Here is a 141,566-nt window from a genome sequence, read left to right on the forward strand (position 1 = left end):
GGCTCTACGTCGGGACGCGCGTTGGGCTCTACGTCTGTAGTTAGCTAACTTTCAGCTCTACGTCGGGACACGCGTTGGGCTCTTCGTCTGTAGTTAGCTAACTTTCAGCTCTACGTCGGGACGCGCGTTGGGCTCTTCGTCTGTAGTTAGCTAACTTTCAGCTCTACGTCGGGACGTGCGTTGGGCTCTACGTCGGGACGTGCGTTGGGCTCTAGGTCGGGACGTGCGTTGGGCTCTAGGTCGGGATTTAGCTTACCTTCAGGTCTACGTCGGGACGTGCGTTGGGCTCTAGGTCGGGACGTGCGTTGGGCTCTACGTCGGGACGTGCGTTGGGCTCTACGTCTGTAGTTAGCTAAGTTTCAGCTCTATGTCGGGACGTGCGTTGGGCTCTACGTCTGTAGTTAGCTAACTTTCAGCTCTACGTCGGGACGTGCGTTGGGCTCTACGTCGGGACGTGCGTTGGGCTCTACGTCGGGATTTAGCTAACTTTCAGCTCTACGTCGGGACGTGTGTTGGCCTCTACATCTGTAGTTAGCTAACTTTCAGCTCTACGTCAAGACGTGCGTTGGGAGCTACGTCGGAACGTGCGTTGGGCTCTACGTCGGGACGTGCGTTCAGCTCTACGTCGGGACGTGCGTTGGGCTCTACGTCGGGATTTAGCTTACTTTCAGCTCTACGTCGGGACGTGCGTTGTGCTCTACGTCGGGACGTGCGTTGGCCTCTACGTCGGGATTTAGCTTACTTTCAGCTCTACGTCGGGACGTGCGTTGGGCGCTACGTCGGGACGTGCGTTGGGCGCTACGTCGGGACGTGCGTTGGGCGCTACTTCGGGACATGTGTTGGGCGCTATGTCGGGATTTAGCTTACTTTCAGCTCTACCTCGGGACGTGCGTTGGGCTCTATGTCGGGATGTGCGTTGGGCTCTACGTCAGGACGTGCGTTGGGCTCTACGTCGGGACGTGCGTTGGGCTCTACGTCGGGATTTAGCTTACTTTCAGATCTACGTCGGGACGTGCGTTGGCCTCTACGTCGGGACGTGCGTTGGCCTCTACGTCGGGATTTAGCTTACTTTCAGCTCTACATCGGGACGTGCGTTGGCCTCTACGTCGGGACGTGCGTTGGCCTCTACGTCGGGATTTAGCTTACTTTCAGCTCTACGTCGGGACGTCCGTTGGGCTCTACGTCGGGATTTAGCTTACTTTCAGCTCTACGTCGGGACGTGCGTTGGGCTCTAAGTCGGGACGTGCGTTGGGCTCTACGTCGGGATTTAGCTTACTTGAAGCTCTACGTCGGGACGTGCGTTGGGCTCTACGTCGGGACGTGCGTTGGGGTCTACGTCGGGACGTGCGTTGGGCTCTACGTCGGGATTTAGCTTACTTTCAGGTCTACGTCGGGACGTGCGTTGGGCTCTACGTCGGGACGTGCGTTGGGCTCTACGTCGGGACGTGCGTTGGGCTCTACGTCGGGATTTAGCTTACTTTTCAGCTCTACGTCGGGACGTGCATGGCCTCTACGTCGGGACGTGCGTTGGCCTCTACGTCAGGACGTGCGTTGGCCTCTACGTCGGGATTTAGCTTACTTTCAGCTCTACGTCGGGACGTGCGTTGGATGCTACGTCGGGACGTGCATTGGGCGCTATGTCGGGACGTGCGTTGGGCGCTACTTCGGGACGTGCGTTGGGCGCTACGTTGGAATTTAGCTTACTTTCAGCTCTACGTCGGGATGTGCGTTGGGCTCTACGTCGGGACGTGCGTTGGGCTCTACGTCGGGACGTGCGTTGGGCTCTACGTCGGGATTTAGCTTACTTTGAGCTCTACGTCGGGACGTGCGTTGGGCTCTACGTCGGGACGTGCGTTGGGCTCTACGTCGGGATTTAGCTTACTTTCAGCTCTACGTCGGGACGTGCGTTGGCCTCTACGTCGGCATTTAGCTTACTTTCAGCTCTACGTCGGTACGTGCGTTGGGCTCTACGTCGGGACGTGCGTTGGGCTCTACGTCGGGACGTGCGTTGGGCTCTACGTCGGGATTTAGCTTACTTTAAGCTCTACGTCGGGACGTGCGTTGGGCTCTACGTCGGGACGTGCGTTGGGCTCTACGTCGGGATTTAGCTTACTTTCAGCTCTACGTCGGGACGTGCGTTGGGCTCTACGTCGGGACGTGCGTTGGGCTCTACGTCGGGACGTGCGTTGGGCTCTAAGTCGGGATTTAGCTTACTTTTCAGGTCTACGTCGGGACGTGCGTTGGGCTCTACGTCGGGACGTGCGTTGGGCTCTACGTCTGTAGTTAGCTAACTTTCAGCTCTACGTCGGGACGTGCGTTGGGCTCTACGTCGGGACGTGCAGTGGGCTCTACGTCGGGACGTGCGTTGGGCTCTACGTCTGTAGTCAGCTAATTTTCAGCTCTACGTCGGGACGTGCGTTGGGCTCTACGTCGGGACGTGCGTTGGGCTCTACGTCGGGATTTAGCTTACTTTCAGCTCTACGTCGGGACGTGCGTTGGGCTCTACGTCTGGAGGTGCGTTGGGCTCTACGTCGGGAGGTGCGTTGGGCTCTACGTCGGGACTTGTGTTGGGTTCTACGTCGGGACCTGCGTTGGGCTCTACGTCTGTAGTTAGCTAAATTTCTGCTCTACGTCGGGACGTGCGTTGGGCTCTACGGCTGTAGTTAGCTAACTTTCAGCTCTACGTCGGGACGTGCGTTGGGCTGTACGTCGGGACGTGCGTTGGGCTCTACGTTGGGACGTGCGTTGGGCTCTACGTCGGGATTTAGCTTACTTTCAGCTCTACGTCGGGACGTGCGTTGGCCTCTACGTCGGGACGTGCGTTGGGCGCTACGTCAGGACGTGCGTTGGCCTCTACGTCGGGACGTGCGTTGGCCTCTACGTCGGGATTTAGCTTACTTTCAGCTCTACGTCGGGACGTGCGTTGGCCTCTACGTCGGGACGTGCGTTGGGCTCTACGTCGGGACACGCGTTGGGCTCTACGTCGGGACGCGCGTTGGGCTCTACGTCTGTAGTTAGCTAACTTTCAGCTCTACGTCGGGACGCGCGTTGGGCTCTTCGTCTGTAGTTAGCTAACTTTCAGCTCTACGTCGGGACGTGCGTTGGGCTCTACGTCGGGACGTGCGTTGGGCTCTACGTCGGGACGTGCGTTGGGCTCTACGTCGGGACGTGCGTTGGGCTCTACGTCGGGATTTAGCTTACTTTCAGGTCTACGTCGGGACGTGCGTTGGGCTCTACGTCGGGACGTGCGTTGGGCTCTACGTCGGGACGTGCTTTGGGCTCTACGTCGGGATTTAGCTTACTTTCAGCTCTACGTCGGGACGTGCGTTGGGCTCTACTTCCGGACGTGCGTTGGGCACTACGTCGGGACGTGCGTTGGCCTCTACGTCGGGATTTAGCTTTTTTTCAGGTCTACGTCGGGACGTGCGTTGGGCTCTACTTCGGGACATGCGTTGGGCTCTACGTCGGGACGTGCGTTGGGCTCTACGTTGGGATTTAGCTTACTTTCAGCTCTACGTCGGGACGTGCGTTGGGCTCTACGTCGGGACGTGCGTTGGGCTCTACGTCGGGATTTAGCTTACTTTCAGCTCTACGTCGGGACGTGCGTTGGCCTCTACGTCGGGACGTGCGTTGGGCGCTACGTCGGGACGTGCGTTGGCCTCTACGTCGGGACGTGCGTTGGCCTCTACGTCGGGATTTAGCTTACTTTCAGCTCTACGTCGGGACACGCGTTGGGCTCTACGTCGGGACGTGCGTTGGGCTCTACGTCGGGACACGCGTTGGGCTCTACGTCGGGACGCGCGTTGGGCTCTACGTCTGTAGTTAGCTAACTTTCAGCTCTACGTCGGGACGCGCGTTGGGCTCTTCGTCTGTAGTTAGCTAAGTTTCAGCTCTACGTCGGGACGTGCGTTGGGCTCTACGTCGGGATTTAGCTTACTTTCAGCTCTACGTCGGGACGTGCGTTGGCCTCTACGTCGGGACGTGCGTTGGCCTCTACGTCGGGATTTAGCTTACTTTCAGCTCTACGTCGGGACGTGCGTTGGGCGCTACCTCGGGACGTGCGTTGGGCGCTACTTCGGGACATGTGTTGGGCGCTATGTCGGGATTTAGCTTACTTTCAGCTCTACGTCGGGACGTGCGTTGGGCTCTATGTCGGGATGTGCGTTGGGCTCTACGTCGGGACGTGCGTTGGGCTCTACGTCGGGACGTGCGTTGGGCTCTACGTCGGGACGTGCGTTGGGCTCTACGTCGGGATTTAGCTTACTTTCAGCTCTACGTCGGGACGTGCGTTGGCCTCTACGTCGGGACGTGCGTTGGCCTCTACGTCGGGATTTAGCTTACTTTCAGCTCTACATCGGGACGTGCGTTGGGCTCTACGTCGGGACGTGCGTTGGGCTCTACGTCGGGATTTAGCTTACTTTCAGCTCTACGTCGGGACGTGCGTTGGACTCTACGTCGGGACGTGCGTTGGGCTCTACGTCGGGACGTGCGTTGGGTTCTACGTCGGGACGTGCGTTGGGCTCTACGTCTGTAGTTTGCTAACTTTCAGCTCTACGTCGGGACGTGCGTTGGGCTCTACGTCGGGAAGTGCGTTGGGCTCTACGTCTGTAGTTTGCTAACTTTCAGCTCTACGTCGGGACGTGCGTTGGCCTCTACGTCGGGACGTGCATTGGGCTCTACGTCGGGACGTGCGTTGGGCTCTACGTCGGGATTTAGCTTACTTTAAGCTCTACGTCGGGACGTGCGTTGGGCTCTACGTCGGGACGTGCGTTGGGGTCTACGTCCGGACGTGCGTTGGGCTCTACGTCGGGATTTAGCTTACTTTCAGCTCTACGTCGGGACGTGCGTTGGGCTCTACTTCGGGACGTGCGTTGGGCACTACGTCGGGACGTGCGTTGGCCTCTACGTCGGGATTTAGCTTTTTTTCAGGTCTACGTCGGGACGTGCGTTGGGCTCTACTTCGGGACGTGCGTTGGGCTCTACGTCGGGACGTGCGTTGGGCTCTACGTTGGGATTTAGCTTACTTTCAGCTCTACGTCGGGACGTGCGTTGGGCTCTACGTCGGGACGTGCGTTGGGCTCTACGTCGGGATTTAGCTTACTTTCAGCTCTACGTCGGGACGTGCGTTGGCCTCTACGTCGGGACGTGCGTTGGGCGCTACGTCGGGACGTGCGTTGGCCTCTACGTCGGGACGTGCGTTGGCCTCTACGTCGGGATTTAGCTTACTTTCAGCTCTACGTCGGGACACGCGTTGGGCTCTACGTCGGGACGTGCGTTGGGCTCTACGTCGGGACACGCGTTGGGCTCTACGTCGGGACGCGCGTTGGGCTCTACGTCTGTAGTTAGCTAACTTTCAGCTCTACGTCGGGACGCGCGTTGGGCTCTTCGTCTGTAGTTAGCTAAGTTTCAGCTCTACGTCGGGACGTGCGTTGGGCTCTACGTCGGGATTTAGCTTACTTTCAGCTCTACGTCGGGACGTGCGTTGGCCTCTACGTCGGGACGTGCGTTGGCCTCTACGTCGGGATTTAGCTTACTTTCAGCTCTACGTCGGGACGTGCGTTGGGCGCTACGTCGGGACGTGCGTTGGGCGCTACTTCGGGACATGTGTTGGGCGCTATGTCGGGATTTAGCTTACTTTCAGCTCTACGTCGGGACGTGCGTTGGGCTCTATGTCGGGATGTGCGTTGGGCTCTACGTCGGGACGTGCGTTGGGCTCTACGTCGGGACGTGCGTTGGGCTCTACGTCGGGACGTGCGTTGGGCTCTACGTCGGGATTTAGCTTACTTTCAGCTCTACGTCGGGACGTGCGTTGGCCTCTACGTCGGGACGTGCGTTGGCCTCTACGTCGGGATTTAGCTTACTTTCAGCTCTACATCGGGACGTGCGTTGGGCTCTACGTCGGGACGTGCGTTGGGCTCTACGTCGGGATTTAACTTACTTTCAGCTCTACGTCGGGACGTGCGTTGGACTCTACGTCGGGACGTGCGTTGGGCTCTACGTCGGGACGTGCGTTGGGTTCTACGTCGGGACGTGCGTTGGGCTCTACGTCTGTAGTTTGCTAACTTTCAGCTCTACGTCGGGACGTGCGTTGGGCTCTACGTCGGGAAGTGCGTTGGGCTCTACGTCTGTAGTTTGCTAACTTTCAGCTCTACGTCGGGACGTGCGTTGGCCTCTACGTCGGGACGTGCATTGGGCTCTACGTCGGGACGTGCGTTGGGCTCTACGTCGGGATTTAGCTTACTTTAAGCTCTACGTCGGGACGTGCGTTGGGCTCTACGTCGGGACGTGCGTTGGGGTCTACGTCCGGACGTGCGTTGGGCTCTACGTCGGGATTTAGCTTACTTTCAGGTCTACGTCGGGACGTGCGTTGGGCTCTACGTCGGGACGTGCGTTGGCCTCTAAGTCGGGACGTGCGTTGGCCTCTACGTCGGGACGTGCGTTGGCCTCTACGTCGGGATTTAGCTTACTTTCAGCTCTACGTCGGGACGTGCGTTGGGCGCTACGTCGGGACGTGCGTTGGGCGCTAGGTCGGGACGTGCGTTGGGCGTTGCTTCGGGACGTGCGTTGGGCGCTACGTCGGGATTTAGCTTACTTTCAGCTCTACGTCGGGACGTGCGTTGGGCTCTACGTTGGGACGTGCGGTGGGCTCTACGTCGGGACGTGCGTTGGGCTCTACGTCGGGATTTAGCTTACTTTAAGCTCTACGTCGGGACGTGCGTTGGACGCTACGTCGGGACGTGCGTTGGGCGCTACGTCGGGACGTGCGTTGGGCGCTACGTCGGGACGTGCGTTGGGCGCTACTTCGGGACATGTGTTGGGCGCTATGTCGGGATTTAGCTTACTTTCAGCTCTACCTCGGGACGTGCGTTGGGCTCTATGTCGGGATGTGCGTTGGGCTCTACGTCAGGACGTGCGTTGGGCTCTACGTCGGGACGTGCGTTGGGCTCTACGTCGGGATTTAGCTTACTTTCAGATCTACGTCGGGACGTGCGTTGGCCTCTACGTCGGGACGTGCGTTGGCCTCTACGTCGGGATTTAACTTACTTTCAGCTCTACATCGGGACGTGCGTTGGCCTCTACGTCGGGACGTGCGTTGGCCTCTACGTCGGGATTTAGCTTACTTTCAGCTCTACGTCGGGACGTCCGTTGGGCTCTACGTCGGGATTTAGCTTACTTTCAGCTCTACGTCGGGACGTGCGTTGGGCTCTAAGTCGGGACGTGCGTTGGGCTCTACGTCGGGATTTAGCTTACTTTCAGCTCTACGTCGGGACGTGCGTTGGGCTCTACGTCGGGACGTGCGTTGGGCTCTACGTCGGGACGTGCGTTGGGCTCTACGTCGGGACGTGTGTTGGGCTCTACGTCGGGATTTAGTTTACTTTCAGCTCTACGTCGGGACGTGCGTTGGCCTCTACGTCGGGACGTGCGTTGGCCTCTACGTCGGGACGTGCGTTGGGCTCTACGTCGGGACGTGCGTTGGCCTCTACGTCGGGACGTGCGTTGGCTTCTACGTCGGGATTTAGCTTACCTTCAGCTCTACGTCGCGACGTGCGTTGGGCTCTACGTCGGGACGCGCGTTGGGCTCTACGTCGGGACGCGCGTTGGGCTCTACGTCGGGACGCGCGTTGGGCTCTACGTCGGGACGCGCGTTGGGCTCTACGTCTGTAGTTAGCTAACTTTCAGCTCTACGTCGGGACACGCGTTGGGCTCTTCGTCTGTAGTTAGCTAACTTTCAGCTCTACGTCGGGACGCGCGTTGGGCTCTTCGTCTGTAGTTAGCTAACTTTCAGCTCTACGTCGGGACGTGCGTTGGGCTCTACGTCGGGACGTGCGTTGGGCTCTAGGTCGGGACGTGCGTTGGGCTCTAGGTCGGGATTTAGCTTACCTTCAGGTCTACGTCGGGACGTGCGTTGGGCTCTAGGTCGGGACGTGCGTTGGGCTCTACGTCGGGACGTGCGTTGGGCTCTACGTCTGTAGTTAGCTAAGTTTCAGCTCTATGTCGGGACGTGCGTTGGGCTCTACGTCTGTAGTTAGCTAACTTTCAGCTCTACGTCGGGACGTGCGTTGGGCTCTACGTCGGGACGTGCGTTGGGCTCTACGTCGGGATTTAGCTAACTTTCAGCTCTACGTCGGGACGTGTGTTGGCCTCTACATCTGTAGTTAGCTAACTTTCAGCTCTACGTCAAGACGTGCGTTGGGAGCTACGTCGGAACGTGCGTTGGGCTCTACGTCGGGACGTGCGTTCAGCTCTACGTCGGGACGTGCGTTGGGCTCTACGTCGGGATTTAGCTTACTTTCAGCTCTACGTCGGGACGTGCGTTGTGCTCTACGTCGGGACGTGCGTTGGCCTCTACGTCGGGATTTAGCTTACTTTCAGCTCTACGTCGGGACGTGCGTTGGCCTCTACGTCGGGACGTGCATTGGGCTCTACGTCGGGACGTGCGTTGGGCTCTACGTCGGGATTTAGCTTACTTTAAGCTCTACGTCGGGACGTGCGTTGGGCTCTACGTCGGGACGTGCGTTGGGGTCTACGTCCGGACGTGCATTGGGCTCTACGTCGGGATTTAGCTTACTTTCAGGTCTACGTCGGGACGTGCGTTGGGCTCTACGTCGGGACGTGCGTTGGCCTCTAAGTCGGGACGTGCGTTGGCCTCTAAGTCGGGACGTGCGTTGGCCTCTACGTCGGGACGTGCGTTGGCCTCTACGTCGGGATTTAGCTTACTTTCAGCTCTACGTCGGGACGTGCGTTGGGCGCTACGTCGGGACGTGCGTTGGGCGCTAGGTCGGGACATGCGTTGGGCGTTGCTTCGGGACGTGCGTTGGGCGCTACGTCGGGATTTAGCTTACTTTCAGCTCTACGTCGGGACGTGCGTTGGGCTCTACGTTGGGACGTGCGGTGGGCTCTACGTCGGGACGTGCGTTGTGCTCTACGTCGGGATTTAGCTTACTTTAAGCTCTACGTCGGGACGTGCGTTGGACGCTACGTCGGGACGTGCGTTGGGCGCTACGTCGGGACGTGCGTTGGGCGCTACGTCGGGACGTGCGTTGGGCGCTACTTCGGGACATGTGTTGGGCGCTATGTCGGGATTTAGCTTACTTTCAGCTCTACCTCGGGACGTGCGTTGGGCTCTATGTCGGGATGTGCGTTGGGCTCTACGTCAGGACGTGCGTTGGGCTCTACGTCGGGACGTGCGTTGGGCTCTACGTCGGGATTTAGCTTACTTTCAGATCTACGTCGGGACGTGCGTTGGCCTCTACGTCGGGACGTGCGTTGGCCTCTACGTCGGGATTTAACTTACTTTCAGCTCTACATCGGGACGTGCGTTGGCCTCTACGTCGGGACGTGCGTTGGCCTCTACGTCGGGATTTAGCTTACTTTCAGCTCTACGTCGGGACGTCCGTTGGGCTCTACGTCGGGATTTAGCTTACTTTCAGCTCTACGTCGGGACGTGCGTTGGGCTCTAAGTCGGGACGTGCGTTGGGCTCTACGTCGGGATTTAGCTTACTTTCAGCTCTACGTCGGGACGTGCGTTGGGCTCTACGTCGGGACGTGCGTTGGGCTCTACGTCGGGACGTGCGTTGGGCTCTACGTCGGGACGTGTGTTGGGCTCTACGTCGGGATTTATTTTACTTTCAGCTCTACGTCGGGACGTGCGTTGGCCTCTACGTCGGGACGTGCGTTGGGCTCTACGTCGGGACGTGCGTTGGCCTCTACGTCGGGACGTGCGTTGGCTTCTACGTCGGGATTTAGCTTACCTTCAGCTCTACGTCGCGACGTGCGTTGGGCTCTACGTCGGGACGCGCGTTGGGCTCTACGTCGGGACGCGCGTTGGGCTCTACGTCGGGACGCGCGTTGGGCTCTACGTCGGGACGCGCGTTGGGCTCTACGTCTGTAGTTAGCTAACTTTCAGCTCTACGTCGGGACACGCGTTGGGCTCTTCGTCTGTAGTTAGCTAACTTTCAGCTCTACGTCGGGACGCGCGTTGGGCTCTTCGTCTGTAGTTAGCTAACTTTCAGCTCTACGTCGGGACGTGCGTTGGGCTCTACGTCGGGACGTGCGTTGGGCTCTAGGTCGGGACGTGCGTTGGGCTCTAGGTCGGGATTTAGCTTACCTTCAGGTCTACGTCGGGACGTGCGTTGGGCTCTAGGTCGGGACGTGCGTTGGGCTCTACGTCGGGACGTGCGTTGGGCTCTACGTCTGTAGTTAGCTAAGTTTCAGCTCTATGTCGGGACGTGCGTTGGGCTCTACGTCTGTAGTTAGCTAACTTTCAGCTCTACGTCGGGACGTGCGTTGGGCTCTACGTCGGGACGTGCGTTGGGCTCTACGTCGGGATTTAGCTAACTTTCAGCTCTACGTCGGGACGTGTGTTGGCCTCTACATCTGTAGTTAGCTAACTTTCAGCTCTACGTCAAGACGTGCGTTGGGAGCTACGTCGGAACGTGCGTTGGGCTCTACGTCGGGACGTGCGTTCAGCTCTACGTCGGGACGTGCGTTGGGCTCTACGTCGGGATTTAGCTTACTTTCAGCTCTACGTCGGGACGTGCGTTGTGCTCTACGTCGGGACGTGCGTTGGCCTCTACGTCGGGATTTAGCTTACTTTCAGCTCTACGTCGGGACGTGCGTTGGACGCTACGTCGGGACGTGCGTTGGGCGCTACGTCGGGACGTGCGTTGGGCGCTACTTCGGGACATGTGTTGGGCGCTATGTCGGGATATAGCTTACTTTCAGCTCTACCTCGGGACGTGCGTTGGGCTCTATGTCGGGATGTGCGTTGGGCTCTACGTCAGGACGTGCGTTGGGCTCTACGTCGGGACGTGCGTTGGGCTCTACGTCGGGATTTAGCTTACTTTCAGATCTACGTCGGGACGTGCGTTGGCCTCTACGTCGGGACGTGCGTTGGCCTCTACGTCGGGATTTAGCTTACTTTCAGCTCTACATCGGGACGTGCGTTGGCCTCTACGTCGGGACGTGCGTTGGCCTCTACGTCGGGATTTAGCTTACTTTCAGCTCTACGTCGGGACGTCCGTTGGGCTCTACGTCGGGATTTAGCTTACTTTCAGCTCTACGTCGGGACGTGCGTTGGGCTCTAAGTCGGGACGTGCGTTGGGCTCTACGTCGGGATTTAGCTTACTTGAAGCTCTACGTCGGGACGTGCGTTGGGCTCTACGTCGGGACGTGCGTTGGGGTCTACGTCGGGACGTGCGTTGGGCTCTACGTCGGGATTTAGCTTACTTTCAGGTCTACGTCGGGACGTGCGTTGGGCTCTACGTCGGGACGTGCGTTGGGCTCTACGTCGGGACGTGCGTTGGGCTCTACGTCGGGATTTAGCTTACTTTCAGCTCTACGTCGGGACGTGCATGGCCTCTACGTCGGGACGTGCGTTGGCCTCTACGTCAGGACGTGCGTTGGCCTCTACGTCGGGATTTAGCTTACTTTCAGCTCTACGTCGGGACGTGCGTTGGATGCTACGTCGGGACGTGCATTGGGCGCTATGTCGGGACGTGCGTTGGGCGCTACTTCGGGACGTGCGTTGGGCGCTACGTTGGAATTTAGCTTACTTTCAGCTCTACGTCGGGATGTGCGTTGGGCTCTACGTCGGGACGTGCGTTGGGCTCTACGTCGGGACGTGCGTTGGGCTCTACGTCGGGATTTAGCTTACTTTGAGCTCTACGTCGGGACGTGCGTTGGGCTCTACGTCGGGACGTGCGTTGGGCTCTACGTCGGGATTTAGCTTACTTTCAGCTCTACGTCGGGACGTGCGTTGGCCTCTACGTCGGCATTTAGCTTACTTTCAGCTCTACGTCGGTACGTGCGTTGGGCTCTACGTCGGGACGTGCGTTGGGCTCTACGTCGGGACGTGCGTTGGGCTCTACGTCGGGATTTAGCTTACTTTAAGCTCTACGTCGGGACGTGCGTTGGGCTCTACGTCGGGACGTGCGTTGGGCTCTACGTCGGGATTTAGCTTACTTTCAGCTCTACGTCGGGACGTGCGTTGGGCTCTACGTCGGGACGTGCGTTGGGCTCTACGTCGGGACGTGCGTTGGGCTCTACGTCGGGATTTAGCTTACTTTTCAGGTCTACGTCGGGACGTGCGTTGGGCTCTACGTCGGGACGTGCGTTGGGCTCTACGTCTGTAGTTAGCTAACTTTCAGCTCTACGTCGGGACGTGCGTTGGGCTCTACGTCGGGACGTGCAGTGGGCTCTACGTCGGGACGTGCGTTGGGCTCTACGTCTGTAGTCAGCTAATTTTCAGCTCTACGTCGGGACGTGCGTTGGGCTCTACGTCGGGACGTGCGTTGGGCTCTACGTCGGGATTTAGCTTACTTTCAGCTCTACGTCGGGACGTGCGTTGGGCTCTACGTCTGGAGGTGCGTTGGGCTCTACGTCGGGAGGTGCGTTGGGCTCTACGTCGGGACTTGTGTTGGGTTCTACGTCGGGACCTGCGTTGGGCTCTACGTCTGTAGTTAGCTAACTTTCTGCTCTACGTCGGGACGTGCGTTGGGCTCTACGGCTGTAGTTAGCTAACTTTCAGCTCTACGTCGGGACGTGCGTTGGGCTGTACGTCGGGACGTGCGTTGGGCTCTACGTTGGGACGTGCGTTGGGCTCTACGTCGGGATTTAGCTTACTTTCAGCTCTACGTCGGGACGTGCGTTGGCCTCTACGTCGGGACGTGCGTTGGGCGCTACGTCAGGACGTGCGTTGGCCTCTACGTCGGGACGTGCGTTGGCCTCTACGTCGGGATTTAGCTTACTTTCAGCTCTACGTCGGGACGTGCGTTGGCCTCTACGTCGGGACGTGCGTTGGGCTCTACGTCGGGACACGCGTTGGGCTCTACGTCGGGACGCGCGTTGGGCTCTACGTCTGTAGTTAGCTAACTTTCAGCTCTACGTCGGGACGCGCGTTGGGCTCTTCGTCTGTAGTTAGCTAACTTTCAGCTCTACGTCGGGACGTGCGTTGGGCTCTACGTCGGGACGTGCGTTGGGCTCTACGTCGGGACGTGCGTTGGGCTCTACGTCGGGACGTGCTTTGGGCTCTACGTCGGGATTTAGCTTACTTTCAGCTCTACGTCGGGACGTGCGTTGGGCTCTACTTCGGGACGTGCGTTGGGCACTACGTCGGGACGTGCGTTGGCCTCTACGTCGGGATTTAGCTTTTTTTCAGGTCTACGTCGGGACGTGCGTTGGGCTCTACTTCGGGACGTGCGTTGGGCTCTACGTCGGGACGTGCGTTGGGCTCTACGTTGGGATTTAGCTTACTTTCAGCTCTACGTCGGGACGTGCGTTGGGCTCTACGTCGGGACGTGCGTTGGGCTCTACGTCGGGATTTAGCTTACTTTCAGCTCTACGTCGGGACGTGCGTTGGCCTCTACGTCGGGACGTGCGTTGGGCGCTACGTCGGGACGTGCGTTGGCCTCTACGTCGGGACGTGCGTTGGCCTCTACGTCGGGATTTAGCTTACTTTCAGCTCTACGTCGGGACACGCGTTGGGCTCTACGTCGGGACGTGCGTTGGGCTCTACGTCGGGACACGCGTTGGGCTCTACGTCGGGACGCGCGTTGGGCTCTACGTCTGTAGTTAGCTAACTTTCAGCTCTACGTCGGGACGCGCGTTGGGCTCTTCGTCTGTAGTTAGCTAAGTTTCAGCTCTACGTCGGGACGTGCGTTGGGCTCTACGTCGGGATTTAGCTTACTTTCAGCTCTACGTCTAGACGTGCGTTGGCCTCTACGTCGGGACGTGCGTTGGCCTCTACGTCGGGATTTAGCTTACTTTCAGCTCTACGTCGGGACGTGCGTTGGGCGCTACCTCGGGACGTGCGTTGGGCGCTACTTCGGGACATGTGTTGGGCGCTATGTCGGGATTTAGCTTACTTTCAGCTCTACGTCGGGACGTGCGTTGGGCTCTATGTCGGGATGTGCGTTGGGCTCTACGTCGGGACGTGCGTTGGGCTCTACGTCGGGACGTGCGTTGGGCTCTACGTCGGGACGTGCGTTGGGCTCTACGTCGGGATTTAGCTTACTTTCAGCTCTACGTCGGGACGTGCGTTGGCCTCTACGTCGGGACGTGCGTTGGCCTCTACGTCGGGATTTAGCTTACTTTCAGCTCTACATCGGGACGTGCGTTGGGCTCTACGTCGGGACGTGCGTTGGGCTCTACGTCGGGATTTAGCTTACTTTCAGCTCTACGTCGGGACGTGCGTTGGACTCTACGTCGGGACGTGCGTTGGGCTCTACGTCGGGACGTGCGTTGGGTTCTACGTCGGGACGTGCGTTGGGCTCTACGTCTGTAGTTTGCTAACTTTCAGCTCTACGTCGGGACGTGCGTTGGGCTCTACGTCGGGAAGTGCGTTGGGCTCTACGTCTGTAGTTTGCTAACTTTCAGCTCTACGTCGGGACGTGCGTTGGCCTCTACGTCGGGACGTGCATTGGGCTCTACGTCGGGACGTGCGTTGGGCTCTACGTCGGGATTTAGCTTACTTTAAGCTCTACGTCGGGACGTGCGTTGGGCTCTACGTCGGGACGTGCGTTGGGGTCTACGTCCGGACGTGCGTTGGGCTCTACGTCGGGATTTAGCTTACTTTCAGCTCTACGTCGGGACGTGCGTTGGGCTCTACTTCGGGACGTGCGTTGGGCACTACGTCGGGACGTGCGTTGGCCTCTACGTCGGGATTTAGCTTTTTTTCAGGTCTACGTCGGGACGTGCGTTGGCCTCTACGTCGGGATTTAGCTTACTTTCAGCTCTACGTCGGGACGTGCGTTGGCCTCTACGTCGGGACGTGCATTGGGCTCTACGTCGGGACGTGCGTTCAGCTCTACGTCGGGACGTGCGTTGGGCTCTACGTCGGGATTTAGCTTACTTTCAGCTCTACGTCGGGACGTGCGTTGTGCTCTACGTCGGGACGTGCGTTGGCCTCTACGTCGGGATTTAGCTTACTTTCAGCTCTACGTCGGGACGTGCGTTGGCCTCTACGTCGGGACGTGCATTGGGCTCTACGTCGGGACGTGCGTTGGGCTCTACGTCGGGATTTAGCTTACTTTAAGCTCTACGTCGGGACGTGCGTTGGGCTCTACGTCGGGACGTGCGTTGGGGTCTACGTCCGGACGTGCGTTGGGCTCTACGTCGGGATTTAGCTTACTTTCAGGTCTACGTCGGGACGTGCGTTGGGCTCTACGTCGGGACGTGCGTTGGCCTCTAAGTCGGGACGTGCGTTGGCCTCTAAGTCGGGACGTGCGTTGGCCTCTACGTCGGGACGTGCGTTGGCCTCTACGTCGGGATTTAGCTTACTTTCAGCTCTACGTCGGGACGTGCGTTGGGCGCTACGTCGGGACGTGCGTTGGGCGCTAGGTCGGGACGTGCGTTGGGCGTTGCTTCGGGACGTGCGTTGGGCGCTACGTCGGGATTTAGCTTACTTTCAGCTCTACGTCGGGACGTGCGTTGGGCTCTACGTTGGGACGTGCGGTGGGCTCTACGTCGGGACGTGCGTTGGGCTCTACGTCGGGATTTAGCTTACTTTAAGCTCTACGTCGGGACGTGCGTTGGACGCTACGTCGGGACGTGCGTTGGGCGCTACGTCGGGACGTGCGTTGGGCGCTACGTCGGGACGTGCGTTGGGCGCTACTTCGGGACATGTGTTGGGCGCTATGTCGGGATTTAGCTTACTTTCAGCTCTACCTCGGGACGTGCGTTGGGCTCTATGTCGGGATGTGCGTTGGGCTCTACGTCAGGACGTGCGTTGGGCTCTACGTCGGGACGTGCGTTGGGCTCTACGTCGGGATTTAGCTTACTTTCAGATCTACGTCGGGACGTGCGTTGGCCTCTACGTCGGGACGTGCGTTGGCCTCTACGTCGGGATTTAACTTACTTTCAGCTCTACATCGGGACGTGCGTTGGCCTCTACGTCGGGACGTGCGTTGGCCTCTACGTCGGGATTTAGCTTACTTTCAGCTCTACGTCGGGACGTCCGTTGGGCTCTACGTCGGGATTTAGCTTACTTTCAGCTCTACGTCGGGACGTGCGTTGGGCTCTAAGTCGGGACGTGCGTTGGGCTCTACGTCGGGATTTAGCTTACTTTCAGCTCTACGTCGGGACGTGCGTTGGGCTCTACGTCGGGACGTGCGTTGGCCTCTACGTCGGGACGTGCGTTGGCTTCTACGTCGGGATTTAGCTTACCTTCAGCTCTACGTCGCGACGTGCGTTGGGCTCTACGTCGGGACGCGCGTTGGGCTCTACGTCGGGACGCGCGTTGGGCTCTACGTCGGGACGCGCGTTGGGCTCTACGTCGGGACGCGCGTTGGGCTCTACGTCTGTAGTTAGCTAACTTTCAGCTCTACGTCGGGACACGCGTTGGGCTCTTCGTCTGTAGTTAGCTAACTTTCAGCTCTACGTCGGGACGCGCGTTGGGCTCTTCGTCTGTAGTTAGCTAACTTTCAGCTCTACGTCGGGACGTGCGTTGGGCTCTACGTCGGGACGTGCGTTGGGCTCTAGGTCGGGACGTGCGTTGGGCTCTAGGTCGGGATTTAGCTTACCTTCAGGTCTACGTCGGGACGTGCGTTGGGCTCTAGGTCGGGACGTGCGTTGGGCTCTACGTCGGGACGTGCGTTGGGCTCTACGTCTGTAGTTAGCTAAGTTTCAGCTCTATGTCGGGACGTGCGTTGGGCTCTACGTCTGTAGTTAGCTAACTTTCAGCTCTACGTCGGGACGTGCGTTGGGCTCTACGTCGGGACGTGCGTTGGGCTCTACGTCGGGATTTAGCTAACTTTCAGCTCTACGTCGGGACGTGTGTTGGCCTCTACATCTGTAGTTAGCTAACTTTCAGCTCTACGTCAAGACGTGCGTTGGGAGCTACGTCGGAACGTGCGTTGGGCTCTACGTCGGGACGTGCGTTCAGCTCTACGTCGGGACGTGCGTTGGGCTCTACGTCGGGATTTAGCTTACTTTCAGCTCTACGTCGGGACGTGCGTTGTGCTCTACGTCGGGACGTGCGTTGGCCTCTACGTCGGGATTTAGCTTACTTTCAGCTCTACGTCGGGACGTGCGTTGGACGCTACGTCGGGACGTGCGTTGGGCGCTACGTCGGGACGTGCGTTGGGCACTACTTCGGGACATGTGTTGGGCGCTATGTCGGGATATAGCTTACTTTCAGCTCTACCTCGGGACGTGCGTTGGGCTCTATGTCGGGATGTGCGTTGGGCTCTACGTCAGGACGTGCGTTGGGCTCTACGTCGGGACGTGCGTTGGGCTCTACGTCGGGATTTAGCTTACTTTCAGATCTACGTCGGGACGTGCGTTGGCCTCTACGTCGGGACGTGCGTTGGCCTCTACGTCGGGATTTAGCTTACTTTCAGCTCTACATCGGGACGTGCGTTGGCCTCTACGTCGGGACGTGCGTTGGCCTCTACGTCGGGATTTAGCTTACTTTCAGCTCTACGTCGGGACGTCCGTTGGGCTCTACGTCGGGATTTAGCTTACTTTCAGCTCTACGTCGGGACGTGCGTTGGGCTCTAAGTCGGGACGTGCGTTGGGCTCTACGTCGGGATTTAGCTTACTTGAAGCTCTACGTCGGGACGTGCGTTGGGCTCTACGTCGGGACGTGCGTTGGGGTCTACGTCGGGACGTGCGTTGGGCTCTACGTCGGGATTTAGCTTACTTTCAGGTCTACGTCGGGACGTGCGTTGGGCTCTACGTCGGGACGTGCGTTGGGCTCTAGGTCGGGACGTGCGTTGGGCTCTAGGTCGGGATTTAGCTTACCTTCAGGTCTACGTCGGGACGTGCGTTGGGCTCTAGGTCGGGACGTGCGTTGGGCTCTACGTCGGGACGTGCGTTGGGCTCTACGTCTGTAGTTAGCTAAGTTTCAGCTCTATGTCGGGACGTGCGTTGGGCTCTACGTCTGTAGTTAGCTAACTTTCAGCTCTACGTCGGGACGTGCGTTGGGCTCTACGTCGGGACGTGCGTTGGGCTCTACGTCGGGATTTAGCTAACTTTCAGCTCTACGTCGGGACGTGTGTTGGCCTCTACATCTGTAGTTAGCTAACTTTCAGCTCTACGTCAAGACGTGCGTTGGGAGCTACGTCGGAACGTGCGTTGGGCTCTACGTCGGGACGTGCGTTCAGCTCTACGTCGGGACGTGCGTTGGGCTCTACGTCGGGATTTAGCTTACTTTCAGCTCTACGTCGGGACGTGCGTTGTGCTCTACGTCGGGACGTGCGTTGGCCTCTACGTCGGGATTTAGCTTACTTTCAGCTCTACGTCGGGACGTGCGTTGGACGCTACGTCGGGACGTGCGTTGGGCGCTACGTCGGGACGTGCGTTGGGCACTACTTCGGGACATGTGTTGGGCGCTATGTCGGGATATAGCTTACTTTCAGCTCTACCTCGGGACGTGCGTTGGGCTCTATGTCGGGATGTGCGTTGGGCTCTACGTCAGGACGTGCGTTGGGCTCTACGTCGGGACGTGCGTTGGGCTCTACGTCGGGATTTAGCTTACTTTCAGATCTACGTCGGGACGTGCGTTGGCCTCTACGTCGGGACGTGCGTTGGCCTCTACGTCGGGATTTAGCTTACTTTCAGCTCTACATCGGGACGTGCGTTGGCCTCTACGTCGGGACGTGCGTTGGCCTCTACGTCGGGATTTAGCTTACTTTCAGCTCTACGTCGGGACGTCCGTTGGGCTCTACGTCGGGATTTAGCTTACTTTCAGCTCTACGTCGGGACGTGCGTTGGGCTCTAAGTCGGGACGTGCGTTGGGCTCTACGTCGGGATTTAGCTTACTTGAAGCTCTACGTCGGGACGTGCGTTGGGCTCTACGTCGGGACGTGCGTTGGGGTCTACGTCGGGACGTGCGTTGGGCTCTACGTCGGGATTTAGCTTACTTTCAGGTCTACGTCGGGACGTGCGTTGGGCTCTACGTCGGGACGTGCGTTGGGCTCTACGTCGGGACGTGCGTTGGGCTCTACGTCGGGATTTAGCTTACTTTTCAGCTCTACGTCGGGACGTGCATGGCCTCTACGTCGGGACGTGCGTTGGCCTCTACGTCAGGACGTGCGTTGGCCTCTACGTCGGGATTTAGCTTACTTTCAGCTCTACGTCGGGACGTGCGTTGGATGCTACGTCGGGACGTGCATTGGGCGCTATGTCGGGACGTGCGTTGGGCGCTACTTCGGGACGTGCGTTGGGCGCTACGTTGGAATTTAGCTTACTTTCAGCTCTACGTCGGGATGTGCGTTGGGCTCTACGTCGGGACGTGCGTTGGGCTCTACGTCGGGACGTGCGTTGGGCTCTACGTCGGGATTTAGCTTACTTTGAGCTCTACGTCGGGACGTGCGTTGGGCTCTACGTCGGGACGTGCGTTGGGCTCTACGTCGGGATTTAGCTTACTTTCAGCTCTACGTCGGGACGTGCGTTGGCCTCTACGTCGGCATTTAGCTTACTTTCAGCTCTACGTCGGTACGTGCGTTGGGCTCTACGTCGGGACGTGCGTTGGGCTCTACGTCGGGACGTGCGTTGGGCTCTACGTCGGGATTTAGCTTACTTTAAGCTCTACGTCGGGACGTGCGTTGGGCTCTACGTCGGGACGTGCGTTGGGCTCTACGTCGGGATTTAGCTTACTTTCAGCTCTACGTCGGGACGTGCGTTGGGCTCTACGTCGGGACGTGCGTTGGGCTCTACGTCGGGACGTGCGTTGGGCTCTACGTCGGGATTTAGCTTACTTTTCAGGTCTACGTCGGGACGTGCGTTGGGCTCTACGTCGGGACGTGCGTTGGGCTCTACGTCTGTAGTTAGCTAACTTTCAGCTCTACGTCGGGACGTGCGTTGGGCTCTACGTCGGGACGTGCAGTGGGCTCTACGTCGGGACGTGCGTTGGGCTCTACGTCTGTAGTCAGCTAATTTTCAGCTCTACGTCGGGACGTGCGTTGGGCTCTACGTCGGGACGTGCGTTGGGCTCTACGTCGGGATTTAGCTTACTTTCAGCTCTACGTCGGGACGTGCGTTGGGCTCTACGTCTGGAGGTGCGTTGGGCTCTACGTCGGGAGGTGCGTTGGGCTCTACGTCGGGACTTGTGTTGGGTTCTACGTCGGGACCTGCGTTGGGCTCTACGTCTGTAGTTAGCTAACTTTCTGCTCTACGTCGGGACGTGCGTTGGGCTCTACGGCTGTAGTTAGCTAACTTTCAGCTCTACGTCGGGACGTGCGTTGGGCTGTACGTCGGGACGTGCGTTGGGCTCTACGTTGGGACGTGCGTTGGGCTCTACGTCGGGATTTAGCTTACTTTCAGCTCTACGTCGGGACGTGTGTTGGCCTCTACGTCGGGACGTGCGTTGGGCGCTACGTCAGGACGTGCGTTGGCCTCTACGTCGGGACGTGCGTTGGCCTCTACGTCGGGATTTAGCTTACTTTCAGCTCTACGTCGGGACGTGCGTTGGCCTCTACGTCGGGACGTGCGTTGGGCTCTACGTCGGGACACGCGTTGGGCTCTACGTCGGGACGCGCGTTGGGCTCTACGTCTGTAGTTAGCTAACTTTCAGCTCTACGTCGGGACGCGCGTTGGGCTCTTCGTCTGTAGTTAGCTAACTTTCAGCTCTACGTCGGGACGTGCGTTGGGCTCTACGTCGGGACGTGCGTTGGGCTCTACGTCGGGACGTGCGTTGGGCTCTACGTCGGGACGTGCTTTGGGCTCTACGTCGGGATTTAGCTTACTTTCAGCTCTACGTCGGGACGTGCGTTGGGCTCTACTTCGGGACGTGCGTTGGGCACTACGTCGGGACGTGCGTTGGCCTCTACGTCGGGATTTAGCTTTTTTTCAGGTCTACGTCGGGACGTGCGTTGGGCTCTACTTCGGGACGTGCGTTGGGCTCTACGTCGGGACGTGCGTTGGGCTCTACGTTGGGATTTAGCTTACTTTCAGCTCTACGTCGGGACGTGCGTTGGGCTCTACGTCGGGACGTGCGTTGGGCTCTACGTCGGGATTTAGCTTACTTTCAGCTCTACGTCGGGACGTGCGTTGGCCTCTACGTCGGGACGTGCGTTGGGCGCTACGTCGGGACGTGCGTTGGCCTCTACGTCGGGACGTGCGTTGGCCTCTACGTCGGGATTTAGCTTACTTTCAGCTCTACGTCGGGACACGCGTTGGGCTCTACGTCGGGACGTGCGTTGGGCTCTACGTCGGGACACGCGTTGGGCTCTACGTCGGGACGCGCGTTGGGCTCTACGTCTGTAGTTAGCTAACTTTCAGCTCTACGTCGGGACGCGCGTTGGGCTCTTCGTCTGTAGTTAGCTAAGTATCAGCTCTACGTCGGGACGTGCGTTGGGCTCTACGTCGGGATTTAGCTTACTTTCAGCTCTACGTCTAGACGTGCGTTGGCCTCTACGTCGGGACGTGCGTTGGCCTCTACGTCGGGATTTAGCTTACTTTCAGCTCTACGTCGGGACGTGCGTTGGGCGCTACCTCGGGACGTGCGTTGGGCGCTACTTCGGGACATGTGTTGGGCGCTATGTCGGGATTTAGCTTACTTTCAGCTCTACGTCGGGACGTGCGTTGGGCTCTATGTCGGGATGTGCGTTGGGCTCTACGTCGGGACGTGCGTTGGGCTCTACGTCGGGACGTGCGTTGGGCTCTACGTCGGGACGTGCGTTGGGCTCTACGTCGGGATTTAGCTTACTTTCAGCTCTACGTCGGGACGTGCGTTGGCCTCTACGTCGGGACGTGCGTTGGCCTCTACGTCGGGATTTAGCTTACTTTCAGCTCTACATCGGGACGTGCGTTGGGCTCTACGTCGGGACGTGCGTTGGGCTCTACGTCGGGATTTAGCTTACTTTCAGCTCTACGTCGGGACGTGCGTTGGACTCTACGTCGGGACGTGCGTTGGGCTCTACGTCGGGACGTGCGTTGGGTTCTACGTCGGGACGTGCGTTGGGCTCTACGTCTGTAGTTTGCTAACTTTCAGCTCTACGTCGGGACGTGCGTTGGGCTCTACGTCGGGAAGTGCGTTGGGCTCTACGTCTGTAGTTTGCTAACTTTCAGCTCTACGTCGGGACGTGCGTTGGCCTCTACGTCGGGACGTGCATTGGGCTCTACGTCGGGACGTGCGTTGGGCTCTACGTCGGGATTTAGCTTACTTTAAGCTCTACGTCGGGACGTGCGTTGGGCTCTACGTCGGGACGTGCGTTGGGGTCTACGTCCGGACGTGCGTTGGGCTCTACGTCGGGATTTAGCTTACTTTCAGCTCTACGTCGGGACGTGCGTTGGGCTCTACTTCGGGACGTGCGTTGGGCACTACGTCGGGACGTGCGTTGGCCTCTACGTCGGGATTTAGCTTTTTTTCAGGTCTACGTCGGGACGTGCGTTGGGCTCTACTTCGGGACGTGCGTTGGGCTCTACGTCGGGACGTGCGTTGGGCTCTACGTTGGGATTTAGCTTACTTTCAGCTCTACGTCGGGACGTGCGTTGGGCTCTACGTCGGGACGTGCGTTGGGCTCTACGTCGGGATTTAGCTTACTTTCAGCTCTACGTCGGGACGTGCGTTGGCCTCTACGTCGGGACGTGCGTTGGGCGCTACGTCGGGACGTGCGTTGGCCTCTACGTCGGGACGTGCGTTGGCTTCTACGTCGGGATTTAGCTTACTTTCAGCTCTACGTCGGGACACGCGTTGGGCTCTACGTCGGGACGTGCGTTGGGCTCTACGTCGGGACACGCGTTGGGCTCTACGTCGGGACGCGCGTTGGGCTCTACGACTGTAGTTAGCTAACTTTCAGCTCTACGTCGGGACGCGCGTTGGGCTCTTCGTCTGTAGTTAGCTAAGTTTCAGCTCTACGTCGGGACGTGCGTTGGGCTCTACGTCGGGATTTAGCTTACTTTCAGCTCTACGTCGGGACGTGCGTTGGCCTCTACGTCGGGACGTGCGTTGGCCTCTACGTCGGGATTTAGCTTACTTTCAGCTCTACGTCGGGACGTGCGTTGGGCGCTACGTCGGGACGTGCGTTGGGCGCTACTTCGGGACATGTGTTGGGCGCTATGTCGGGATTTAGCTTACTTTCAGCTCTGCGTCGGGACGTGCGTTGGGCTCTATGTCGGGATGTGCGTTGGGCTCTACGTCGGGACGTGCGTTGGGCTCTACGTCGGGACGTGCGTTGGGCTCTACGTCGGGACGTGCGTTGGGCTCTACGTCGGGATTTAGCTTACTTTCAGCTCTACGTCGGGACGTGCGTTGGCCTCTACGTCGGGACGTGCGTTGGCCTCTACGTCGGGATTTAGCTTACTTTCAGCTCTACATCGGGACGTGCGTTGGGCTCTACGTCGGGACGTGCGTTGGGCTCTACGTCGGGATTTAGCTTACTTTCAGCTCTACGTCGGGACGTGCGTTGGACTCTACGTCGGGACGTGCGTTGGGCTCTACGTCGGGACGTGCGTTGGGCTCTACGTCGGGACGTGCGTTGGGCTCTACGTCGGGATTTAGCTTACTTTCAGCTCTACGTCGGGACGTGCGTTGGACTCTACGTCGGGACGTGCGTTGGGCTCTACGTCGGGACGTGCGTTGGGCTCTACGTCGGGAAGTGCGTTGGGCTCTACGTCTGTAGTTTGCTAACTTTCAGCTCTACGTCGGGACGTGCGTTGGCCTCTACGTCGGGACGTGCATTGGGCTCTACGTCGGGACGTGCGTTGGGCTCTACGTCGGGATTTAGCTTACTTTAAGCTCTACGTCGGGACGTGCGTTGGGCTCTACGTCGGGACGTGCGTTGGGGTCTACGTCCGGACGTGCGTTGGGCTCTACGTCGGGATTTAGCTTACTTTCAGGTCTACGTCGGGACGTGCGTTGGGCTCTACGTCGGGACGTGCGTTGGCCTCTAAGTCGGGACGTGCGTTGGCCTCTACGTCGGGACGTGCGTTGGCCTCTACGTCGGGATTTAGCTTACTTTCAGCTCTACGTCGGGACGTGCGTTGGGCGCTACGTCGGGACGTGCGTTGGGCGCTAGGTCGGGACGTGCGTTGGGCGTTGCTTCGGGACGTGCGTTGGGCGCTACGTCGGGATTTAGCTTACTTTCAGCTCTACGTCGGGACGTGCGTTGGGCTCTACGTTGGGACGTGCGGTGGGCTCTACGTCGGGACGTGCGTTGGGCTCTACGTCGGGATTTAGCTTACTTTCAGCTCTACGTCGGGACGTGTGTTGGGCTCTACGTCGGGATTTAGCTTACTTTCAGCTCTACGTCGGGACGTGCGTTGGGCTCTACGTCGGGACGTGCGTTGGGCTCTACGTCGGGATTTAGTTTACTTTCAGCTCTACGTCGGGACGTGCGTTGGCCTCTACGTCGGGACGTGCGTTGGGCTCTACGTCGGGACGTGCGTTGGCCTCTACGTCTGGACGTGCGTTGGCTTCTACGTCGGGATTTAGCTTACCTTCAGCTCTACGTCGCGACGTGCGTTGGGCTCTACGTCGGGACGTGCGTTGGGCTCTACGTCGGGACGTGCGTTGGCCTCTACGTCGGGACGTGCGTTGGGCTCTACGTCGGGACGTGCGTTGGCCTCTACGTCTGGACGTGCGTTGGCTTCTACGTCGGGATTTAGCTTACCTTCAGCTCTACGTCGCGACGTGCGTTGGGCTCTACGTCGGGACGTGCGTTGGGCTCTACGTCGGGACACGCGTTGGGCTCTACGTCGGGACGCGCGTTGGGCTCTACGTCTGTAGTTAGCTAACTTTCAGCTCTACGTCGGGACGCGCGTTGGGCTCTTCGTCTGTAGTTAGCTAACTTTCAGCTCTACGTCGGGACGCGCGTTGGGCTCTTCGTCTGTAGTTAGCTAACTTTCAGCTCTACGTCGGGACGTGCGTTGGGCTCTACGTCGGGACGTGCGTTGGGCTCTACGTCGGGACGTGCGTTGGGCTCTAGGTCGGGATTTAGCTTACCTTCAGGTCTACGTCGGGACGTGCATTGGGCTCTATGTCGGGACGTGCGTTGGGCTCTACGTCGGGACGTGCGTTGGGCTCTACGTCTGTAGTTAGCTTACTTTCAGCTCTATGTCGGGACGTGCGTTGGGCTCTACGTCTGTAGTTAGCTAACTTTCAGCTCTACGTCGGGACGTGCGTTGGGCTCTACATCTGTAGTTAGCTAACATTCAGCTCTACGTCAAGACGTGCGTTGGGCGCTACGTCGTAACGTGCGTTGGGCTCTACGTCGGGATTTAGCTTACTTTAAGCTCTACGTCGGGACGTCCGTTGGGCTCTACGTCGGGATTTAGCTTACTTTCAGCTCTACGTCGGGACGTGCGTTGGGCTCTAAGTCGGGACGTGCGTTGGGCTCTACGTCGGGATTTAGCTTACTTTAAGCTCTACGTCGGGACGTGCGTTGGGCTCTACGTCGGGACGTGCGTTGGGGTCTACGTCGGGACGTGCGTTGGGCTCTACGTCGGGATTTAGCTTACTTTCAGCTCTACGTCGGGACGTGCGTTGGGCTCTACGTCGGGACGTGCGTTGGGCTCTACGTCGGGATTTAGCTTACTTTCAGCTCTACGTCGGGACGTGCGTTGGCCTCTACGTGGGCATTTAGCTTACTTTCAGCTCTACGTCGGGACGTGCGTTGGGCTCTACGTCGGGACGTGCGTTGGGCTCTACGTCGGGACGTGCGTTGGGCTCTACGTCGGGATTTAGCTTACTTTAAGCTCTACGTCGGGACGTGCGTTGGGCTCTACGTCGGGACGTGCGTTGGGCTCTACGTCGGGACGTGCGTTGGGCTCTACGTTGGGATTTAGCTTACTTTTCAGGTCTACGTCGGGACGTGCGTTGGGCTCTACGTCGGGACGTGCGTTGGGCTCTACGTCGGGACGTGCGTTGGGCTCTACGTCTGTAGTTAGCTAACTTTCAGCTCTACGTCGGGACGTGCGTTGGGCTCTACGTCGGGACGTGCGTTGGGCTCTACGTCTGTAGTCAGCTAATTTTCAGCTCTACGTCGGGACGTGCGTTGGGCTCTACGTCGGGACGTGCGTTGGGCACTACGTCGGGACGTGCGTTGGGCTCTACTTCGGGATTTAGCTTACTTTCAGGTCTACGTCGGGACGTGCGTTGGGCTCTACTTCGGGACGTGCGTTGGGCTCTACGTCGGGACGTGCGTTGGGCTCTACGTTGGGATTTAGCTTACTTTCAGCTCTACGTCGGGACGTGCGTTGGGCTCTACGTCGGGACGTGCGTTGGGCTCTACGTCGGGATTTAGTTTGCTTTCAGCTCTACGTCGGGACGTGCGTTGGCCTCTACGTCGGGACGTGCGTTGGGCTCTACGTCGGGACGTGCGTTGGGCTCTACGTCGGGATTTAGCTTACTTTCAGGTCTACGTCGGGAGGTGCGTTGGGCTCTACGTCGGGACGTGCGTTGGGCTCTATGTCGGGATTTAGCTTATCTTCAGCTCTACGTCGGGACGTGCGTTGGCCTCTACGTCGGGACGTGCGTTGGCCTCTACGTCGGGATTTAGCTTACTTTCAGCTCTACGTCGGGACGTGCGTTGGCCTCTACGTCGGGACGTGCGTTGGGCGCTACGTCGGGACGTGCGTTGGGCTCTACGTCGGGATTTAGCTTACTTTCAGGTCTACGTCGGGACGTGCGTTGGGCTCTACGTCGGGACGTGCGTTGGGCTCTACGTCGGGATTTAGCTTACTTTCAGCTCTACGTCGGGACGTGCGTTGGGCTCTACGTCGGGACGTGCTTTGGGCACTACGTCGGGACGTGCGTTGGGCTCTACTTCGGGATTTAGCTTACTTTCAGGTCTACGTCGGGACGTGCGTTTGGCTCTACTTCGGGACGTGCGTTGGGCTCTACGTCTGGACGTGCGTTGGGCGCTACGTTGGGATTTAGCTTACTTTCAGCTCTACGTCGGGACGTGCGTTGGGCTCTACGTCGGGACGTGCGTTGGGCTCTACGTCACGATTTAGCTTACTTTCAGCTCTACGTCGGGACGTGCGTTGGCCTCTACGTCGGGACATGCGTTGGGCGCTACGTCGGGACGTGCGTTGGCCTCTACGTCGCGACGTGCGTTGGCCTCTACGTCGGGATTTAGCTTACTTTCAGCTCTACGTCGGGACGTGTGTTGGGCTCTACGTCGGGATTTAGCTTACTTTCAGCTCTACGTCGGGACGTGCGTTGGGCTCTACGTCGGGACGTGCGTTGGGCTCTACGTCTGTAGTTAGCTAACTTTCAGCTCTACGTCGGGACGTGCGTTGGGCTCTATGTCGGGACGTGTGTTGGGCTCTACGTCGGGACGTGCGTTGGGCTCTACGTCGGGATTTAGCTTACTTTCAGCTCTACGTCGGGACGTGCGTTGGGCTCCACGTCGGGACGTGCGTTGGGCTCTACGTCGGGACGTGCGTTGGGCTCTACGTTTGTAGTTAGCTAACTTTCAGCTCTACGTCGGGACGTGCGTTGGGCTCTACGTCGGGACGTGCGTTGGGCTCTACGTCGGGACGTGCGTTGGCCTCTACGTCGGGATTTAGCTTACTTTCAGCTCTACGTCGGGACGTGCGTTGGCCTCTACGTCGGGACGTGCGTTGGGCTCTACGTCGGGACACGCGTTGGGCTCTACGTCGGGACGCGCGTTGGGCTCTACGTCTGTAGTTAGCTAACTTTCAGCTCTACGTCGGGACGCGCGTTGGGCTCTTCGTCTGTAGTTAGCTAACTTTCAGCTCTACGTCGGGACGTGCGTTGGGCTCTACGTCGGGACGTGCGTTGGGCTCTACGTCGGGACGTGCGTTGGGCTCTACGTCGGGACGTGCTTTGGGCTCTACGTCGGGATTTAGCTTACTTTCAGCTCTACGTCGGGACGTGCGTTGGGCTCTACTTCGGGACGTGCGTTGGGCACTACGTCGGGACGTGCGTTGGCCTCTACGTCGGGATTTAGCTTTTTTTCAGGTCTACGTCGGGACGTGCGTTGGGCTCTACTTCGGGACGTGCGTTGGGCTCTACGTCGGGACGTGCGTTGGGCTCTACGTTGGGATTTAGCTTACTTTCAGCTCTACGTCGGGACGTGCGTTGGGCTCTACGTCGGGACGTGCGTTGGGCTCTACGTCGGGATTTAGCTTACTTTCAGCTCTACGTCGGGACGTGCGTTGGCCTCTACGTCGGGACGTGCGTTGGGCGCTACGTCGGGACGTGCGTTGGCCTCTACGTCGGGACGTGCGTTGGCCTCTACGTCGGGATTTAGCTTACTTTCAGCTCTACGTCGGGACACGCGTTGGGCTCTACGTCGGGACGTGCGTTGGGCTCTACGTCGGGACACGCGTTGGGCTCTACGTCGGGACGCGCGTTGGGCTCTACGTCTGTAGTTAGCTAACTTTCAGCTCTACGTCGGGACGCGCGTTGGGCTCTTCGTCTGTAGTTAGCTAAGTTTCAGCTCTACGTCGGGACGTGCGTTGGGCTCTACGTCGGGATTTAGCTTACTTTCAGCTCTACGTCTAGACGTGCGTTGGCCTCTACGTCGGGACGTGCGTTGGCCTCTACGTCGGGATTTAGCTTACTTTCAGCTCTACGTCGGGACGTGCGTTGGGCGCTACCTCGGGACGTGCGTTGGGCGCTACTTCGGGACATGTGTTGGGCGCTATGTCGGGATTTAGCTTACTTTCAGCTCTACGTCGGGACGTGCGTTGGGCTCTATGTCGGGATGTGCGTTGGGCTCTACGTCGGGACGTGCGTTGGGCTCTACGTCGGGACGTGCGTTGGGCTCTACGTCGGGACGTGCGTTGGGCTCTACGTCGGGATTTAGCTTACTTTCAGCTCTACGTCGGGACGTGCGTTGGCCTCTACGTCGGGACGTGCGTTGGCCTCTACGTCGGGATTTAGCTTACTTTCAGCTCTACATCGGGACGTGCGTTGGGCTCTACGTCGGGACGTGCGTTGGGCTCTACGTCGGGATTTAGCTTACTTTCAGCTCTACGTCGGGACGTGCGTTGGACTCTACGTCGGGACGTGCGTTGGGCTCTACGTCGGGACGTGCGTTGGGTTCTACGTCGGGACGTGCGTTGGGCTCTACGTCTGTAGTTTGCTAACTTTCAGCTCTACGTCGGGACGTGCGTTGGGCTCTACGTCGGGAAGTGCGTTGGGCTCTACGTCTGTAGTTTGCTAACTTTCAGCTCTACGTCGGGACGTGCGTTGGCCTCTACGTCGGGACGTGCATTGGGCTCTACGTCGGGACGTGCGTTGGGCTCTACGTCGGGATTTAGCTTACTTTAAGCTCTACGTCGGGACGTGCGTTGGGCTCTACGTCGGGACGTGCGTTGGGGTCTACGTCCGGACGTGCGTTGGGCTCTACGTCGGGATTTAGCTTACTTTCAGCTCTACGTCGGGACGTGCGTTGGGCTCTACTTCGGGACGTGCGTTGGGCACTACGTCGGGACGTGCGTTGGCCTCTACGTCGGGATTTAGCTTTTTTTCAGGTCTACGTCGGGACGTGCGTTGGGCTCTACTTCGGGACATGCGTTGGGCTCTACGTCGGGACGTGCGTTGGGCTCTACGTTGGGATTTAGCTTACTTTCAGCTCTACGTCGGGACGTGCGTTGGGCTCTACGTCGGGACGTGCGTTGGGCTCTACGTCGGGATTTAGCTTACTTTCAGCTCTACGTCGGGACGTGCGTTGGCCTCTACGTCGGGACGTGCGTTGGGCGCTACGTCGGGACGTGCGTTGGCCTCTACTTCGGGACTTGCGTTGGCCTCTACGTCGGGATTTAGCTTACTTTCAGCTCTACGTCGGGACACGCGTTGGGCTCTACGTCGGGACGTGCGTTGGGCTCTACGTCGGGACACGCGTTGGGCTCTACGTCGGGACGCGCGTTGGGCTCTACGTCTGTAGTTAGCTAACTTTCAGCTCTACGTCGGGACGCGCGTTGGGCTCTTCGTCTGTAGTTAGCTAAGTTTCAGCTCTACGTCGGGACGTGCGTTGGGCTCTACGTCGGGATTTAGCTTACTTTCAGCTCTACGTCGGGACGTGCGTTGGCCTCTACGTCGGGACGTGCGTTGGCCTCTACGTCGGGATTTAGCTTACTTTCAGCTCTACGTCGGGACGTGCGTTGGGCGCTACGTCGGGACGTGCGTTGGGCGCTACTTCGGGACATGTGTTGGGCGCTATGTCGGGATTTAGCTTACTTTCAGCTCTGCGTCGGGACGTGCGTTGGGCTCTATGTCGGGATGTGCGTTGGGCTCTACGTCGGGACGTGCGTTGGGCTCTACGTCGGGACGTGCGTTGGGCTCTACGTCGGGACGTGCGTTGGGCTCTACGTCGGGATTTAGCTTACTTTCAGCTCTACGTCGGGACGTGCGTTGGCCTCTACGTCGGGACGTGCGTTGGCCTCTACGTCGGGATTTAGCTTACTTTCAGCTCTACATCGGGACGTGCGTTGGGCTCTACGTCGGGACGTGCGTTGGGCTCTACGTCGGGATTTAGCTTACTTTCAGCTCTACGTCGGGACGTGCGTTGGACTCTACGTCGGGACGTGCGTTGGGCTCTACGTCGGGACGTGCGTTGGGCTCTACGTCGGGATTTAGCTTACTTTCAGCTCTACGTCGGGACGTGCGTTGGACTCTACGTCGGGACGTGCGTTGGGCTCTACGTCGGGACGTGCGTTGGGCTCTACGTCGGGAAGTGCGTTGGGCTCTACGTCTGTAGTTTGCTAACTTTCAGCTCTACGTCGGGACGTGCGTTGGCCTCTACGTCGGGACGTGCATTGGGCTCTACGTCGGGACGTGCGTTGGGCTCTACGTCGGGATTTAGCTTACTTTAAGCTCTACGTCGGGACGTGCGTTGGGCTCTACGTCGGGACGTGCGTTGGGGTCTACGTCCGGACGTGCGTTGGGCTCTACGTCGGGATTTAGCTTACTTTCAGGTCTACGTCGGGACGTGCGTTGGGCTCTACGTCGGGACGTGCGTTGGCCTCTAAGTCGGGACGTGCGTTGGCCTCTACGTCGGGACGTGCGTTGGCCTCTACGTCGGGATTTAGCTTACTTTCAGCTCTACGTCGGGACGTGCGTTGGGCGCTACGTCGGGACGTGCGTTGGGCGCTAGGTCGGGACGTGCGTTGGGCGTTGCTTCGGGACGTGCGTTGGGCGCTACGTCGGGATTTAGCTTACTTTCAGCTCTACGTCGGGACGTGCGTTGGGCTCTACGTTGGGACGTGCGGTGGGCTCTACGTCGGGACGTGCGTTGGGCTCTACGTCGGGATTTAGCTTACTTTCAGCTCTACGTCGGGACGTGTGTTGGGCTCTACGTCGGGATTTAGCTTACTTTCAGCTCTACGTCGGGACGTGCGTTGGGCTCTACGTCGGGACGTGCGTTGGGCTCTACGTCGGGACGTGCGTTGGGCTCTACGTCGGGATTTAGTTTACTTTCAGCTCTACGTCGGGACGTGCGTTGGCCTCTACGTCGGGACGTGCGTTGGGCTCTACGTCGGGACGTGCGTTGGCCTCTACGTCTGGACGTGCGTTGGCTTCTACGTCGGGATTTAGCTTACCTTCAGCTCTACGTCGCGACGTGCGTTGGGCTCTACGTCGGGACGTGCGTTGGGCTCTACGTCGGGACGTGCGTTGGCCTCTACGTCGGGACGTGCGTTGGGCTCTACGTCGGGACGTGCGTTGGCCTCTACGTCTGGACGTGCGTTGGCTTCTACGTCGGGATTTAGCTTACCTTCAGCTCTACGTCGCGACGTGCGTTGGGCTCTACGTCGGGACGTGCGTTGGGCTCTACGTCGGGACACGCGTTGGGCTCTACGTCGGGACGCGCGTTGGGCTCTACGTCTGTAGTTAGCTAACTTTCAGCTCTACGTCGGGACGCGCGTTGGGCTCTTCGTCTGTAGTTAGCTAACTTTCAGCTCTACGTCGGGACGCGCGTTGGGCTCTTCGTCTGTAGTTAGCTAACTTTCAGCTCTACGTCGGGACGTGCGTTGGGCTCTACGTCGGGACGTGCGTTGGGCTCTACGTCGGGACGTGCGTTGGGCTCTAGGTCGGGATTTAGCTTACCTTCAGGTCTACGTCGGGACGTGCATTGGGCTCTATGTCGGGACGTGCGTTGGGCTCTACGTCGGGACGTGCGTTGGGCTCTACGTCTGTAGTTAGCTTACTTTCAGCTCTATGTCGGGACGTGCGTTGGGCTCTACGTCTGTAGTTAGCTAACTTTCAGCTCTACGTCGGGACGTGCGTTGGGCTCTACATCTGTAGTTAGCTAACATTCAGCTCTACGTCAAGACGTGCGTTGGGCGCTACGTCGTAACGTGCGTTGGGCTCTACGTCGGGATTTAGCTTACTTTAAGCTCTACGTCGGGACGTCCGTTGGGCTCTACGTCGGGATTTAGCTTACTTTCAGCTCTACGTCGGGACGTGCGTTGGGCTCTAAGTCGGGACGTGCGTTGGGCTCTACGTCGGGATTTAGCTTACTTTAAGCTCTACGTCGGGACGTGCGTTGGGCTCTACGTCGGGACGTGCGTTGGGGTCTACGTCGGGACGTGCGTTGGGCTCTACGTCGGGATTTAGCTTACTTTCAGCTCTACGTCGGGACGTGCGTTGGGCTCTACGTCGGGACGTGCGTTGGGCTCTACGTCGGGATTTAGCTTACTTTCAGCTCTACGTCGGGACGTGCGTTGGCCTCTACGTGGGCATTTAGCTTACTTTCAGCTCTACGTCGGGACGTGCGTTGGGCTCTACGTCGGGACGTGCGTTGGGCTCTACGTCGGGACGTGCGTTGGGCTCTACGTCGGGATTTAGCTTACTTTAAGCTCTACGTCGGGACGTGCGTTGGGCTCTACGTCGGGACGTGCGTTGGGCTCTACGTCGGGACGTGCGTTGGGCTCTACGTTGGGATTTAGCTTACTTTTCAGGTCTACGTCGGGACGTGCGTTGGGCTCTACGTCGGGACGTGCGTTGGGCTCTACGTCGGGACGTGCGTTGGGCTCTACGTCTGTAGTTAGCTAACTTTCAGCTCTACGTCGGGAAGTGCGTTGGGCTCTACGTCGGGACGTGCGTTGGGCTCTACGTCTGTAGTCAGCTAATTTTCAGCTCTACGTCGGGACGTGCGTTGGGCTCTACGTCGGGACGTGCGTTGGGCACTACGTCGGGACGTGCGTTGGGCTCTACTTCGGGATTTAGCTTACTTTCAGGTCTACGTCGGGACGTGCGTTGGGCTCTACTTCGGGACGTGCGTTGGGCTCTACGTCGGGACGTGCGTTGGGCTCTACGTTGGGATTTAGCTTACTTTCAGCTCTACGTCGGGACGTGCGTTGGGCTCTACGTCGGGACGTGCGTTGGGCTCTACGTCGGGATTTAGTTTGCTTTCAGCTCTACGTCGGGACGTGCGTTGGCCTCTACGTCGGGACGTGCGTTGGGCTCTACGTCGGGACGTGCGTTGGGCTCTACGTCGGGATTTAGCTTACTTTCAGGTCTACGTCGGGAGGTGCGTTGGGCTCTACGTCGGGACGTGCGTTGGGCTCTATGTCGGGATTTAGCTTATCTTCAGCTCTACGTCGGGACGTGCGTTGGCCTCTACGTCGGGACGTGCGTTGGCCTCTACGTCGGGATTTAGCTTACTTTCAGCTCTACGTCGGGACGTGCGTTGGCCTCTACGTCGGGACGTGCGTTGGGCGCTACGTCGGGACGTGCGTTGGGCTCTACGTCGGGATTTAGCTTACTTTCAGGTCTACGTCGGGACGTGCGTTGGGCTCTACGTCGGGACGTGCGTTGGGCTCTACGTCGGGATTTAGCTTACTTTCAGCTCTACGTCGGGACGTGCGTTGGGCTCTACGTCGGGACGTGCTTTGGGCACTACGTCGGGACGTGCGTTGGGCTCTACTTCGGGATTTAGCTTACTTTCAGGTCTACGTCGGGACGTGCGTTTGGCTCTACTTCGGGACGTGCGTTGGGCTCTACGTCTGGACGTGCGTTGGGCGCTACGTTGGGATTTAGCTTACTTTCAGCTCTACGTCGGGACGTGCGTTGGGCTCTACGTCGGGACGTGCGTTGGGCTCTACGTCAGGATTTAGCTTACTTTCAGCTCTACGTCGGGACGTGCGTTGGCCTCTACGTCGGGACATGCGTTGGGCGCTACGTCGGGACGTGCGTTGGCCTCTACGTCGCGACGTGCGTTGGCCTCTACGTCGGGATTTAGCTTACTTTCAGCTCTACGTCGGGACGTGTGTTGGGCTCTACGTCGGGATTTAGCTTACTTTCAGCTCTACGTCGGGACGTGCGTTGGGCTCTACGTCGGGACGTGCGTTGGGCTCTACGTCTGTAGTTAGCTAACTTTCAGCTCTACGTCGGGACGTGCGTTGGGCTCTATGTCGGGACGTGTGTTGGGCTCTACGTCGGGACGTGCGTTGGGCTCTACGTCGGGATTTAGCTTACTTTCAGCTCTACGTCGGGACGTGCGTTGGGCTCCACGTCGGGACGTGCGTTGGGCTCTACGTCGGGACGTGCGTTGGGCTCTACGTTTGTAGTTAGCTAACTTTCAGCTCTACGTCGGGACGTGCGTTGGGCTCTACGTCGGGACGTGCGTTGGGCTCTACGTCGGGAAGTGCGTTGGGCTCTACGTCGGGATTTAGTTTACTTTCAGCTCTACGTCGGGACGTGCGTTGGCCTCTACGTCGGGACGTGCGTTGGGCTCTACGTCGGGACGTGCGTTGGCCTCTACGTCTGGACGTGCGTTGGCTTCTACGTCGGGATTTAGCTTACCTTCAGCTCTACGTCGCGACGTGCGTTGGGCTCTACGTCGGGACGTGCGTTGGGCTCTACGTCGGGACACGCGTTGGGCTCTACGTCGGGACGCGCGTTGGGCTCTACGTCTGTAGTTAGCTAACTTTCAGCTCTACGTCGGGACGCGCGTTGGGCTCTTCGTCTGTAGTTAGCTAACTTTCAGCTCTACGTCGGGACGCGCGTTGGGCTCTTCGTCTGTAGTTAGCTAACTTTCAGCTCTACGTCGGGACGTGCGTTGGGATCTACGTCGGGACGTGCGTTGGGCTCTACGTCGGGACGTGCGTTGGGCTCTAGGTCGGGATTTAGCTTACCTTCAGGTCTACGTCGGGACGTGCGTTGGGCTCTATGTCGGGACGTGCGTTGGGCTCTACGTCGGGACGTGCGTTGGGCTCTACGTCTGTAGTTAGCTTACTTTCAGCTCTATGTCGGGACGTGCGTTGGGCTCTACGTCTGTAGTTAGCTAACTTTCAACTCTACGTCGGGACGTGCGTTGGGCTCTACATCTGTAGTTAGATAACATTCAGCTCTACGTCAAGACGTGCGTTGGGCGCTACGTCGGAACGTGCGTTGGGCTCTACGTCGGGATTTAGCTTACTTTAAGCTCTACGTCGGGACGTCCGTTGGGCTCTACGTCGGGATTTAGCTTACTTTCAGCTCTACGTCGGGACGTGCGTTGGGCTCTAAGTCGGGACGTGCGTTGGGCTCTACGTCGGGATTTAGCTTACTTTAAGCTCTACGTCGGGACGTGCGTTGGGCTCTACGTCGGGACGTGCGTTGGGGTCTACGTCGGGACGTGCGTTGGGCTCTACGTCGGGATTTAGCTTACTTTCAGGTCTACGTCGGGACGTGCGTTGGGCTCTACGTCGGGACGTGCGTTGGGCTCTACGTCGGGACACGCGTTGGGCTCTACGTCGGGATTTAGCTTACTTTTCAGCTCTACGTCGGGACGTGCGTTGGCCTCTACGTCGGGACGTGCGTTGGCCTCTACGTCAGGACGTGCGTTGGCCTCTACGTCGGGATTTAGCTTACTTTCAGCTCTACGTCGGGACGTGCGTTGGATGCTACGTCGGGACGTGCATTGGGCGCTACGTCGGGACGTGCGTTGGGCGCTACTTCGGGACGTGTGTTGGGCGCTACGTTGGAATTTAGCTTACTTTCAGCTCTACGTCGGGATGTGCGTTGGGCTCTATGTCGGGATGTGCGTTGGGCTCTACGTCGGGACGTGTGTTGGGCTCTACGTCGGGACGTGCGTTGGGCTCTACGTCGGGATTTAGCTTACTTTCAGCTCTACGTCGGGACGTGCGTTGGGCTCTACGTCGGGACGTGCGTTGGGCTCTACGTCGGGATTTAGCTTACTTTCAGCTCTACGTCGGGACGTGCGTTGGCCTCTACGTCGGCATTTAGCTTACTTTCAGCTCTACGTCGGGACGTGCGTTGGGCTCTACGTCGGGACGTGCGTTGGGCTCTACGTCGGGACGTGCGTTGGGTTCTACGTCGGGACGTGCGTTGGGCTCTACGTCTGTAGTTAGCTAACTTTCTGCTCTACGTCGGGACGTGCGTTGGGCTCTACGTCGGGACGTGCGTTGGGCTCTACGTCGGGACGTGCGTTGGGCTCTACGTCGGGATTTAGCTTACTTTAAGCTCTACGTCGGGACGTGCGTTGGGCTCTACGTCGGGATTTAGCTTACTTTTCAGGTCTACGTCGGGACGTGCGTTGGGCTCTACGTCGGGACGTGCGTTGGGCTCTACGTCGGGACGTGCGTTGGGTTCTACGTCGGGACCTGCGTTGGGCTCTACGTCTGTAGTTAGCTAACTTTCTGCTCTACGTCGGGACGTGCGTTGGGCTCTACGTCTGTAGTTAGCTAACTTTCAGCTCTACGTCGGGACGTGCGTTGGGCTCTACGTTGGGACGTGCGTTGGGCTCTACGTCGGGATTTAGCTTACTTTCAGCTCTAAATCGGGACGTGCGTTGGCCTCTACGTCGGGACGTGCGTTGGGCGCTACGTCGGGACGTGCGTTGGCCTCTACGTCGGGACGTGCGTTGGCCTCTACGTCGGGATTTAGCTTACTTTCAGCTCTACGTCGGGACGTGCGTTGGCCTCTACGTCGGGACGTGCGTTGGGCTCTACGTCGGGACGTGCGTTGGGCTCTACGTCGGGACGCGCGTTGGGCTCTACGTCTGTAGTTAGCTAACTTTCAGCTCTACGTCGGAACGCGCGTTGGGCTCTTCGTCTGTAGTTAGCTAACTTTCAGCTCTACGTCGGGACGTGCGTTGGGCTCTACGTCGGGACGTGCGTTGGGCTCTACGTCGGGATTTAGCTTACTTTCAGGTCTACGTCGGGACGTGCCTTGGCCTCTACGTCGGGACGTGCGTTGGCCTCTACGTCGGGACGTGCTTTGGGCTCTACGTCGCCACGTGCGTTGGCCTCTACGTCGGGACGTGCGTTGGCGTCTACGTCGGGATTTAGCTTACTTTCAGCTCTACGTCGGGACGTGCGTTGGCCTCTACGTCGGGACGTGCGTTGGGCGCTACGTCGGGACGTGAGTTGGGCTCTACGTCGGGATTTAGCTTACTTTCAGGTCTACGTCGGGACGTGCGTTGGGCTCTACGTCGGGACGTGCGTTGGGCTCTACGTCGGGACGTGCGTTGGGCTCTACGTCGGGATTTAGCTTACTTTCAGCTCTACGTCGGGACGTGCGTTGGGCTCTACGTCGGGACGTGCGTTGGGCACTACGTCGGGACGTGCGTTGGGCTCTACGTCGGGACGTGCGTTGGGCTCTACGTCGGGACGTGCGTTGGGCTCTACGTCGGGATTTAGCTTACTTTCAGCTCTACGTCGGGACGTGCGTTGGGCTCTACGTCGGGACGTGCGTTGGGCACTACGTCGGGACGTGCGTTGGGCTCTACTTCGGGATTTAGCTTACTTTCAGGTCTACGTCGGGACGTGCGTTGGGCTCTACTTCGGGACATGCGTTGGGCTCTACGTCGGGACGTGCGTTTTCCTCTACGTCGGGATTTAGCTTACTTTCAGCTCTACGTCGGGACGTGCGTTGGCCTCTACGTCGGGACGTGCGTTGGGCGCTACGTCGGGACGTGCGTTGGGCTCTACGTCGGGATTTAGCTTACTTTCAGGTCTACGTCGGTTCGTGCGTTGGGCTCTACGTCGGGACGTGCGTTGGGCTCTACGTCGGGACGTGCGTTGGGCTCTACGTCGGGATTTAGCTTACTTTCAGCTCTACGTCGGGACGTGCGTTGGGCTCTACGTCGGGACGTGCGTTGGGCACTACGTCGGGACGTGCGTTGGGCTCTACTTCGGGATTTAGCTAACTTTCAGCTCTACGTCGGGACGTGCGTTGGGCTCTACGTTGGGACGTGCGTTGGGCTCTACGTCGGGATTTAGCTTACTTTCAGCTCTAAATCGGGACGTGCGTTGGCCTCTACGTCGGGACGTGCGTTGGGCGCTACGTCGGGACGTGCGTTGGCCTCTACGTCGGGACGTGCGTTGGCCTCTACGTCGGGATTTAGCTTACTTTCAGCTCTACGTCGGGACGTGCGTTGGCCTCTACGTCGGGACGTGCGTTGGGCTCTACGTCGGGACGTGCGTTGGGCTCTACGTCGGGACGCGCGTTGGGCTCTACGTCTGTAGTTAGCTAACTTTCAGCTCTACGTCGGAACGCGCGTTGGGCTCTTCGTCTGTAGTTAGCTAACTTTCAGCTCTACGTCGGGACGTGCGTTGGGCTCTACGTCGGGACGTGCGTTGGGCTCTACGTCGGGATTTAGCTTACTTTCAGGTCTACGTCGGGACGTGCCTTGGCCTCTACGTCGGGACGTGCGTTGGCCTCTACGTCGGGACGTGCTTTGGGCTCTACGTCGCCACGTGCGTTGGCCTCTACGTCGGGACGTGCGTTGGCGTCTACGTCGGGATTTAGCTTACTTTCAGCTCTACGTCGGGACGTGCGTTGGCCTCTACGTCGGGACGTGCGTTGGGCGCTACGTCGGGACGTGAGTTGGGCTCTACGTCGGGATTTAGCTTACTTTCAGCTCTACGTCGGGACGTGCGTTGGGCTCTACGTCGGGACGTGCGTTGGGCTCTACGTCGGGACGTGCGTTGGGCTCTACGTCGGGATTTAGCTTACTTTCAGCTCTACGTCGGGACGTGCGTTGGGCTCTACGTCGGGACGTGCGTTGGGCACTACGTCGGGACGTGCGTTGGGCTCTACGTCGGGACGTGCGTTGGGCTCTACGTCGGGACGTGCGTTGGGCTCTACGTCGGGATTTAGCTTACTTTCAGCTCTACGTCGGGACGTGCGTTGGGCTCTACGTCGGGACGTGCGTTGGGCACTACGTCGGGACGTGCGTTGGGCTCTACTTCGGGATTTAGCTTACTTTCAGGTCTACGTCGGGACGTGCGTTGGGCTCTACTTCGGGACATGCGTTGGGCTCTACGTCGGGACGTGCGTTGGCCTCTACGTCGGGATTTAGCTTACTTTCAGCTCTACGTCGGGACGTGCGTTGGCCTCTACGTCGGGACGTGCGTTGGGCGCTACGTCGGGACGTGCGTTGGGCTCTACGTCGGGATTTAGCTTACTTTCAGGTCTACGTCGGGACGTGCGTTGGGCTCTACGTCGGGACGTGCGTTGGGCTCTACGTCGGGACGTGCGTTGGGCTCTACGTCGGGATTTAGCTTACTTTCAGCTCTACGTCGGGACGTGCGTTGGGCTCTACGTCGGGACGTGCGTTGGGCACTACGTCGGGACGTGCGTTGGGCTCTTCTTCGGGATTTAGCTGACTTTCAGGTCTACGTCGGGACGTGCGTTGGGCTCTACTTCGGGACGTGCGTTGGGCTCTACGTCGGGACGTGCGTTGGGCTCTACGTTGGGATTTAGCTTACTTTCAGCTCTACGTCGGGACGTGCGTTGGGCTCTACGTCGGGACGTGCGTTGGGTTCTACGTCAGGATTTAGCTTACTTTCAGCTCTACGTCGGGACGTGCGTTGGCCTCTACGTCGGGACATGCGTTGGGCGCTACGTCGGGACGTGCGTTGGCCTCTACGTCGGGACGTGCGTTGGCCTCTACGTCGGGATTTAGCTTACTTTCAGCTCTACGTCGGGACGTGCGTTGGCCTCTACGTCGGGACGTGCGTTGGGCTCTACGTCGGGACGTGCGTTGGTTTCTACGTCGGGACGCGCGTTGGGCTCTACGTTGGGATTTAGCTTACTTTCAGCTCTACGTCGGGACGTGCGTTGGGCTCTACGTCGGGACGTGCGTTGGGCTCTACGTCGGGATTTAGCTTACTTTCAGCTCTACGTCGGGACGTGCGTTGGGCTCTAAGTCGGGACGTGCGTTGGTTTCTACGTCGGGACGCGCGTTGGGCTCTTCGTCTGTAGTTAGCTAACTTTCAGCTCTACGTCGGGACGCGCGTTGGGCTCTTCGTCTGTAGTTAGCTAAGTTTCAGCTCTACGTCGGGACGTGCGTTGGGCTCTACGTCGGGACGTGCGTTGGGCTCTACTTCGGGACGTGCGTTGGGCTCTACGTCGGGACGTGCGTTGGGCTCTACGTTGGGATTTAGCTTACTTTCAGCTCTACGTCGGGACGTGCGTTGGGCTCTACGTCGGGACGTGCGTTGGGTTCTACGTCAGGATTTAGCTTACTTTCAGCTCTACGTCGGGACGTGCGTTGGCCTCTACGTCGGGACATGCGTTGGGCGCTACGTCGGGACGTGCGTTGGCCTCTACGTCGGGACGTGCGTTGGCCTCTACGTCGGGATTTAGCTTACTTTCAGCTCTACGTCGGGACGTGCGTTGGCCTCTACGTCGGGACGTGCGTTGGGCTCTACGTCGGGACGTGCGTTGGTTTCTACGTCGGGACGCGCGTTGGGCTCTACGTTGGGATTTAGCTTACTTTCAGCTCTACGTCGGGACGTGCGTTGGGCTCTACGTCGGGACGTGCGTTGGGCTCTACGTCGGGATTTAGCTTACTTTCAGCTCTACGTCGGGACGTGCGTTGGGCTCTAAGTCGGGACGTGCGTTGGTTTCTACGTCGGGACGCGCGTTGGGCTCTTCGTCTGTAGTTAGCTAACTTTCAGCTCTACGTCGGGACGCGCGTTGGGCTCTTCGTCTGTAGTTAGCTAAGTTTCAGCTCTACGTCGGGACGTGCGTTGGGCTCTACGTCGGGACGTGCGTTGGGCTCTACTTCGGGACGTGCGTTGGGCTCTACGTCGGGATTTAGCTTACTTTCAGCTCTACGTCGGGACGTGCGTTGGGCTCTACGTCGGGACGTGCGTTGGGCACTACGTCGGGACGTGCGTTGGGCTCTACGTCGGGACGTGCGTTGGGCTCTACGTCGGGACGTGCGTTGGGCTCTACGTCGGGATTTAGCTTACTTTCAGCTCTACGTCGGGACGTGCGTTGGGCTCTACGTCGGGACGTGCGTTGGGCACTACGTCGGGACGTGCGTTGGGCTCTACTTCGGGATTTAGCTTACTTTCAGGTCTATGTCGGGACGTGCGTTGGCCTCTACGTCGGGACGTGCGTTGGCCTCTACGTCGGGATTTAGCTTACTTTCAGCTCTACGTCGGGACGTGCGTTGGGCGCTACGTCGGGACGTGCGTTGGGCGCTAGGTCGGGACGTGCGTTGGGCGTTGCTTCAGGACGTGCGTTGGGCGCTACGTCGGGATTTAGCTTACTTTCAGCTCTACGTCGGGACGTGCGTTGGCCTCTACATCGGGACGTGCGTTGGCCTCTACTTTGGGATTTAGCTTACTTTCAGCTCTACGTCGGGACGTGCGTTGGGCTCTACGTCGGGACTTGCGTTGGGCTCTACGTCGGGATTTAGCTTACTTTCAGCTCTACGTCGGGACGTGCGTTGGGCTCCACGTCGGGACGTGCGTTGCGCTCTACGTCGGGACGTGCGTTGGGCTCTACGTTTGTAGTTAGCTAACTTTCAGCTCTACGTCGGGACGTGCGTTGGGCTCTACGTCGGGACGTGCGTTGGGCTGTACGTCGGGACGTGCGTTGGGCTCTACGTCGGGATTTAGCTTACTTTCAGCTCTACGTCGGGACGTGCGTTGGCCTCTACGTCGGGACGTGCGTTGGGCGCTACGTCGGGACGTGCGTTGGGCTCTACGTCGGGATTTAGCTTACTTTCAGGTCTACGTCGGTTCGTGCGTTGGGCTCTACGTCGGGACGTGCGTTGGGCTCTACGTCGGGACGTGCGTTGGGCTCTACGTCGGGATTTAGCTTACTTTCAGCTCTACGTCGGGACGTGCGTTGGGCTCTACGTCGGGACGTGCGTTGGGCACTACGTCGGGACGTGCGTTGGGCTCTACTTCGGGATTTAGCTGACTTTCAGGTCTACGTCGGGACGTGCGTTGGGCTCTACTTCGGGACGTGCGTTGGGCTCTACGTCGGGACGTGCGTTGGGCTCTACGTTGGGATTTAGCTTACTTTCAGCTCTACGTCGGGACGTGCGTTGGGCTCTACGTCGGGACGTGCGTTGGGCTCTACGTCAGGATTTAGCTTACTTTCAGCTCTACGTCGGGACGTGCGTTGGCCTCTACGTCGGGACATGCGTTGGGCGCTACGTCGGGACGTGCGTTGGCCTCTACGTCGGGACGTGCGTTGGCCTCTACGTCGGGATTTAGCTTACTTTCAGCTCTACGTCGGGACATGCGTTGGCCTCTACGTCGGGACGTGCGTTGGGCTCTACGTCGGGACGTGCGTTGGTTTCTACGTCGGGACGCGCGTTGGGCTCTATGTTGGGATTTAGCTTACTTTCAGCTCTACGTCGGGACGTGCGTTGGGCTCTACGTCGGTACGTGCGTTGGGCTCTACGTCGGGATTTAGCTTACTTTCAGCTCTACGTCGGGACGTGCGTTGGGCTCTACGTCGGGACGTGCGTTGGTTTCTACGTCGGGACGCGCGTTGGGCTCTTCGTCTGTAGTTAGCTAACTTTCAGCTCTACGTCGGGACGCGCGTTGGGCTCTTCGTCTGTAGTTAGCTAAGTTTCAGCTCTACGTCGGGACGTGCGTTGGGCTCTACGTCGGGACGTGCGTTGGGCTCTACGTCGGGATTTAGCTTACTTTCAGCTCTACGTCGGGACGTGCGTTGGGCTCTACGTCGGGACGTGCGTTGGGCACTACGTCGGGACGTGCGTTGGGCTCTACGTCGGGACGTGCGTTGGGCTCTACGTCGGGACGTGCGTTGGGCTCTACGTCGGGATTTAGCTTACTTTAAGCTCTACGTCGGGACGTGCGTTGGGCTCTACGTCGGGACGTGCGTTGGGCACTACGTCGGGACGTGCGTTGGGCTCTACTTCGGGATTTAGCTTACTTTCAGGTCTATGTCGGGACGTGCGTTGGCCTCTACGTCGGGACGTGCGTTGGCCTCTACGTCGGGATTTAGCTTACTTTCAGCTCTACGTCGGGACGTGCGTTGGGCGCTACGTCGGGACGTGCGTTGGGCGCTAGGTCGGGACGTGCGTTGGGCGTTGCTTCGGGACGTGCGTTGGGCGCTACGTCGGGATTTAGCTTACTTTCAGCTCTACGTCGGGACGTGCGTTGGCCTCTACGTCGGGACGTGCGTTGGCCTCTACTTCGGGATTTAGCTTACTTTCAGCTCTACGTCGGGACGTGCGTTGGGCTCTACGTCGGGACGTGCGTTGGGCTCTACGTCGGGACTTGCGTTGGGCTCTACGTCGGGATTTAGCTTACTTTCAGCTCTACGTCGGGACGTGCGTTGGGCTCCACGTCGGGACGTGCGTTGGGCTCTACGTCGGGACGTGCGTTGGGCTCTACGTTTGTAGTTAGCTAACTTTCAGCTCTACGTCGGGACGTGCGTTGGGCTCTACGTCGGGACGTGCGTTGGGCTCTACGTCGGGATTTAGCTTACTTTCAGCTCTACGTCGGGACGTGCGTTGGGCTCTACGTCGGGACGTGCGTTGGGCACTACGTCGGGACGTGCGTTGGGCTCTACTTCGGGATTTAGCTTACTTTCAGGTCTACGTCGGGACGTGCGTTGGCCTCTACGTCGGGACGTGCGTTGGCCTCTACGTCGGGATTTAGCTTACTTTCAGCTCTACGTCGGGACGTGCGTTGGGCGCTACGTCGGGACGTGCGTTGGGCGCTAGGTCGGGACGTGCGTTGGGCGTTGCTTCGGGACGTGCGTTGGGCGCTACGTCGGGATTTAGCTTACTTTCAGCTCTACGTCGGGACGTGCGTTGGCCTCTACGTCGGGACGTGCGTTGGCCTCTACTTCGGGATTTAGCTTACTTTCAGCTCTACGTCGGGACGTGCGTTGGGCTCTACGTCGGGACTTGCGTTGGGCTCTACGTCGGGATTTAGCTTACTTTCAGCTCTACGTCGGGACGTGCGTTGGGCTCCACGTCGGGACGTGCGTTGGGCTCTACGTCGGGACGTGCGTTGGGCTCTACGTTTGTAGTTAGCTAACTTTCAGCTCTACGTCGGGACGTGCGTTGGGCTGTACGTCGGGACGTGCGTTGGGCTCTACGTCGGGACGTGCGCTGGGCTCTACGTCGGGATTTAGTTTACTTTCAGCTCTACGTCGGGACGTGCGTTGGCCTCTACGTCGGGACGTGCGTTGGGCTCTACGTCGGGACGTGCGTTGGCCTCTACGTCGGGACGTGCGTTGGCTTCTACGTCGGGATTTAGCTTACCTTCAGCTCTACGTCGCGACGTGCGTTGGGCTCTACGTCGGGACGTGCGTTGGGCTCTACGTCGGGACACGCGTTGGGCTCTACGTCGGGACGCGCGTTGGGCTCTACGTCTGTAGTTAGCTAACTTTCAGCTCTACGTCGGGACGCGCGTTGGGCTCTTCGTCTGTAGTTAGCTAACTTTCAGCTCTACGTCGGGACGCGCGTTGGGCTCTTCGTCTGTAGTTAGCTAACTTTCAGCTCTACGTCGGGACGTGCGTTGGGCTCTACGTCGGGACGTGCGTTGGGCTCTACGTCGGGACGTGCGTTGGGCTCTAGGTCGGGATTTAGCTTACTTTAAGCTCTACGTCGGGACGTGCATTGGGCGCTACGTCGGGACGTGCGTTGGGCTCTACGTCGGGACGTGCGTTGGGTTCTACGTCGGGACGTGCGTTGGGCTCTACGTCGGGACGTGCGTTGGGCTCTACATCAGGATTTAGCTTACTTTCAGCTCTACGTCGGGACGTGCGTTGGGCTCTACGTCGGGACGTGCGTTGGGCTCTACGTCGGGACGTGCGTTGGGCTCTACGTCTGTAGTTAGCTAACTTTCTGCTCTACGTCGGGACGTGCGTTGGGCGCTATGTCGGGACGTGCGTTGGGCTCTACGTCGGGACGTGCGTTGGGCTCTACATCAGGATTTAGCTTACTTTCAGCTCTACGTCGGGACGTGCGTTTGGCTCTACGTCGGGACGTGCGTTGGGCTCTACGTCGGGACGTGCGTTGGGCTCTACGTCTGTAGTTAGCTAACTTTCTGCTCTACGTCGGGACGTGCGTTGGGCTCTACGTCTGTAGTTAGGTAACTTTCAGCTCTACGTCGGGACGTGCGTTGGGCGCTACGTCGGGACGTGCGTTGGGCTCTACGTCGGGACGTGCGTTGGGCTCTAAGTCGGGACGTGCGTTGGGCTCTACCTCGGGATTTAGCTTAATTTCATCTCTACGTCGAGACGTGCGTTGGCCTCTACGTCGGGACGTGCGTTGGCCTCTACATCGGGACGTGCGTTGGACTCTACGTCGGGACGTGCGTTGGGCTCTACGTCGGGATTTAGCTTACTTTCAGCTCTACGTCGGGACGTGCGTTGGGCTCTACGTCGGGACGTGCGTTGGGCTCTACGTCGGGACGTGCGTTGGGCTCTACGTCGGGACGCGCGTTGGGCTCTACGTCGGGACGCGCGTTGGGCTCTACGTCTGTAGTTAGCTAACTTTCAGCTCTACGTCGGGACGCGCGTTGGGCTCTTCGTCTGTAGTTAGCTAACTTTCAGCTCTACGTCGGGACGTGCGTTGGGCTCTACGTTGGGACGTGCGTTGGGCTCTACGTCGGGATGTGCGTTGGGTTCTACGTCGGGACGTGCGTTGAGCTCTACGTCGGGATTTAGCTTACTTTCAGCTCTACGTCGGGACGTGCGTTAGGCTCTACGTCGGGACGTGCGTTGGGCTCTACGTCGGGACGTGCGTTGGGCTCTACGTCGGGATTTAGCTTACTTTCAGGTCTACGTCGGGACGTGCGTTGGCCTCTACGTCGGGACGTGCGTTGGCCTCTACGTCTGTAGTTAGCTAACTTTCAGTTCTACGTCGGGACGTGCGTTGGGCTCTACATCTGTAGTTAGCTAACTTTCAGCTCTACGTCGGGACGTGCGTTGGGCGCTACGTCGGAACTTGCGTTGGGCTCTACGTCGGGACGTGCGTTGGGCTCTACGTCGGGACGTGCGTTGGGCTCTACGTCGGGACGTGCGTTGGGCTCTACGTCGGGACGTGCGTTGGGCTCTACGTCGGGATTTAGCTTACTTTCAGGTCTACGTCGGGACGTGCGTTGGGCTCTACGTCGGGACGTGCGTTGGGCACTACGTCGGGACGTGCGTTGGGCTCTACTTCGGGATTTAGCTTACTTTCAGGTCTACGTCGGGACGTGCGTTGGGCTCTACTTCGGGACGTGCGTTGGGCTCTACGTCGGGACGTGCGTTGGGCTCTACGTTGGGATTTAGCTTACTTTCAGCTCTACGTCGGGACGTGCGTTGGGCTCTACGTCGGGACGTGCGTTGGGCTCTACGTCGGGATTTAGCTTGCTTTCAGCTCTACGTCGGGACGTGCGTTGGGCTCTACGTCGGGATTTAGCTTACTTTCAGCTCTACGTCGGGACGTGCGTTGGGCTCTACGTCGGGACGTGCGTTGGGCTCTACGTCGGGATTTAGCTTACTTTCAGCTCTACGTCGGGACGTGCGTTGGGCTCTACTTCGGGACGTGCGTTGGGCTCTACGTCGGGACGTGCGTTGGGCTCTATGTCGGGATTTAGCTTATCTTCAGCTCTACGTCGGGACGTGCGTTGGCCTCTACGTCGGGACGTGCGTTGGCCTCTACGTCGGGATTTAGCTTACTTTCAGCTCTACGTCGGGACGTGCGTTGGCCTCTACGTCGGGACGTGCGTTGGGCGCTACGTCGGGACGTGCGTTGGGCTCTACGTCGGGATTTAGCTTACTTTCAGGTCTACGTCGGGACGTGCGTTGGGCTCTACGTCGGGACGTGCGTTGGGCTCTACGTCGGGACGTGCGTTGGGCTCTACGTCGGGATTTAGCTTACTTTCAGCTCTACGTCGGGACGTGCGTTGGGCTCTACGTCGGGACGTGCGTTGGGCACTACGTCGGGACGTGCGTTGGGCTCTACTTCGGGATTTAGCTTACTTTCAGGTCTACGTCGGGACGTGCGTTGGGCTCTACTTCGGGACGTGCGTTGGGCTCTACGTCGGGACGTGCGTTGGGCTCTACGTTGGGATTTAGCTTACTTTCAGCTCTACGTCGGGACGTGCGTTGGGCTCTACGTCGGGACGTGCGTTGGGCTCTACGTCAGGATTTAGCTTACTTTCAGCTCTACGTCGGGACGTGCGTTGGCCTCTACGTCGGGACATGCGTTGGGCGCTACGTCGGGACGTGCGTTGGCCTCTACGTCGGGACGTGCGTTGGCCTCTACGTCGGGATTTAGCTTACTTTCAGCTCTACGTCGGGACATGCGTTGGCCTCTACGTCGGGACGTGCGTTGGGCTCTACGTCGGGACGTGCGTTGGTTTCTACGTCGGGACGCGCGTTGGGCTCTTCGTCTGTAGTTAGCTAACTTTCAGCTCTACGTCGGGACGCGCGTTGGGCTCTTCGTCTGTAGTTAGCTAAGTTTCAGCTCTACGTCGGGACGTGCGTTGGGCTCTACGTCGGGACGTGCGTTGGGCTCTACGTCGGGACGTGCGTTGGGCTCTACGTCGGGATTTAGCTTACTTTCAGCTCTACGTTGGGACGTGCGTTGGGCTCTACGTCGGGACGTGCGTTGGGCACTACGTCGGGACGTGCGTTGGGCTCTACGTCGGGACGTGCGTTGGGCTCTACGTCGGGACGTGCGTTGGGCTCTACGTCGGGATTTAGCTTACTTTCAGGTCTACGTCGGGACGTGCGTTGGGCTCTACGTCGGGACGTGCGTTGGGCTCTACGTCGGGACGTGCGTTGGGCTCTACGTCGGGATTTAGCTTACTTTTCAGCTCTACGTCGGGACGTGCGTTGGCCTCTACGTCGGGACGTGCGTTGGCCTCTACGTCAGGACGTGCGTTGGCCTCTACGTCGGGATTTAGCTTACTTTCAGCTCTACGTCGGGACGTGCGTTGGATGCTACGTCGGGACGTGCATTGGGCGCTACGTCGGGACGTGCGTTGGGCGCTACTTCGGGACGTGCGTTGGGCGCTACGTTGGAATTTAGCTTACTTTCAGCTCTACGTCGGGATGTGCGTTGGGCTCTATGTCGGGATGTGCGTTGGGCTCTACGTCGGGACGTGTGTTGGGCTCTACGTCGGGACGTGCGTTGGGCTCTACGTCGGGATTTAGCTTACTTTCAGCTCTACGTCAGGACGTGCGTTGGGCTCTACGTCGGGACGTGCGTTGGGCTCTACGTCGGGATTTAGCTTACTTTCAGCTCTACGTCGGGACGTGCGTTGGCCTCTACGTCGGCATTTAGCTTACTTTCAGCTCTACGTCGGGACGTGCGTTGGGCTCTACGTCGGGACGTGCGTTGGGCTCTACGTCGGGACGTGCGTTGGGCTCTACGTCGGGACGTGCGTTGGGTTCTACGTCGGGACGTGCGTTGGGCTCTACGTCTGTAGTTAGCTAACTTTCTGCTCTACGTCGGGACGTGCGTTGGGCTCTACGTCGGGACGTGCGTTGGGCTCTACGTCGGGACGTGCGTTGGGCTCTACGTCGGGATTTAGCTTACTTTAAGCTCTACGTCGGGACGTGCGTTGGGCTCTACGTCGGGACGTGCGTTGGGCTCTACGTCGGGACGTGCGTTGGGCTCTACGTCGGGATTTAGCTTACTTTTCAGGTCTACGTCGGGACGTGCGTTGGGCTCTACGTCGGGACGTGCGTTGGGCTCTACGTCGGGACGTGCGTTGGGCTCTACGTCTGTAGTTAGCTAACTTTCAGCTCTACGTCGGGACGTGCGTTGGGCTCTACGTCGGGACGGGCGTTGGGCTCTACGTCGGGACGTGCGTTGGGCTCTACGTCGGGATTTAGCTTACTTTCAGCTCTACGTCGGGACGTGCGTTGGGCTCTACGTCGGGACGTGCGTTGGGCTCTACGTCGGGATTTAGCTTACTTTCAGCTCTACGTCGGGACGTGCATTGGCCTCTACGTCGGCATTTAGATAACTTTCAGCTCTACGTCGGGACGTGCGTTGGGCTCTACGTCGGGAGGTGCGTTGGGCTCTACGTCGGGAGGTGCGTTGGGCTCTACGTCGGGACGTGCGTTGGGTTCTACGTCGGGACCTGCGTTGGGCTCTACGTCTGTAGTTAGCTAACTTTCTGCTCTACGTCGGGACGTGCGTTGGGCTCTACGTCTGTAGTTAGCTAACTTTCAGCTCTACGTCGGGACGTGCGTTGGGCTCTACGTTGGGACGTGCGTTGGGCTCTACGTCGGGATTTAGCTTACTTTCAGCTCTAAATCGGGACGTGCGTTGGCCTCTACGTCGGGACGTGCGTTGGGCGCTACGTCGGGACGTGCGTTGGCCTCTACGTCGGGACGTGCGTTGGCCTCTACGTCGGGATTTAGCTTACTTTCAGCTCTACGTCGGGACGTGCGTTGGCCTCTACGTCGGGACGTGCGTTGGGCTCTACGTCGGGACGTGCGTTGGGCTCTACGTCGGGACGCGCGTTGGGCTCTACGTCTGTAGTTAGCTAACTTTCAGCTCTACGTCGGAACGCGCGTTGGGCTCTTCGTCTGTAGTTAGCTAACTTTCAGCTCTACGTCGGGACGTGCGTTGGGCTCTACGTCGGGACGTGCGTTGGGCTCTACGTCGGGATTTAGCTTACTTTCAGGTCTACGTCGGGACGTGCGTTGGGCTCTACGTCGGGACGTGCGTTGGGCTCTACGTCGGGATTTAGCTTACTTTCAGCTCTACGTCGGGACGTGCGTTGGGCTCTACTTCGGGACGTGCGTTGGGCTCTACGTCGGGACGTGCGTTGGGCTCTATGTCGGGATTTAGCTTATCTTCAGCTCTACGTCGGGACGTGCGTTGGCCTCTACGTCGGGACGTGCGTTGGCCTCTACGTCGGGATTTAGCTTACTTTCAGCTCTACGTCGGGACGTGCGTTGGCCTCTACGTCGGGACGTGCGTTGGGCGCTACGTCGGGACGTGAGTTGGGCTCTACGTCGGGATTTAGCTTACTTTCAGGTCTACGTCGGGACGTGCGTTGGGCTCTACGTCGGGACGTGCGTTGGGCTCTACGTCGGGACGTGCGTTGGGCTCTACGTCGGGATTTAGCTTACTTTCAGCTCTACGTCGGGACGTGCGTTGGGCTCTACGTCGGGACGTGCGTTGGGCACTACGTCGGGACGTGCGTTGGGCTCTACGTCGGGACGTGCGTTGGGCTCTACGTCGGGACGTGCGTTGGGCTCTACGTCGGGATTTAGCTTACTTTCATCTCTACGTCGGGACGTGCGTTGGGCTCTACGTCGGGCCGTGCGTTGGGCACTACGTCGGGACGTGCGTTGGGCTCTACTTCGGGATTTAGCTTACTTTCAGGTCTACGTCGGGACGTGCGTTGGGCTCTACTTCGGGACATGCGTTGGGCTCTACGTCGGGAAGTGCGTTGGCCTCTACGTCGGGATTTAGCTTACTTTCAGCTCTACGTCGGGACGTGCGTTGGCCTCTACGTCGGGACGTGCGTTGGGCGCTACGTCGGGACGTGCGTTGGGCTCTACGTCGGGATTTAGCTTACTTTCAGCTCTACGTCGGGACGTGCGTTGGGCTCTACGTCGGGACGTGCGTTGGGCTCTACGTCGGGACGTGCATTGGGCTCTACGTCGGGATTTAGCTTACTTTCAGCTCTACGTCGGGACGTGCGTTGGGCTCTACGTCGGGACGTGCGTTGGGCACTACGTCGGGACGTGCGTTGGGCTCTACTTCGCGATTTAGCTTACTTTCAGGTCTACGTCGGGACGTGCGTTGGACTCTACTTCGGGACGTGCGTTGGGCTCTACGTCGGGACGTGCGTTGGGCTCTACGTTGGGATTTAGCTTACTTTCAGCTCTACGTCGGGACGTGCGTTGGGCTCTACGTCGGGACGTGCGTTGGCCTCTACGTCGGGATTTAGCTTACTTTCAGCTCTACGTCGGGACATGCGTTGGCCTCTACGTCGGGACGTGCGTTGGGCTCTACGTCGGGACGTGCGTTGGTTTCTACGTCGGGACGCGCGTTGGGCTCTTCGTCTGTAGTTAGCTAACTTTCAGCTCTACGTCGGGACGCGCGTTGGGCTCTTCGTCTGTAGTTAGCTAAGTTTCAGCTCTACATCGGGACGTGCGTTGAGCTCTACGTCGGGACGTGCGTTGGGCTCTACGTCGGGACGTGCGTTGGGCTCTACGTCGGGATTTAGCTTACTTTCAGCTCTACGTCGGGACGTGCGTTGGGCTCTACGTCGGGACGTGCGTTGGGCACTACGTCGGGACGTGCGTTGGGCTCTACGTCGGGACGTGCGTTGGGCTCTACGTCGGGACGTGCGTTGGGCTCTACGTCGGGATTTAGCTTACTTTCAGCTCTACGTCGGGACGTGCGTTGGGCTCTACGTCGGGACGTGCGTTGGGCACTACGTCGGGACGTGCTTTGGGCTCTACTTCGGGATTTAGCTTAATTTCAGGTCTACGTCGGGACGTGCGTTGGCCTCTACGTCGGGACGTGCATTGGCCTCTACGTCGGGATTTAGCTTACTTTCAGCTCTAAGTCGGGACGTGCGTTGGGCGCTACGTCGGGACGTGCGTTGGGCGCTAGGTCGGGACGTGCGTTGGGCGTTGCTTCGGGACGTGCGTTGGGCGCTACGTCGGGATTTAGCTTACTTTCAGCTCTACGTCGGGACGTGCGTTGGCCTCTACGTCGGGACGTGCGTTGGCCTCTACTTCGGGATTTAGCTTACTTTCAGCTCTACGTCGGGACGTGCGTTGGGCTCTACGTCGGGACTTGCGTTGGGCTCTACGTCGGGATTTAGCTTACTTTCAGCTCTACGTCGGGACGTGCGTTGGGCTCTACGTCGGGACGTGCGTTGGGCTCTACGTCGGGACGTGCGTTGGGCTCTACGTTTGTAGTTAGCTAACTTTCAGCTCTACGTCGGGACGTGCGTTGGGCTCTACGTCGGGACGTGCGTTGGGCTCTACGTCGGGACGTGCGTTGGGCACTACGTCGGGACGTGCGTTGGGATCTACTTCGGGATTTAGCTTACTTTCAGGTCTACGTCGGGACGTGCGTTGGCCTCTACGTCGGGACGTGCGTTGGCCTCTACGTCGGGATTTAGCTTACTTTCAGCTCTACGTCGGGACGTGCGTTGGGCGCTACGTCGGGACGTGCGTTGGGCGCTAGGTCGGGACGTGCGTTGGGCGTTGCTTCGGGACGTGCGTTGGGCGCTACGTCGGGATTTAGCTTACTTTCAGCTCTACGTCGGGACGTGCGTTGGCCTCTACGTCGGGACGTGCGTTGGCCTCTACTTCGGGATTTAGCTTACTTTCACCTCTACGTCGGGACGTGCGTTGGGCTCTACGTCGGGACTTGCGTTGGGCTCTACGTCGGGATTTAGCTTACTTTCAGCTCTACGTCGGGACGTGCGTTGGGCTCCACATCGGGACGTGCGTTGGGCTCTACGTCGGGACGTGCGTTGGGCTCTACGTTTGTAGTTAGCTAACTTTCAGCTCTACGTCGGGACGTGCGTTGGGCTCTACGTCGGGACGTGCGTTGGGTTCTACGTCGGGACGTGCGTTGGGCTCTACGTCGGGATTTAGTTTACTTTCAGCTCTACGTCGGGACGTGCGTTGGCCTCTACGTCGGGACGTGCGTTGGGCTCTACGTCGGGACGTGCGTTGGCCTCTACGTCGGGACGTGCGTTGGCTTCTACGTCGGGATTTAGCTTACCTTCAGCTCTACGTCGCGACGTGCGTTGGGCTCTACGACGGGACGTGCGTTGGGCTCTACGTCGGGACACGCGTTGGGCTCTACGTCGGGACGCGCGTTGGGCTCTACGTCTGTAGTTAGCTAACTTTCAGCTCTACGTCGGGACGCGCGTTGGGCTCTTCGTCTGTAGTTAGCTAACTTTCAGCTCTACGTCGGGACGCGCGTTGGGCTCTTCGTCTGTAGTTAGCTAACTTTCAGCTCTACGTCGGGACGCGCGTTGGGCTCTTCGTCTGTAGTTAGCTAACTTTCAGCTCTACGTCGGGACGTGCGTTGGGCTCTACGTTGGGACGTGCGTTGGGCTCTACGTCGGGATGTGCGTTGGGTTCTACGTCGGGACGTGCGTTGAGCTCTACGTCGGGATTTAGCTTACTTTCAGCTCTACGTCGGGACGTGCGTTGGGCTCTACGTCGGGACGTGCGTTGGGCTCTACGTCGGGACGTGCGTTGGGCTCTACGTCGGGATTTAGCTTACTTTCAGCTCTACGTCGGGACGTGCGTTGGGCTCTACGTCGGGACGTGCGTTGGGCTCTACGTCGGGACACGCGTTGGGCTCTACGTCGGGACGCGCGTTGGGCTCTACGTCTGTAGTTAGCTAACTTTCAGCTCTACGTCGGGACGCGCGTTGGGCTCTTCGTCTGTAGTTAGCTAACTTTCAGCTCTACGTCGGGACGTGCGTTGGGCTCTACGTTGGGACGTGCGTTGGGCTCTACGTCGGGATGTGCGTTGGGTTCTACGTCGGGACGTGCGTTGAGCTCTACGTCGGGATTTAGCTTACTTTCAGCTCTACGTCGGGACGTGCGTTAGGCTCTACGTCGGGACGTGCGTTGGGCTCTACGTCGGGATTTAGCTTACTTTCAGGTCTACGTCGGGACGTGCGTTGGGCTCTACGTCGGGACGTGCGTTGGGCTCTACGTCTGTAGTTAGCTAACTTTCAGTTCTACGTCGGGACGTGCGTTGGGCTCTACATCTGTAGTTAGCTAACTTTCAGCTCTACGTCGGGACGTGCGTTGGGCGCTACGTCGGAACTTGCGTTGGGCTCTACGTCGGGACGTGCGTTGGGCTCTACGTCGGGACGTGCGTTGGGCTCTACGTCGGGACGTGCGTTGGGCTCTACGTCGGGATTTAGCTTACTTTCAGGTCTACGTCGGGACGTGCGTTGGGCTCTACGTCGGGACGTGCATTGGGCACTACGTCGGGACGTGCGTTGGGCTCTACTTCGGGATTTAGCTTACTTTCAGGTCTACGTCGGGACGTGCGTTGGGCTCTACTTCGGGACGTGCGTTGGGCTCTACGTCGGGACGTGCGTTGGGCTCTACGTTGGGATTTAGCTTACTTTCAGCTCTACGTCGGGACGTGCGTTGGGCTCTACGTCGGGACGTGCGTTGGGCTCTACGTCGGGATTTAGCTTGCTTTCAGCTCTACGTCGGGACGTGCGTTGGCCTCTACGTCGGGACGTGCGTTGGGCTCTACGTCGGGACGTGCGTTGGGCTCTACGTCGGGATTTAGCTTACTTTCAGCTCTACGTCGGGACGTGCGTTGGGCTCTACTTCGGGACGTGCGTTGGGCTCTACGTCGGGACGTGCGTTGGGCTCTATGTCGGGATTTAGCTTATCTTCAGCTCTACGTCGGGACGTGCGTTGGCCTCTACGTCGGGACGTGCGTTGGCCTCTACGTCGGGATTTAGCTTACTTTCAGCTCTACGTCGGGACGTGCGTTGGCCTCTACGTCGGGACGTGCGTTGGGCGCTACGTCGGGACGTGCGTTGGGCTCTACGTCGGGATTTAGCTTACTTTCAGGTCTACGTCGGGACGTGCGTTGGGCTCTACGTCGGGACGTGCGTTGGGCTCTACGTCGGGACGTGCGTTGGGCTCTACGTCGGGATTTAGCTTACTTTCAGCTCTACGTCGGGACGTGCGTTGGGCTCTACGTCGGGACGTGCGTTGGGCACTACGTCGGGACGTGCGTTGGGCTCTACTTCGGGATTTAGCTTACTTTCAGGTCTACGTCGGGACGTGCGTTGGGCTCTACTTCGGGACGTGCGTTGGGCTCTACGTCGGGACGTGCGTTGGGCTCTACGTTGGGATTTAGCTTACTTTCAGCTCTACGTCGGGACGTGCGTTGGGCTCTACGTCGGGACGTGCGTTGGGCTCTACGTCAGGATTTAGCTTACTTTCAGCTCTACGTCGGGACATGCGTTGGCCTCTACGTCGGGACATGCGTTGGGCGCTACGTCGGGACGTGCGTTGGCCTCTACGTCGGGACGTGCGTTGGCCTCTACGTCGGGATTTAGCTTACTTTCAGCTCTACGTCGGGACATGCGTTGGCCTCTACGTCGGGACGTGCGTTGGGCTCTACGTCGGGACGTGCGTTGGTTTCTACGTCGGGACGCGCGTTGGGCTCTTCGTCTGTAGTTAGCTAACTTTCAGCTCTACGTCGGGACGCGCGTTGGGCTCTTCGTCTGTAGTTAGCTAAGTTTCAGCTCTACGTCGGGACGTGCGTTGGGCTCTACGTCGGGACGTGCGTTGGGCTCTACGTCGGGACGTGCGTTGGGCTCTACGTCGGGATTTAGCTTACTTTCAGCTCTACGTCGGGACGTGCGTTGGGCTCTACGTCGGGACGTGCGTTGGGCACTACGTCGGGACGTGCGTTGGGCTCTACGTCGGGACGTGCGTTGGGCTCTACGTCGGGACGTGCGTTGGGCTCTACGTCGGGATTTAGCTTACTTTCAGCTCTACGTCGGGACGTGCGTTGGGCTCTACGTCGGGACGTGCGTTGGGCACTACGTCGGGACGTGCGTTGGGGTCTACTTCGGGATTTAGCTTACTTTCAGGTCTACGTCGGGACGTGCGTTGGCCTCTACGTCGGGACGTGCGTTGGCCTCTACGTCGGGATTTAGCTTACTTTCAGCTCTACGTCGGGACGTGCGTTGGGCGCGACGTCGGGACGTGCGTTGGGCGCTAGGTCGGGACGTGCGTTGGGCGTTGCTTCGGGACGTGCGTTGGGCGCTACGTCGGGATTTAGCTTACTTTCAGCTCTACGTCGGGACGTGCGTTGGCCTCTACGTCGGGACGTGCGTTGGCCTCTACGTCGGGATTTAGCTTACTTTCTGCTCTACGTCGGGACGTGCGTTGGGCTCTACGTCGGGACTTGCGTTGGGCTCTACGTCGGGATTTAGCTTACTTTCAGCTCTACGTCGGGACGTGCGTTGGGCTCCACGTCGGGACGTGCGTTGGGCTCTACGTCGGGACGTGCGTTGGGCTCTACGTCGGGATTTAGCTTACTTTCAGCTCTACGTCGGGACGTGCGTTGGGCTCTACGTCGGGACGTGCGTTGGGCACTACGTCGGGACGTGCGTTGGGCTCTACTTCGGGATTTAGCTTACTTTCTGCTCTACGTCGGGACGTGCGTTGGGCTCTACGTCGGGACTTGCGTTGGGCTCTACGTCGGGATTTAGCTTACTTTCAGCTCTACATCGGGACGTGCGTTGGGCTCTACGTCGGGATTTAGTTTACTTTCAGCTCTACGTCGGGACGTGCGTTGGCCTCTACGTCGGGACGTGCGTTGGGCTCTACGTCGGGACGTGCGTTGGCCTCTACGTCGGGACGTGCGTTGGCTTCTACGTCGGGATTTAGCTTACCTTCAGCTCTACGTCGCGACGTGCGTTGGGCTCTACGTCGGGACGTGCGTTGGGCTCTACGTCGGGACACGCGTTGGGCTCTACGTCGGGACGCGCGTTGGGCTCTACGTCTGTAGTTAGCTAACTTTCAGCTCTACGTCGGGACGCGCGTTGGGCTCTTCGTCTGTAGTTAGCTAACTTTCAGCTCTACGTCGGGACGCGCGTTGGGCTCTTCGTCTGTAGTTAGCTAACTTTCAGCTCTACGTCGGGACGTGCGTTGGGCTCTACGTCGGGACGTGCGTTGGGCTCTACGTCGGGACGTGCGTTGGGCTCTAGGTCGGGATTTAGCTTACTTTCAGCTCTACGTCGGGACGTGCATTGGGCGCTACGTCGGGACGTGCGTTGGGCTCTACGTCGGGACGTGCGTTGGGTTCTACGTCGGGACGTGCGTTGGGCTCTACGTCGGGACGTGCGTTGGGCTCTACATCAGGATTTAGCTTACTTTCAGCTCTACGTCGGGACGTGCGTTGGGCTCTACGTCGGGACGTGCGTTGGGCTCTACGTCGGGACGTGCGTTGGGCTCTACATCTGTAGTTAGCTAACTTTCTGCTCTACGTCGGGACGTGCGTTGGGCGCTATGTCGGGACGTGCGTTGGGCTCTACGTCGGGACGTGCGTTGGGCTCTACGTCGGGATTTAGCTTACTTTCAGCTCTACGTCGGGACGTGCGTTGGGCTCTACGTCGGGACGTGCGTTGGGCTCTACGTCGGGACGTGCGTTGGGCTCTACGTCTGTAGTTAGCTAACTTTCTGCTCTACGTCGGGACGTGCGTTGGGCTCTACGTCTCTAGTTAGGTAACTTTCAGCTCTACGTCGGGACGTGCGTTGGGCTCTACGTCTGTAGTTAGGTAACTTTCAGCTCTACGTCGGGACGTGCGTTGGGCGCTACGTCGGGACGTGCGTTGGGCTCTACGTCGGGACGTGCGTTGGGCTCTAAGTCGGGACGTGCGTTGGGCTCTACCTCGGGATTTAGCTTAATTTCATCTCTACGTCGAGACGTGCGTTGGCCTCTACGTCGGGACGTGCGTTGGCCTCTACATCGGGACGTGCGTTGGGCTCTACGTCGGGACGTGCGTTGGGCTCTACGTCGGGATTTAGCTTACTTTCAGCTCTACGTCGGGACGTGCGTTGGGCTCTACGTCGGGACGTGCGTTGGGCTCTACGTCGGGACACGCGTTGGGCTCTACGTCGGGACGCGCGTTGGGCTCTACGTCTGTAGTTAGCTAACTTTCAGCTCTACGTCGGGACGCGCGTTGGGCTCTTCGTCTGTAGTTAGCTAACTTTCAGCTCTACGTCGGGACGTGCGTTGGGCTCTACGTTGGGACGTGCGTTGGGCTCTACGTCGGGATGTGCGTTGGGTTCTACGTCGGGACGTGCGTTGAGCTCTACGTCGGGATTTAGCTTACTTTCAGCTCTACGTCGGGACGTGCGTTAGGCTCTACGTCGGGACGTGCGTTGGGCTCTACGTCGGGACGTGCGTTGGGCTCTACGTCGGGATTTAGCTTACTTTCAGCTCTACGTCGGGACGTGCGTTGGGCTCTATGTCGGGACGTGCGTTGGGCTCTACGTCTGTAGTTAGCTAACTTTCAGTTCTACGTCGGGACGTGCGTTGGGCTCTACATCTGTAGTTAGCTAACTTTCAGCTCTACGTCGGGACGTGCGTTGGGCGCTACGTCGGGACGTGCGTTGGGCTCTACGTCGGGACGTGCGTTGGGCTCTACGTCGGGATTTAGCTTACTTTCAGCTCTACGTCGGGACGTGCGTTGGGCTCTACGTCGGAACGTGCGTTGGGCTCCACGTCGGGACGTGCGTTGGGCTCTACGTCTGTAGTTAGCTAACTTTCTGCTCTACGTCGGGACGTGCGTTGGGCTCTACGTCTGTAGTTAGCTAACTTTCAGCTCTACGTCGGGACGTGCGTTGGGCGCTACGTCGGGACGTGCTTTGGGCTCTACGTCGGGACGTCCGTTGGGCTCTACGTCGGGACGTGCGTTGTGCTCTACGTCGGGATTTAGCTTACTTTCAGCTCTACGTCGAGACGTGCGTTGGCCTCTACGTCGGGACGTGCGTTGGCCTCTATATCGGGACGTGCGTTGGTCTCTACGTCGGGACGTGCGTTGTCCTCTACGTCGGGATTTAGCTTACTTTCAGCTCTACGTCGGGACGTGCGTTGGGCTCTACGTCTGTAGTTAGGTAACTTTCAGCTCTACGTCGGGACGTGCGTTGGGCTCTACGTCTGTAGTTAGGTAACTTTCAGCTCTACGTCGGGACGTGCGTTGGGCGCTACGTCGGGACGTGCGTTGGGCTCTACGTCGGGACGTGCGTTGGGCTCTAAGTCGGGACGTGCGTTGGGCTCTACCTCGGGATTTAGCTTAATTTCATCTCTACGTCGAGACGTGCGTTGGCCTCTACGTCGGGACGTGCGTTGGCCTCTACATCGGGACGTGCGTTGGGCTCTACGTCGGGACGTGCGTTGGGCTCTACGTCGGAATTTAGCTTACTTTCAGCTCTACGTCTGGACGTGCGTTGGGCTCTACGTCGGGACACGCGTTGGGCTCTACGTCGGGACACGCGTTGGGCTCTACGTCGGGACGCGCGTTGGGCTCTACGTCTGTAGTTAGCTAACTTTCAGCTCTACGTCGGGACGCGCGTTGGGCTCTTCGTCTGTAGTTAGCTAACTTTCAGCTCTACGTCGGGACGTGCGTTGGGCTCTACGTTGGGACGTGCGTTGGGCTCTACGTCGGGATGTGCGTTGGGTTCTACGTCGGGACGTGCGTTGAGCTCTACGTCGGGATTTAGCTTACTTTCAGCTCTACGTCGGGACGTGCGTTAGGCTCTACGTCGGGACGTGCGTTAGGCTCTACGTCGGGACGTGCGTTGGGCTCTACGTCGGGATTTAGCTTACTTTCAGCTCTACGTCGGGACGTGCGTTGGGCTCTACGTCGGGACGTGCGTTGGGATCTACGTCTGTAGTTAGCTAACTTTCAGTTCTACGTCGGGACGTGCGTTGGGCTCTACATCTGTAGTTAGCTAACTTTCAGCTCTACGTCGGGACGTGCGTTGGGCGCTACGTCGGGACGTGCGTTGGGCTCTACGTCGGGACGTGCGTTGGGCTCTACGTCGGGATTTAGCTTACTTTCAGCTCTACGTCGGGACGTGCGTTGGGCTCTACGTCGGAACGTGCGTTGGGCTCCACGTCGGGACGTGCGTTGGGCTCTACGTCTGTAGTTAGCTAACTTTCTGCTCTACGTCGGGACGTGCGTTGGGCTCTACGTCTGTAGTTAGCTAACTTTCAGCTCTACGTCGGGACGTGCGTTGGGCGCTACGTCGGGATGTGCGTTGGGCTCTACGTCGGGACGTCCGTTGGGCTCTACGTCGGGACGTGCGTTGGGCTCTACGTCGGGATTTAGCTTACTTTCAGCTCTACGTCGAGACTTGCGTTGGCCTCTACGTCGGGACGTGCGTTGGCCTCTATATCGGGACGTGCGTTGGTCTCTACGTCGGGACGTGCGTTGTCCTCTACGTCGGGATTTAGCTTACTTTCAGCTCTACGTCGGGACGTGCGTTGGGCTCTACGTCAGGACGTGCGTTGGGCTCTACGTCTGTAGTTAGCTAACTTTCAGCTCTACATCGGGACGTGCGTTGGGCTCTACGTCTGTAGTTAGCTAACTTTCAGCTCTACGTCGGGACGTGCGTTGGGCGCTACGTCGGGACGTGCGTTGGGCTCTACGTCGGGACATGCGTTGGGCTCTACGTCGGGATTTAGCTTACTTTCAGCTCTACGTCGGGACGTGCGTTGGCCTCTACGTCGGGACGTGCGTTGGCCTCTACGTCGGGACGTGCGTTGGCCTCTACGTCGGGATTTAGCTTACTTTCAGCTCTACGTCGGGACGTGCATTGGGCGCTACGTCGGGACGTGCGTTGGGCGCTACGTCGGGACGTGCATTGGGCGGTACTTCGGGAAATGCGTTGGGCGCTACGTCGGGATTTAGCTTACTTTCAGCTCTACGTCGGGACGTGCGTTGGGCTCTACGTCGGGACGTGCGTTGGGCTCTACGTCGGGATTTACCTTACTTTCAGCTCTACGTCGGGACGTGTGTTGGCCTGTACATTGGGACGTGCGTTGGCCTCTACGTCGGGATTTAGCTTACTTTCAGCTCTACGTCGGGACGTGCGTTGGCCTCTACGTCGGGACGTGCGTTGGCCTCTACGTCGGGATTTAGCTTACTTTCAGCTCTACGTCGGGACGCGCGTTGGGCTCTACGTCGGGATTTAGCTTACTTTCAGCTCTACGTCGGGACGTGCGCTGGGCTCTACGTCGGGACGTGCGTTGGGCTCTACGTCGGGACGTGCGTTGGGGTCTACGTCTGTAGTTAGCTAACTTTCAGCTCTACGTCCGGACGTGCGTTGGGCTCTACGTCGGGACGTGCGTTGGGCTCTACGTCGGGATTTAGCTTACTTTCAGCTCTACGTCGGGACGTGCGTTGGGCTCTACGTCGGGACGTGAGTTGGGCTCTACGTCGGGACGTGCGTTGGGCTCTACGTCGGGATTTAGCTTACTTTCAGCTCTACGTCGGGACGTGCGTTGGCCTCTAAGTCGGCATTTAGCTTACTTTCAGCTCTACGTCGGGACGTGCGTTGGGCTCTACGTCGGGACGTGCGTTGGGCTCTACGTCGGGACGTGCGTTGGGTTCTACGTCGGGACGTGCGTTGGGCTCTACGTCTGTAGTTAGCTAACTTTCTGCTCTACGTCGGGACGTGCGTTGGGCTCTACGTCTGTAGTTAGCTAACTTTCAGCTCTACGTCGGGACGTGCGTTGGGCGCTACATCGGGACGTACGTTGGGCTCTACGTCGGGACGTGCGTTGGGCTCTACGTCGGGATTTAGGTTACTTTCAGCTCTACGTCAGGACGTGCGTTGGCCTCTACGCCGGGACGTGCGTTGGGCGCTACGTCGGGACGTGCGTTGGCCTCTACGTCGCGACGTGCGTTGGCCTCTAGGTCGGGATTTAGCTTACTTTCAGCTCTACGTCGGGACGTGCGTTGGCCTCTACGTCGGGACGTGCGTTGGGCTCTACGTCGGGACACGCGTTGGGCTCTGCGTCGGGACGTGCGTTGGGCTCTACTTCTGTAGTTAGCTAACTTTCAGCTCTACGTCGGGACGTGAATTGTGCTCTACGTCTGTAGTTAGCTAACTTTCAGCTCTACGTCGGCACGTGCGTTGGGCTCTACGTCGGTACGTGCGTTGGGCTCTACGTCGGGATTTAGCTTACTTTCAGCTCTTCGTCGGGACGTGCGTTGGGCTCTACGTCGGGACGTGCGTTGGGCTCTACGTCGGGACGTGCGTTATGCTCTACGTCAGCACGTGCGTTGGGCTCTACGTCGGGATTTAGGTTACTTTCAGCTCTACGTCGGGACGCGCGTTGGGCTCTTCGTCTGTAGTTACCTATCTTTCAGCTCTACGTCGGGACGTGCGTTGGGCTCTACGTCGGGACGTGCGTTGGGCTCTACGTCAGGATTTAGCTTACTTTCAGCTCTACGTCGGGACGTGCATTGGGCGCTACGTCGGGACGTACGTTGGGCTCTACGTCGGGACGTGCGTTGGGTTCTACGTCGGGACGTGCGTTGGGCTCTACGTCTGTAGTTAGCTAACTTTCAGCTCTACGTCGGGACGTGCGTTGGGCGCTATGTCGGGACGTGCGTTGGGCTCTACGTCGGGACGTGCGTTGGGCTCTACATCAGGATTTAGCTTACTTTCAGCTCTACGTCGGGACGTGCGTTGGGCTCTACGTCGGGACGTGCGTTGGGCTCTACGTCGGGACGTGCGTTGGGCTCTACGTCTGTAGTTAGCTAACTTTCTGCTCTACGTCGAGACGTGCGTTGGGCTCTACGTCTGTAGTTAGGTAACTTTCAGCTCTACGTCGGGACGTGCGTTGGGCGCTACGTCGGGACGTGCGTTGGGCTCTACGTCGGGACGTGCGTTGGGCTCTAAGTCGGGACGTGCGTTGGGTTCTACCTCGGGATTTAGCTTAATTTCAGCTCTACGTCGAGACGTGCGTTGGCCTCTACGTCGGGACGTGCGTTGGCCTCTACATCGGGACGTGCGTTGGGCTCTACGTCGGGACGTGCGTTGGGCTCTACGTCGGGATTTAGCTTACTTTCAGCTCTACGTCGGGACGTGCGTTGGGCTCTACGTCGGGACGTGCGTTGGGCTCTACGTCGGGACACGCGTTGGGCTCTACGTCGGGACGCGCGTTGGGCTCTACGTCTGTAGTTAGCTAACTTTCAGCTCTACGTCGGGACGCGCGTTGGGCTCTTCGTCTGTAGTTAGCTAACTTTCAGCTCTACGTCGGGACGTGCGTTGGGCTCTACGTTGGGACGTGCGTTGGGCTCTACGTCGGGATGTGCGTTGGGTTCTACGTCGGGACGTGCGTTGAGCTCTACGTCGGGATTTAGCTTACTTTCAGCTCTACGTCGGGACGTGCGTTAGGCTCTACGTCGGGACGTGCGTTGGGCTCTACGTCGGGACGTGCGTTGGGCTCTACGTCGGGATTTAGCTGACTTTCAGGTCTACGTCGGGACGTGCGTTGGGCTCTATGTCGGGACGTGCGTTGGGCTCTACGTCTGTAGTTAGCTAACTTTCAACTCTACGTTGGGACGTGCGTTGGGCTCTACGTCTGTAGTTAGCTAACTTTCAGTTCTACGTCGGGACGTGCGTTGGGCTCTACATCTGTAGTTAGCTAACTTTCAGCTCTACGTCGGGACGTGCGTTGGGCGCTACGTCGGAACGTGCGTTGGGCTCTACGTCGGGACGTGCGTTGGGCTCTACGTCGGGACGTGCGTTGGGCTCTACGTCGGGATTTAGCTTACTTTCAGCTCTACGTCGGGACGTGCGTTGGCCTCTACGTCGGGACGTGCGTTGGCCTCTACGTCGGGACGTGCGTTGGCCTCTACGTCGGGATTTAGCTTACTTTCAGCTCTACGTCGGGACGTGCGTTGGGCTCTACGTCGGAACGTGCGTTGGGCTCCACGTCGGGACGTGCGTTGGGCTCTACGTCTGTAGTTAGCTAACTTTCTGCTCTACGTCGGGACGTGCGTTGGGCTCTACGTCTGTAGTTAGCTAACTTTCAGCTCTACGTCGGGACGTGCGTTGGGCACTACGTCGGGACGTGCGTTGGGCTCTACGTCGGGACGTCCGTTGGGCTCTACGTCGGGACGTGCGTTGGGCTCTACGTCGGGATTTAGCTTACTTTCAGCTCTACGTCGAGACGTGCGTTGGCCTCTACGTCGGGACGTGCGTTGGCCTCTACATCGGGACGTGCGTTGGCCTCTACGTCGGGACGTGCGTTGGCCTCTACGTCGGGATTTAGCTTACTTTCAGCTCTACGTCGGGACGTGCGTTGGGCTCTACGTCGGGACGTGCGTTGGGCTCTACGTCTGTAGTTAGCTAACTTTCAGCTCTACATCGGGACGTGCGTTGGGCTCTACGTCTGTAGTTAGCTAACTTTCAGCTCTACGTCGGGACGTGCGTTGGGCGCTACGTCGGGACATGCGTTGGGCACTACGTCGGGACATGCGTTGGGCTCTACGTCGGGATTTAGCTTACTTTCAGCTCTACGTCGGGACGTGCGTTGGCCTCTACGTCGGGATGTGCGTTGGCCTCTACGTCGGGATTTAGCTTACTTTTCAGGTCTACGTCGGGACGTGCATTGGGCGCTACGTCGGGACGTGCGTTGGGCGCTACGTCGGGACGTGCGTTGGGCGGTACTTCGGGAAATGCGTTGGGCGCTACGTCGGGATTTAGCTTACTTTCAGCTCTACGTCGGGACGTGCGTTGGGCTCTATGTCGGGACGTGCGTTGGGCTCTACGTCGGGACGTGCGTTGGGCTCTACGTCGGGATTTAGCTTACTTTCAGCTCTACGTCGGGACGTGCGTTGGCCTCTACATTGGGACGTGCGTTGGGCTCTACGTCGGGATTTAGCTTACTTTCAGCTCTACGTCGGGACGTGCGTTGGCCTCTACGTCGGGACGTGCGTTGGCCTCTACGTCGGGATTTAGCTTACTTTCAGCTCTACGTCGGGACGCGCGTTGGGCTCTACGTCGGGATTTAGCTTACTTTCAGCTCTACGTCTGGACGTGCGTTGGGCTCTACGTCGGGACGTGCGTTGGGCTCTACGTCGGGACTTGCGTTGGGCTCTACGTCTGTAGTTAGCTAACTTTCAGCTCTACGTCGGGTCGTGCGTTGGGCTCTACGTCGGGACGTGCGTTGGGCTCTACGTCGGGATTTAGCTTACTTTCAGCTCTACGTCGGGACGTGCGTTGGGCTCTACGTCGGGACGTGAGTTGGGCTCTACGTCGGGACTTGCGTTGGGCTCTACGTCGGGATTTAGCTTACTTTCAGCTCTACGTCGGGACGTGCGTTGGCCTCTAAGTCGGCATTTAGGTTACTTTCAGCTCTACGTCGGGACGTGCGTTGGGCTCTACGACGGGACGTGCGTTGGGCTCTACGTCGGGACGTGCGTTGGGTTCTACGTCGGGACGTGCGTTGGGTTCTACGTCGGGACGTGCGTTGGGCTCTACATCTGTAGTTAGCTAACTTTCAGCTCTACGTCGGGACGTGCGTTGGGCGCTACGTCGGGACGTGCGTTGGGCTCTATGTCGGGACGTGCGTTGGGCTCTACGTCGGGATTTAGGTTACTTTCAGCTCTACGTCGGGACGTGCGTTGGGCGCTACGTCGGGACGTGCGTTGGGCGCTACGTCGGGACGTGCGTTGGCCTCTACGTCGCGACGTGCGTTGGCCTCTACGTCGGGATTTAGCTTACTTTCAGCTCTACGTCGGGACGTGCGTTGGCCTCTACGTCGGGATGTGCGTTGGGCTCTACGTCGGGACACGCGTTGGGCTCTACGTCGGGACGTGCGTTGGGCTCTACGTCTGTAGTTAGCTAACTTTCAGCTCTACGTCGGGACGTGAATTGTGCTCTACGTCTGTAGTTAGCTAACTTTCAGCTCTACGTCGGCACGTGCGTTGGGCTCTACGTCGGGACGTGCGTTGGGCTCTACGTCGGGATTTAACTTAATTTTAGCTCTACGTCGGGACGTGCGTTGGGCTCTACGTCTGTAGTTAGCTAACTTGCAGCTCTACGTCGGGACGTGCGTTGGGCTCTATGTCGGGACGTGCGTTGGGCGCTACGTCGGGACGTGCGTTGGGCGCTACGTCGGGACGTGCGTTGGGCTCTACGTCGGGACGTGCGTTGGGCTCTACGTCGGGATTTAGCTTAATTTTAGCTCTACGTCGGGACGTGCGTTGGTCTCTACGTCTGTAGTTAGCTAACTTTCACCTCTACGTCGGGACGTGCGTTGGGCTCTATGTCGGGACGTGCGTTGGGCGCTACGTCGGGACGTGCGTTGGGCTCTACGTCGGGACGTGCGTTGGGCTCTACGTCGGGATTTAGCTTACTTTCAGCTCTACGTCGGGACGTGCGTTGGGCTCTACGTCGGGACGTGCGTTGGGCTCTATGTCGGGACGTGCGTTGGGTTCTACGTCGGGACGTGCGTTGGGCTCCACGTCTGTAGTTAGCTAACTTTCAGCTCTACGTCGGGACGCGCGTTGGGCTCTTCGTCTGTAGTTAGCTAACTTTCAGCTCTACGTCGGGACGTGCGTTGGCCTCTACGTCGGGACGTGCGTTGGGCGCTACGTCGGGACGTGCGTTGGCCTCTACGTCGGGACGTGCGTTGGCCTCTACGTCGGGACGTGCGTTGGGCTCTACGTCGGGATTTAGCTTACTTTCAGCTCTGCGTCGGGACCTGCGTTGGGCTCTACGTCAGGACGTGCGTTGGGCTCTACGTCGGGACACGCGTTGGGATCTACGTCGGGATTTAGGTTACTTTCAGCTCTACGTCGGGACGTGCGTTAGGCTCTATGTCGGGACGTGCGTTGGGCTCTACGTCGGGACGTGCGTTGGGCTCTACGTCGGGACGTGCGTTGGGCTCTACGTCGGGATTTAGCTTACTTTCAGCTCTACGTCGGGACGTGTGTTGGGCTCTACGTTGGGACGTGCGTTGGGCTCTACGTCTGTAGTTAGCTAACTTTCTGCTCTACGTCGGGACGTGCGTTGGGCTCTACGTCGGGACGTGCGTTGGGCTCTACGTCGGGACGTGCTTTGGGCTCTACGTCGGGATTTAGCTTACTTTCAGCTCTACGTCGGGACGTGCGTTGGCCTCTACGTCGGCATTTAGCTTTCAGCTCTTCGTCGGGACGTGCGTTGGGCTCTACGTCGGGACGTGCGTTGGGCTCTACGTCGGGATTTAGCTTACTTTCAGCTCTACGTCGGGACGTGCGTTGGCCTCTACGTCGGGACGTGCGTTGGCCTCTACGTCGGGACGTGCGTTGGCCTCTACGTCGGGACGTGCGTTGGGCTCTACGTCGGGATTTAGCTTACTTTCAGCTCTACGTCGGGACGTGCGTTGGGCTCTACGTCGGGACGTGCGTTGGGCTCTACGTCGGGACGCGCGTTGGGCTCTACGTCTGTAGTTAGCTAACTTTCAGCTCTACGTCGGGACGCGCGTTGGGCTCTTCGTCTGTAGTTAGCTAACTTTCAGCTCTACGTCGGGACGTGCGTTGGGCTCTACGTTGGGACGTGCGTTGGGCTCTACGTCGGGATGTGCGTTGGGTTCTACGTCGGGACGTGCGTTGAGCTCTACGTCGGGATTTAGCTTACTTTCAGCTCTACGTCGGGACGTGCGTTGGGCTCTACGTCGGGACGTGCGTTGGGCTCTACGTCGGGACACGCGTTGGGCTCTACGTCGGGACGCGCGTTGGGCTCTACGTCTGTAGTTAGCTAACTTTCAGCTCTACGTCGGGACGCGCGTTGGGCTCTTCGTCTGTAGTTAGCTAACTTTCAGCTCTACGTCGGGACGTGCGTTGGGCTCTACGTTGGGACGTGCGTTGGGCTCTACGTCGGGATGTGCGTTGGGTTCTACGTCGGGACGTGCGTTGAGCTCTACGTCGGGATTTAGCTTACTTTCAGCTCTACGTCGGGACGTGCGTTGGGCGCTACGTCGGGACGTGCGTTGGGCTCTACGTCGGGACGTGCGTTGGGCTCTACGTCGGGATTTAGGTTACTTTCAGCTCTACGTCAGGACGTGCGTTGGCCTCTACGTCGGGACGTGCGTTGGCCTCTACGTCGGGATTTAGCTTACTTTCAGCTCTACGTCGGTACGTGCGTTGGCCTCTACGTCGGGACGTGCGTTGGGCTCTACGTCGGGACACGCGTTGGGCTCTACGTCGGGACGCGCGTTGGGCTCTACGTCTGTAGTTAGCTAACTTTCAGCTCTACGTCGGGACGCGCGTTGGGCTCTACGTCGGTACGTGCGTTTGGCTCTACGTCGGGATTTAGCTTACTTTCAGCTCTACGTCGGGACGTGCGTTGGGCTCTAGATCAGGATTTATTTTACTTTCAGCTCTACGAGGGGACGTGTGTTGGGCTCGACATCAGGATTTAGCGTACTTTCAGCTCTACGTCGGGACGTGTGTTGGGCTCTACGTCGGGACGTGTGTTGGGCTCCACGTCGGGACGCGTGTTGGGCTGCATGTCGGGACGTGTGTTGGGCTCTACGTCGGGATTTAGTTACTTTCAGCTCTACGTCGGGACGTGTGTTGGCCTCTACGTCGCGACGTGTGTTGGACTCTACGTCGCGACGTGTGTTGGGCTGTACGTCGCGACGTGTGTTGGGCTCTGCGTCGCGACGTGTGTTGGGCTCTGCGTCGGGACGTGTGTTGGGCTCTACGTCGGGACGTGTGTTGGGCTCTACGTCGGGACGTGTTTTGGGCACTAGATCAGGATTTATCTTACTTTCAGCTCTACGAGGGGACGTGTCTTGGGCTCGACATCAGGATTTAGCGTACTTTCAGCTCTACGTGGGGACCTGTGTTGGGCTCTACGTCGGGACGTGTGTTGGGCTCCACGTCGGGACGCGTGTTGGGCTGCATGTCGGGACGTATGTTGGGCTCTACGTCGGGACGTGTGTTGGGCTCCACGTCGGGACACGTGTTGGGCTGCATGTCGGGACGTGTGTTGGGCTCTGCGTCGGGACGTGTGTTGGGCTCTACGTCGGGATTTAGTTACTTTCAGCTCTACGTCGGGACGTGTGTTGGGCTCTACGTCGGGACTTGTGTTGGGCTCTACGTCACGACGTGTGTTGGACTCTGCGTCGGGACGTGTGTTGGGCACTGCGTCGGGACGTGTGTTGGGCTCTACGTCGGGACGTGCGTTGGGCTCTACGTCGGGACGTGCGTTGGGCTCTACTTCGGGATTTAGCTTACTTTCAGCTCTACGTCGGGACGTGCGTTGGGCTCTACGTCAGGATTTAGCTTACTTTCAGCTCTACGTCGGGACGTGCGTTGGGCTCTACGTCGGGACGTGCGTTGGGCTCTACGTCGGGACGTGTGTTGGGCTCTACGTCGGGACGTGCGTTAGGCTCTACATCTGTAGTTAGCTAACTTTCAGCTCTACGTCGGGACGTGCGTTGGGCTCTACGTCGGGACGTGCGTTGGGCTCTACGTCGGGACGTGTTTTGGGCTCTACGTCGGGACGTGTGTTGGGCTCTACGTCAGGATTTAGGATAATTTCAGCTCTACGTCGGGTCGTGCGTTGGGCACTACGTCGGGACGTGCGTTGGGCTCTACGTCGGGACGTGCGTTGGGCTCTACGTCGGGACGTGCGTTGGCTCTACGTCGGGACGTGTGTTGGGATCTACATCATGATTTAGGTTAATTTCAGCTCTACGTGGGGTCGTGTGTTGGGCACTACGTCGGGACGTGTGTTGGGCTCTACATCAGGATTTAGATTACTTTCAGCTCTACGTCGGGACGTGTGTTGGGCTCTACGTCGGGAAGTGTGTTGGGCTCTACATCAGGATTTGATTACTTTCAGCTCTTCGTCGGGACGTGTGTTGGGCTCTACGTTGGGACATGTGTTGGGCTGTACATCAGGATTTAGCTTACTTTTAGCTCTACGTGGGGACGTGTGTTGCACTCGACATCAGGATTTAGCTTACTTTTAGCTCTACGTCGGGAGATGTGTTGGGCTCTACGTCGGGACGTGTGTTGGGCTCTACATCAGGATTTAGATTACTTTCAGCTCTACGTCGGGACGTGTGTTGGGCTCTACGTCGGGACGTGTGTTGGGCTCTACGTCGGGACGTGTGTTGGGCTCTACATCCGGGTTTACCTTACTTTCAGCTCTACGTCGGGACGTGTGCTGGGCTCTACGTCGGGACGTGTGCTGGGCTCTACGTCGGGACGTGTGCTGGGCTCTACGTCGCGACGTGTGTTGGAGTCTGCCTCGGGACGTGTGTTGGGCTCTACGTCGGGACGTGGGTTGGACTCTACATCAGGATTTAGCTTACTTTCAGCTCTACGTCGGGACGTGTGTTGGGCTCTACATCAGGATTTAGCTTACTTTCAGCTCTACGTCGGGACGTGTGTTGGGCTCTACATCAGGATTTAGCTTGTTTTCAGCTCTACCTCGGGACGTGCGCTGGGCTCTACGTCGGGACGTGCGCTGGGCTCTACGTCGGGACGTGCGTTGGGCTCTACGTCGGGACTTGCGTTGGGCTCTACGTCGGGACGTGCGTTGTGCTCTACATCAGGGTTTAGCTTACTTTCACCTCTACGTCGGGACGTGTGTTGGGCTCTACATCGGGACGTGTGTTGCGCTCTACGTCGGGACGTGTGTTGGGCTCTACGTTGGGACGTGTGTTGGGCTGTACGTCGGGACGAGTGTTGGGCTCTACTTCGGGACGTGTGTTAGTCTCTACATAAGGATTTAGCTTACTTTCAGCTCTACGTCGGGACGTGTGTTGGGCTCTACGTCGGGACGTGCGTTGGGCTCTACGTCGGGACGTGCGTTGGGCTCTACGTCGGGACGTGCGTTGGGCTCTACGTCGGGACGTGTGTTGGGATCTACATCAGGATTTTGGTTAATTTCAGCACTACGTCGGGTCGTGTGTAGGGCACTACGTCGGGACGTGTGTTGGGCTCTACATCAGGTTTTAGCTTACTTTCAGCTCTACGTCGGGACGTGTGTTGGGCTCTACGTCGGGACGTGTGTTGGGCTCTACATCAGGATTTGGATTACTTTCAGCTCTTCGTCGGGACGTGTGTTGGGCTCTACGTCGGGACATGTGTTGGGCTGTACATCAGGATTTAGCTTACTTTTAGCTCTACGTGGGGACGTGTGTTGGGCTCGACATCAGGTTTTAGCTTACTTTTAGCTCTACGTCGGGACATGTGTTCGGCTCTACGTCGGGACGTGTGTAGGGCTGTACATCAGGATTTAGATTACTTTCAGCTCTACGTCGGGATATGTGTTGGGCTCTACGTCGGGACGTGTGTTGGGCTCTACATCAGGGTTTACCTTACTTTCAGCTCTACATCGGGACGTGTGCTGGGCTCTACATCGAGACGTATGTTGGGCTCTACATCAGGGTTTACCTTACTTTCAGCTCTACGTCGGGACGTGCGTTGGGCTCTACGTCAGGATTTAGCTTACTTTCAGCTCTACGTCGGGACGTGTGCTGGGCTCTACCGCGGGACGTTTGCTGGGCTCTACATCGCGACGTGTGTTGGAGTCTTCCTCGGGACGTGTGTTGGGCTCTACGTCGGGACGGGTGTTGGGATCTACATCAGGATTTAGCCTGTTTTCAGCTCTACGTCGGGACGTGTGTTGGGCTCTACGTCGGGACGTGTGTTGGGCTCTACGTCGGGACGTGTGTTGGGCTCTAGATCAGGATTCATTTTACTTTCAGCTCTACGAGGGGACGTGTGTTGGGCTCGACATCAGGATTTAGCGTACTTTCAGCTCTACGTGGGGACGTGTGTTGGGCTCTACGTCGGGACGTGTGTTGGGCTCCACGTCGGGACGCGTGTTGGGCTGCATGTCGGGACGTGTGTTGGGCTCTACGTCGGGATTTAGTTACTTTCAGCTCTACGTCGGGACGTGTGTTGGGCTCTACGTCGCGACGTGTGTTGGACTCTACGTCGCGACGTGTGTTGGGCTCTACGTCGCGACGTGTGTTGGGCTCTGCGTCGCGACGTGTTTTGGGCACTAGATCAGGATTTATCTTACTTTCAGCTCTACGAGGGGACGTGTCTTGGGCTCGACATCAGGATTTAGCGTACTTTCAGCTCTACGTGGGGACCTGTGTTGGGCTCTACGTCGGGACGTATGTTGGGCTCCACGTCGGGACGCGTGTTGGGCTGCATGTCGGGACGTGTGTTGGGCTCTACGTCGGGACCTGTGTTGCGCTCCACGTCGGGACGCGTGTTGGGCTGCATGTCGGGACGTGTGTTGGGCTCTGCGTCGAGACGTGTGTTGGGCTCTATGTCGGGATTTAGTTACTTTCAGCTCTACGTCGGGACGTGTGTTGGGCTCTACGTCGGGATTTGTGTTGGGCTCTACGTCGCGACGTGTGTTGGACTCTGCGTCGGGACGTGTGTTGGGCTCTGCGTCGGGACGTGTGTTGGGCTCTACGTCGGGACGTGTGTTGGGCTCTACATCAGGATTTAGCTTACTTTCAGCTCTACGTCGGGACGTGTGTTGTGCTCTACATCGGGATGTTTGTTGGGCTCTACATCAGGATTTAGCTTACTTTCAGCTCTACGTCGGGACGTGTGTTGGGCTCTACGTCGGGACGTGTGTTGGGCTCTACGTCGGGACGTGTGTTGGGCTCTACATCAGGATTTAGCTTACATTCATCTCTACGTCGGGACGTGTGTTGGGCTCTACGTCGGGACGTGTGTTGGGCTCCACGTCGGGACGTGCGTTGGGCTCTATGTCGGGACGTGCGTTGGGCTCTATGTCGGGACGTGCGTTGGGCTCTACGTCTGTAGTTAGCTAACTTTCAGCTCTACGTCGGGACGTGCGTTGGGCTCTACGTCGGGACGTGCATTGGGCTCTACGTCGGGACGTGCGTTGGGCTCTACGTCGGGACGTGAGTGGGCTCTACGTCAGGATTTAGCTTACTTTCAGCTCCACGTCGGGACGTGCGTTGGGCTCTACGTCAGGACGTGCGTTGGGCTCTACGTCGGGACGTGCGTTGGGCTCTACGTCAGGATTTAGCTTACTTTCAGCTCTACGTCGGGACGTGCGTTGGGCTCTACGTCAGGATTTAGCTTACTTTCAGCTCTACGTAGGGACGTGCGTTGGGCTCTACGTCGGGACGTGTGTTGGGCTCTACGTCGGGACGTGCGTTAGGCTCTACGTCTGTAGTTAGCTAACTTTCAGCTCTACGTCGGGACGTGCGTTGGGCTCTACGTCGGGACGTGCGTTGGGCTGTACATCGGGACGTGCGTTGGGCCCTACGTCGGGACGTGTGTTGGGCTCTTCGTCGGGACGTCTGTTCGGCTCTACGTCGGGATGTAGCTTACTTTCAGCTCTATGTCGGGACGTGTGTTGGGCTCTATGTCGGGACGTGTGTTGGGCTCTACGTCGCGATGTGTGTTGGGCTCTACGTCAAGACGTATGTTGGGCTCTACATCAGGGTTTACCTTAGTTTCAGCTCTACGTCGGGACGTGAGTTTGTGTCTACATCGGGACGTGTGCTGGTCTATACGTCGGGACGTGTGCTGGGCTCTACGTCGGGACGTGTGTTGGGCTCTACGTCGCGACTTGTGTTGGAGTCTGGCCCGGGACGTGTGTTGGGCTCTACGTCGGGACGTGTGTTGGGCTCTACGTCGGGACGTCGGTTGGCTCTACGTCGGGACGTGGGTTGGGCTCTACGTCGGGACGTGGGTTGGGCTCTACGTCGGGACGTGGGTTGGGCTCTACGTCGGGACGTCTGTCAGGCCCTACGTCGGGACGTGGGTTGGGCTCTACGTCGGGACGTCTGTCGGGCTCTACGTCGGGACATCTGTTGGGCTCTACGTCGTGACATCTGTTGGTCTCTGCGTCGGGACGTGTGTTGGTCTCTACGTCAGGATTTAGCTTACTTTCAGCTCTATGTCGGGACGTGTGTTGGGCTCTTCATCGGGACGTGTGTTGGGCTCTACGTCGGGACGTGTGTTGGGCTCTACATCAGGATTTAGCTTACTTTTAGCTCTACGTCGGGACTTGTGTTGGGCTCTACGTCGGGACATGCGTTGGGCTCTACGTCGGGACGTGTGTTGGGCTCTACGTCGGGACGTGTGTTGGGCTCTACGTCGGGACGTGTGTTGGGCTCTACATCAGGACTTAGCTTACTTTCGGCTCTACGTCGGGACGTGCGTTGGGCTCTACGTCGGGACGTGCGTTGGGCTCTACGTCGGGACGTGCGTTGGGCTCTACGTCGGGACGTGTGTTGGGTTCTACGTCTGTAATTAGCTAACGTTCAGCTCTACATCGAGACGTGTGTTGGGCTCTACGTCTGTAGTTAGCTGACTTTCAGCTGTACGTCGGGACGTGTGTTGGGCTCTACATCAGGATTTAGCTTACTTTCAGCTCTACGTCGGGACGTGCGTTGGGCTCTACGTCGGGACGTGCGTTGGGCCCTTCGTCGGGACGTGTGTTGGGTTCTACGTCTGTAGTTAGCTAACGTTCAGCTCTACATCGAGACGTGTGTTGGGCTCTACGTCTGTAGTTAGCTGACTTTCAGCTGTACGTCGGGACGTGTGTTGGGCTCTACATCAGGATTTAGCTTACTTTCAGCTCTACGTCGGGAAGTGTGTTGGGCTCGACATCAGGATTTAGCTTGTTTTCAGCTCTACGTCGGGACGTGTGTTGGGCTCTTCGTCGGGACGTGTGTTGGGCTCTACGTCGGGACGTGTGTTGGGCTCTACGTCGGGACGTGTGTTGGGCTCTACATCAGGTTTAGCTATTATTGAGCTCTACGTCGGGACGTGTGTTGGGCTCTACGTCGGGACGTGTGTTGGGCTCTACATCAGTGTTTAGCTTACTTTCACCTCTACGTCGGGACATGTGTTGGGCTCTACGTCGGGACGTGTGTTGGGCTCTACGTCCGGACGTGTGTTGGGCTCTACGTCGGGACGTGTGTTGGGCTCTACGTCGGGACGTGTGTTGGGCTCTACATCCGGATTTAGCTTACTTTCAGCTTAACGTCGGGACGTGTGTTGGGCTCTACGTCGGGACGTGTGCTGGGCTCTACGGCGGGACGTGTGCTGGGCTCTACATCGCGACGTGTGTTGGAGTCTGCCTCGGGACGTGTGTTGGGCTCTACGTCGGGACGTGTGTTGGGATCTACATCAGGATTTAGCTTGTTTTCAGCTCTACGTCGGGACGTGTGTTGGGCTCTACGTCGGGACGTGTGTTGGGCTCTACGTCGGGACGTGTGTTGGGCTCTAGATCAGGATTTATTTTACTTTCAGCTCTACGAGGGGACGTGTGTTGGGCTCGACATCAGGATTTAGTGTACTTTCAGCTCTACGTGGGGACGTGTGTTGGGCTCTACGTCGGGACGTGTGTTGGGCTCCACGTCGGGACGCGTGTTGGGCTGCATGTCGGGACGTGTGTTGGGCTCTACGTCGGGATTTAGTTACTTTCAGCTCTACATCGCGACGTGTGTTGGGCTCTACGTCGCGACATTTGTTGGGCTCTGCGTCGCGACGTGTGTTGGGCTCTGCGTCGGGACGTGTGTTGGGCTCTACGTCGGGACGTGTGTTGGGCTGTACGTCGGGACGTGTTTTGGGCACTAGATCAGGATTTATCTTACTTTCAGCTCTACGAGGGGACGTGTGTTGGGCTCGACATCAGGATTTAGCGTACTTTCAGCTCTACGTGGGGACCTGTGTTGGGCTCTACGTCGGGACGTGTGTTTGGCTCTACGTCGGGACGTGTGTTGGGCTCCACGTCGGGATGTGTGTTGGGCTCTACATCAGGTTTAGCTTATATTCAGCTCTACGTCGGGACGTCTGTCGGGCTCTACGTCGGGACATCTGTTGGGCTCTACGTCGTGACATGTGTTGGGCTCTGCGTCGGGACGTGTGTTGGTCTCTACGTCAGGATTTAGCTTACTTTCAGCTCTATGTCGGGACGTGTGTTGGGCTCTTCATCGGGACGTGTGTTGGGCTCTACGTCGGGACGTGTGTTGGGCTCTACATCAGGATTTAGCTTACTTTTAGCTCTACGTCGGGACTTGTGTTGGGCTCTACGTCGGGACATGCGTTGGGCTCTACGTCGGGACGTGTGTTGGGCTCTACGTCGGGACGTGTGTTGGGCTCTACGTCGGGACGTGTGTTGGGCTCTACATCAGGACTTAGCTTACTTTCGGCTCTACGTCGGGACGTGCGTTGGGCTCTACGTCGGGACGTGCGTTGGGCTCTACGTCGGGACGTGCGTTGGGCTCTACGTCGGGACGTGTGTTGGGTTCTACGTCTGTAATTAGCTAACGTTCAGCTCTACATCGAGACGTGCGTTGGGCTCTACGTCGGGACGTGTGTTGGGCTCTACGTCGGGACGTGCGTTAGGCTCTACGTCTGTAGTTAGCTAACTTTCAGCTCTACGTCGGGACGTGCGTTGGGCTCTACGTCGGGACGTGCGTTGGGCTGTACATCGGGACGTGCGTTGGGCCCTACGTCGGGACGTGTGTTGGGCTCTTCGTCGGGACGTCTGTTCGGCTCTACGTCGGGATGTAGCTTACTTTCAGCTCTATGTCGGGACGTGTGTTGGGCTCTATGTCGGGACGTGTGTTGGGCTCTACGTCGCGATGTGTGTTGGGCTCTACGTCAAGACGTATGTTGGGCTCTACATCAGGGTTTACCTTAGTTTCAGCTCTACGTCGGGACGTGAGTTTGTGTCTACATCGGGACGTGTGCTGGTCTATACGTCGGGACGTGTGCTGGGCTCTACGTCGGGACGTGTGTTGGGCTCTACGTCGCGACTTGTGTTGGAGTCTGGCCCGGGACGTGTGTTGGGCTCTACGTCGGGACGTGTGTTGGGCTCTACGTCGGGACGTCGGTTGGCTCTACGTCGGGACGTGGGTTGGGCTCTACGTCGGGACGTGGGTTGGGCTCTACGTCGGGACGTGGGTTGGGCTCTACGTCGGGACGTCTGTCAGGCCCTACGTCGGGACGTGGGTTGGGCTCTACGTCGGGACGTCTGTCGGGCTCTACGTCGGGACATCTGTTGGGCTCTACGTCGTGACATCTGTTGGTCTCTGCGTCGGGACGTGTGTTGGTCTCTACGTCAGGATTTAGCTTACTTTCAGCTCTATGTCGGGACGTGTGTTGGGCTCTTCATCGGGACGTGTGTTGGGCTCTACGTCGGGACGTGTGTTGGGCTCTACATCAGGATTTAGCTTACTTTTAGCTCTACGTCGGGACTTGTGTTGGGCTCTACGTCGGGACATGCGTTGGGCTCTACGTCGGGACGTGTGTTGGGCTCTACGTCGGGACGTGTGTTGGGCTCTACGTCGGGACGTGTGTTGGGCTCTACATCAGGACTTAGCTTACTTTCGGCTCTACGTCGGGACGTGCGTTGGGCTCTACGTCGGGACGTGCGTTGGGCTCTACGTCGGGACGTGCGTTGGGCTCTACGTCGGGACGTGTGTTGGGTTCTACGTCTGTAATTAGCTAACGTTCAGCTCTACATCGAGACGTGTGTTGGGCTCTACGTCTGTAGTTAGCTGACTTTCAGCTGTACGTCGGGACGTGTGTTGGGCTCTACATCAGGATTTAGCTTACTTTCAGCTCTACGTCGGGACGTGCGTTGGGCTCTACGTCGGGACGTGCGTTGGGCCCTTCGTCGGGACGTGTGTTGGGTTCTACGTCTGTAGTTAGCTAACGTTCAGCTCTACATCGAGACGTGTGTTGGGCTCTACGTCTGTAGTTAGCTGACTTTCAGCTGTACGTCGGGACGTGTGTTGGGCTCTACATCAGGATTTAGCTTACTTTCAGCTCTACGTCGGGAAGTGTGTTGGGCTCGACATCAGGATTTAGCTTGTTTTCAGCTCTACGTCGGGACGTGTGTTGGGCTCTTCGTCGGGACGTGTGTTGGGCTCTACGTCGGGACGTGTGTTGGGCTCTACGTCGGGACGTGTGTTGGGCTCTACATCAGGTTTAGCTATTATTGAGCTCTACGTCGGGACGTGTGTTGGGCTCTACGTCGGGACGTGTGTTGGGCTCTACATCAGTGTTTAGCTTACTTTCACCTCTACGTCGGGACATGTGTTGGGCTCTACGTCGGGACGTGTGTTGGGCTCTACGTCCGGACGTGTGTTGGGCTCTACGTCGGGACGTGTGTTGGGCTCTACGTCGGGACGTGTGTTGGGCTCTACATCCGGATTTAGCTTACTTTCAGCTTAACGTCGGGACGTGTGTTGGGCTCTACGTCGGGACGTGTGCTGGGCTCTACGGCGGGACGTGTGCTGGGCTCTACATCGCGACGTGTGTTGGAGTCTGCCTCGGGACGTGTGTTGGGCTCTACGTCGGGACGTGTGTTGGGATCTACATCAGGATTTAGCTTGTTTTCAGCTCTACGTCGGGACGTGTGTTGGGCTCTACGTCGGGACGTGTGTTGGGCTCTACGTCGGGACGTGTGTTGGGCTCTAGATCAGGATTTATTTTACTTTCAGCTCTACGAGGGGACGTGTGTTGGGCTCGACATCAGGATTTAGTGTACTTTCAGCTCTACGTGGGGACGTGTGTTGGGCTCTACGTCGGGACGTGTGTTGGGCTCCACGTCGGGACGCGTGTTGGGCTGCATGTCGGGACGTGTGTTGGGCTCTACGTCGGGATTTAGTTACTTTCAGCTCTACATCGCGACGTGTGTTGGGCTCTACGTCGCGACATTTGTTGGGCTCTGCGTCGCGACGTGTGTTGGGCTCTGCGTCGGGACGTGTGTTGGGCTCTACGTCGGGACGTGTGTTGGGCTGTACGTCGGGACGTGTTTTGGGCACTAGATCAGGATTTATCTTACTTTCAGCTCTACGAGGGGACGTGTGTTGGGCTCGACATCAGGATTTAGCGTACTTTCAGCTCTACGTGGGGACCTGTGTTGGGCTCTACGTCGGGACGTGTGTTTGGCTCTACGTCGGGACGTGTGTTGGGCTCCACGTCGGGATGTGTGTTGGGCTCTACATCAGGTTTAGCTTATATTCAGCTCTACGTCGGGACGTCTGTCGGGCTCTACGTCGGGACATCTGTTGGGCTCTACGTCGTGACATGTGTTGGGCTCTGCGTCGGGACGTGTGTTGGTCTCTACGTCAGGATTTAGCTTACTTTCAGCTCTATGTCGGGACGTGTGTTGGGCTCTTCATCGGGACGTGTGTTGGGCTCTACGTCGGGACGTGTGTTGGGCTCTACATCAGGATTTAGCTTACTTTTAGCTCTACGTCGGGACTTGTGTTGGGCTCTACGTCGGGACATGCGTTGGGCTCTACGTCGGGACGTGTGTTGGGCTCTACGTCGGGACGTGTGTTGGGCTCTACGTCGGGACGTGTGTTGGGCTCTACATCAGGACTTAGCTTACTTTCGGCTCTACGTCGGGACGTGCGTTGGGCTCTACGTCGGGACGTGCGTTGGGCTCTACGTCGGGACGTGCGTTGGGCTCTACGTCGGGACGTGTGTTGGGTTCTACGTCTGTAATTAGCTAACGTTCAGCTCTACATCGAGACGTGTGTTGGGCTCTACGTCTGTAGTTAGCTGACTTTCAGCTGTACGTCGGGACGTGTGTTGGGCTCTACATCAGGATTTAGCTTACTTTCAGCTCTACGTCGGGACGTGCGTTGGGCTCTACGTCGGGACGTGCGTTGGGCCCTTCGTCGGGACGTGTGTTGGGTTCTACGTCTGTAGTTAGCTAACGTTCAGCTCTACATCGAGACGTGTGTTGGGCTCTACGTCTGTAGTTAGCTGACTTTCAGCTGTACGTCGGGACGTGTGTTGGGCTCTACATCAGGATTTAGCTTACTTTCAGCTCTACGTCGGGAAGTGTGTTGGGCTCGACATCAGGATTTAGCTTGTTTTCAGCTCTACGTCGGGACGTGTGTTGGGCTCTTCGTCGGGACGTGTGTTGGGCTCTACGTCGGGACGTGTGTTGGGCTCTACGTCGGGACGTGTGTTGGGCTCTACATCAGGTTTAGCTATTATTGAGCTCTACGTCGGGACGTGTGTTGGGCTCTACGTCGGGACGTGTGTTGGGCTCTACATCAGTGTTTAGCTTACTTTCACCTCTACGTCGGGACATGTGTTGGGCTCTACGTCGGGACGTGTGTTGGGCTCTACGTCCGGACGTGTGTTGGGCTCTACGTCGGGACGTGTGTTGGGCTCTACGTCGGGACGTGTGTTGGGCTCTACATCCGGATTTAGCTTACTTTCAGCTTAACGTCGGGACGTGTGTTGGGCTCTACGTCGGGACGTGTGCTGGGCTCTACGGCGGGACGTGTGCTGGGCTCTACATCGCGACGTGTGTTGGAGTCTGCCTCGGGACGTGTGTTGGGCTCTACGTCGGGACGTGTGTTGGGATCTACATCAGGATTTAGCTTGCTTTCAGCTCTACGTCGGGACGTGTGTTGGGCTCTACGTCGGGACGTGTGTTGGGCTCTACGTCGGGACGTGTGTTGGGCTCTAGATCAGGATTTATTTTACTTTCAGCTCTACGAGGGGACGTGTGTTGGGCTCGACATCAGGATTTAGTGTACTTTCAGCTCTACGTGGGGACGTGTGTTGGGCTCTACGTCGGGACGTGTGTTGGGCTCCACGTCGGGACGCGTGTTGGGCTGCATGTCGGGACGTGTGTTGGGCTCTACGTCGGGATTTAGTTACTTTCAGCTCTACATCGCGACGTGTGTTGGGCTCTACGTCGCGACATTTGTTGGGCTCTGCGTCGCGACGTGTGTTGGGCTCTGCGTCGGGACGTGTGTTGGGCTCTACGTCGGGACGTGTGTTGGGCTGTACGTCGGGACGTGTTTTGGGCACTAGATCAGGATTTATCTTACTTTCAGCTCTACGAGGGGACGTGTGTTGGGCTCGACATCAGGATTTAGCGTACTTTCAGCTCTACGTGGGGACCTGTGTTGGGCTCTACGTCGGGACGTGTGTTTGGCTCTACGTCGGGACGTGTGTTGGGCTCCACGTCGGGATGTGTGTTGGGCTCTACATCAGGTTTAGCTTATATTCAGCTCTACGTCGGGACGTCTGTCGGGCTCTACGTCGGGACATCTGTTGGGCTCTACGTCGTGACATGTGTTGGGCTCTGCGTCGGGACGTGTGTTGGTCTCTACGTCAGGATTTAGCTTACTTTCAGCTCTATGTCGGGACGTGTGTTGGGCTCTTCATCGGGACGTGTGTTGGGCTCTACGTCGGGACGTGTGTTGCGCTCTACATCAGGATTTAGCTTACTTTTAGCTCTACGTCGGGACGTGTGTTGGGCTCTACGTCGGGACATGCATTGGGCTCTACGTCGGGACGTGTGTTGGGCTCTACGTCGGGACGTGTGTTGGGCTCTACGTCGGGACGTGTGTTGGGCTCTACATCAGGACTTAGCTTACTTTCGGCTCTACGTCGGGACGTGCGTTGGGCTCTACGTCGGGACGTGCGTTGGGCTCTACGTCGGGACGTGTGTTGGGCTCTACGTCGGGACGTGCGTTGGGCCCTACGTCGGGACGTGTGTTGGGCTCTTCGTCGGGACGTCTGTTCGGCTCTACGTCGGGATGTAGCTTACTTTCAGCTCTATGTCGGGACGTGTGTTGGGCTCTATGTCGGGACGTGTGTTGGGCTCTACGTCGCGATGTGTGTTGGGCTCTACGTCAAGACGTATGTTGGGCTCTACATCAGGGTTTACCTTACTTTCAGCTCTACGTCGGGACGTGAGTTTGTGTCTACGTCGGGACGTGTGCTGGTCTATACGTCGGGACGTGTGCTGGGCTCTACGTCGGGACGTGTGTTGGGCTCTACGTCGCGACTTGTGTTGGAGTCTGGCCCGGGACGTGTGTTGGGCTCTACGTCGGGACGTGTGTTGGGCTCTACGTCGGGACGTCGGTTGGCTCTACGTCGGGACGTGGGTTGGGCTCTACGTCGGGACGTGGGTTGGGCTCTACGTCGGGACGTGGGTTGGGCTCTACGTCGGGACGTCTGTCGGGCCCTACGTCGGGACGTGGGTTGGGCTCTATGTCGGGACGTCTGTCGGGCTCTACGTCGGGACATCTGTTGGGCTCTACGTCGTGACATCTGTTGGTCTCTGCGTCGGGACGTGTGTTGGTCTCTACGTCAGGATTTAGCTTACTTTCAGCTCTATGTCGGGACGTGTGTTGGGCTCTTCATCGGGACGTGTGTTGGGCTCTACGTCGGGACGTGTGTTGGGCTCTACATCAGGATTTAGCTTACTTTTAGCTCTACGTCGGGACGTGTGTTGGGCTCTACGTCGGGACATGCGTTGGGCTCTACGTCGGGACGTGTGTTGGGCTCTACGTCGGGACGTGTGTTGGGCTCTACGTCGGGACGTGTGTTGGGCTCTACATCAGGACTTAGCTTACTTTCGGCTCTACGTCGGGACGTGCGTTGGGCTCTACGTCGGGACGTGCGTTGGGCTCTACGTCGGGACGTGTGTTGGGTTCTACGTCTGTAATTAGCTAACGTTCAGCTCTACATCGAGACGTGTGTTGGGCTCTACGTCTGTAGTTAGCTGACTTTCAGCTGTACGTCGGGACGTGTGTTGGGCTCTACATCAGGATTTAGCTTACTTTCAGCTCTACGTCGGGACGTGCGTTGGGCTCTACGTCGGGACGTGCGTTGGGCCCTTCGTCGGGACGTGTGTTGGGTTCTACGTCTGTAGTTAGCTAACGTTCAGCTCTACATCGAGACGTGTGTTGGGCTCTACGTCTGTAGTTAGCTGACTTTCAGCTGTACGTCGGGACGTGTGTTGGGCTCTACATCAGGATTTAGCTTACTTTCAGCTTAACGTCGGGAAGTGTGTTGGGCTCGACATCAGGATTTAGCTTGTTTTCAGCTCTACGTCGGGACGTGTGTTGGGCTCTTCGTCGGGACGTGTGTTGGGCTCTACGTCGGGACGTGTGTTGGGCTCTACGTCGGGACGTGTGTTGGGCTCTACATCAGGTTTAGCTTTTATTGAGCTCTACGTCGGGACGTGTGTTGGGCTCTACGTCGGGACGTGTGTTGGGCTCTACATCAGTGTTTAGCTTACTTTCACCTCTACGTCGGGACATGTGTTGGGCTCTACGTCGGGACGTGTGTTGGGCTCTACGTCCGGACGTGTGTTGGGCTCTACGTCGGGACGTGTGTTGGGCTCTACGTCGGGACGTGTGTTGGGCTCGACATCAGGATTTAGCTTACTTTCAGCTCTACTTCGGGAAGTGTGTTGGGCTCTACGTCGGGACGTGTGTTGGGCTCTTCGTCGGGACATCTGTTCGGCTCTACGTCGGGATGTAGCTTACTTTCAGCTCTATGTCGGGACGTGTGTTGGGCTCTATGTCGGGACGTGTGTTGGGCTCTATGTCCGGACGTGTGTTGGGCTCTACGTCGCGACGTGTGTTGGGCTCTACGTCGAGACGTATGTTGGGCTCTACATCAGGGTTTATCTTACTTTCAGCTCTACGTCGGGACGTGAGTTTGTGTCTACGTCGGGACGTGTGTTGGGCTCTACGTCGGGACGTGTGTTGGGCTCTACGTCGGGACGTCGGTTGGCTCTACATCGGGACGTGTGATGGGCTCTACGTCGGGACGTGGGTTGGGCTCTACGTCGGGACGTGGGTTGGGCTCTACGTCGGGACGTCTGTCGGCCCCTACGTCGGGACGTGGGTTGGGCTCTACGTCGGGACGTCTGTCGGGCTCTACGTCGGGACATCTGTTGGGCTCTACTTCGTGACATGTGTTGGGCTCTGCGTCGGGACGTGTGTTGGTCTCTACGTCAGGATTTAGCTTACTTTCAGCTCTATGTCGGGACGTGTGTTGGGCTCTTCATCGGGACGTGTGTTGGGCTCTACGTCGGGACGTGTGTTGGGCTCTACATCAGGATTTAGCTTACTTTTAGCTCTACGTCGGGACGTGTGTTGGGCTCTACGTCGGGACATGCGTTGGGCTCTACGTCGGGACGTGTGTTGGGCTCTACGTCGGGACGTGTGTTGGGCTCTACGTCGGGACGTGTGTTGGGCTCTACATCAGGACTTAGCTTACTTTCGGCTCTACGTCGGGACGTGCGTTGGGCTCTACGTCGGGACGTGCGTTGGGCTCTACGTCGGGACGTGTGTTGGGTTCTACGTCTGTAGTTAGCTAACGTTCAGCTCTACATCGAGACGTGTGTTGGGCTCTCGGTCTGTAGTTAGCTGACTTTCAGCTGTACGTCGGGACGTGTGTTGGGCTCTACATCAGGATTTAGCTTACTTTCAGCTCTACGTCGGGACGTGCGTTGGGCTCTACGTCGGGACGTGCGTTGGGCCCTACGTCGGGACGTGTGTTGGGTTCTACGTCTGTAGTTAGCTAACGTTCAGCTCTACATCGAGACGTGTGTTGGGCTCTACGTCTGTAGTTAGCTGACTTTCAGCTGTACGTCGGGACGTGTGTTGGGCTCTACATCAGGATTTAGCTTACTTTCAGCTCTACGTCGGGAAGTGTGTTGGGCTCGACATCAGGATTTAGCTTGTTTTCAGCTCTACGTCGGGACGTGTGTTGGGCTCTACGTCGGGACGTGTGTTGGGCTCTACGTCGGGACGTGTGTTGGGCTCTACATCAGGTTTAGCTTATATTGAGCTCTACGTCGGGACGTGTGTTGGGCTCTACGTCGGGACGTGTGTTGGGCTCTACATCAGTGTTTAGCTTACTTTCACCTCTACGTCGGGACATGTGTTGGGCTCTACGTCGGGACGTGTGTTGGGCTCTACGTCCGGACGTGTGTTGGGCTCTACGTCGGGACGTGTGTTGGGCTCTACGTCGGGACGTGTGTTGGGCTCTACGTCGGGACGTGTGTTGTGCTCGACATCAGGATTTAGCTTACTTTCAGCTCTACTTCAGGACGTGTGTTGGGCTCTATGTCGGGACGTGTGTTGGGCTCTATGTCGGGACGTGTGTTGGGCTCTACGTCGCGACGTGTGTTGGGCTCTACGTCGCGACGTGTGTTGGGCTCTACAACGAGACGTATGTTGGGCTCTACATCAGGGTTTACCTTACTTTCAGCTCTACGTCGGGACGTGAGTTTGTGTCTACGTCGGGACGTGTGCTGGGCTCTACGTCGGGACGTGTGCTGGGCTCTACGTCGGGACGTGTTTTGGGCTCTACGTCGCGACTTGTGTTGGAGTCTGGCCCGGGACGTGTGTTGGGCTCTACGTCGGGACGTGTGTTGGGCTCTACGTCGGGACGTCGGTTGGCTCTACGTCGGGACGTGTGATGGGCTCTACGTCGGGACGTGGGTTGGGCTCTACGTCGGGACGTGGGTTGGGCTCTACGTCGGGACGTCTGTCGGGCCCTACGTCGGGACGTGGGTTGGGCTCTACGTCGGGACGTCTGTCGGGCTCTACGTCGGGACATCTGTTGGGCTCTACGTCGTGACATGTGTTGGGCTCTGCGTCGGGACGTGTGTTGGTCTCTACGTCAGGATTTAGCTTACTTTCAGCTCTATGTCGGGACGTGTGTTGGGCTCTTCATCGGGACGTGTGTTGGGCTCTACGTCGGGACGTGTGTTGGGCTCTACATCAGGATTTAACTTACTTTTAGCTCTACGTCGGGACGTGTGTTGGGCTCTACGTCGGGACATGCATTGGGCTCTACGTCGGGACGTGTGTTGGGCTCTACGTCGGGACGTGTGTTGGGCTCTACGTCGGGACGTGTGTTGGGCTCTACATCAGGACTTAGCTTACTTTCGGCTCTACGTCGGGTCGTGCGTTGGGCTCTACGTCGGGACGTGCGTTGGGCTCTACGTCGGGACGTGCGTTGGGCTCTACGTCGGGACGTGCGTTGGGCCCTACGTCGGGACGTGTGTTGGGTTCTACGTCTGTAGTTAGCTAACGTTCAGCTCTACATCGAGACGTGTGTTGGGCTCTACGTCTGTAGTTAGCTGACTTTCAGCTGTACGTCGGGACGTGTGTTGGGCTCTACATCAGGATTTAGCTTACTTTCAGCTCTACGTCGGGAAGTGTGTTGGGCTCGACATCAGGATTTAGCTTGTTTTCAGCTCTACGTCGGGACGTGTGTTGGGCTCTACGTCGGGACGTGTGTTGGGCTCTACGTCGGGACGTGTGTTGGGCTCTACATCAGTGTTTAGCTTACTTTCACCTCTACGTCGGGACATGTGTTGGGCTCTCCGTCGGGACGTGTGTTGGGCTCTCCGTCGGGACGTGTGTTGGGCTCTACGTGGGGATTTAGCTTACTTCCAGCTCTACGTCGGGACGTGTGTTGGACTCTACGTCGGGACGTGTGTTGGGCTCTACATCGGAACGTGTGTTGGGCTCTACGTCGGGACGTGGGTTGGGCTCTACGTCGGGACGTGTGTTGGGCTCTACGTCGGGACGTCTGTCGGGCCCTACGTCGGGACGTGGGTTGGGCTCTACGTCGGGACGTCTGTCGGGCTCTACGTCGGGACATCTGTTGGGCTCTACGTCGTGACATGTGTTGGGCTCTGCGTCGGGACGTGTGTTGGTCTCTACGTCAGGATTTAGCTTACTTTCAGCTCTATGTCGGGACGTGTGTTGGGCTCTTCATCGGGACGTGTGTTGGGCTCTACGTCGGGACGTGTGTTGGGCTCTACGTCGGGACGTGTGTTGGGCTCTACGTTGGGACGTGTGTTGGGCTCTGCGTCGCGACGAGTGTTGGACTCTGCGTCGGGACGTGTGTTGGGCTCTACGTCAGGACGTGTGTTGGTCTCTACGTCGGGACGTGTGTTGGGCTCTACGTCAGGACTTGTGTTGGTCTCTACGTCGGGACGTGTGTTGTGCTCTACGTCGGGACTTGTGTTGGGCTCTACGTCAGGACGTGTGTTGGGCTCTACGTCGGGACGTGTGTTGGGCTCTACATCAGGATTTAGCTTTTTTTCAGCTCTACGTGGGGACGTGTGTTGGGCTCGACATCAGGGTTTACCTTACTTTCACCTCTACGTCGGGACGTGTGTTGGGTTCTACGTCGGGACGTATGTGGGGCTCTACGTCGGGACGTGTGTTGGGCTCTACATCAGGATTTAGCTTACTTTCAGCTCTACGTCGGGACGTGTGTTGGGCTCTACATCAGGATTTAAATTACTTTCAGCTCTACGTCGGGACGTGTGTTGGGCTCTACATCAGGATTTAGATTACTTTCAGCTCTAAGTCGGAACGTGTGTTGGGCTCTACGTCGGGACGTGTGTTGGGCTCTACATCAGGATTTAGCGTACTTACAGCTCTACGTCGGGACGTGCGTTGGGCTCTACGTCGGGACGTGCGTTGGGCTCTACGTCGGGACGTGTATTGGGCTCTACATCTGGATTTAGCTTATTTTCAGCTCTACGTCGGGACGTGTGTTGGGCTCTACGTCGCGACGTGTGTTGGTCTCTGCTTCGGGACGTGCGTTGGGCTCTACGTCGGGACGTGCGTTGGGCTCTAAGTCGGGACGTGCGTTGGGCTCTACGTCGGGACGTGTGTTGGGCTCTACGTCGGGACGTGTGTTGGGCTCTACGTCGGGACGTGTGTTCGGCTCTACATCAGGATTTAGCTTACTTTCAGCTCTACGTCGGGACGTGTGTTGGGCTCTACGTCGGGACGTGTGTTGGGCTCTACATCAGGATTTAGCTTACTTTCAGCTCTACGTCGCGACATGTGTTGGGCTCTACGTCGGGACGTGTGTTGGGCTCTACATCAGGGTTTAGCTTACTTTCAGCTCTACGTCGGGACGTGTGTTGCCCTTGACATCAGGATTTAGCTTACTTTCAGCTCTACGTCGGGACGTGTGTTGGGCTCTACGTCGGGACGTGTGTTGGGCTCTAGGTCGGGACCTGTGTTGGGCTCTACGTCGGGACATGTGTTGGAGTCTGCCTCGGGACGTGTGTTGGGCTCTACGTCGGGACGTGTGTTGGGCTCTACATCAGGACGTCTGTTGGGCTCTACATCAGAATTTAGCGTACTTTCAGCTCTACTTCGGGACGTGTGTTGGGCTCTACGTCGGGATGTGTGTTGGGCTCTACATCAGGATTTAGCTTACTTTCAGCTCTACGTGGGGACGTGTGTTTGGCTCGACATCAGGACTTAGCTTACTTTCAGCTCTACTTCGGGACGTGTCTTGGGCTCTACGTCGAGACGTCTGCTGGGCTCTACGTCGGGACATGTGTTGGGCTCTCCATCAGGATTTAGCGTACTGTCAGCTCTACGTCGGGACGTGTGTTGGGCTCTACGTCGGGACGTGTGTTAGGCTCTACGTCGGGACGTGTGTTGGGCTCTACATCAGGATTTAGCTTACTTTCAGCTCTACGTTGGGACGTGTGTTGGGCTCTACATCGGGACGTGTGTTGGGCTCTACCTCAGGATTTAGCGTACTTTCAGCTCTGCGTCGGGACGAGTGTTGGGCTCTACATCTGTAGTTAGATAACTTTCAGATCTACGTCGGGACATGTGTTGGGCTCTACATCGGGACGTGTGTTGGGCTCTACGTCGGGATGTGTGTTGGGCTCTACGTCGGGACGTGTGTTGGGCTCTACGTCGGGACGTGTGTTGGGCTCTACATTGTAGATAGCTAACTTTCAGCTCTACGTCGGCACGTGCGTTGGGCTCTACGTCGGCACGTGCGTTGGGCTCTACGTCGGCACGTGCGTTGGGCTCTACGTCGGGACGTGCGTTGGGCTCTACGTCGGGACGTGCGTTGGGCTCTACGTCGGGACGTGTGTTGGGCTCTACATCAGGATTTAGCTTAATTTCAGCTCTACGTCGGGACGTGTGTTGGGCTCTACGTCGGGACGTGTGTTGGGCTCTACGTCGGGACGTGTGTTGGGCTCCATGTCGGGACTTGTGTTGGGCTCTACGGCTGTTGTTAGCTAACTTTCAGCTCTACGTTGGGACGTATGTTGGGCCCTACGTCGGGACGTGTGTTGGGCCCTAAGTCGGTACGTGTGTTGGGCCCTACGTCGGTACGTGAGTTGGGCCCTACGTCGGGACATGTGTTGGGTTCTACGTCTGTAGTTAGCTAACGTTCAGCTTTACGTCGAGACGTGTGTTGGGCTCTACGTCTGTAGTTAGCTGACTTTCAGCTGTACGTCGGGTCGTGTGTTGGGCTCTACATCAGGTTTAGCTTATATTGAGCTCTACGTCGGGACGTGTGTTGGGCTCTACGTCGGGACGTGTGTTGGGCTCTACGTCGGGACGTGTGTTGGGCTCTACATCAGGGTTTACCTTACTTTCAGCTCTACGTCGGGACGTGAGTTTGTGTCTACGTCGGGACGTGTGCTGGGCTCTACGTCGGGACGTCGGTTGGCTCTACGTCGGGACGTGTGATGGGCTCTACGTCGGGACGTGGGTTGGGCTCTACGTCGGGACGTGGGTTGGGCTCTACGTCGGGACGTCTGTCGGGCCCTACGTCGGGACGTGGGTTGGGCTCTACGTCGGGACGTCTGTCGGGCTCTACGTCGGGACATCTGTTGGGCTCTACGTCGTGACATGTGTTGGGCTCTGCGTCGGGACGTGTGTTGGTCTCTACGTCAGGATTTAGCTTACTTTCAGCTCTATGTCGGGACGTGTGTTGGGCTCTTCATCGGGACGTGTGTTGGGCTCTACGTCGGGACGTGTGTTGGGCTCTACATCAGGATTTAACTTACTTTTAGCTCTACGTCGGGACGTGTGTTGGGCTCTACGTCGGGACATGCATTGGGCTCTACGTCGGGACGTGTGTTGGGCTCTACGTCGGGACGTGTGTTGGGCTCTACGTCGGGACGTGTGTTGGGCTCTACATCAGGACTTAGCTTACTTTCGGCTCTACGTCGGGTCGTGCGTTGGGCTCTACGTCGGGACGTGCGTTGGGCTCTACGTCGGGACGTGCGTTGGGCTCTACGTCGGGACGTGCGTTGGGCCCTACGTCGGGACGTGTGTTGGGTTCTACGTCTGTAGTTAGCTAACGTTCAGCTCTACATCGAGACGTGTGTTGGGCTCTACGTCTGTAGTTAGCTGACTTTCAGCTGTACGTCGGGACGTGTGTTGGGCTCTACATCAGGATTTAGCTTACTTTCAGCTCTACGTCGGGAAGTGTGTTGGGCTCGACATCAGGATTTAGCTTGTTTTCAGCTCTACGTCGGGACGTGTGTTGGGCTCTACGTCGGGACGTGTGTTGGGCTCTACGTCGGGACGTGTGTTGGGCTCTACATCAGTGTTTAGCTTACTTTCACCTCTACGTCGGGACATGTGTTGGGCTCTCCGTCGGGACGTGTGTTGGGCTCTCCGTCGGGACGTGTGTTGGGCTCTACGTGGGGATTTAGCTTACTTCCAGCTCTACGTCGGGACGTGTGTTGGACTCTACGTCGGGACGTGTGTTGGGCTCTACATCGGAACGTGTGTTGGGCTCTACGTCGGGACGTGGGTTGGGCTCTACGTCGGGACGTGTGTTGGGCTCTACGTCGGGACGTCTGTCGGGCCCTACGTCGGGACGTGGGTTGGGCTCTACGTCGGGACGTCTGTCGGGCTCTACGTCGGGACATCTGTTGGGCTCTACGTCGTGACATGTGTTGGGCTCTGCGTCGGGACGTGTGTTGGTCTCTACGTCAGGATTTAGCTTACTTTCAGCTCTATGTCGGGACGTGTGTTGGGCTCTTCATCGGGACGTGTGTTGGGCTCTACGTCGGGACGTGTGTTGGGCTCTACGTCGGGACGTGTGTTGGGCTCTACGTTGGGACGTGTGTTGGGCTCTGCGTCGCGACGAGTGTTGGACTCTGCGTCGGGACGTGTGTTGGGCTCTACGTCAGGACGTGTGTTGGTCTCTACGTCGGGACGTGTGTTGGGCTCTACGTCAGGACTTGTGTTGGTCTCTACGTCGGGACGTGTGTTGTGCTCTACGTCGGGACTTGTGTTGGGCTCTACGTCAGGACGTGTGTTGGGCTCTACGTCGGGACGTGTGTTGGGCTCTACATCAGGATTTAGCTTTTTTTCAGCTCTACGTGGGGACGTGTGTTGGGCTCGACATCAGGGTTTACCTTTCTTTCACCTCTACGTCGGGACGTGTGTTGGGTTCTACGTCGGGACGTATGTGGGGCTCTACGTCGGGACGTGTGTTGGGCTCTACATCAGGATTTAGCTTACTTTCAGCTCTACGTCGGTACGTGTGTTGGGCTCTACATCAGGATTTAAATTACTTTCAGCTCTACGTCGGGACGTGTGTTGGGCTCTACATCAGGATTTAGATTACTTTCAGCTCTAAGTCGGAACGTGTGTTGGGCTCTACGTCGGGACGTGTGTTGGGCTCTACATCAGGATTTAGCGTACTTACAGCTCTACGTCGGGACGTGCGTTGGGCTCTACGTCGGGACGTGCGTTGGGCTCTACGTCGGGACGTGTATTGGGCTCTACATCTGGATTTAGCTTATTTTCAGCTCTACGTCGGGACGTGTGTTGGGCTCTACGTCGCGACGTGTGTTGGTCTCTGCTTCGGGACGTGCGTTGGGCTCTACGTCGGGACGTGCGTTGGGCTCTAAGTCGGGACGTGCGTTGGGCTCTACGTCGGGACGTGTGTTGGGCTCTACGTCGGGACGTGTGTTGGGCTCTACGTCGGGACGTGTGTTCGGCTCTACATCAGGATTTAGCTTACTTTCAGCTCTACGTCGGGACGTGTGTTGGGCTCTACGTCGGGACGTGTGTTGGGCTCTACATCAGGATTTAGCTTACTTTCAGCTCTACGTCGCGACATGTGTTGGGCTCTACGTCGGGACGTGTGTTGGGCTCTACATCAGGGTTTAGCTTACTTTCAGCTCTACGTCGGGACGTGTGTTGCCCTTGACATCAGGATTTAGCTTACTTTCAGCTCTACGTCGGGACGTGTGTTGGGCTCTACGTCGGGACGTGTGTTGGGCTCTAGGTCGGGACCTGTGTTGGGCTCTACGTCGGGACATGTGTTGGAGTCTGCCTCGGGACGTGTGTTGGGCTCTACGTCGGGACGTGTGTTGGGCTCTACATCAGGACGTCTGTTGGGCTCTACATCAGAATTTAGCGTACTTTCAGCTCTACTTCGGGACGTGTGTTGGGCTCTACGTCGGGATGTGTGTTGGGCTCTACATCAGGATTTAGCTTACTTTCAGCTCTACGTGGGGACGTGTGTTTGGCTCGACATCAGGACTTAGCTTACTTTCAGCTCTACTTCGGGACGTGTCTTGGGCTCTACGTCGAGACGTCTGCTGGGCTCTACGTCGGGACATGTGTTGGGCTCTCCATCAGGATTTAGCGTACTGTCAGCTCTACGTCGGGACGTGTGTTGGGCTCTACGTCGGGACGTGTGTTAGGCTCTACGTCGGGACGTGTGTTGGGCTCTACATCAGGATTTAGCTTACTTTCAGCTCTACGTTGGGACGTGTGTTGGGCTCTACATCGGGACGTGTGTTGGGCTCTACCTCAGGATTTAGCGTACTTTCAGCTCTGCGTCGGGACGAGTGTTGGGCTCTACATCTGTAGTTAGATAACTTTCAGATCTACGTCGGGACATGTGTTGGGCTCTACATCGGGACGTGTGTTGGGCTCTACGTCGGGATGTGTGTTGGGCTCTACGTCGGGACGTGTGTTGGGCTCTACGTCGGGACGTGTGTTGGGCTCTACATTGTAGATAGCTAACTTTCAGCTCTACGTCGGCACGTGCGTTGGGCTCTACGTCGGCACGTGCGTTGGGCTCTACGTCGGCACGTGCGTTGGGCTCTACGTCGGGACGTGCGTTGGGCTCTACGTCGGGACGTGCGTTGGGCTCTACGTCGGGACGTGTGTTGGGCTCTACATCAGGATTTAGCTTAATTTCAGCTCTACGTCGGGACGTGTGTTGGGCTCTACGTCGGGACGTGTGTTGGGCTCTACGTCGGGACGTGTGTTGGGCTCCATGTCGGGACTTGTGTTGGGCTCTACGGCTGTTGTTAGCTAACTTTCAGCTCTACGTTGGGACGTATGTTGGGCCCTACGTCGGGACGTGTGTTGGGCCCTAAGTCGGTACGTGTGTTGGGCCCTACGTCGGTACGTGAGTTGGGCCCTACGTCGGGACATGTGTTGGGTTCTACGTCTGTAGTTAGCTAACGTTCAGCTTTACGTCGAGACGTGTGTTGGGCTCTACGTCTGTAGTTAGCTGACTTTCAGCTGTACGTCGGGTCGTGTGTTGGGCTCTACATCAGGTTTAGCTTATATTGAGCTCTACGTCGGGACGTGTGTTGGGCTCTACGTCGGGACGTGTGTTGGGCTCTACATCAGGATTTAGCTTAATTTCAGCTCTACGTCGGGACGTGTGTTGGGCTCTACGTCGGGACGTGTGTTGGGCTCTACGTCGGGACTTGTGTTGGGCTCTACGGCTGTTGTTAGCTAACTTTCAGCTCTACGTTGGGACGTATGTTGGGCCCTACGTCGGGACGTGTGTTGGGCCCTACGTCGGTACGTGTGTTGGGCCCTACGTCGGTACGTGAGTTGGGCCCTACGTCGGGACGTGTGTTGGGTTCTACGTCTGTAGTTAGCTAACGTTCAGCTTTACGTCGAGACGTGTGTTGGGCTCTACGTCTGTAGTTAGCTGACTTTCAGCTGTACGTCGGGTCGTGTGTTGGGCTCTACATCAGGTTTAGCTTATATTGAGCTCTACGTCGGGACGTGTGTTGGGCTCTACGTCGGGACGTGTGTTGGGCTCTACATCAGTGTTTAGCTTACTTTCACCTCTACGTCGGGACATGTGTTTGGCTCTACGTCGGGACGTGTGTTGGGCTCTACGTCCGGACGTGTGTTGGGCTCTACGTCGGGACGTGTGTTGGGCTCTACGTCGGGACGTGTGTTGTGCTCTACGTCGGGACGTGTGTTTGGCTCTACATCGGGACATGTGTTGGGCTCTACGTCGGGATGTGTGTTGGGCTCTACATCAGTATTTAGCTTACTTTGAGCTCTTCGTTGGGACGTGTGTTAGGCTCGGCATCAGGATTTAGCTTACTTTCAGGTCTACGTCGAGACGTGTGTTGGGCTCTACGTCTGTAGTTAGCTGACTTTCAGCTGTACGTCGGGTCGTGTGTTGGGCTCTACGTCGGGACGTGGGTTGGGCTCTACGTCGGGACGTGGGTTGGGCTCTACGTCGGGACGTGGGTTGGGCTCTACATCAGGATTTAGCGTACTTTTAGCTCTACTTCGGGACGTGTGTTGGGCTCTACGTCGGGACGTGGGTTGGGCTCTACGTCGGGACGTGGGTTGGGCTCTACGTCGGGATGTGGGTTGGGCTCTACGTCGGGACGTGTGCTGGGCTCTACGTCGAGACGTGGGTTGGGCTCTACATCAGGATGTAGCGTACTTTTACCTCTACTTCGGGACGTGTGTTGGGCTCTACGTCGGGACGTGTGCTGGGCTCTACGTCGGGACATGTGCTGGGCTCTACGTCAGGACGTGTGTTGGGCTCTACATCAGGATTTAGCGTACTTTTAGCTCTGCTTCGGGACGTGTGTTGGGCTCTACGTCGGGACGTGTGTTGGGCTCTACATCAGGATTTAGCTTACTTTCAGCTCGACGTCGGAACGTGTGTTGGGCTCTACGTCGGGACGTGTGTTGGGCTCTACGTCAGGATTTAGCTTACTTTCAGCTGTACGTCGGGACGTGTGTTGGGCTCTACGTCGGGACGTGTGTTGGGCTCTACGTCGGGAAGTGTGTTGGGCTCTACATCAGGATCTTGCATACTTTCAGTTCTACGTCGGGACACGTGTTATGCTCTAAGTCGGGACGTGTGTTGGGCTCTACATCAGATTTAGCTTACTTTCAGCTCTACGTCGGGACGTGTGTTGGGCTCTACGTCGGGACGTGTGTTGGGCTCTACATCAGGATTTAGCGTACTTTCAGCTCAACTTAGGGACGTGTGTTGGGCTCTATGTCGGGACGTGTGTTGGGCTCTATGTCGGGACGTGTGTTGGGCTCTACGTCGGGATTTAGCTTACTTTCAGCTCTACGTCGGGACGTGTGTTGGGCTCTATGTCGGGAAGTGTGTTGGGCTCTACGTCGCGACGTGTGTTGGGCTCTACGTCGAGACGTATGTTGGGCTCTACATCAGGGTTCAGCTTACTTTCAGCTCTACGTCGGGACGTGAGTTCGGGTCTACGTCGGGTCGTGTGCTGGGCTCTACGTCGGGACGTGTGTTGGGCTCTACGTTGCGACGTGTTTTGGCCTCTACGTCGGGAGGTGTGTTGGGCTCTACATCAGGATTTAGCGTACTTTCATCTCTACTTCGGGACGTGTGTTGGGCTCTACGTTGGGACGTGTGTTGGGCTCTACATCAGGATTTAGCTTACTTTCAGCTCTACGTCGGACATGTGTTGGGCTCTACGTTGGGACGTGTGTTGGGCTCTACATCAGGATTTAGCTTACTTTCAGCTCTACGTCTGGGCGAGTGTTAGGCTCTAAGTCGGGACGTGTGTTGGGCTCTACATCAGGATTTAGCGTACTTTTAGCTCTACTTCGGGACGTGTGTTGGGCTCTACGTCGGGACGTGTGTTGGGCTCTACATCAGGATTTAGCTTACTTTCAGCTCTACTTCGGGACATGTGTTGGGCTCTACGTTGGGACTTGTGTTGGGCTCTACATCAGGATTTAGCTTACTTTCATCTCTACGTCTGGGCGAGTGTTGGGCTCTAAGTCGGGACGTGTGTTGGGCTCTACATCAGGATTTAGCTTACTTTCAGCTCTACGTGGGGACGTGTGTTTGGCTCTACGTCGGGACGTGTGTTGGGCTCTATATCGGGACATGTGTTGGGCTCTACGTTGGGACGTCTGTTGGGATCTACGTCGGGACGTGTGTTGGGGTCTACGTCGGGACGTTTGTTGGGCTCTACGTCGGGACGTGGGTTGGGCTCTACGTCGGGATGTGTGTTGGGCTCTACGTCGGGACGTGGGTTGGGCTCTACGTCGTGACGTGGGTTGGGCTCTTCGTCGGGACGTCTGTTGGGCTCTACGTCGGGATTTAGCTTACTTTCAGCTCTACGTCGGGACGTGTGCTGGGCTCTACGTCGCGACGTGTGTTGGGCTCTACGTCGGGATGTGCGTTGGGCTCTACGTCGGGACGTGCGTTGGGCTCTACGTCGGGATGTGTGTTGGGCTCTACATCAGGATTTAGCTTACTTTCAGCTCTACGTGGGGACGTGTGTTTGGCTCGATATCAGGATTTAGCGTACTTTCAGCTCTACGTCGGGACGTGTGTTGGGCTCTACGTCGGGATGTGTGTTGGGCTCTACATCAGGATTTAGCTTAATTTCAGCTCTACGTGGGGACGTGCGTTTGGCTCGACATTAGGACTTAGCTTACTTTCAGCTCTACTTCGGGACGTGTCTTGGGCTCTACGTCGGGACCTGTGCTGTGCCTTACGTGGGGACGTGTGCTGGGCTCTACGTCGGGACGTGTGCTGGGCTCTACGTCGGGACATGTGTTGGGCTCTTCGTCGGGACGTCTGTTGGGCTCTACGTCGGGTTTTAGCTTCCTTTCAGCTCTACGTCGGGACGTGTGTTGGGCTCTATATCAGGATTTAGCTTACTTTCAGCTCTACGTCGGGACGTGTGTTGGGCTCTACATCAGGATTTAGCTTGTTTTCAGCTCTACGTAGGGAGGTGTGTTGGGCTCTACGTCGGGACGTGTGTTGGGCTCTACCTCGGGACGTGTGTTGGGCTCTACGTCGGGACGTGTGTTGGGCTCTAGATCAGGATTTAGCTTACTTTCAGCTCTACGAGGGGATGTGTGTTGGGCTCGACATTAGGATTTAGCTTATTATCAGCTGTACGTTGGGACGCGTGTTGGGCTCTACATCGGGAAGTGTGTTGGGCTCTAGATCAGGATTTAGCTTACTTTCAGCTCTACGAGGGGACGTGTGTTGGGCTCGACATCAGGATTTAGCTTACTTTCAGCTCTACGTCGGGACATATGTTGGGCTCTACATCGGGACGTATGTTGCGCTCTACGTCGGGACGTGTGTTGGGCTCTACGTCTGGACCAGTGTTGGGCTCTACGTCGGGACGAGTGTTGGGCCCTACGTCGGGACGAGTGTTGGGCTCTACGTCGGGACGAGTGTTGGGCTCTACGTCGGGACGAGTGTTGGGCTCTACATAACCATTTAGCTTACTTTCAGCTGTACGTCGGGATGTGTGTTGGGCTCTACGTCGGAATGTGTGTTGGGCTCGACATCAGGATTTAGCTTACTTTCAGCTCTACGTCGGGACGTGTGTTGGGCTCTACGTCGGGACGTGTGTTGGGCTCTACATCAGGATTTAGCGTACTTTCAGCTCTACTTCGGGACGTGTGTTGGGCTCTACGTCGGGACGTGTGTTGGGCTCTATGTTGGGACGTGTGTTGGGCTCTACGTCGGGATTTAGCTTACTTTCAGCTCTACGTCGGGACGTGTGTTGGGCTCTATGTCGGGACGTGTGTTGGGCTCTACGTCGCGACGTGTGTTGGGCTCTACGTCGAGACGTATGTTGGGCTCTACATCAGGGTTCAGCTTACTTTCAGGTCTACGTCGGGACGTGAGTTCGGGTCTACGTCGGGACGTGTGCTGGGCTCCACGTCGGGACTTCTGTTGGGTTCTACGTTGCACTGTGTGTTGGGCTCTACGTCGAGACGTATGTTGGGCTCTACATCAGGATTTAGCGTACTTTCAGCTCTACTTCTGGACGTGTGTTGGGCTCTACGTTGGGACGTGTGTTGGGCTCTACATCAGGATTTAGCTTACTTTCAGCTCTACGTCGGGACATGTGTTGGGCTCTACGTTGGGACGTGTGTTGGGCTCTACATCAGGATTTAGCTTACTTTCAGCTCTATGTCTGGGCGAGTGTTGGGCTCTAAGTCAGGACGTGTGTTGGGCTCTACATCAGGATTTAGCTTACTTTCAGCTCTACGTGGGGACGTGTGTGTGGCTCTACGTCGGGACGTCTGTTGGGCTCTACGTTGGGACGTGTGTTGGGCTCTACGTCGGGACGTTTGTTGGGCTCTACGTCGGGACGTGTGTTGGCCTCTACGTCGGGACGTGTGTTGGGCTCTACGTCAGGACGTGTGTTGGGCTCTACGTCGGGACGTGGGTTGGGCTCTACGTCGGGACGTGGGTTGGGCTCTACGTCGGGACGTGGGTTGGGTTCTACGTCGGGACGTGGGTTGGGCTCTACGTCGGGACGTGGGTTGGGGTCTAGATCAGGAATTAGCTTACTTTCAGCTCTACGAGGGGACGTGTGTTGGTCTCGACATCAGGATTTAGCTTACTTTCAGCTCTACGTCGGGACATGTGTTGGGCTCTACGTCGGGACGTGTGTTGCGCTCTACGTCGGGACGTGTGTTGGGCTCTACGTCGGGACGCGTGTTGGGCTGCATGTCGGGACGTGTGTTGAGCTCTACGTCGGGACATGTTTTGGGTTCTGCGTCGGGACGTGTGTTGGGCTTTACGTCGCGACGTGTGTTGGGCTCTACGTCGCGACGTGTGTTGGACTCTGCGTCGGGATGTGTGTTCGGTTCTGCGTCGGGACGTGTGTTGGGCTCTACGTCGGGACGTGTGTTGGGCTCTACGTCGGGACGTGTGTTGGGCTCTACATCAGGATTTAGCTTACTTTCATCTCTACGTCGGGACGTGTGTTGGGCTCTACGTCGGGATGTGTGTTCGGCTCTACTTCGGGATGTGTGTTGGGCTCTACATAAGGATTTAGCTTACTTTCAGCTCTACGTGGGGACGTGTGTTTGGCTCGACATCAGGACTTAGCTTACTTTCAGCTCTACTTCGGGATGTGTGCTGGGCTCTGTGTCGGGACGTGTGCTGGGCTCTACGTCGGGACGTGTGTTGGGCTCTTCGTCGGGACGTCTGTTGGGCTCTATGTCAGGATTTAGCTTGTTTTCAGCTCTACATCGGGACGTGTGTTTGGCTCTACGTCGGGACGTGTGTTGGGCTCTACGTCGGGACGTGTGTTGGGCTCTAGATCAGGATTTAGCTTACTTTCAGCTCTACGAGGGGACGTGTGTTGGGCTCGACATCAGGATTTAGCTTACTTTCAGCTCTACGTCGGGACGTGTGTTGGGCTCTACGTCGGGACGTGTGTTGGGCTGTACGTCGCGACGTGTGTTGGGGTGCATGTCGGGACGTGTGTTGAGCTCTACGTCGGGACGTGTTTTGGGCTCTACGTCGGGACGTGTGTTGGGCTCTACGTCGGGATTTAGTTACTTTCAGCTCTACGTCGGGATGTGTGTTGGGCTCTACGTCGGGACGTGTGTTGGGCTCTACGTCGGGACGAGTGTTGGGCTCTACGTCGGGACGAGTGTTGGGCTCTACATAAGGATTTATCTTACTTTCAGCTCTACGTCGGGACGTGTGTTGGACTCTATGTCGGGACGTGTGTTGGGCTCCATGTCGGGACGTGTGTTGGGCTCCATGTCGGGACGTGTGTTCGGATCTACATCAGGATTTAGCTTAATTTCAGCTCTACGTCGGGACGTGTTTTGGGCACTACGTTGGGACGTGTGCTGGGCTCTATGTCGGGACATGTGTTGGGCTCTACATCAGAATTTAGCTTACTTTCAGCTCTACGTGGGGACGTGTGTTGGGCTTGACATCAGGATTTAGCTTACTCTCAGCTCTACGTCGGGACGTGTGTTGGGCTCTACGTCGGGACGTGTGTTAGGCTCTACGTCGGGACGTGTTTTGGGCTCTACGTCGGGAAGTGTGTTGGGCTCTACATCAGGATTTAGCGTACTTTCAGCTCTACGTCGGGACGTGCGTTGGGCTCTACGTCGGGACGTGTGTTGGGCTCTACGTCGGGACGTGTGTTGGGCTCTACGTCGGGACGTCTGTTGGGTTCTACGTCGCGATGTGTGTTGGGCTCTACGTCGAGACGTATGTTCGGCTCTACATCAGGTTTTAGCTTACTTTCAGCTCTACGTCGGGACGTGTGTTGGGCTCTACGTCGGGACGTGTGTTGGGCTCTACGTCGGGACGTGTGTTGGGCTCTATATCAGGATTTAGCTTACTTTCAGCTCTACGTCGGGACATGTGTTGGGCTCTACGTCGGGACGTGTGCTGGGCTCTACGTCGGGACGTGTGCTGGGCTCTACGTCAGGACGTGTGTTGGGCTCTACATCAGGATTTAGCGTACTTTTAGCTCTGCTTCGGGACGTGTGTTGGGCTCTACGTCGGGACGTGTGCTGGGCTCTACGTCAGGACGTGTGTTGGGCTCCACATCAGGATTTAGCTTACTTTCAGCTCTACGTCGGGACGTGTGTTGGGCTCTACGTCGGGACGTGTATTGGGCTCTACATCAGGATTTAGCTTACTTTCAGCTCTACGTCGGGACGTGTGTTGGGCTCTACGTCGGGACGTGTGTTGTTGGGCTCTACGTCGTGACGTGTTTTGGGCTCTACGTCGGGACGTCTGTTGGGTTCTACATCAGGGTTTAGCTTACTTTCACCTCTACGTCGGGACATGTGTTGGGCTCTACGTCGGGACGTGTGTTGGGCTCTACGTCGGGACGTGTGTTGGGCTCTACATCAGGATTTAGCGTACTTTCAGCTCTACGTCGGGACGTGTGTTGGGCTCTACGTCGGGACGTGTGTTGGGCTCTACGTCGGCACGTGTGTTGGGCTCTACATCAGGATTTAGCTTACTTTCAGCTCTACGTCGGGAAATGTGTTATGCTCTTTGTCGGGACGTGTGTTGGGCTCTACATCAGATTTAGCTTTCTTTCAGCTCTACGTCGGGACTTGTGTTGGGCTCTACATCAGGATTTAGCTTGTTTTCAGCTCTACTTCGGGACGTGTGTTGGGCTCTACATCGGGACGTGTGTTGGGCTCTACATCAGGATTTAGCTTACTTACAGCTCTACGTCGGGACATGTGTTGGGCTCTACGTTGGGACGTGTGTTGGGCTCTACATCAGGACTTAGCTTACTTTCAGCTCTACGTCGGGACGTGTGTTGGGCTCTACGTTGGGATGTGTGTTGGGCTCTACATCAGGATTTAGCTTACTTTCAGCTCAACGTCGGGATGTGTGTTGGGCTATACGTCGGGATGTCTGTTGGTCTCTACGTCGGGACGTGTGTTGGGTTCTACATCAGGATTTAGCTTACTTTCACCTCTATGTCGGGACGTGTGTTGGGCTCTACGTCGGGACGTGTGTTGGGCTCCATGTCGGGACGTGTGTTGCGCTCTACGTCGGGACGTGTGTTGGGCTCTACGTCGGGACGTGTGTTGGGCTCCATGTCGGGACGTGTGTTGGGTTCTACGTCGGGACGTATGTGGTGGGCTCTACGTCGGGACGTGTGGTGGGCTCTACGGCGGGACGTGTGTTGGGCTCTACATCAGGATTTAGCTTACTTTCAGCTGTACGTCGGGACGTGTGTTGGGCTCTACGTTGGGACGTGTGTTGGGCTCTACGTCGGGACGTGTGTTGGGCTTTACGTCGGGACGTGTGTTGGGCTCTACGGCGGGATGTGTGTTGGGCTCTACGTCGGGACGTGTGTTGGGCTCTATATCAGGATTTAGCTTACTTTCAGCTGTACGTCGGGACGTGTGTTGGGCTCTATATCAGGATTTAGCTTACTTTCAGCTGTACGTCGGGACGTGTGTTGGGCTCTACGTCGAGACATGTGTTGGGCTCTACATCAGGATTTAGCTTACTTTCAGCTCTACGAGGGGACGTGTGTTGGGCTCGACATCATTTTTTAGCTTACTTTCAGCTCTACGTCGGGACGTGCGTTTGGCTCTACGTCGGGACGTGCGTTGGGCTCTACGTCAGGACGTGCGTTGGGCTCTACGTCGGGACGTGTGTTGGGCTCTACATCAGGATTTAGCGTACTTTCAGCTCTACGTCGGGACGTGTGTTGGGCTCTACGTCGGGACGTGTGTTGGGTTCTACGTCGCGACGTGTGTTGGGCTCTACGTCGAGACGTATGTTGGGCTCTACGTCGGGGTTTAGCTTACATTCAGCTCTACGTCGGGACGTGTGTTGGGTTCTACGTCGCGACGTGTGTTGGGCTCTACGTCGAGACGTATGTTGGGCTCTACATCAGGATTTAGCTTACTTTCAGCTCTACGTCGGGACGTGTGTTGGGTTCTACGTCGCGACGTGTGTTGGGCTCTACGTCGGGACGTGTGCTGGGCTCTACGTCGGGGTTTAGCTTACATTCAGCTCTACGTCGGGACGTGTGTTGGGCTCTGCGTTGGGACGTGTGTTGAGCTCTACGTTGGGACGTCTGTTGGGCTCTACGTCGGGACGTTTGTTGGGCTCTATGTGGGGGTTTAGCATACATTCAGCTCTACGTCGGGACGTGTGTTGGGCTCCACGTCGGGACGTGTGTTGGGCTCCATGTCGGGACGTGTGTTGGGCTCTACGTCGGAACGTGTGTTGGGCTCTATGTCTGTAGTTAGCTAACTTTCATCTCTACGTCGGGACGTGTGTTGGGCTCTACGTCGGGACGTGTGTTGGGCTCTACGTCGGGACGTTTGTTGGGCTCTACGTGGGGGTTTAGCATACATTCAGCTCTACGTCGGGACGTGTGTTGGGCTCCACGTCGGGACGTGTGTTGGGCTCCACGTCGGGACGTGTGTTGGGCTCCATGTCGGGACGTGTGTTGGGCTCTATGTCTGTAGTTAGCTAACTTTCATCTCTACGTCGGGACTTGTGTTGGGCTCTACGTCGGGACGTGTGTTGGGCTCTACGTCGGGACCTGTGTGGGGCTCTACGTCGGGACGTGTGTTGGGCTCTACGTCGGGACGTGTGTTGGGCTCTACATCAGGATTTAGCTTACTTTCAGCTCTACGTCGGGACGTGTGTTTGGCTCTACGTCGCGACGTGTGTTGGGCTCTACATCAGGATTTAGCTTCCTTTCAGCTCTACGTCGGGACGTGTGTTGGGCTCTACGTCGGGACGTGTGTTGGGCTCCACGTCGGGACGTGCGTTGGGCTCTACCTCGGGACGTGTGTTGGGCTCTACGTCGGGACGTGTGTTGGGCTCTACGTCGGGACGTGTATCGGGCTCTGCGTCTGTAGTTAGCTAAATTTGAACTCTACGTCGGGACGTGCGTTGGGCTCTACGTCGGGACGTGCGTTGGTCTCTACGTCGGGACGTGCGTTGGGCTCTCCGTCGGGACGTGTGTTGGGCTCTATATCAGGATTTAGCTTACTTTCGGCTCTACGTCGGGACGTGTGTTGGGCTCTACGTCGGGAAGTGTGTTGGGCTCTACGTCGGGAAGTGTGTTGGGCTCTACATCGGGAAGTGTGTTGGGCTCTAAGTCGGGACGTGTGTTGGGCTCTACGTCGGGAAGTGTGTTGGGCTCTACATCAAGATTTAGCTTCTATTCAGCTCTACGTCGGGACGTGTGTTGGGCTCTACGTCGGGACGTGTGTTGGGCTCTACGTCGGGACATGTGTTGGGCTCCACATCAGGATTTAGCTTACTTTCAGCTCTACGTCGGGACGTGTGTTGGGCTCTACGTCGGGACGTGTGTTGGGCTCTACGTCGGGAAGTGTGTTGGGCTCTACGTCGGGACGTGTGTTGGGCTCCACGTCGGGACGTGCGTTGGGCTCTACCTCGGGACGTGTGTTGGGCTCCACGTCGAGACGTGTGTTGGGCTCTACGTCGGGACGTGTGTTGGGCTCTACGTCGGGACGTGTGTTGGGCTCTACATCAGGATTTAGCTTACTTTCAGCTCTACGTCGGGACGTGTGTTGGGCTCTACGTCGGGACATGTGTTGGGCTCTACGTCGGGACGTGTGTTGGGCTATACGTCGGGACATGTGTTGGGCTCTACATCAGGATTTAGCATACTTTCAGCTCTACGTCGGGACGTGTGCTGGGCTCTACGTCGGGACGTGTGCTGGGCTCTACGTCGGGACGTGTGCTGGGGTCTACGTCGGGGTTTAGCTTACATTCAGCTCTACGTCGGGACGTGTGTTGGGCTCTGCGTCGGGACGTGTGTTGAGCTCTACGTTGGGACGTCTGTCGGGCTCTACGTCGTGACGTTTGTTGGGCTCTACGTGGTGGTTTAGCATACATTCAGCTCTACGTCGGGACGTGTGTTGGGCTCCATGTCGGGACGTGTGTTGGGCTCTACGTCGGAACGTGTGTTGGGCTCTATGTCTGTAGTTAGCTAACTTTCATCTCTACGTCGGGACGTGTGTTGGGCTCTACTTCGGGACGTGTGTTGGGCTCTACGTCGGGACATGTGTTGGGCTATACGTCGGGACGTGTGTGGGGCTCTACATCACGATTTAGCTTACTTTCTGCTCTACGTCGGGACGTGGGTTCGGTTCCACGTAGGGACGTGTGTTGGGCTCTACGTCGGGACGTGTGTTGGGCTCTACTTCGGGACTTGTGTTGGGCTCTACATCAGGATTTAGCTTCCTTTCAGCTCTACGTCGGGACGTGTGTTGGGCTCTACTTCGGGACTTGTGTTGGGCTCTACATCACGATTTAGCTTACTTTCTACTCTACGTCGGGACGTGGGTTCGGTTCCACGTAGGGACGTGTGTTGGGCTCTACGTCGGGACGTGTGTTGGGCTCTACTTCGGGACTTGTGTTGGGCTCTACATCAGGATTTATCTTACTTTCTGCTCTACGTTGGGACGTGGGTTGGGTTCTACGTAGGGACGTGTGTTGGGCTCTACGTCGGGACGTGTGTTGGGCTCTACGTCGGGAAGTGTGTTGGGCTCTACGTCGGGAAGTGTGTTGGGCTCTACATCAAGATTTAGCTTCCTTTCAGCTCTACGTCGGGACGTGTGTTGGGCTCCACGTCGGGACGTGTGTTGGGCTCTACGTTGGGACGTGTGTTGGGCTCTACGTCTAGACGTGTGTTGGGCTCTACATCAGGATTTAGCTTACTTTGAGCTCTATGTCGGGACGTGTGTTGGGCTCTACGTCGGGACGTGCGTTGGGCTCTACGTCGGGACGTGCGTTGGGCTCTACGTCGGGATTTAGCTTACTTTCAGCTCTACGTCAGGACGTGCGTTGGGCTCTACGTCGGGACGTGCGTTGGGCTCTACGTCGGGACGTGCGTTGGGCTCTACGTCTGTAGTTAGCTAACTTTCGGCTCTACGTCGGGACGTGCGTTGGGCTCTACGTCGGGACATGTGTTTCTAAGCAGAGAATAGAAACGCTTCCGCAAGTCTATTAAGATTCCTGATAAGATGGTAAAAGGAAAAGCAAAGAAAGAAGTCTGTCTTATTTGATGGGGACAGGAAATAACACCGTATTACATAACCCATTAAATGTTCCAAGCTTTACTTCACACTAAAGCTCAATGCCAATGGTTTTATATATGTGTGTGTGTGTTTTTGTAAAAACCTGTGTAGCTGTTCTGGCAGATCTGCACTGATCCATTGCCATAATTTTTTTTTCCCAGTGGTTCAAATCTCTGACACCAACCCAGTGCTCTAGTACAAAAATACTAGAGTACAATAGTTCAATTTCTAGTGCTAAGGTCTAAATTGTTTTCCCTGTGGTTTGAGAGTGAAAATTTGGCACATCAAACAGGCCACAAGATCATCCAAATTAAACTTCATCCAAACAATTGAACCCACTCCTGTAAACACAGTAAGCAAATTTATATCCAAGCATTTGGCTTTACATTGTTTCGAATTATTTGCTAGCATATATGGAACGTGATAAAACAGGTGATTACTCAATCACTGGCATAAAATGCACCAAAAATAAATATAAGCTAATATTAGTTGGCAAGTTCTGAATGATCCAGAGGTTCCCTTTAACATGCGCATTTGAGCTTCAGATTTGGGAAAGAAAAAGTTTTCTTTTAGTCTTGAGTGTTCACGGATTACGTCCACTGCATAGTAAACTGCTTTTCATGGTATTTTAATAGCACTGTGGTGTTAAAAATACGCGCGTAACTATAGTATCATTTTGCCAGAATGCATTTAAAGAGTATGCTGAAAGATATATTTCAATGGCAAATGGTGACAGAACAAGAATATATTGGGGGTGCTTTCTTTGGAGATTTAATGGGTCACTTCTTAAATATACATGAAGTGGTAAAGCCGCAAAGGACCGGCTACATTGAATGAGGGTCTCACTCCAAAATCACTGAGGGAATTTTTTAACACTTTGGATCTGATCTAAATGTTCACTTGGTGTAAACATCTGGAAGATGTTTACTTTCTACAGTTACAGCCCAGGCCAACCGAGGAGAGAGGAGTGATGGCCTGTAGTGAGTTATGTGCTCAGCATTGTTGCCCAAAGGCCAGTGTAGTTGAAGGGACACCGGCCTAACTGCATCTGTGCTGAGGAGTAGCCAGAGAAGGCGTGCCGTTTAAGTAGGTCTTTAATTTGAAGGAGCCCAACTGAAAGGCATCCTGTCTCTGGATGCAGCCATTGACTGTTCCCTGCTGCAAGGCATTGGCATACACATGCATGGCCCTGTTACACAGTCTGACGCATGGCTTCTCATAGGATAGGACCCAGAAATGCTTGAGCTGCCTGCCTTTTCTCAAAGGGGCTCTACGCACACAGATGCTAGCATACCTCCATGGAGCTCCCCCTAAGAAGTCTGTGGCAATGCTGCATACAGCAATTGCCTGTGATTTTCTCGTGGTTCTTCCCTTTAGTTGCAAAAGGATTTGAGCAAAGCTAGTTTGTTCCTTCCAGCATGGGCCACGTTCTCTGTGCAGGTGCACCACTGTAATTAAAACTGGAGTAACTCTAATGACTCCCATTTACTCAGGTTACTGCAAGCTGGTCCTGAGATGAAGCATAGATCTTGCTGCCTCCTCCTCCTAACATAATTGTTAAGGACATAAACTACAACTGTGTTCACTGTGACTACTGAACTAGAGGGTAAACAGGCTTAGCACAGTAATATAGAGGATTTAAAGTCATGGGTTCTTATGCCTGTTAACGGTCTAGTTCCAAAGATCTGATCCAGGTTCTGTTTATCTGTGGTGTAAATCTAGACTAATTCGATGTGCTCAGTGGAATTGTGGCTGTATAAAGCTGAATGAGAAGAGAATCAGCATGTAGGTATCAAACGTGGTGGACAGATGTCCCCTTCAGGATTCTTCTGTTTCAGTGGTAGGGGATATCACCTCCAGCTTTTCTTCAGTCACCTGCAACAATCTGGCAAACTCGACTGCAGAAAAAGCAGTCTTTCTGCTACCTAGGAGAGATATTCTACCGTTATACTTCAACCCTGTGTGAAGAAGGGACATCCGTTCATTGCTTGAAAATAGGACTTGGAGGCAGCTCCTCAGTAAAATTTAAGCCAAATATAGTTTCTGCCCTTCTGAAATATTTTGAAGGGAAGGAAAGAAGCGGAGGACTGTCATACTAAGAACTTCTACCTTCATGTTTTTATAAAACTCGTGGGTCACTGCCCTTGTTTTTCACCTGGACAGCTGCATCTAAAGGCCTGTAAGGCTCGAGAGATTAAATGCATTGCAAGTATAAGAGCGGAAAGACACCTAAAGACAGCATAACCTGGATTCCATCTTTCAGTTTTTAAGAAATGCTGAATTTTGATAATGATATTACATAAGGTAAATTAGGAGTTATTTTTTGGTATCCATCCAAACCTTCCTGGGTAAGATGTGATTTGACCTAAAGAGGAGACAGGCTCAAGAAGAAAACCAGACATGCAAAATTGTTTGGCTGTTCTTGCTTGCTCTGATAAATACCACGGCCGGAGCTAGGGTAGCTTCTCTGAAAAGATGACTGTATTTATCATGCTATCAGATGTTTACTAAAAAGAATTATGCTCTTACTCAGTGGTATTGTAATAGAGGACATAAATTAACACAGTGTTTTGGAACTATGCATATTTTTTTCAGCCAAACATTTGGCCTGCGGCCCAGATAACAATGAGGTTTAGGGCAAAGCTGTGCACTCTGAGTAACCCATGGGATCAACAGCTCCCTTTCCCAACACACATTTTATTTTTACCTTTCCATTCTGTCTCTTCCTTCCCAATTGGAAAAGCAAAATTGAGACAGTAATGAAAACAATGAGACACAATACATTGATTCAAGGATTCCAAGTGCTCCTTGCCCATATACATCTTCCGTGTCCTTTTTGGTCATCAAAATGCCTTTGAATTAAGGAGGAACTTAGAGCAATGCTCTCAGGCAAGAGAAAGAGAGACCATGTGAGGTGGAAAGATGGGTCTGCAAGACAGGGACAACTTGGAAAGCCATACTCTAAGACTGCAAAACCTCTTTCTTCAGTGAAAAGATACATACTGATCATTTCCTCATTGGTTACTGCCATCACACACAAGGCAACTCGCTTCTCCTGTTCCGGCGTAAAACTGGCCAGTTTTTTTTTCCTTCTCTTTTAGGGCTCAAACTGGCAAAGTGCATGTTAAGGTTCAAGGCCTTGAGAAACTCTGGAGCAACTGGAAAGTTCTCCTGGGTTATAGTATCATTTACTGATAGAGCTTTACCTCTGCTGATGCCCCTATTACTGTCCACAAAGTCAGACTCCTCTGCTTACGGATTTGTTAAGAGCAGTCTTCTAAAGGACACACTCCCTTGGCCTTTAGGGACCAGCATAAAACTCGCATACAGTGCCCGTGTTTTCAGGAGACTAAGACTCTGGCTGGTTGCCAACACAAGTGAGAAAAGGATAATGGATCTTATCCCTTTGAAGAACAGACACAATATAGCAGCCTTTCTCCTCCATCCCCTTTGAAGTACACGACAACACAGAGGAGACAATGAAAAAGACGGAAATTTAATGTGAATGCACCTAGGAGTAATCAAAAAAAGATCCTCTTCTGCAATTTGACCAGAAAAGCACACCCTTCTCGAAGGAAGGAACTCCCATCTAAAAGGAAGTTCATTCAGAGTGAGGGAGGTCATGAATGTGCAGCATACGGCATATGCTACACCTGTTCCTTATACAGACACTCATGGGGTTAAGAGAGATGATATGGTTGATCTAATCTAATGGTACACTGTGGCCAAGACGGAAAGCCAAGTCTCCTGTTACCATCCTCACTCCCACTGTTTGTGTCATGCCATTTCTGGGTTCATCAGAACACTTCATGAGGCAATTCAATCATTCAACCCAACAGAAAACCAGTCCAAGCAAAAAAGAAATGGATTTGCCCTCTTCTGGGCTAGTAAGCTCAGTCAGCAATGGACAGAGCAGGAAAGAACTGGTAGCACTGAGAGTGGCACTGAGAGTGGCGACTGGAAAGGAAGAAGACCACTCTCACTGGGCAGCAGTGTGTGGCTAGTCTGGTTCTTGGCATGCAGTAAGACTACCCTTGAATGGAATCAGTTCCTCAGTCTCACTCTTCACAAAGCATGCTGATTAATTAGTGCACAGCAAATTTGTATCATACCTTATTGCGCAGTAACTTCCAATGGCAGACATAGCTCTTCTCACGCTGGCAAAGCTTCATAAACCAATAGGGCAGCAGGGATCAATGCCAGCAGGGAAGCTGTCTCTGCTTTGACAGGGAAAAAAAAAAATCTAAGAAGAGATGCTTTCCTTCCAGAAAGGCAGTGAGACACAACTGCTGTGTTCTCTCATAGGTACCCACTGGGGTGGAAAATGTTTTCCCTGTGGGAATGCTGCTTTCAGCAAGGTGTCAGAGAACAATGCTGTCACCAGCCCCAGCCACATATGATTTCCATGTCTCTTTCTATCTTTTCTTCTCACATAGTTACTTGTGCGCTTTATCTGGCTGGAGCAGGGCCATTTATCTCCTATGGTACATTGCTTCCCAGGTCAAGTCTGCCTCTCCCTTCCCCCTTCTCTCCTCAACAGCTTGAAAAACATACCTTAAATTCTGTAAAGTAATCGAAGGCCTTGTTCTCTGCCATCAAAAGAGTCTAAAGGGCTTGCTGTGAAAGATGCTGGACAGTTCTGGTACTGGCAACCTCCGTACTCCTGCCAGCCAAAATTCTGCTCGTGACGAGACTAAGACTATATCTCTCCACTACCGCTCTCTTCTGCCACTGCCAAAAGAGGAGTGAGAATAAAGCAGGATCCTCAGGGTCTCTGTACTGAAAGCAACTAAGGAGCAAAGAAGTGAGAATAGAAGCTGAAATGAAGGACTGAAGAGCACGCAGTAGGAAGAATGGATATGTGTGATTTGTGGTGTTGTATGAGCACCTGGAGTTTCAGTATGCCTGGGTCTATCCCATCTACACTCCACTTACTCTTAAACTGGGCTGTGAGAATAAATTTAGTGTTGCCTGCAGATGTGTAACCACTTCTCATACTGTACCTTTTCCGCTTGGCAAGAAAGCACTATCTCTAGCTAAAAGCTGAAAGTAAAGCTGTCTCTGTTTTTTGTGCACAGACTGACAGGTCAGTCTGTGTTGCTTCCCTCTGGTGAGGAAACTCCTGAGAGTATTGAGTCATTGGTTTCCTGCCATTGCTGGGGCAGAGCAGAAGCACAGTGTCTGACCTCAAAGAGGACTCAGTTCAGGGCTCCTACTTCTGCAACATTAATGACTGAATTTTGCAGATACTGACATTTCACCTCAGCAAATGGTAGTCTGACAAGGACTGGCAAATAGGGAAGCTCAGAGAGGAGCCAACACATACCTGATTCCCACAGAGTCTGTTGTCTTCCTGCAAACAGATGACCTTCACAGACAGCCAGGTGGCAAGCACGTGGGAACACTTGGAATTTTTAGAGGAAAAATGTGGCAGGCTTTTTTTTGCAGCAGGTATTTGCTCATCCTCTTGCTGACTCTCCATTTCCCAATTACCTGCAAAATGCCTTCTTTTAGAGAAGACTCCCATAGAAAGGTTTACTGCACGAGTGTTTACTGTTTAAGAGTTTCAGTCCAGAGCAAGTATGTCACAAATTCTGTCCCTTCTGGCAATCGGCCCTTAGCAAAAGATTTCTCTAATGTTTAAACTGAATGGCGGCATGCGTGTGCATTTCGTACTGACAAGTAAGAGGTTACGGCTGTCGGGGGCAGTTTGTTCATGAGCCAGCCAATTTTGTAGCAAGGATGCATTGGATCTGCGATGGAGGAACATTATGGTTTCTATTCCTCTGACAAACGTGCACGCTTCAAATGATGCCAGTCCTTCCTCAGCTTATCCTAGTGCTCACTGCAATTTATATGCCAAAACCATTGCTATTCCTCTCCCTGGCATCCCAGCTGGGAGAGCTCTGGGAAGGGAGAGAATCAATTTTCCTGGCAAGCAGTAGGTCACATGGCAGCATGTTTTGCCCATTTTTTCTCTGCCAAGCCCCATCCTAACATACCCTTGTCCTCTGCCGATTCTGATAGGCTGGTCTTTTTCCAGAGTGGACTGGGAAACTAGCTAAAAAAATAAAACAATCAACCAGCTTCTGCTCAATGCCAGATGCTGTGCTTTGTAAAAATGGCTCAGGTGAGATCCTGCTGGCCAAGTCAGTAGGAGATTTGCCAGTGGTGTACAGGATGCCACATCAGGCTTTTCCAGCAAGAAGCAGTCTTGGAATTTATTACAGAAAGTATCCTTTCATACTAACAACAACCACCCGCAAGATTTGGTTCCAAAGGAGTCCAAAATGCAGTGTACAGACTGGATGTAGAGGTGTAATGGATTAAGGATGGGAAATGTTTCTTTCGGATTCATTTTCAAGACAGCAGTTTTCCTATTTTTTTATGCCAGGCCAGACACTTCAAAAACTACAGGCATAACTGCTTCATGCTGTAGCCTGAATCGCTTCAACCATTCTGTCAGAGACATCCTCCCTGCACTAGTAATTTTCATCCCTCCTCTACCTCAGTTCACCTATATGCAGAATACAGCTAATAACATCCCCTCAAGTAAAGCACCTTCCATTGACTGTCTTGCTGAATATCGTGGTCAGCTGTTTTGGTCGTGGACTATTTTTTACCCCATGAATTACTGGGCAGCATCCAGCATAACTGGGAACTCTCAGTACTCCTATAATAAAAGAAGTACTTGTAACACTGGCACCATTCATAAGGCAGCATGCCATCCTAACCACCAGCTTAACCCATCAGCTCTCGGCACATTCCCAGGTTTAGGCTTGGAATCTTGATGACTATGACAGACCACCAGGATACATGTCCAGCTGTTAGGATGTGCTTCTTTCCCCTTCCTCTGACAGGTACCAGGCTACCAGAGTCTAAGCAGCAACCTGCAAGATGGCTCAAGGCTTCCACTGGGAGACCATTTCCTATGCCAGCAAGCAGTGCCTGGCATCTTCCATGGCTCACTCCTGCTCACTGTCATTTGTATTCCAAAATTAAGCCTCAAAATTAATGAGGAGATTAAGTTAGAGAATAAGATTCAAAGTTCTAGGTTGCTGCAAACAAGACACCTTGGATTAATCAGCATACATGTTTAAAACAGATTATAATGACTGGTGGTGTCAAAGTGGAGCTGAAAAATACAGTTTATAAAAGCGCTGGATTAAGCAGGCAGCTTCATGGCATCAGGCAAAGCAGAGGGAATAACTGCATCACTGAAAAGCATACACGTCTGCTTAACTCTGACTCAAAAAGATGCATATGCCTGTGTCCAAATTTGCATCTGATTGGCTTTGTTCTTAAAAAAGATACTCGAGTGTTTTGCTGTACTTCAGCATGACACAAGAAACAGGCGTGCAGTACCAAAGCAAGCACAAGCCACATCAATGCACGTGCAAAAGACCAAAGGCTTTGCACTTATTGTGTGAAATATGATTATTACCAAAAGGCAAGTGCACATGCAAAAAGATTTCTAGTGCACTCAATGTGATTTGCCAGTGTGTCGCATGCTGATCAACACAGCACACTGCAGTCCTAATTCTGGAGTCCTTAAAATCAACTGTGCACTACAGCTGCATATGATAAGTGCTTCACTGTCGGATTTTCCTTACTTCAGATTTGTTCCTCTTTGGACATCTTTCTAAGTTGGTTTTATTTTATGAACTGTTTTAGTTGCTTGAGTCTCTTTTCATTCATGTTAGCAGACCAGTCAGAGCAGGGACTAGCAATGGGGCTCTGGTCTTCCCTATGACACTGACTTTCCAGCAATCATTGGGCAAGCTCCTGAAACTCTGGGACTACTGAGGATTAAAGGCCCTTTATGCTCTCCTGCCAAAACTGGGGTGACAGGAAGTGGATGTGACTTCAGTTTGCTGTAAAGTTTCTTTTGCTTGTGAAAAGGGCATTTCTAGGTCTCCCTCTCTCCCTGCCTCCATTTATCCAGGTCCCTGTTGATTGTGGGAAGTGTGGTGGGTTTCCACTGGCGCTTTTGTTGTATTTTCTTCCTCTGGTTGAGGAAAGGAAGTGATGGAGCACCTTGGTGGGCACTCAACAGCCAGCCAAGGTCAACCCATGGCAGTTTGCTTCTACTGGGCTCTCTGTTCCTGTTTTTTCCTTCTTGCATGTTTCTTGTACCCCATCGCTTTTGAAAGTTTCTACCTCTCCGTTCCTGTCTTTTAACTTCTCACTTAAGTCTCTTGAACCCAGTCGCTTTTTAAATTTTCTTGCAACCTCTCTCTTGCTCTCCCCCTCCCTGACCTAATTTTAATTTCTTGCCTATGTTTCTCGTCTCCTGTTGTTTTTCACATTTTTGCCTGCATCCCTTTACGCAGGTCCATATACCTATTCTTTTAATTCTTGTACCCTTTCACATTTAAAATATTCTTTCTGCTTTTCCCTCTGTCCATCTCCCTGTCTCTAGTTCTTAATTCTTCCCTCTGTGTCCTCTACCCAACCACTTCTTCAGTTTTGCTTCTTCCATCTGTCACCCTGCCCCCATGTGTTATTTCTTGCCTGTGTTTCCCGTACTCCATCGCTTTTTGAAATATTTGTTCTACATGTGTTTCTATTTGGCTCCCTGTTTCTATTTTTAATTTCTTGCCTATGTTTCTTTTCCCCTGTTGCTTTAGAATTTGTCCCTGGCCCTTGTTTTGCCTCTGTCTCGTCAGTCCCTTCTGCCTCACTCCCCATCTCTCCCATTTGTCTCTCAGTCCCTATTTTCTGGTGCAATCTCTCAGCTCTCCTCTCTACACCCTTGTCCCCCTCTCCATCCCTCTCTTGTTCATGGTGTCCCATTTTCTGGCTCCCTCTCCCAATTTCTTAATGCTTTCCCGTGTTTCTTGTGCCTCACTGCATTGCAATTTCTCTTTCTCATTTTCCCTCCCTCTGGCACCCTGTCCCTCCTTTTTTAATTCCTCTCTCTGTCCTGTATGCTCTCACTTAAAAAAAAAAAAAAATTCTTCCTCAATTTTCTTCTATCCACCTCCCCAACCCTATTTTTAAATTATTTCTGTTTCTTGTACCCTGTTGCTCTTAAAGATTTCTATCTACTTTTATCCCACATCCTGTCTTTATTTTTTAATTATGCCTTATCTTTCCTTACCACCATCCTTTTAAATTTTTCTTTCTCTGTCTCCATTTTTGTTGGCTGTCACTTTCTGTATTTTTATATCTTTCCCCTTTATTTCCCTAATCCCTATTGCTTACACTGTATTTTCTACATCTACTCTTTGCTTTTTGATATCTTAAGTTTTAACTTTTTCTTTTTCTTCAGTGCCTTTGCTTTATAGATTTTTCTTTCTACTTCTCCATTACTATTTTTATTTTTTTCCCTTATTTCCTTAATCCCCATCACTTTTAAAAGTTTCTGTCTACAGACTTGCTTGTCTGTGTTTCACTGTCACGGTTTGGCTGGTCCAGAATCACAGCCCAGCAATGCTCAGCAGGCTGTTAGCAGTTTGAGTCAGCTACAGGTGTAGCCCGGACCATTGTGTCATGCTCAGTATAAAGCGGGAAGGTTTGCTGAGGAAGGGGATCTCCCGCGGGGCTCCTGCAGGGCTCTCTCCTTTCCCTGCTTCTCCTTGCTCCCGAGGACCCCTCTCCTGTCGATCGTGGCTGCTGCACGTTCATTTGGCCCAGTGTAACTTTGCATGCCTCTGTTGGTAGTGGTGCTGTCTCGTTAAACCCGATTTCACTTCGACCCGCAGGTCTCCTCCCCTTTTCTCGACGCCCCTCCCTGGCTAGTGAGGGGTCATCGGGGGACAGGGCAGCTGTTGCCGTGTAGCCCCGGACACGGGCTGGAGGGGCACGTTCGCTGCCTTTTCTGTCCATCGCCCCCGGATTTCCTCAGAGCCCGCGCTTCTTAAATGGGCTTTCTGCGCGTTTCAGTTCGCTTTGCGGCGCTCTGCTGCCACCATGCGGCCAAGGGCAGGTACTGCAGCCCCGACCCGCGCATGCGCGGTGTCGCTCGCTGTTTCCACGCTGCCGTTCGCCCGCAGCGGCCATGCGAGACCGCGGGGGCTGCCTGGCGCCGTCTGCTGCCTCCCGGTAAGGCAGCCCCGCTGCCGCTCCGCGGGCGCGGGGCCGGCGCTGCCGTTCTGCCCCTCGCCCTCTGCCCGTTCGCGCGCCGGCTCCGGCCCCTCCGGCGCGTCGGTGGTGGGCGGGGCAAGCGCGTGCCGGGCAAACGCGTGCCCGGCAGCAGCACGGCGGCGCGCCGGGGGAGGGCCGAGGCCACCGGTGAGGCGAGCGAGTCATCCCTTTCGGCGGGTGCGCGGGGTCTCCTGGTCGGCGGCGGCCCGGAGGTGCCGTCCCGCTCCCTTCTCCCGCCCCTGGTGCGCGTGCTTTGGCGCTGCCCAGCGGTGCTCCCGCCCGCCCAGGGGTGTGTCTTCCATGCTCCCCCCGCCCGGCAGGGGGCGCGCTTTGCCGCATCCCCCCGTCCTGGTGGGCGCGTGTTCCTGCATCCTGTCGCGCCGCCGGAAGCGTCACTTCCGCCTCTCTCCCCGCCCCTCCGGGGCGCGTGGCTTCCTGCACTCTCCGGTGCACCGCCCGGCAGTGCGAGTCGCGGCAGGAGCGGCGCGGTCACCGAACGTTGCGGGGCTGGGGCTGCGGCTGGGGCTCTTCTGGCTCGGGCTCCGCCGGGGGAGCGGGTGAGTGGGGAGCGGGCGATCGACCGGTGGGTCCCGGGGAAAGCCGTGAGGCGGGCGGCCAGGCCGGCGGGGCCCGTGTCGGAGGCGCGGAGCGGGGGGGGGCTGCGGGCGGAGCCGCGCCGTGTGGGAAGGAGCGGGGGGGAGCCGCGCCGTGGGGGGGAGGGTGGGGAGGGCGATGTCCCCGCAGGGCCGGAAGCCGGGCAGGCGCCTCTCGCGACACGGCGGGAGCGGCGGTCCCGGGGCGCGGCGCTGCCGGGCTGCCCTGCCGGTGCGCCGGAGCGGGCCGGGCGGTGCTCGCCGGTGTCTGGGGCGGGGCGGCGGGGCCTGCTCGGTGCCGGGCAAAGGGGACGGAAAGGGGCCGGCTGGGGCTCCAGGGGGCCCTGCCCGGCCCCTCGGGCAGAACCTTGCTCGGTCTTCTCGCCGCTGGCCGGGCGACCTGACCAAGAGGTTCCTGTTCCGCCGCCTCTTCCCGGCGTCGCGTTCCGCGTCCCACGAGGGAGATCCCGCGCGGGCGGATGCGGTCGGTGCTTGGGCGATGGCCCACGTGGGGCTGGGGGAGCGCGGAGGGGCCAGGGCGAGTGGAAGGGCCCCGCCTCCCCTCCCCACCCAAGCCCGGGGCAGAGAAGCTGGAGACAAAACGCCGTTAATGGAGCACGGTTCGTTCCCCGGGAGGTCTCTTGGGAGTCGAGAGTGGTTTTTTTTTCCGGGCCGAGGAACAGACTTTCCTCCGTGGTAAGTGCAGAGCTGCCTGTTGCCGCCTTGAGAGTTTCTCTTCTCGTGGTTCACCCTGATTTTATGGGTGGGGTGGAGATGGCTTTTTATTTTTAGATGCCCGAGTACATTGTCAGTAACCTGTGGTGTGAGGACAGTGAACTCTTGAGCACCTAGATGCCGGTAGAAATGTAACCAAAGACACAGGATGGACAGTGATGTTTAAACTTGGTTTATAGTCGATTTGGTTTTTTCATTAGAGTGTTGATGACTGCTTGTCCTGTGGTTCAGTCCACATGCTATTCCGTGGAGCCCTCAGTCTGGGACTTTTATGTGTTAAAAAAAAAAAAGCTTGTCCTTCAAAAAAAAGAACTAGTCCTTCGTAGGACTGAGGTATAGACTTGGGGAGTCTCTTAAAGACGTGATCAGAATTAAAGCTGGATTTCACTTAACGTTGCTGCTGTTTGTCTTTGCTTTTGTTACTGTCCCCACCGCTCCGTCATGATTGGGAGCTCCGAATCATGCCCTTTTTTTTTTTTCCAATTTGTAACGCCTTTCTCCCCCCTGCCCCTCTCCTAGGACTGTAGCGTACAGACCCTTCATTTAAACGTTAGTTTGTTTCCTCACAATTGAGTTCTGATGATTGAAATCACAGAAATGACACCTGTCTGTCTTACAGATTCGGAGTATTTCTGAACATGTACCCTCACAGACAAATGCTGTGGGGATACGCATCTTCTGCACTTCATCCTCCAGCAGGACAATCCGCCGAGACGGGGACGAGCTGTGAAGGGGCAGTTTCTGCAAGGAGGCGGTTGACAAGGACAGGTGGGTCGCTGTACATTTTAAGGATAGTATTCGATTTGGGATGTCTAGGGTGAGGAAACCCTGGCTCTGTGTAGGCTTGAGAAAAGGTGCGTAGTTATCTGTGTCGATCTAAGGAAGGGAGTTCTGGTGAGACTGAAGCTGCCAATGAGTCAGAAGGAGGAAAAAAAAGAAAAAAAAAAAAAAGGCAGAAAGCACCCAGTTTTCTATGAAAACCAAAATCTCTAGTGGCCTGTCTCAACAGCTGTACCAAAGATGATGCAAAATGCTTTTTCCTCCACTCGGTTGTAGTCATTGCAAACCTTCGCCGAAATAGGAAGCTTTTGATTCCTAGCCCGCTTTGTGCTAAAAGGTGGCTTGTTTTTTTTTTTTTTTCCTCTCTCAGCAGACTATCAACTGGCATCATTTCACCATGGTGATCCTTTCTTCTGCCCTGGAGGTACAAGACTGGCCCAGAGGATCCCGAGTGGCCTGCAAGGACAAGGTACATCTGCCCCGTGCGTCTGCATTTTTCCCCAGGTACTTGTAGTACGGACTTTAAAGTGAACGTGAAGAACGTGCCAGCTCTCCTTCTCTAGTTTTGATAGGAAGTGCTTCAGCAGAAACACTCAAAATAAGATCTGTTCTGGAGCACGTTGTGCCTGTGTGAAGTGTACTCCCCTCCGTTTATTTGCTCTTCCTGAGAGCGTGCGTAGCTTTCTGTTTTGTGTGCTTGCTGAGAAACGATTCTGTGAGAATCGTGTGGTGCTGAAAGGGGAAAGAAACTGTGTGTCAGAGTTTGGATGTTCTGAAGAAATGGACTGTGTTCCAGATAAAAGCTTTCTCCTTTTTCAGTCCTTAAGTGTTTAAAATATCTCATAGGGGTACGTGAAAACCTGACTGAGATACTGACATCTGTACTAAGAGCAATCAAGGTCGTGGGTTGGGTTTTTTTTTGTGTTGTGTTGTTTTGTTTTGTTGTTTGGGGTTTTTTTGCTTGTTTGGTGGGTTTTTTCCCCCCACCTCTCTCTGGCAAATCTTCCAGTCCTGTTTGGTAGCCTTAAGCATTGCAGAACTGGGTAGTTGATTTCTGCATTGTGTCGTCATCCCTGTCCGTCATCGTCCCGTCCGTGTGTGTGTCGTGTGTGTGTGTGTCCCCCAAAGTAAAATAGTATGGGGATCTCTTATCTTACTAATTTTTTATAAGTTTCATTTCTGATAGGAAAAAACCCCAAACAGTTCATGTTGTGTAATATACAAATGAACTTGCCTTGTTTAAACTGTAACCGCCCGCGAGCTTCAGGGTACGATTGAAGAGGGTGTTTAAGCAATTCGGTATTTCTTCTATGTGTTTAAAAAGAGAGGCTGCTGAATGTTATGGGTGGTTTTCCCCATATTTGGAGGGAGCACTCCAAAGTACTTTATTTCTGTCTGGCTTTCGGTGGTGCATTTCCCTGGCCATTTGGTGGCATCTCTCCTGGGCGGTGCAGCTGCCCAGATGTCCCTCCTAATGGTGTAATGCACAAGAAACCCCCCAGTCGGATGGGAACGGTGTATTTTGGAGACAGGTGATTTAATGGTATCTGCTTGCAGCTGGGTGAGTGCAGTTAACGCAAACATCAAATCAAATACTTTGGTAGTGTAAGCGTTTTTGTTGGATGTACATGAACATCCACGTGCTTTTTCGGTATAAAGTGAACGACTGAGATTTGTTCTTTCTTTAAAGAACGTTTTAAACATGACTTTGTTATGTTTATTTAGAGTTTTACACTTCACTCTGCAGATTTATTGACTGAGCAAGCGAGACGTGCAGCAGCAGCGGCGGTGGCGCAAGGGCTGTAGCTGTTATGGTGAGTCCGAGGATGGTACGAGGTCTTCATGCGGTCTCACGGGCGGGGGGGGGGGGGGGGGTGTGTATCTCCCCCCAGGGGTGCTGTGAGAAAGGGACGAGACGTTTTCCAGCACTATCAAAGGTGTTTGCTTTTATGCTGAGAATGCTTTCAAAATTGTATTGATGAGTCTTAGTATTGATTTTTTTTTTTAAATTTTTTTTTAAGCGTACCGATGGCTCTGGCTTTGAACAGATGTGTTGTAGTTTGAGCTGACCTCCTTTAGCTCAACTGCTATCCTATCCCTCATTCTCACTGAATTCTTCTGCTTTCTCCTGTGTTACTTTTCTCATATGCTGAGACATAACTTGGGATTTTTGTTCTTGAGCTGCCGTGTTGTGTCTGGTGCTGCTCGGCAGCTCCCCCTGCCCAGGTTTGCCTGCCGGCCGTTCAGCGTGCTCGCCCGGCGGCGCCAGCCCTGCGGCCGGAGGCTCCTGGCTCTGTCTCCAGCGGGGACCTGCGGGTGCTGCAGCCGGGGCTGTCCGGTGGGGAGAGTCCGGGGCCCAGAGGGTCTCCTCCCCGCTGTTCTGCCCGCCCCCGCCCCCCCCATCCCTGTCGTCCGTCGTGTCGTCCCGTCCCGTCCCCCCCCCCCCCCCCCCCCAAGTGATTCCCATGGAGATGTTGCCCCATGCGAGGTTTTTGCGGGACGTGCCCCCGAACGCCCTGCCCTCCGACCTTGTGCCCCCTCCGCCCCACCATGCTCGGCACCGCCCTCCCACCGCCCCTCGGGTGCCGCCTGCACCCGCCGACTTGCCCCTCGCCCCCAGCCCAAGCTCAGACCCGCCCCTTCCCCGCTCCCGCCCCGCCGGGGGCGTGTCCTCCCGCCCCAGGGGCGAGGGGCCGGCGGGCGCTCGGCGCGCAACGCGCGGGGCTGCAGCGTCGGGGCCGCCCCGGGCACGCGCCGCCCGGCGGGCGCTGCTGCCGCGCGGCCAAAGCGCGGTCCCGCAGCGCGGCGGTCGCGCGCCGGGCGTGGACCTTCCGGCGCGCCGGCGGCGGCTCGCGCATGCGCGGTGCGCGAGAGCAGCATGGCGGCGGGTGAGGGGCGAGGCCGGCGGTGAGGCGAGCGAGCTCCTTCGGCTGGTGCGGGAGTCTCTGCTGGCCGCTGGCCGCCGGGGGTGGCGGGACGGGAAGCCTCAAGGCCCGTGCTGTGGCGGGCAGCCCCGGGGAGCTCCCGGGAGCTGGTGGGAGGGAAGAGGGGAAGGAGGCGGACGCCCCTCCAGGCGCCGGGTGCCTTCCCAACTCGCCAGAGCTCCCCTTGAGCCTTCCCCGGCCCCGCTGGCCCCGCGCAGCTGCCTCCAGCTCCAGCACCTCCCCTGCAGCCTGTCTCCCCAGGTCATCCTGTTGTGATGGCAGCAAGCTGGCCCTCGGATGCACTTGATTCTGCCTTAACGTGGATGCCATTAGCTGCAGTGCAGGGAAAAAGTGGCATCTCCAGAAGCTGCTGTGGAAGGAGGCGATTTGGCCGGGGATGATCTACGATCATAATGGTCACTGATTCTCCTTGTCTCCCAGAGGCTGCACTGAGGGCACAGGTGTCTCTTCCTCCCCTGAGGATGCTGTTGTCTGCACCCGCCTCGGTCTTGCCTGGGTTGTCTCTGCCTGACCTCGCTCTCGTCGCGGCGTGGGGGCAAAAAGGGGCGGGCGGAGCGCTTGCTGGCTGTGGGCAGTGGACAGGAGCTGCTGCGGCTGAAGCTGGAGAGGCCAGAGAAAGGTAAAGAAGAAGGAATCAGAGGCCGGCCGGCCGGCAGCTGCCTCCCACCGCAGGCAAGCGGAGAGTCCATGTGCGTAACCCACGGCGTGGTACGGCCGTGTGACGCATGAACGAGCGAGGCTACATGTCTAGGAAGCCTTGTCTCGCAAGAGTTGAGACAGCCATGTAATCTTTTAGGTGGAGAACCACCATGTGACCGGAGCTGCAGAAGAGGAAGGGAGGAGAGGAAGAGAAGGAAGCGTCTGAACGGGCAAATTCTCCTGGCAGCACTGAGAACAAGGGATGCGGTGAGTCCTGGGCCCTCGGGGCCCCATCGCCCCACTTGTGTGTCCCAGGCCCTCCCTATCCCCCTCCCCTGGCCCCCTGTCTTTCACATGGTGCTGTGATTTCCCCCTTGCCCGCCCCCGTCTTTTTTTTTTTTTTTTTTTATCCCTCCCCTATCTCAGTCTCTCTCTGTCCAGCTCCTGGTCTCTAATTTTAAATTCCCCTCTCTCTCTGGAAGCCTGTCAGGACTTTTCTCTGTCTGGCTCTCTGTCCCTGTTGTTTAATTCCTTCCTGTGTGCCCTTTTAGGCCTCACCATTTTTATTTGCTCGGTCTCTCTTGGTCCAGCACAAGATCCGGATTTTTTAAAATTCCTCCCTCTCTGCCCTGCAGCCTGTCGCTTTCGAAGTTCGTGTTGCGATTTCATTCCTTTTGCCGTCTCTCCCTGCTGGGATTTTTCAATTCCTCCCTGTCTGTCTCGCAGCCCGTTGTTGCTTTCTTGTTCTCTCTGTCTCTGTTGGGCTCCCTGTCCCTGTCTTGACCCACTTCTAAAAATGCCTTCCTCTCTGCCTCGTATGCATTGTTCTTGAAACTTCCGTTTCCCGACGTCTCTCTGTAGGTTGCTCCTGGTCCCAGATGTTTATTTCTTCCCTCTCTGTCCTGTGGCCTGTTGCGATTTGGTGTTTCTGCGTGTCTCCTGTTCCCGGCTCTCGGTCCCCGTTTTTCAGTTTCTCTCTCTCAGCCCTGTAGCCCACTGCTGTTATCTGTCTGTCCTCATCTCTCTCTGGCCAGTTGCCTCTCCCCACATATGTGGTTCCTCCCTCTGCCCTGTGGCCCGTCACTGGTTTTCCGTTCTCTGTCCTGCTCCTTTTCCCCGAGTCTTCAGTTGCTCCCTCTCTGTCCTGTAGCCCATCAAGGGGCTTTGTTTCTTTCTCCATCGCTCCCTGTCCGTCTCCCTGCCCCATCTTTTTAATCCTTCCCTTGCTGCCGTGTGGCGGCTCCCCGCTATCTTCCCTTTCTTCATATCTCTCTCTGGACGGCTCCCGCTTCCCTGTTTTTCAGTTTCTTCCTTCTGGGCCCTGTAGCCTGTGGTGATTGTGCTGCTTTCTCCTTCTCTCTGTCCGGCTGTGGATCCCATTTCTTTAATTCCTCCTGCTTCTCCCTGTAGCCTGTCTTTCTGTCTGCCCTCTCCCCCTTTATCTGTCTCCCCACTCCACCTCTGGCGCCCTGTACCTGTGTTTTAATTCTTCCCTTTCTGCCCTCCAGCTGTTGCTGTGCTTCCTGCGTGTGTCACACTGGGTCCGGCCCCTCATCTCTGTCTTTTCATTCCTCCCGCTCCTCCCTGGAGCTTGTCGCTGTCATTTTCTTTTGCTGTTGCTCTGTCTGGCTCCAGATCCTCGCAGCTTCCCCCCACCCCTGCCCTGCCTCGTTGCTCCTGGCTGTTTTTTCTGTCTCGATCTCTCTGTGCCTGGCTCTGGCTCCCTGTTGTTTCACTCCTCCCTCTCTGTCCTGTAGCCCATCGGCACATTTTCTTTCGTTGGGCTCTCTTTGGCCGTTTCCCTGTCCCTGTTGTTCAGTTTCTTCCTTCTCAGCCCTGTAGTGTGCCGTGATTCTTTTTCTTTCTCCCCCTCTCCCAGCTCCCAGTCCCTCCCTTTTAATTCCTCCCTCTCTGTCCTGTTGCCTGTCAGGAGTCGTGTGTCCTGGAGTCCCCGGCCCACCCCCCCCCCCCAGCCCCTTCTCACTTTCGCACTTCCTGTCCGTGTTTTTTAATTCCTCCTCCTTTGCTGTGTAGCCTGTTGCTTTTTTCTTTTCTCCATCTCTGTGTCTCAGTGCCCCCATTTTTTAATTCTTACTCTCTGCCCTCTACCCTACCCCTATTTTCACCTTTCTCTGACCCTCTGTATCCAGCTCCCTGTCCCTATCGATTATTTTCTCCCTCTTACTCCTGCACCCGCTGCTATTCCCTGCTGTCGCCATCCCTCTCTGTTCAGCTCTCTGTCCCCAGATTTTAATTCCTTCTTCTGCCCCTCCGTAGCCTGTCTGGGTTTTCCCCCTGCTCTCTGTCTGGCTCCCTCTCTCTGCCTTTTCATTCCACATTCTCTGTCCCATAGCCCCAGGCTATTTGTCTGTGTTTCTCAGTCTCTTCTGTCTGGCTCCCTGCTGCTGTTTTTTCTTTCCTCCTTATTTGTCTCATAGCCCATCACTGTTTCGTGGTTTGTTTTTTTTTTTTCTGTCTCTTTGTCCAGCTCCCAGTCCCTGCTCTTGAATTCCTCTTCCCTGTAGCCCGCTGCTGTTTTTTTCTGTTCTCGATCACGCTCTGTCTGGTCCCCTGTCCCTGTTGGTCAATTCTTCCTTCTCTGCCCTGCAGCCCCTGCAGTCTTGTACTTTTTTCTGTCTCTCTCTGGCCGGAGCTCTGTTGCTGCTCATGAGTTCCTCCCTCTCTGCCCTGTAGCCTGTTGCTTTTGTCCTTTCTCCGTCTCGCTTTCTCTGGCTCCCTGATGACGCTATTTTAATATTCCCTCCCTTTTTGTATGAATCGCTATACTTTTTGCTCTCCAGCTTTTTTTTTTTCCTGGCTCCCCGGCTCTATTTTTTAATTCTTCCACCTGTAGTGTGTAGCTCTGTGGTTTGTACCGTGTTGTTGTTCCCCCCACCCCCGCCCCTCCCCTCCATCGTTGGCTGTCTTGGCTCCCTGTCCCTGTTGTTTCATCCTCCCTCTCTGCCCTGTTCTTTGTTGTCTTTCTCCATGTGTCTCGGTCCAGCTTCCTGCCCCTGTTCTTCTTTCCTTCCTCTCTGTCGTGCTGCCTGTCCCAGTTTTGTCCTGCGTCTCCGTCCTCCTTTGTCAGTCTCTGCCCTGCTCCCTTCTCCCTCTATCTGCTGCCTCTCTTCTTCTCTCCCTGCTGCTTCTTTCTCCACCTGTCGGGCTCCCTGTCCCTGTCTTTCTCTCGCCATCCTGTTCCCTGCCTCAGGCGCTCTCGCTGCATCCGCTACCTGCGTGACTGAAGAAACGTTCGCAGTCTCCTTTGCCCTCCCAGCTGCGTTTGCAGTCCCTTCACAGCAGGCGAGGGGCTGTGAGGGAGCCCAGGGGAGGAGGTGCTGCGCTGCGGGGGTCGAGTGATGGCCCCCCGCTCCTGCGGCACGGCCCAGCCCTCGCCACAGCCGCCGCACGAGCTGTGGGCTCGTTGCCAGGGCCGCATGGCTGCCTGCGGGCGTCCGGCTCGGGCACCATGCTCAGCGCTGCATCCGGCGAGCAGCAGGCTGTCCTGCCGGCGGGCGCCGCCGGTAACGGCCGCGCGATGCTGCAGGGCCTGTGGGATGGGGCCGCCGTGCCCGCTGCCACTTCCCCGTGAGGAAAGGCCGCTGCTGCCCCCTGGGCACAGGGCTGGTGGGCGTGCTCTTTTCACCCGCCTGGCTCCCTGACCCCGTTTTCCTTCCACAGACCAGGACTCTGTGTCCTTTCTTTATCTGTGTCTCCCCCTCTCTGTTCTTTTCCCGGTACCTCTCTTTCTCTGCTCCTCAGTTCCTCTCCCTCACCTTATTTTTCTCTTTCTGTTCCTCTGCCCAGCTCCCCATGGCTGTGTTTTCGTTCTCCGTACCTGCTGCCCCAGCGTGGACTGCCGAGCGGTCCCAGGGAAGGGTGAGTGGACGGGCTCTGAGCCCCAGAGCAGGCGTGTTCCTCGCACTTAGATGGGTTTGCAAATAAACCCTCGCTCTGTCTCCTTTGTACTTGCTGAGCAGCGGTCAGAGAGTCCAGGGGAGCAGGTACACAGCGGGGGTAAGGGGCCATGGCTGCAGCTGCGGGCTGGTGCCGGAGGAGCCCCGGAGGGAGCCAGCGAGGCTGATGGCGATGGCCGCTCTGTGTCATGGGGCCGCAGCCCCAGGGGATGGTGCTGCTAGGGCACGCCTGCCCGAGAGTGCCGACAGCAGACGTCGGGCCCCGTCAGGGCAGCTCCCAGGGGTTTTGTGAGCTGGTGGAGAGGAAGGAGGAAGAGGGGCAGATGGCTGCCTCCGGGCACCTGGAGGCCTTCCCACCCCCTGGAAAAGTGCTCCAGCCTGCGCGCCCCATGCAGCTGCCCACAGCTCCAGCACCTGTCCCGTAGCCCCTGACCACCCCAGACCCTGCCCTCGCAGCAGCAAGCTGACCCGTGAACGTGCTTTATTGCCCCATAAGCACGGGTGCCGTTGGCAATGGTCTGGGGCAGGAGGGGGCGTCTCCAGGAGCTCCTGCAGAAGGAGGGGTTCCTGCCTGGGGAAAGGGGTGGCCGTCGCTGTGGACAACAGTTGGCCGTTCTTTGTGTCTCCCAGGGGCAGCGCTGAGGACTTGGTTGCCGGTTCCTCCCCGGGGATGTTGCTGACTGCACCTGGCTCAGGTTTGTGTCCTTATTCTCCCAGTTAAAGCGGTTCCGTTAGTTTAATTCCCTGCCCGGTCACGTTGCTGGTGCCGCAGATACCTGCAGTAGAAGAGCAGGTGTCGGCCTTTGCGGTACGGGTCGCTGTCTTTGCTCAGTGCTTTGTACCCCGTGACACGGAGGCAGGTGAGGAAACTCCCCGCTGCTCCTCCGGCCGCCCTTGTGTCTGCTGGGGGTCGCCCCAGCCCCTTTCCCAGGGGATTGCAGGAAGGGTGGTGAGCAGGGCCCCGGGTGTACGAGCCCTGGCCTCTGCACAGGGAGCCCGTTCTGCTCCGGGGCTGCTGCGGTGCGGGCGCTCCGCTGGTCTGGTCGCTGGCGGCAGCTCTTGGAGCCGGCTGGGCTGCGCAGGCGTCGGGGGTTTGCTCACGGCAAGAAGCGGAGGCGTCGGTGTGAGGGAAGAGTTTCGAGACCGGCCGAGGTTCGGCTGTAGGCATAGTAGGAAGTACCCTTTTATGCAGTTGTTTTTGTTGTTTCAGGCTGGCGGTTTTCCGCTGAGGGTTTGGGGGTGGCAAAATGGTTTAATAGCCTGCCATTTTTTTTTTTTAAATTTTAGATGCATTGCATTTTTTTGGAATTCCTGACTATGGGAGATGGAACCTTGTTTTTTTTCCCCACCGTTTTTACTGTGTGCTGTGTAAGTTGCTGATGTCTTGATCTATGCTCTTTTTTCTCTCTTAATAGGACTGATGGTGAAATTGTCCAGCGAGGGTTAGGGTGAGCATCTTGTACTCGCCTGTATACGGAGCTTGAGAGTTTCTCGAGAAGGCATCTTCCCCAGAACTTCTCAGAGAAGAGGGTCTGCGTTCTTTGCGCTGGTAACAGTCTCCAGCCAGGGTCTGTCTTCTGTCGTAGGCCCGGGCACGCGAGCCTTCCCATTACTCCGTTTCTGACTTTTTCATGACGCGCCTGATGAGACGTGTCGTAGTGCCGGTCACAGCAGTTACGTTTCCGTGTAGTTTTTCACCTGTTGTGTGTTTAGCACCGGTTTCTGTGGTTGTAAGGTGCCTGTGTTAGATCTTTCAGCCGCCGTGGTTTTTCCGTCAGCTGACCGCCGCTGTGATTCCTTGAGGGGTTCAGTGGTAAGGAGGCGGTCGGTGGTGCTTGTTCCGTGTGCGCTATACTGCACATTAATGAGGTCTCGATGCTCCGGAGGTTTATTCTTTTGCGGTAGGCGGGCGCATCGGTAGCCGCACCGAGGGTCTCGTGCTCCTCGACTCACCGGGGTACCGCCGACCGAGCGCTCCCCGTCTCGCGCGAGAAGCTCCACACACAGATCTGTCCAGCACGTCTCGTGTCCGAGAAGGTGACGAGTGGTCCAGGATGCGCTGGGGTATCCGCTGTCGAGCGGTCTGTTCTCACGGAGCCCTCTTCTGGGACGACGACTTCTCCGCGTCCTGTGGATGTTGGGTCTTGGGGCCCGGCTTCTCGCGCGTCCACCGTTGCGGTTGCGGCCGCGGCCGTATCTTTTCGTCAGGGGCCGTGGCATTTGACTTCCGGGGTGGAAGGTGCTAAGGGTCGTACGCGTAGGGCCAGGTGTTGCTTTGGCTTTGGTTTTCTGTGATGGCTGGCTGGCTGTTGTTGGAGTCTAGAGGGTATTCCTACATGGAAAGGAGATCTCCGGAACCGTTAAGCTGTTGCTCCGCAGCCGGGTGACTCGTTCGATGCCGTTTTCAGATGCAGTGAGACGAGCCGTGCACCAAAGGGTTAGAGGAGGGGCGGGGGAGCGGCCATAAGAAGGTGGGTTGGCACGCAGTGTCAGCGGGCAGATGCGGCCGATGGCTGTGTGAGCAGCTGACAGGTCTTGGTAGGTTTGTTGTATTCCAAAGGCACGAAGTAGCGAGCGAAGCAGGGTATCGGCACTGCGGGTGGCTGGGGCGAGGTGAGCTGGGACTGGTGGGCTGCAGCAGAGAAGTTACTTTTCAGGCGTTGTGTCGTTTGTGAAGTTTATAAGCATCCCTTATGGGTTGTGTTTTACAGGTGGTACCGGAGCCTCAACGCGGCAGCTGGCAGAGGTAGGGTGGGTGGGCGGCCGAGGTAGAGGAGGAGGAGAGGGGAATGGGCACGGGCAGGCTGTGGTTTCGGGCGGTATCTCAGCACGTGCCTTTTGTTTTGGCTTTCGCAGGTCACGCACGTAGCCTCGGAGGGGCGAAGCTGCGCGCCGACCAGCGGCCTGAGGAGGCGAGGCGGTTGTCAGCCGGGCCGGCGTCCAAGAGCGGAGCATCCTGCGGCAGCTCGGTCAAGCGTTTCTGTGCGTTTGTGCAGGTGTTACGCAGCTGCCTTTGGAGTTGGGTGAGCTTTTGAGGTGGTGAGCTAAGGAGCAGCAAGGAGGAGCGTGGGGCTGGTGATTTCTCCCAAGCGTGACGGTATTTCTCTGTCTGTTGCTACCTTAGGGGGGCCGCAAGCGATGACAGCTGCAGCGTCCAACACGGGAATCGGTGCGGAGCAGTTGAGCGGAAGACCACGTTCCTTTTGAGGAGGAGGGTGTTTCGAGGAGGTCTGTGGTGACCCGTGTGACAGCTACCACTGTCAGCGGTGTGTGTGTTTTTTTTTTTTTCTTTTCTGTAGGCGATGAGGAGGAACGTGGCAACTGCAGGAGTAATCAGGTTAGTTGATGTGGTTTCTGCTGAGGATGGACGCGGATCCCCAGCCCTCTGGAAGCGAAGCTGAGGGACCAGGGACCGTTGTCCTGCAGTGCGTAACTTTGATTTCAGTTGGAAAAGGGATTTTCCTGGAATGGAAATCTTTCTCCTTCAAAGAAATTGCGTTGTACGAACTGCCTGTCGGACTCTGTGTGCTTGGCTGTAGAAGTCATGAGCAGTGAGACTTTTTGCCCTCTTTTGAAAAACAAAACAACAGCAAAGTCAATTTGTTTCCAAAGACTGAAGCACAGCAAGTGTTCCAAAAGTGGATGGCGTCGCTGGTCTTTACATTCTTGGTTGCAACGGTCGAGATACGATTAAAAAATGTTCCTCTGCGTGCTTTGGTACAGCCAGAAGCCTTAGTGCATCTGCCAGTCCTGTTCGGTGGCCTTACCTGTTGCAGCCCTGGGGATTTGAATTTCTTTTTTTTTTTTTTTCTTTTTAATGAGTAAAACCATGTGGGGGATCTATTATTTCACTGATCTTTTCCTGTCATATATGAAACTCTAGAGAAAGTTAAAATTGTATAATTGGCAGAATGACTAACGCGGTTTAAACTCGCTGCCGAATCAGTACAGCATGTAATGTATGAGGTGTACTTAAGCGGTCAGGGGTTTCTCTAACTCTTTCCAAGCCAGAGGCAGCTGCATGTTACTGAGTTTCTTCCCTGTGTTTTGACAGAGCGCTCTGAAGTACTTGGTTTCTAATCATGTGACATGATAGAACAAGGTGGGGCAGGAGCAGAGTCAATTAACAACTGTGTATTTTGGAGACAGGTGTAAGCATAGATCTAGATGGGGGTGTACAGCCTTGTTCTGCAGCAGCGCTCTAAGGAAGGGCATCAAACATGAGCAAGAGCAGTTGCTTTTCTGCTAAGAAGGGGTTGGAAATCGTATCTGTTTGTCTTTCTATGGAGTGTTAAGTATTCAAATCACTCTGGTTTGTAGAGGATGTGTCTGTATTTCGGGCTGGTCTCCTTCAGTTCGACTGCTCTCCTGTCCCTCGTTCTATTGAATTCCTCTCCTTGCTTCTGTGTTGTTCTTCTAATGTGCTGAACTATGGCTGGGGCCTTTTGTTTCCCGATGTCTTGCTGTGAGTGTCCGGTGCTGCGCAGCAGCTCGCCCCCCCCCCCAGGTTTGCCTGCCGGTGGCTCAGCACTCTCGCCCCGCGGGGCCAGCTCTGTCTCTGTCCAAGCTTTCTGCCACGGCTGTCCGGTGGGGAAAGGGGCAGTTGTTGCTCTGGGGAGCCCGTCCGGGCGTGGTCCGAGACGGGGAACGTGGCAGAGCCGAGTGCGAGCAAGAGCCATGGCACCGTCCTTTGGCGGACGCCCTGCCACCCCTCTGCTGTGCGGCAGCCGGCGTCGATGATCTGGCGGGGGGCAGGCATCGAGCATGGATTCTGTCTCGTGGGCTGTGGCAGGTGAGTGCTCGTCTGTGGGTTATGCCGGGGAGAGCCGTTGGTGTCGGTCATCCCCCACCCCTCTCCGGGTCCCCCTGTACCCCCAGTGTCAGAGAAAGACGCAGGTGCTGCTGCGCCGCTGTGACCGCACGGGGGTGCTGCGTGAAACGGCGCTTTGTGCTGCCTGCGCGTGGGGGGTGTGCGGTACTGCAGGCCGGGGTACGCGCATGCGCGCTGGCGGCCGCCCGCGGCGCGCTCTGCTACCACGATTTGACTAGGGTTGGGTACTGGGGCGTGGTACACGCGCGTGTGCGGTGACACCGATTTGTGGCGCTCTCTGCTGCCACCCTGTGACCGAAAAGCAGTACTGCAGCCCCGAAGGCGCTGCCGCGCTCCCTGCTGCCACCCTGTGACCGAAAGTCGGTACTGCAGGCCCAGCGGAGCTTTCCGCGCTCCCTGCTGCCACCCTATGACCAAAAAGCGGTTATGCAGCCCCGGCGGCGCTGCCGCGCACCCTGCTGCCACCCTGTGACCAAAAGACGGTACTGCAGCTCCGGGTGCGCGCTGCCGCGCTCTCTCCTGCTACCGCCTACAGTGAGTGGGCTACGCACCGGACGCTCTCACCTTTGTGCCCCGCGGCGGCCCCTTCCCCTGGGGATGTTTGGAAAGGCAGTGGGCGGGGCCTGGGGTAGATGAGTCCCGGGCTCTGCCCAGGGAGCTCCTTCTGTGCGAGGTGAGAGCTGTGGGATTGGGCAAGCTCCAGCAGCACCCACAGTAGAGAGAGCCCTGGGATGCAGCTTGGGCTTTTTTTTTTTATTATTTGTCAGCAGTTTCATACGGAGTGTTAAGGGGTGATGAGAGGGTTCTAAAACACACAGCTTTTTTAACTGACAGTTTTGCTGTGGTTTTGTTCTAGGTTGTCCTGGGTTACAGTGCAAAATGTGCCAAAAGAAAAAAATATTCTATTACCATCTTCAGGAGCTGTTGAGACCAGGTGGGGCGGTGCTCTCTGCCTCCCCCCCCCCCCCGGACTATCTCCTGTTACTGGGCACAACAATGCCTTATCGCCTGACTCATCGATAACTCGCTCCTGGACTATCTCCTGTTAATGGCCCATCAAGGAACTGCCTCACGACTCCCCATCCCATTGTGAGATGCTCCGCCCGGGGGTGGGGGGGGCGGGGGGGAAGGAGCCAAGCAGTCCATGCCAAATAAAAACAGAGATTTTGAACACCCTAGCAGCCTTCTTCCAGTGGATTCCCAGAGGAGCTTTTCCCCCCACTGGAGTTCCAGAGGACAAGAGCTACCTACCTACCACTGGACCTTCGGAGGAAGACCAGACTCTTTTACCTGATTGCTGCTTCCACAGAACTACATCCATCGCTTCAGGAGGACTGCAGCCAGCATCTTATCGGACTGCTACTGCCACCCTAACAGGGTGTCAGGTTGTATTCCTGACTCTGTCAGTGTAAACCAGTGGGTTGTTTGTTTTTTCCCTGCCTTGTGTTATATATATATATATATATATATATATATATATTTATATATATATATATTAGTAAAGAACTGTTATTCCTATTCCCCATATCTTTGCCTGAACGCCCGTTAATTTCAAAATTATAATAATTTGGAGGGAAGGGGGTTGCACTTTCCATTTCAAGGGAGGCTCCTGCCTTCCTCCACAGACACCTGTCTTTCAAACCAAGACATAGGTGCACTGGATTTTCCTGGAATTCTGAACTTCCTGCAGGATGGCAACTTGTTTTTTGTGACAAGGGTTTGTGATCCCATTTCCTTTCCTAGGACTGAAGGTGAGATTATCGAGTAGCATGAGGATGTGCACCACATCTGCACCTGTCTATGCCCCCCCATACCCCTGTCTCTGCCTTCAGGTGGGGTTTTTCCCATGCCACCCCGATCTTTGTGGCCTTGACTCCCGTGTGTGTGCCTGGCCCTACTTGTCATGTCCCTGCCTCCCATGGGCCTGCCTTGCCTGCTTTTTTTCATGGTAGGGATGGACAACGACAAGAGTATATGTAAGAAGGCAGTCTTTATTAAGTTGCAAAAACCAAGATGGCTGAGATGGTGCAGCAGAAAAAGCGTACCCTTTTATAACCTTTCTTATCTGTCCACCTGTTCATGCACTAAGGCTGCTAAAATGATTCGCTCAATAGCTTTGTCCATTCACCTCCATTCACATAATGATTGGCTGGAGCTCCTACTGTATTTCTCACTGTACCTACTGTTCTCTTGCCAAGTTTCTGCTCTGTGGTATTACTTGCTCAGTCTCTTCTTGCTCAATCTCTTATAACTTCCTCAAACTTGTTTACAACATTCTTCATCCACTTCTGTCTTTTCAAGGGTATACTGGAATGCTGTCAAGGTCAACTTCATCTTCCTCAATCAGGTTATCCCTGACAGATTTTTGTACCCACTTTATGGGTGTGCATAGCTCACACCCTATCCTCCCCCTGTGCACCTGCCTTCCTCCCCCCCCCCCCCCCCCCCCCCGCCCCCCCACCATGGGTGTGCCTTGCACCTGCCTCCCATTACCATGTTTTGTGTCCCCCCCCCCCTTGTCCCTGCTCCATGCACCTGCCTTGCCCCCACCGCTACAAGAAGTGCTGCTCCAGATGCAAACTGTTTTAAACAAACTGTTTGCATTCCAAACTTCGCTCTGGCACTTCCTTGGGCCCAAAATGCCATCACCAGTAGATATCAGGGGGAATGAGGGGCACCCAGCAGGGACACCCTGAAGTCTCATGGTTTCCATCAGGCTTTCCCAAGGGCAGGGGTGGGTGGGAGAGTGGAAAAGCAGTATCGCTTTTTACATTTTCTTCCTACATCTCCCTCTTCAGAGCTCCTTGTCCCTGGGTGCTTGTTCTTGCCTGTGGCCCCTGTTCCTGATGGGCTCCAGGTGTGGCCAGTGGGGCTAATAACAGGGCCGGCCCTCCTGTGGGCTATAAAGGGGCTGCCTGAGGGAGCTGATAAAGGGGAACTGGTTGAGGAGGTAGCTGGAGGTACCTCCAGAATGGAATGGCTGGTCCCTGTGGTAAGGAAGGATCCCCCTGAGCTGTCCATGATGGAGCAGACCACCAGCACACGTTGCTGGCAGCTTGGTGCCTGCATCGGCTGTGTGTGTGAGCCGCTGGCCAGCCTGGCGGTGGAGGGGAGTTGAGAGAAAAGTGTTGGGGTGCTGAAGATCTGAGCTGGTGCCAGGAGCTGGGGTGAGTCACACGTTCTCCTGTGTGTGTCCCAGTCCACCTCTGCTGCCCTGCCTGCCGCTCCTTCTGCTGCCTGGGAAAGGGCTGCCCAGGGATGGGGAGGGCCAGCAATGGCTTTCTGTCCTGGCCCCTTTGCTGTGGGAGCCTGATGGACAGCCTAACACCTTCCTGACTGCACTGGGGCTTCCCCTCAAGCCAGGGGGAGAGGCAGGGCTGGAAGAAAGTGGAGGCTGAGATGGGGTGCGAAGTCAGGGAAAATGTGGAAGTCAAGATGGGGGTGGAAATGGTGTCACTTTTTACATTGTCTTTGTAAGGCTCCCTCTTTTTGTCTTCCTGACCCTATGTGTTAGTTCTTGCCTCTGTTTCTTTTCCCCTATTGCTTTACAATATTCCGCTGTCCCTTGTCTTGTCCCTGCTTTGTGGTCCTGCTGGTCCCTTTGGCCTCTCTCTCCTGCTCCTCCTCGCTCTTATGTATTCCTCCATCTCTCCCTGGGTTTTTTGCTCAGTGTCCCAGTACTCCTCTCTCTATGCTACTGTCCTGCTCCCTGTCCCTCTCCTGTTTGCAGCATCCCGTTTACTGGCTGCCTGTCCCCCACCTCTTCTCTACCTTCCTCCTGCTTTTTCCCTTCTCTCCTGCTGCGTTTGTTGTGTTTGCACATCGAGCCTTGTAGCCAGCTAAGTGCCAGGATTTGTTCTGGGCAGAGGTGAGTAAACTTTTCCTGCCTCCTCTGTGCCCCTGGATGGTATTCAAGCCCCTGGGTGCAGAGCTCGTGGCTGTGGGCAGGTGCCGGGGAGGGGGCCATGTGCTGTGGGGCTTTGCCCAGGCCCCTGTTCCTGATGGGCTCCAGCTGGGGCAGGTGTGGCCAGTGAGGCTAATGATGGGGCTGGCCCTACTTTGGGCTATGAAGGGGGCTGCCTGGGCATGCCTGCCTGCAGGAGCTGGCTGAGGAGTCAAACCAAGGGGCTTCCACAGGCAACTGTCTCCAGCTGGTCCCTGTGGCAAGGAAGGATCCCTCCCACCCATCCACAACAGAGAATGCCACCATAACACAGCACCAGGACCTTGGCGCCTCTGTTGGCTGCACACGTGTGAGCTGCTGCATGTCCAGGAAACCTCGTGAGAGAAGTGCATTGAGTCACCCACCGCCTGCTCCTAAGGTCAGGCAGCTGGCACTGTGGAGGAGGAAGGGGCAGAGACAGAGAGAAAAGCCTCGGGGCGGTGAAGGTCTGCCGTTGTCACCAGGAGCCACGTGTCCCCTCGTGTGTGTCCAGGGCCATCCCTGCCCTGGTTCTGCAGGTCTCTGCCTGCCTCCTTGCCTGTCCCTGCCTCTGTCTGCCTTTCAGGCTGTCTAGTTCCCCAAAGCTTTTTGCTCTTTTGCTAGCATTGCCCTGTAAAGTGTCACCTTCTACCTTTCCTTTCTATGTCGTTTCCTTTCTGGCACCCCACCAGCTCTGATTTCATTCTTCCTCATTGCTTGTGAAACTGGCATTTCTAGGTCCCCTCTCTCCGTGTCTCAGTTTACCCAGTTGCCTATGATTGTGGGAAGGGTGGTGGTTGGGGCCTGGGGTAGATGAGCCCTGAGCTCTCCCAGGAAGCTCCTTCTTACGTGTGAAGCAAGAACTCTGGGACTAGGCAGGGTCCAGCAGCACCCACAGTAGAAAGTGCCCTGGGATGAAGCTTGGGGTTTTTTTTTTTCTTGTTTTTATGTCAGCAGTTTCCTAGGGGGTGTTCAGGGGTGACAGGAGGGTTTTAAAACACACAGCCTTTTTTTTAACTGATAGTTTTGGTGCTGTTTTGTTCTAGGTGCACTGGATTTTCCCGGAATTCTGAACTTCCTGCAGGATGGCAACTTGTTTTTTGTGAGGAGTGTTGGTGACCGCATTTCCCTTCCTAGGACTTGAAGGTGAGACTATCGAGCAGCCGTGAGGATGCGCATCACGTCTGCACCTGTCTATGCCCCCCCGTACCCCTGTCTCCGCCTTCAGGTGGGGTTTTTCCCATGCCACCCCCAACTCGGTGGCCTTGCTAAGGGTGGGTGTGCCTGGCCCCAAATCCACCCGGCGCCTCCCCCCCGCCGTGAGCGTGCCTTGCTGCTGTTCTTCGGCACTGGCCACTGTAGGCGTGCCCTGCTTGCCCCCCCCCCCGACCCCCCCCCCCGTGTGCCTTTTCTGCCCCGGCACCGCCCCCCCCCCGTGGGCGTGCCCTGCTTCCCCGCGCCCCGCCCCGGCACCGCTCCCCCCGTGGGAGTGCCTTGCTGCTTTGCACCTCGCCCCAGCACCGCCCCCCCCCCATGGCCTCGCCGACAGTGGCTGTGCCCTGCCCGGCCCCCACCCCCTCCCCTTCCCGGGTTTGCCTTTGTTATTCTGCACCCCACCCCAGCACCGCCCCCCCCGGGCGTGACTTTTTTGCCCCATGCCCCACCCTCCTGTTGGCGTGCCTTGCTGCCCCCCCCCCCCCCCCGGCCCCGCCCCCCCCTTGTGTCCCATCCCCACCACTTGCCCGGGGGCGGGACCTGGGGTATATGAGCCTCGGCCTCTGCTCAGGGAGCTCATTCTGCTCTGGGGCTGCTGGCGCTGGCAGCTCCAGACCCAGCTGCCTCTGCGGGCATGGGGCTTCGGGCGCGGACAGGAGCGCAGGCGGCTGCGGCAGGGAAGAGCTGCGGCCGGGGACACCAGGCCACCCCTGTACTCCTCAGGCCCCCATCGGCTCCAGCCCCTCAGCGAGGACCAGATGTGCTCCTGGGCCTGGCCAGGCCCTGCCGGGACGCGTTCCACCCCGTCGGGCCCCCTGCCACCAGCTACGCCCAGCGCTGCTGCCTCTGCCCGGCCCCGGGGGCGCCGGGGCCAGAGGTTGTCGTCCCCAAGTGGGGTCACAGCATCTTTTGGGGGGGGTCGATGGCACCGACGCCGAGCCATCCTGCAGCCTGGCTTTGCACCGCAGGCATCTCCGTAAGCTGTCCGAGTTCCTCCCTCCCCTTCGTGTGCCCCTCAGTCCCCTCCATTTCCCATCCAGGCACCAGAATCAATCTGCGTGACAAGTGGCCTTCTCAGAACCACAGGCCTTCAAAGGGCCTTCTCTCACCTGCCTAGTCCTCTCAGAAGGACACGGGCGTTGCTCTGTGTGGACTCATTTGTCTTTCCTGGCACCTCTCCTGAGGTGCCTTGTCACTTGTTTTGGTTCGAGTCGCTTCAGTGTTACTTAAGGTGCTTGGTACAGTTCCTGATGCTGTGGGGTTCTTTTCCCCGACGGTTTTTCCTTGGTTTTGGTTTTTGGTTTGGGTTCGGTTTGGTTTCAACCCTATCCTGGGGTTTTCTGTCCTTTGGGACTTATTTCTGTTGAGGGAGGCAGATGGAGAAAAGTAGGAGTCTCAGTGTCTTACAACTGCTGGTGATCTACAATATTCCCTTTGCAACCAGAGAGCTCTGAGAGGAGGATTCTTGCAGGCTGTCATTCGGCTTTGTCATTCGGTCCCGTCCAGAATGTAGCGCTGGTACAAGTTCTGCAACAGACAGGAACGGGTCTAGCCTTGTTACGCGGGCTTTCTTTTTCCTTGCAGGTCGGACTTGAGACTTGCAATGGCCTTTTCCTTCGCTAAAAAAACACGCCCCGGACTCGCCGCAGACTCGGCAGCGTCGCGGATTTCGCCGGACCGCGCCGCTGGCAGAGCCGGCGGCCGACGGGGTCGCGGGCGCTCGGCACTGCGTCGGCCGGAGGCTCCCGTTGGCGCAGCAGCGACGGTCGGGGGCGGCGCAGCTGGACAGCCGGAGGTTTGGTGTCGCGGCGTATCTGCTGTGCGCGGGTTCGCTTCCCCGGGATTTTGGGCTGCTCTGGAAAAACGGGTGGCGGAGCCGGAGAGAAGAGCGGGCGGTGGCTACAGGCCGAGTCGCCGCTCGGGGAGGTTGCGCTCCGCGGAGCTTCAAGCTTTGGAGACGGAGTGCAAAACCGTCGAGCGTCCCAAGTGGACCGCGGCAGGCGTCCTGGCTCCGGTCGCGTCGAGGCACTCCGGTGGTTTTTCCTGGGGAATTCCAAAGTGGTCAGTTTCTATTAGTTTAATTTTTACCGCTCGTTTACGTCAAAACGTTTAAAATAAAAATGTCCGTCACAGTAACCAGAATAGTCTTTGGGAGCAAATACTGCCCGTCGTCCGCTCTAGCTATTGCTTCCCGCTTTGCAGACAGTACTTACTCCCCATTGATGTAATCAAAGGGCAAGCAGCAGAATATCAACAACAGAGCACTAACTGGAAGTAATAGCTGTAGCGAAACAACTCTAACAGGAAAAGAAAAAAATCACGCGTCCTAGTTAATCCACTTCGTGGTAAAGTCACAAAATATTAGAGCGCGCCTAAAGAGAAGAAATATTACCTAGGGTTGAGTAATGACTAAATTTAGTGGCAGATGTTACTTAATGAACCGGGCAGTAATGATTCCCGGTCCGTACTGCAATTCAAAAAATGAATAGTTTAGAGACCCTCTTGAAGTGATAAAGACAGAAAACTAATTGGGAGTCGTTAACAGCTCCATTTAAACATAACCACTGCTAAACCAATTGAACTGGAAACTAATTGGGAGGCTCTAACGCTTAAACGATCACACCGCTGTAAGCAAGCTGGGAGGCAACAGTGACTCCTGCTTAGAACCAAAAGAGTAATCGAAGCTTTAGATTTTTAGATAAAGAGAAATAAAAAAAGGAATCGTTCAATAACGGCTACGTTTAAACGTAGGTACTAAAAGAATTCCCGGGCGGTGGTGAACTAACATAACGCTAAAAGATTTAGATTTAAAATAAAAGGAAAATTAGAAAACCAACAGGGAGTCACGACTGCCAAAATTTAAACATAGCCGTTGGGGGGGGGAGGAGGGGACGGGTACCAATTCCTTCCAAGTAGAGCTAAAAGAAAAAACCGACGCCCATTAAATCCGACGAACAAAAACTTAGATTTCATTTTAGAAACAGATCGAATGCTAACTGGGCATCATGAATGCCCGTTTAACAATACTAGCCATCTTAAACTGATGCATTAAAGATACCCCCGCAGCACCATCAGATGAAAATTTTCTCCTTGGGAAGCAGAAATAGAATACCAATTGGGAGCAGTTTAGGGTAACGGTCGTCGTGAACGTACCCCTAATTTGAGTCCTAATTCACAATCCGAAACCGTGATTTCCAACGGTAATGAACCTTTTCCTCTTGTGTCAGTCGGGTGCCTGCGCTTTGCTCCTGCTCCCTTCAGCAGCGGTACACGGAGCGCTCGCTGGCTGTGAGCCGTTCGTTCAGCGGCTTTTTGTACCAGTCAACTCTTCAATCGGGCCATTTAAATAACAGACTATTCTCTCAAATTCCAGCTCAAACGCGTGGCACGAATTAACGGCGCCCGAGGACCACGCCATTTACTAGTGCCGCCCCGGAGCTGAGCCTGCTTATTGTGAGGCTCTTCTCGCAAGAGCCCCTCACGCACGCCCGCAGGTCCCGTCACCGGTGCTCCGCGCCGGCCTAACCGCGGACCGGCAGGGCGGGCGGAGAAACTGCCCGGAAGCCGTGGAGAGCGAGACGGATTTGAGAGCGAGACGGATTCAACAGCGATTCCTGCCGAAACACGCAAGGAACGCAGCTCTGCACGGCGGGGCGGCGGCCTGTCCCCTCCTGCCCGCGCGGCCCCATCCCCGCCGTGGGCAGCCTCAGCCTTCAGAAGATGGCGGCGCCATACCCCCCCCCCCCCCCCGCCCCCCTCCAAGCACCGGCCGCAGCTCCGGAGAGAAACGACGCGGATGCGGCCCCGAGACAGCGGCGCCGCCACCGCGGCCGCCGTCGGCACTCGTTTCGCGGGGGACTCACCGGCTCCTCCGGGGCTCCGGCAGGCTCCCGCCGCTTCCCCGCGGTCCTCCATGATGCCGGAAGTGCCCCTCAGTCCTCCGAACTTGCGCTCTATGGGCCCGCAGTCCTCCAGGATGCCCAAGTGCCGGTTCGGTGCGGGGGGCCCTGGAGTAGATGAGCCCCGGGCTCTGCCCAGGGAGCTCCTTCTGGGCGAGAGCTGTGGGACTGGGCAGGGTCCAGCGGCACCCACAGGAGAGAGTGCCCTGGGCTGCAGCTTGGGTTTTGGTGGGGTTTTTTTGGTTTGGTTTTTTTTTTTTTTTACGTCGGCAGTTTCCTACGGGGTGTTCAGGGGTGACAGGAGGGTTTTAAAACACACAGCCTTTTTTTAACTGATAGTTTTGGTGCTGTTTTGTTCTAGGTGCACTGGATTCTCCCAGAATTCTGAACTTCCTGCAGGATGGCAACTTGTTTTTTGCGAGGAGTGTTTGTGACCGCATTTCCCTTCCTCGGACTTGAAGGTGAGAATATCGAGCAGCCGTGAGGATGCGCACCACGTCCGTACCTGTCTATGCCCCCCCATCCCTCCGTCCGTGGCTGCAGGTGGGATTTTTCCCATGCCACCCCCAACTCGGTGGCCTTGCCAAGGGTGGGTGTGCCTGGCCCTACTTCTCGTGTCCCTGCCTCCAATGGGTGTGCTTTGCCTGCTTTGTGTTCCCTCTTTATGGGTGTGCATAGCTCACACTGTTGTCCTCGCCCTGTGCTTCTGCCTTGCACCTGCCTCCCATGGGCATGCATTGTCCCCCCCTTGTCTCTGCTCCATGCAGCTGCCTTGCCCCCACCTCTCCAAGTATTGCTGCTCCAGGTTTACAGCACGAATAAACTGTTAGCATTCCGAACTTTGCTCTGGCACTTCCTTGGGCCCCAAATCCCTAAGACTACCGCAAAATGCCATCACCGGTAGATGTCAGGGGGAATGAGGGGCACCCAGCAGGGACACCCTGAAGTCTCATGGTTTCCATCAGGCTTTCCCAAGGGCAGAGGTGGGTGGGAGAGTGGAAAAGCAGCATTACTTTTTACGTTTTCTTCCTACATCTCCCTCTTCTGAGCTCCTTGTCCCTGGGTGTTTGTTCTTGCCTGTGGCCCCTGTTCCTGATGGGCTCCAGGTGTGGCCAGTGGGGCTAATGGCATGACTGGCCCTGCTGTGGACTATAAAGGGGCTGCCTGAGGGAGCTGGTAAAGGGGAACTGGCTGAGGAGGAGCTGGAGGTGCCTCCAGCATGGAATGGCTGGTCCCTGTGGTGAAGAAGGGTTCCTCTGAGCTGTCCGTGATGGAGCAGACCACCAGCATGTGTTGCCAAGAGCTTGGTGCCTGCATCGGCTGTGTGTGAGCCGCTGGCCAGCCTGGCAGTGGAGGGGAGTTGAGAGAAAAGTGTTGGGGCACTGAAGGTCTGAGCCGGTGCTGGGAGCTGGGGTGAGTCACATGTTCTCCCATGCACATCCTGGTCCATCTCTGCTGCCCTGCCTGTCGCTCCTTCCGCTGCCTGGGAAAGGGCTGCCCAGGGATGGGGAGGGCCAACGATGGCTTTCTGTCCTGGCCACTTTGCTGTGGAAGCCTGCCAGGCACCCTGCTGCCATTCCGATGGCACTGGGGCTTCCCCTCAAGCCAGGGGGAGGTGGCAGGGCTGGAAGAAAGTGGAGGCTGAGATGGGGTGCGAAGTCAGGGAAAATGTGGAAATCAAGAGTGGGTGGAAATGGTGTCACTTTTTACATTGTCTTTGTAAGGCTCCCTCTTTTTGTCTTCCTGACCCTATGTGTTAGTTCTTGCCTCTGTTTCTTTTCCCCTATTGCTTTACAATATTTGCCTGTCCCTCGTCTTGTCCTTGCCTTGTGGTCCTGCTGGTGCCTTTGGACTCTTTCTCCTGCTCCTCCTCTCTCTTATGTATTCCTCCACCTCTCCCTGGGTTTTTTGCTCAGTGTCCCAGTACTCCTCTCTCTATGCTACTGTCCTGCTCCCTGTCCCTCCCCTGTTTGCAGCATCCCGTTTACTGGCTGCCTGTCCCCCACCTCTTCTCTATCTTCCTCCTGTTTTTTCCCTTCTCTCCTGCTGTCCTGCTGCGTTTGAGCACTGAGCCTTGTAGCCAGCTCAGTGCCAGGATTTGTTCTGGGCAGAGGTGAGTAAACTTTTCCTGCCTCCTCTGTGCCCCTGGATGGTATTCAAGCCCCTGGGTGCAGAGCTCGTGGCTGTGAGCAGGTGCCAGGGAGGGGGCCATGTGCTGTGGGGATTTGGCCAGGCCCCTGTTCCTGACGGGCTCCAGCTGGGGCAGGTGTGGCCAGTGAGGCTAATGATGGGGCTGGCCCTGCTTTGGGCTAGGAAGGGGGCTGCCTGGGCATGCCTGCCTGCAGGAGGTGGCTGAGGAGTCAAACCAAGGGGCTTCCACAGGCAGCTGTCTCTAGCCGGTCCCTGTGGCAAGGAAGGATCCCTCCCAGCCGTCCCCAACAGAGCACGCCACCAGCACACGACACCAGGACCCTGGCGGCTCTGTTGGCCACACGTGTGAGCTGCTGCATGTCCAGGAAACCTCGTGAGAGAAGTGCATTGAGTCACGCACCGCTTACTCCTAAGGTCAGGCAGCTGGCACTGTGGAGGAGGAAGGGGCAGAAGCAGAGAGAAAAGCCTCGGGGCGGTGAAGGTCTGCCGTTGGCACCAGGAGCCACGTGTCCCCTCGTGTGTGTCCGGGCCCATCCCTGCCCTGGTTCTGCAGGTCTCTGCCTGCCTCCTTGCCTGTCCCTGCTTCTGTCTGCCTTTCAGGCTGTCTAGTTCCCCAAAGCTTTTTGCTCTTCTGCTAGCATTGCCCTGTAAAGTATCACCTTCTACCTTTCCTTTCTATGTCTCTTCCTTTCTGGCACCCCACCAGCTCTGATTTCATTCTTCCTCGTTGCTTGTGACAATGGCATTTCTAGGTCTCCCTCTCTCGGTGTCTCCGTTTATTCAGTTCCCTGTGATTGTGGGAAGGGTGGTGGTCGGGGTCTGGGTCTCTGCTCAGGGAGCTCATTCTGCTCTGAGGTTGCTGTGGTGTGGGTGCTCTGTTGGTGCTATCAGCGGTGGCAGTTTGGGAGCTGGCTGGGCTGTGTGGGTATTGCGGTTTGGACACGGAGAGAAGCAGAAGCATCTGAGGTAAGAGTTGTGGGACTGGGCAAGGTCCAGCAGCACATAGAGAGTGCCATTGGATGCCGGTTTGTTGGTTTTGATGTCAGCAATTTTATACTGAGTGTTCAG

Source organism: Leptosomus discolor, chromosome 25, assembly GCF_034619465.1.
Source record: "Leptosomus discolor isolate bLepDis1 chromosome 25, bLepDis1.hap2, whole genome shotgun sequence".
NCBI classification, from domain to species: domain Eukaryota; kingdom Metazoa; phylum Chordata; class Aves; order Leptosomiformes; family Leptosomidae; genus Leptosomus; species Leptosomus discolor.